This window comes from Mytilus californianus, unplaced genomic scaffold (genome assembly GCF_021869535.1).
Source record: "Mytilus californianus isolate M0D057914Y unplaced genomic scaffold, xbMytCali1.0.p SCAF_6, whole genome shotgun sequence".
Classification (NCBI taxonomy): domain Eukaryota; kingdom Metazoa; phylum Mollusca; class Bivalvia; order Mytilida; family Mytilidae; genus Mytilus; species Mytilus californianus.
In genome coordinates, this window is record NW_026262712.1 from 20,819,700 (window position 1) to 20,963,878 (window position 144,179).

The 144,179-nt window shown below is 33.4% G+C and overlaps 1 protein-coding gene, 1 long non-coding RNA gene and 1 pseudogene across 4 annotated transcripts; 1 reads left to right on the top strand and 2 right to left on the bottom strand.

The window, feature by feature from the left end:
- Nucleotides 1-8,602: 8,602 nt before the first annotated feature.
- On the bottom strand, nucleotides 8,603-14,083 carry LOC127704443 (uncharacterized). The gene is made up of 2 exons (XR_007983277.1): nucleotides 10,916-14,083; nucleotides 8,603-10,583 (listed from the first exon to the last, which is right to left on the bottom strand). It is a non-coding gene; the product is annotated as an uncharacterized LOC127704443 (long non-coding RNA).
- A 259-nt stretch (nucleotides 14,084-14,342) lies between these two features.
- LOC127706194 (cytochrome c oxidase assembly protein COX18, mitochondrial-like) lies at nucleotides 14,343-93,020 on the bottom strand. Of its 3 annotated transcripts, none has more exons than XM_052210675.1 (7): nucleotides 92,892-93,020; nucleotides 42,497-42,781; nucleotides 30,505-31,134; nucleotides 28,606-28,750; nucleotides 24,330-24,460; nucleotides 21,318-21,437; nucleotides 14,343-15,399 (listed from the first exon to the last, which is right to left on the bottom strand). In XM_052210675.1, the coding sequence occupies exons 3-7, from the start codon at nucleotides 31,132-31,134 to the stop codon at nucleotides 15,223-15,225; spliced, it is 1,203 nt and encodes a 400-aa protein (XP_052066635.1). In that variant the 5' UTR covers nucleotides 42,497-42,781; nucleotides 92,892-93,020; the 3' UTR covers nucleotides 14,343-15,222. The 3 variants fall into 3 exon arrangements, with proteins under 3 accessions (XP_052066635.1, XP_052066634.1, XP_052066636.1); XM_052210674.1 differs by lacking the exon at nucleotides 92,892-93,020 and adding an exon at nucleotides 60,947-61,105; XM_052210676.1 differs by lacking the exons at nucleotides 42,497-42,781; nucleotides 92,892-93,020 and adding an exon at nucleotides 60,947-61,082.
- LOC127706195 (uncharacterized) lies at nucleotides 77,302-80,711 on the top strand (annotated as a pseudogene).
- Nucleotides 93,021-144,179: the final 51,159 nt, after the last annotated feature.

The following is a 144,179-nucleotide window of genomic DNA, read 5'->3' on the forward strand; positions in this document are numbered from 1 at the left end:
TGGACAAAAAGTTTAAGCCTCTTGCTTCGGAGGAGCCGCATCGGCCTATGAAATTTTCTCAGCCTGGTAGGAGGCTTGGACAAAAAGTTTAAGCCTCTTGCTTCGGAGAAGCCGCATCGGCCTATGACATTTTCTCAGCCTGGTAGGAGGCTTGGACAAAAAGTTTAAGCCTCTTGCTTCGGAGAAGCCGCATCGGCCTATGAAATTTTCTCAGCCTGGTAGGAGGCTTGGACAAAAAGTTTAAGCCTCTTGCTTCGGGGAAGCCGCATCGGCCTATGAAATTTTCTCAGCCTGGTAGGAGGCTTGGACAAAAAGTTTAAGCCTCTTGCTTCGGAGAAGCCGCATCGGCCTATGAAATTTTCTCAGCCTGGTAGGAGGCTTGGACAAAAAAGTTTAAGCCTCTTGCTTCGGAGAAGCCGCATATAGTAATCTAGTAGTTCAATTTGGATGTCAAACTACCTATGTTTTTGTTTATTGATAATTTACTAACAGGAATGTATGTTTATTATAAAATTTCAATTTTTTTTCTTTTTGTTTTAATAGTTCGCTCTTATAGCATCTAAATATTTGTACTATGGTAACAAAGATTTTGAAAATTGTACTCCTTGTGTTGAATAGCTATCCTTACCTACACGTCTTGATTCATAAACATTAAACATCACCCTATTCACACGCACAATATCGAATCCATTCACAAAAATTCTGGATAAAATGTCAATGAATCTAGAGTCAAAATAGGTAGTTTGACATCCGAATTGAAGTACTAGATTACTATATGTGATGACGCAAATGCATATTCTTTGCCATAGTATCAGTGTGTATGCTTTCTATTTACTTTTTCTGCCTGAAATTACCATGTGCTCTCATGAATATTAATTTCACTCACGATTACAAATTTTCCCTTTTATCTAAATATAGTAAGAGCTTGACATGTGACTTTCAATCGTAGTCATCATTACTTACCTGTAGCTGTTTCTCTTTTGTTTTGTTTTTTATTTCTCTTTTCTATTACAAACTTTGACATTTTCAAAATGCTAAGGATTTTCTAACCAAGGAACTGATTACTTAACTTCATAAATTATTTGGCCTTTTCAACTTTTTTTACACTAACATCACTGATGATTCTTTGTAGGCTTAACTGGCATCTGGCGTACATTGTAATTCTGGTATCTTTTTATATCTTTTTTCATATAAATAGGTACTTTTGAGAGTATGTTCAAGTATTCATAAAACATCTGAAAATAAGATATTCTTGAAAATCAAGTTTTCCTGTAGAATATTTGGATTGATTTTAGTAAAATCAGGAAATCCTAAATATTACAGATTTTTTCTGAGACCAAAATAAGTCTATATAAGAGAACCCCAGTGAAGCAGGTGTGTTTCTCTCAAAAAAAACATAAGAAACCTTCTTATAAGTTGCATGCCACACGGTTTCACTTCTGACATATTGAAATTGATTTTAAATTTATCTTTACAACATCTTTATCTATCAACATCTACAATGAGTAAATTTATCTATCAACATCTACCATGAGTAAATTTATCTATCAACATCTAGCATGAGTAAATTTATCTATCAACATCTATCATGAGCAAATTTATCTATCAACATCTATCATGAGTAAATTTATCTATCAACATCTATCATGAGTAAATTTATCTAGACATCTCCTATGAGTAAATTTATCTAGACAACATCTACCATGAGTAAATTTATCTATCAACATCTACCTTGAGTAAATTTATCTATCAACATCTACCATGAGTTAATTTATCTATCAACATCTACCATGAGTTAATTTATCGAGACAACATCTCCCATGAGTAAATTTATCTATCAACATCTACCATTAGTAAATTTATCCATCAGCACTATCAAGATCTACCATGAGTAAATTTATCTATCAAAATCTCCCAGTAGTAAATTTATCTAGACAACATCTCCCATGAGTAAATTTAACAACACATTCCATGAGTAAATTTATCTAGACAACATCTACGATGAGTAAATTTATCAACACATTCCATGAGTAAATTTATCTAGACAACATCTCCCATGAGTAAATTTATCTAGACAACATCTACCATAAGTAAATATATCTAGACATCTACCAAGAATAAATGTATCTATCAACATCTACCATGAGTAAATTTATCTATCAACATCTACCATGAGTAAATTTATCTTGACAACATCTCCCATGAGTAAATTTATCTATCAACATCTACCATGAGTAAATTTATCTATCAACATCTCCCATGAGTAAATTTATCTAGACAACATCTCCCATGAGAAAATTTATCTAGACAACATCTACCATGAGTAAATTTATCTATCAACATATACCATCATCTACCATGAGTAAATTTATCTAGACAACATCTACTCTATCATGAGTAAATTTATCTATCAACATCTACCATGAGTAAATTGATCTATCAACATCTACCATGAGTAAATTTATCTATTAACATCTACCATGAGTAAATTGATCTATCAACATATACCATCATCTACCATGAGTAAATTTATCTAGACAACATCTACTCTAGCACGAGTAAATTTATCTATCAACATTTACCATGAGTAAATTTATTTATCTACATCTACCGTGAGTTAATTAATCTATCAACATCTCCCATGAGTTAATTTATATAGACAACATCTCCCATGAGTAAATTTATCTATCAACGTCTTCCATGAGTAAATTTATCTATCAACATCTACCATGAGTTAATTTATATATCAACATCTACCATGAGTTAATTTATCTAGACATCTCCTATGAGGTAATTTATTTATCAACATCTTCCATGAGTAAATTTATCTATCAACATCTAGCATGAGAAAATTTATCTATCAACATCTAGCATGAGTAAATTTATCTATCAACATCTACCATGAGTAATTTATCTAGACAACATCTCCCATGAGTAAATTTATCTATCAACATCTACCATCAGTAAATTTATCTATCAACATCTACCATAAGTAAATTTATCTATCAACATCTACTATAGCATGAGTAAATTTATCTATCAACGTCTACCATGAGTAAATTTATTTATCAACCAGTTCAATCTGTTAATGATATTAAAAAGGAATATAAATCTGTCAAATTTTATCAACTTTTTTTGTTGTAGGATTGTGGAACACAAGTTTCCCAATCGTCATGGCTACCATATACATACATAGATCAACTACTATTAGGATTAAAAGATAATAGACACGAACGAATTTATGAGGTTAGTATGTTTTTCACTTTTAAGACAACAATCTTTCACATACAGTATATATAAGAAGATGTGGTATGAGTGCCAATGAGACAACTCACAAGTCACAATTTGTGTTAAACGAGAATGATGAAACACTTATGAACCACATCAACAAAGGACAACCACTGAACATCCTGACTTAGGAAAGGTGCAAACAAATGCAGTTGGTTTTAACGTTTTAATAGAAACCCTTACCTGAAACAATAGTGTAACATCACATCATAGAAAGAAACACAATAAAATATCAATTGAAATAGCTTAACTTAATCACAAGACATATTAACACAAACAAGTGAACATACACTGAACGAATAAATTTGATCTATGACACAACTTAAATACAAAATCAATAAAATACAGGGTGAGATGTTAAAGGATTTCAGAAAGAAAACCATAACCTTAAAGACCAAACAGCCTATTGTTGATGCGCATCAACTAACGCATTTGTTAGTGACATAAAAGCTCTATGACGTTGTTTCTAGCCATGAAAAAACGTCAAATTATAAAGTTCTATTTCGCGTTTTTTTCACGGATTCCAACATGGTGTACGCTTAAAACTACGTCTTCCAAGAAAAGTGGAATTAAGCGTCGCGCTGATAACTAGTGGAAATTAAACACAAATGGACACAAAAGATACTACACTATCTGTAACCTCCGTTCTAATAAAAATAATAATAAACATATAAATTTTGAACTCGGCTTTTTGCATTTGTCATTTCATCTTTTCTATACTTGTTGTACTGCCAACAACGAAGTCCATCTTTTCTTTCTCGTGTCAAAACGAAGTTCTCGAACAATATGACCAAAATTATCTTAAACATAAGGGAACACTGTTTATATCCATATATTACCATGCAATATTCTAGGTTTACTACATGTACATGTATTTACTCGTAAAGCAAATATAGTATCGGGCTAGTGATAAAAAAAAATAGGCGCTAATGAAAGAATCAAATCGGAGCAAATTAAAGATCGATTTTTTTTTTAAATCGGCGCAAATCTCGTACACCCGTGTAACTTTACACTGGTAAATTTATATGACTTACGCTTAAAATTTTAACGTAATATGTGATTTTCAAAATTGAGTTTTCAGAAGGTTAGGCCGATAAACAATACTTTCTAGAAGTTTCGATATACTGGCAACGTATGCATGTTGAGATTAACTTATTTCTTTAAGATTCTCGTAAACTAATGGTGATCTTGCAATGAAGTTAAATTTTATCTATACTGCTTAATTGACAAAATATTAATTTACGGTTTTTAAAACTAAACTTGTTGTAAATTTAACTTATGACAAAAATAATTGCTTCAAGAATAAGATCCAACATAACATTTCTCACTTTCAAAAAGCTACAATGACCGGAAAGATTGAAAACAAATTTCGATTTTCAATGCCGGCAATCTGTACATACCTCGTCTTTGTTTTAATTTCCAAAATGAGCTATTTAGATTCATAATATTTCATCCAGTTTTGAGAAATACTTTATAGTTTTCATCGGAAAATTATTTCTTAGATTCTAAATCAATTTTTGAATTAAAAACTTATTTGTATTTTATATTTACTGTCTCGTTTATTCAAAACACGTGAGGTAATAATAACGGGGATCGTATTTTATGATAAATGGATGTATAACGTTTTAGAATCAGAAGTTTAAAACTTTAATTCATATATTATACCTATAATTCTAATTTTCTTATATTTTAAATATTCAGAAATAATGAATCCACAAACTAGATGGAATAATTTATATACGCTCGTCTTAGTCGGGACACATAATGGTATGAAGAAGTCCGTCCGTGCTAATGTCTGTCCGTCTGTCAACAGTAGCGAAAGAGTACGCTAGGGCGAAGTTCTGAAATTGACGCGACAAAAAAACCCACACATCTAGTCTAATATAGTCAAATAGTCTGTAAGTTAGCCAGTGTCATCTTTCATTTCTCTTTTTATTTTCAATGATTTTGCTAATGAGAGGGAGAGGACAAAAACAGACTTTCCTTTCTAAAGCGTCGTAAAATGGCTAGTTCGAACAATTTTTCATTCCGACGGATGGTGTTTCTGAAGGTTAATTTTGTGCGGCAACAACATCATGAGATCTGATACTGATACATACATGTGATCTCTTGTATTACCGGATAATAAAGTAGGTGAATATAGTTGTTATTCTTGATTTTTGAAAATTTAAATGTGGGTTTCAAACGTCCAATTTGCAATTTTTTTCAAACAGTACGCCAGCAAGGAAAACTTGTACTATGACGTCAGATTCAATGTTCTGAAGAAAGACAACTCTTTTCTTCAAAACGAACGAGAAAAAAACATGAAAATTAATCATAACTTTTTTGAAAGGTCGGTGACATATACATTTTTTTGCTTTATTTTGAAGAGTACACATGTCACTTTCCTTCTTGAAATTTTTATGAAAAAATCACTGGTAGATATTTTTTAATACTTGAAACGTTTTTCATTCTTGCGTTTTATTTTTAGCAGGAATGAAATAAATCATATTTTTTTAGATCAAAACAATAAGTGTCTTAAACTCTTGAACCTGTATTTGATAGACACAAATCTACAGTTTAACATGAAACAAGAATTATGCTTGTAGGTTTGATATAATGGGATTTTTTGAGAGTTTACATAACAAGCAAATATCATGTTAATATTCGGGAAAACACGAAACTGAGGTTGCTATAGTGACAAAACTAAGTCGGTGACCCCCAATTTTTTTTATCATATTTTGTTCCTCAAATCATGAAATACCTTCACACAAAATTTTAAGGAAAAATCACTGGTAGAACTGAATAGGCTGTTTGGTCTTTAAACAACATGCTGTCAAATAAAATAATGTACACAGATTAATGAAAATAATTTTGTTGTAAGGTACACAGTAATGGAGAACAGAAACATTGATTGGAGTTTTAGAATGAGCAGTAGATTACACAACATCTAATTCATTTTACATATTGTATTTTAAAATTTTCTATTTTTCTGTTTCAGTTGTATGACTTTCTCCACACAAAGCTGCTGCATTATTTTAGGAGAGTAGAAACTTTGTCGGACCAGATAAATCAGGCTATTAACATCACCTGATTGAGTAACAGATAAATCAGGCTATTAACATCACCTGATTAAGAGACAGATAAATCAGACAAGTTCTATTAACATCAATGATTAAAAACTGCAACTTTTGAATGATTGACAAAGAATGACCTATTTATTTTGTTCCTTCATTAAAATTTAGTTGGCACTTGTATTATTTATTAATTGTTTTTTTCATCATTTCCAAGGAAACTGAAAAGTGTTAATTTTCAGCTCACCTGGCCCAAAGGGCCAAGTGAGCTTTTCTCATCACTTGGCGTTCGTCGTCCCTTATCATTAACTTTTACAAAATTATCTCCTCTAAAACTACTGGGCCAAATTAAACCAAACTTGGCCACAATCATCATTGGGGTATCTAGTTTAAAAAATGTGTCCGGTGACCCGGCCAAACAACTAAGATGGCTGCCATGGCTAAAAATAGAACATAGGGGTAAAATGTAGATTTTGGCATATATCTCTGAAACCAAAGCATTTAGAGCAAATCTGACAGGGGTAAAATGTTCATTAGGTCAAGATCTATCTGTCCTGACATTTTCAGATGAATCAGACTACCTGTTGTTGTGTTGCTACCCTGAATAGATAATTTTAAGAAAATTTTGCCGTTTTTATACATTTTTTTTTTTGGTCGTATATTGGTATCACGTTGTCATAGTCGTCTGCGTCGTCGTCGTCAGAAAACGGATGGTTTCCAGATAATAACTTAAGTATAAGTAAATAGAAATCAATAAAATTTTTACACAAGGTTTATAACCACTAAAGGAAGTTGGGATTGATTTTGGGGGTTATGGTCCCAACTGTTTAGGAATTGGGGGCCAAAAAAAGGGCATTTTTGTAGTTTCCAGACAATAACTTGTGTTAAAGAGTATGAATCCATTCAATAAAGGGATGGTTATGATTGACTATGGGGGGTTATAGCTCAAACCAATTAGGAATTAGATGCAAAAAAGGAAGATAAACAAGTTTTTTTCTGGTTAAAGGACAATTAGGACAATCTAAAAGCAGTCTAAGAGAGGTAATCCAATCCCGATTTGAAACAACAATGATTGATAACCTCCCTTACACTGCTTGTAAATTATATATTAAGAAATGATGATTGTCTTGAGGTGATTAGCTGTCAATTTATTTTTAAAAGCTACTATTAATTAATATTAATTTAGCCATGACTTTGTATGTCATTTTATATTTAAGACTTGTATGATGTATTTAAAAGGGTAATAATGGTTGCAAACTTAATTAGAAATTTGAATTCAGATTATGATCATATCATGAGGGAATGAATTTTTTGCGTGAACCCCCTGAGGGGTTCACGCTTATATATTGGCGAGTTTTGGATGTGTCTATGGGCCACTCGATATCTCTCGGCCGGAAAACAGAATAAAATTCTCAGAACGTCTCGAAAGTTTTCAATCATTTATACAGGTTGTTATCAACATCTTTGATATTGTCCCTCTATGGCTAGGCTACCGCGTGACATTGCAACAATCAAAGTAAATTGGAAAGCAAAACAATAAAGACTAAAAGTTGAAGTTAATAATTAAAATGGTTTAAATATAAGAACCAACATATGTGTTTTTAGTAATGTGAATGTTTATAAGCGCTTTGATTTCTAAACAATTATTACATTGGTAGCATTGAATTACATTGATTTCCCAGTCAAATAAAAACCGATAATTTCACATGTGAAATAAACGTGGTTATTTCACTCTCTGACGTCATACCACAATAGGCGTTGTCAAGACGTCGATAACGTCGGATCAAAACAAATTGTGAATGCGTAGAAAAAAGATATAGTTCCTTACATTTTCTACATTAATTTCATTAAAAAAAGCCATTTGCCAATGTAATAAAAAGAATAACTAATCAAAGAATTCAAATATCGAAAAATATTCAACTCGTGACCGAACAACATTGATAATTAACTCATGCGCTACGCGCATTCGTGAATTAATGTGTTGTTCGGTCACTCGTTGAATATTTTTCTCTATTTGAATTCTTCGATTAGTTATTCTATAAATATCATGACGACGCAATTATATTTGTTATAACATGACCACTGTACACCGTGTGTATCTAGGTCAATTATAACGTGGTATTGTCCATTTTCTGATAACATGTAAACTCACTATGTTTGAAGATTTTAACCATGTGATATTGTGTTTTTTCATCATGACTTATGGGAGAGAACATTCTGGTTAAAATATTTATATTAGATCGGAAAACAGAAAGATAATATTATTATCAAAAATATTTAATTCAATTAATTTTATCGAAATCAAAGAAATATATACAAAAATACGTCTGAAGAAACTAACAATAATTGCAGTCAGAATATTTTCATAGTTGCAATTAAGGAACAAATATTTTATATGGCAGGATACTCTGCTTTGGTATTTTAAATATTCATTTGTAAAGGAAACATAATAATTAAATCTGAATAAATCCTTGCATCCTACAAAAAAAATCTTGATAAACAATAATCATTATATTTCTACGTTAATTATTTCATACCGTTTTAGTAAGGTTTTATAAGTGATTGTTATTTGTATTGTAATATATCCATAAAACGGAAAGTAAGATAAATTAATTAAATATTTAAATTTTAAACAGTCGTGAATAAAAATACTTGTGTGTTTTCAATTCACAAAGCATGATTTTAAATCCTTGCAGCTCACAAAACTAGAGGCTCTCAAGAGCCTGTGTCGCTCACCTGACTCTACTTTGGTTTTAGAAATCATGTAAAGATAGATAAAAATCATAACAGATACCCAAATAATGATTGAGGCCAAATTTTGATTAATATTGGTCCCGTTATTTAATAAAATATCCTGGTGGCCATCTTGAACAGTAAATCGGCAACAAAGTAGCAACACTTGGTCAGCACTTCATAAGGAACATTCATGCCATGTTTGATTTCATTCCATTCAGTGGTACTCTAAAAGAAGACATTTGTATGTATTTCCAATAGGGTCCTATGTTAAACTAAGCCCCCCCTTCCCCCCCTAGCGGCCATCTTGGATGATGGATCGGCTACAAAGTAACAACACTTGGTCAGCATCTCATAAGGAAGATTCATGCCATGTTTGGTTTCATTCCATTCAGTGGTTCTTTAAAAGAAGACATTTGTATGTATTTCCCATAGGTCCTTTGTTAAACTAAGTCCCCTGCTGTCGGCCATCTTGGATGATGGACCGACTGCAAAGTAACAACACTTGGTCAGCACCTCATAAGGAACATTCATGCCATGTTTGGTTTCATTCCATTCAGTGGTTCTCTAAAAGAAGACATTTGTATGTATTTCCCATAGGGTCCTATGTTAAACTAAGTCCCCCGCTGTCGGTCATCTTGGATGATGGATCGGCTGCAAAGTAACAACACTTGGTCAACATCTCATAAGGAACATTCATGCCATGTTTGGTTCCATTCCATTTATTGGTTCTCTAAAAGAAGACATTTTTATGTATTTCCCAAAGGGTCCTATGTAAAACTAAGTCCCCCGCTGGGCCATCTTGGATAATGGATCGGCTACAAAGTAACAACACTTGGTCAGCATTTCATAAGGAAGATTCATGCCATGTTTGGTTTCATTCCATTCAGTGGTTCTCTAAAAGAAGACATTTGTATGTATTTCCCATAGGTCCTTTGTTAAACTAAGTCCCCTGCTGTCGGCCATCTTGGATGATGGACCGACTGCAAAGTAACAACACTTGGTCAACACCTCATAAGGAACATTCATGCCATGTTTGGTTTCATTCCATTCAGTGGTTCTCTAAAAGAAGACATTTGTATGTATTTCCCATAGGGTCCTATGTTAAACTAAGTCCCCCGCTGGCGGCCATCTTGGATGATGGATCGGCTACAAAGTAACAACACTTGGTCAGAACCTCATAAGGAACATTCATGCCATGTTTGGTTTCATTCCATTCAGTGGTTCTCTAAAAGAAGACATTTGTATGTATTTCCCGTAGGGTCCTATGTTAAACTAAGTCCCCCGCTGGCGGCCATCTTGGATGAAGGACCGATTGCAAAGTAACAACACTTGGTCAGCATTTCATAAGGAACATTCATGCCATGTTTGGTTCCATTCCATTCAGTGGTTCTCTAAAAGAAGACATTTTTATGTATTTCCCATAGGGTCCTATGTTAAACTAAGTTCCCCGATGGCGGCCATCTTGGATGATGGATCGGCTACAAAGTAACAACACTTGGTCAGCACCTCATAAGGAACATTCATGCCATGTTTGGTTTTATTCCATTCAGTGGTTCTCTAAAAGAAGACATTTGTATGTATTTCCCATAGGGTCCTATGTAAAACTAAGTTCCCTGATGGCGGCCATCTTGGATGATGGATCGGCTACAAAGTAACAACACATGGTCAGCACCTCATAAGGAACATTCATGCCATGTTTGGTTTTATTCCATTCAGTGGTTCTCTAAAAGAAGTCATTTGTATGCATTTCCCATAGGGTCCTATGTTAAACTAAGTCCCCCGCTGGCGGCCATCTTGGATGATGGATCGGCTATAAAGTAACAACACTTGGTGAGCACCTCATAATGAACATTCATGCCATGTTTGGTTTCATTCCATTCAGTGGTTCTCTAAAAGAAGTCATTTGTATGCATTTCCCATAGGGTCCTATGTTAAACTAAGTCCCCCGCTGGCGGCCATCTTGGATGATGGATCGGCTACAAAGTAACAACACTTGGTCAGCACCTCATAAGGAACATTCATGCCATGTTTGGTTTCATTCCATTCAGTGGTTCTCTAGAAGAAGTTCAAAATGTAAAAAGTTAACGCCGACGACGGACGACGGACGCCAAGTGATGAGAAAAGCTCACTTGGCCCTTCGGGCCAGGTGAGCTAAAAAAGTAATAATAATTTACAATAATCATAACAAAATTTAATTACTCCCATAATGTTAATTATGTTATACTGTTCAAGTATGGATGTTTATTTATATAGTGGAATGTTAGAATTTAAAAATTGATTCATTCGATAAATAAAATGTCCATCCGTAAATACTTGATGTTTGTGTTTATTGATATTATATATATGTATATTCAAAATTTTTTGAAAAAAATTATTAACAGGAATGTATGTTTATTATAAAATTTCAATTCTATTTATGTTTATTTGTTTTAATAGTTTAACCTTATTATATAGCATCTAGACATTTGTGCCATATGGTACAGTTTTGAAAATTGTATTCACTGTGTTGACCAACTATCCTTCACGTCTTGATTCATTCACACTATAGATCACATTTCAAACACAAACTATCGGTTTGCGTTCAAAAAAATTCGGTATAAAATGTCAATGAATCCGGAGTCACAACATTTGATGTAGGTAGTTTGACATTCGAATTCAACTATTAGATTAATATATGTGATGACGAAAATGCGTATTCTTTTCCTGAGTATCAGTGTGTATGCTTTCTATTTACTATTTCGTGCACTAAAATACTGCTAGCATGCAATAATACTAATTTCACTCGTGAAATGGCATTTTCGTTTTTCTTTTCTAAATTCAGGACACGGCAGAAAGAGCTTGTCATGTGACTTTCAAGAACGGTCATCATTATTAATGGTATTCTGACCTCTAGCTGTTTCTCTTTTGTTTCTTTTTTTACTCACTGTCCTATAATAAACTTTGACCTTTTCGAAAAACTAAGGATTGTCTACCAAAGGTATAGATTCCTTAACTTTGTAATTTATTTAGCCTTTTAATTTTTTTCATTCGAGGGTCACTGATGCTTTTTTTGTAGACTTAACTCGCGTCTGGCATACATCATTTTAATTCTGGTATCTTTTTTTATCTACATATCTTTTTATATAAATTGGTTATTTTGAAAGTGTGTACAGGACTACAGGTATTCATAAAACTTCTGAATTAAGATATTCTTCGGCAAAACCAAGTTTCCCTGTAGAATGTTTGAATTGATTTAAGTAAAATCAGGAAATCCTTAAAATTTTAGATGTTTTATGAGACCAAAAAATAAGTCTCTTTATAAGAGATCTCAATCAATTGGATGCCACAGGTTTCGTCGCACATGGAAATTGGACTTTAAATTTATCTATACAACATCTACCATGAGTAACGACTTGAGAATAAAAAGGCATCCATGCAGGAAACAAAATATAAAGATATGATAGATAAAATAAATGCATCTAGAATTCCAGATTATAAAGCAAACTGAGTGCACTAATTTATATTGCGATTGGTTTGTGCAATTTGCATAAGTCATCCGGTTTGTAGAAATTGGGATTTGCAAAAGGGATATAATCGGAAAAATTATGTACATTCCCAAGTAATAAATAAAATAGTCAAGCTTTAAAATGTATATTCAAATAGTAGCTGTAAATATACACTTTCAACTGGCTTCTTCTATTCACAGTCAATTATTTCAGGGGCGGATTTAGAGAGTTTTCCAGGGGGCCTGGGCCCCCCCTTTTGTGGGAAAAATTTGGTTGATTATATAGGGAATCACTGAAGCATGACTGGAGCGGCCCCCCTCTTATGAAAATTTCTGGATCTGCCACTGTATTTCAATTCAAAAGCAAACACAAATTTGGTGACCCGGCAGTCAGCGGTCTTAGGTTCACGTATTGCTTTTCTTTTATAGCTCACCAGGGCCCATGTGAGCTTATGCCATCACTTGGCGTCCGTCGTCTGTCGTAAACTATTTCAAAAATCTTCTCCTCTGAAACTACTGGGCCAAATACCTTCAAACTTTAACTAAATGTTCCTTAGGGTATCTAGTTTATAAATTGTATCCGAAGTTTTGATCCATCGACAAACATGGCCGCCATGGCTAAAAATAAAACATAGGGGTCAAATGCAGTTTTTGGCATATATCTCAAAAACTAAAGCTTTTAGAGCAAATCTGACAATGGGTAAAATTGTTCAATTGGTCAAGATCTATCAGCTCTGAAATTTTCAGACGAATCGAACAACCCATTGTTGGGTTGCTGCCACCGAATTGGTAGTTTTAACAAAATTTTGCAGTTTTTTGTTATTATTTTGAATATAATTATAGATATATATAAAATGTAAACAGCAATAATGTTCAGCAAAGTAAGATCTACAAAAAAGTTAATATGACCATAATTGTCAATTGACCCCTTAAGGAGTTATTGCCCTTTAAAGACAATTTTACACAATTTGTTCATCAAGCTAAGTTTGCTAACATTTAAAAATCTTCTCCTCTGAAATACAGGTGAGCGATTCAGGCTCTTGAGAGCCTCTTGTTTAAAGAAAGCAACTTGTTTTGGAATAAGGGAAAGAGAGGTGAAAAAAAATTGGGGGTGGGGGGGGGGGGGGGGGGGAACTATTTTTTCTCATTTCAGATTTTAAAAATTAAAAAGAAATTTCTTCAAATATTTTTTTTGGGGGGGTTAATATTCAACAGGATAATATGTTGCACAAAAGCAAAAAAAAAAAAACGGGGTCAATTTCATTTAGGGGGGAGGGGCTCAATTTGCAACAGCATAGTGTATTGCACAAAAGCAAAAAATTGAATATAGATTCAAATCATATTACCAATTTGTAAGTTCTTTGACTACAGTTATTCTGTGGCAAAAAACTATTATTTGTCAAATATTTAATTACAATCCAAATTCAAACCTGTACCAAGCAGTGGCGGATCTAGAACTTTTCAAAAGGGGGGGCCCGCTGACTGACCTAAAAGGGGGGGTGGGGCCGCTCCAGTCATGTTTCAGTGATTCCCTATATAATCACCCAAATTTTTCCCACGAAAGGGGGGGGGGGGGGGGGGGGCGGCCAAAACATAAATTGTTATCTAACCCTATAAGTCATTTGAGAGTTTTGATGTCCATAGACAGTATCTGAAAATTTTTATTTCTGTCCCTCAACATATTTACCCAATCTTTATTTATAGTCATATCAGTAAAGTCGGTTGGCAGGCAAGAACATCAAACATATTTTTGAACTCATGATGATAATTGTAGTCTGAAATCAGATTGCAAATATATTTTTTAATATAGGTATATCAGGAGAATTTGCTAAAGAACATAATACAACCAAAGTTATTTAATGATAAACCTTTAAAGTTTTTATAGCCCCCATTATGGGTTAGGGTTAGGTTGATCCAAATTGATACACATGACTATGCTTTACTTGTTATAACCAGAATTCTGTCATTTTTTTTATGACATCAGCAAATGCATTTTATCAACACTGGTCAGCATGATGGGTTCCACTGGTGAACCAGGAACAGTTTACCATTGTGAAGCACATGTGCATTCCAACTTGGAAACAGTCTTCAGTTTCTATGTGCAATTAATTGCAATTCTGTCCTTGTGCTACTTCAACTTTTTACTTTTTGTTCTCGTCACTACGACGTTAGCTTTTGAGCTAATTATGACAATGAAACACATCAAATTTCATGAAAATGAGTTTTCCTTTCTGTTTTTAGACATTTTAGCATCATACAGATGGTGAAACAGCAGACATATTGCATATGTAATCATTGCAATGTCCAAAATGAAACAGCTCCTCTGTGTTTATCCCACTACTAAATTCAACAGAAAAAAGTTATTCCTAGGTCTCTGATTATGACTGAACCCTGAAAAACCCTGAAAAATATATCTTAAAAGAAATAAAATGTCTACTACTGTAAACTCAGAAATTATTGCGAGGTTTTTAGTATTGGGATAAATGCAACAGAGTTGTGAACGCAATAATTTAAATATTTTATATGAATTAAACAGGATTTGTCTCAAAATTGTAAAAATTAAAATCGCATTGAAGTCTAAAATGACAAAATCGCAATAATTAATGCACGCAACAATTTCTGAATTTACAGTATCTGAACACATTAATATTTCACTTAAAATCAATCCTTTATTCCAAAATATTTTTTCTTAGCCGTTCTGATAATATCAGTCATAGGTTTTTCACTTTCGTTATTAACTTTTGGTATTCTCAGAGCTCTTCGGACCTTTGGCTGCTGAATAACCATATACTGTACAACACCATACAAACTTGATGTACACCAATACAGACACAAACCCTGAAAACATAAAACATTTCTATAAACTATATCGCGATAAAATATTCAGTATTTCAAATAGTATCAGCTAAGTATCATGATTTCACGTACCTAACATTTCTTATCAATTATTTGTCTATAATGATTAACCCTTTCCCTTTCAGGCATTTTAGACCTTTACTTATTGAAAAGACACTTTCAAAGTTCAAATGAATACTGCATTCGCATCAATTGTCATGCACATGTCATGTTGGGCTCAAATGAAAGATAATTGGTCAAATATTTCAGAAAATTAAGTTTGAAGATAATTCGTCCTTTTTTGGTCACGTGACTGTTGGAGAAAAAGTGAATAAATACAAAATCCTTGGGCAAAAAGTCGTGTAGACATATTGTTGCGCTAATAGGGTAAGGTTTTGGTGGAAACACAATGCCTCGAGTCTGTTAAAGAAAGACTAGTTATCATATTGGTATTAAAAGAGGAATAACATGCTATAGGCCTTGAAATATAGATGTCCGTAACATTCAAAATAACTGATTTTAGACCCTCTTTTCATCCAATTTCAAACTAGGAGACTAGTTTTTTGTCTAATTCGTTTTCAATCAATCAGTAACTTTAATTTTGTTTTTACAAGGGAAAATTCATTGAATTACCAATGCTAGCTTGATCAGGTACACCCTGGACCGAGCCCAATGGAGCAAATGGGGTAAAAAAGGGGTGGGGTGGGGGGGGGGGGGCAATTTGGCACACGCATTCTTTTTAAATCATTTCGTAGGTTTTCTTTTTGAAATTGAAAGTAAAGTTAAGTTAAGTTACAATTAATATAGGAAATGATTCTTCCAACTCCGACAGTGAGATTCGAACATGCAATCGTACCACCTTGGGATAGTTCAGCATACTCCTGCGCCACTGGCATCATCAAGAATTTATTGAAGTTTAAGTACTTAAGTCTACTACTCAAGAAATGTAAAAGAAAAAAAAAATTATAAAGATCCTCACCTTGTTTGTTATCTTTTAGAAATTATGTGTTCAGATGATAATTTTTTGTCGCCAAATGCATGATTTTTACGCAAATATAGGAGGAATAAACTCTTTAGAATGTCATTTTTTTCATTGAAATAAACATGTTCCTTTATTTAAGCAAAAGTGTTTTCAACTTTATAATACCACAACACTTACGAAACCATGTTTTGTTACATCTATTTCAACTTTGCCAAAAAATTTCAGGATATTTTAGTGGTTTTTGTCTCTTTTACCATTAAATCTTTAAGAAATGACTTCGGATTTTTAGCGCATTTCAAGTTTGTGATTGCGCTGGTACACTAAAAATTACATTTTCAACTAGTGTACAAGTTAGAACTATTATTTTAATATTATTCTTTAATAAAATGGGCAGCTTGATACGACCGCAGAGGTCGAACCCTGAACAGTTGGGGCAAGTATGGACACAACATTCAAGCTTGATACAGCTCTGAATTTGGATTGTGATTAAATATTTGACACAGCATAGGTTTCTGACACAGAATGAATGTGGTCTAAGAACTTAAAAATTTTAAATTGGACATTCACCTATTATGGTCCAATATCCAAAATCTAAATACATGGTTAGATTCAGCATATCAAAGAACCCCAAGAATTCAATTTTTGATGAAATCAAATAAAGTTTAATTTTGGACCCTTTTGACCTCAATGTGGACAAATTTGATAACGGGGCCCAAAAATCAAAAATCTAAATACATGGTTAGATTCAGCATATCAAAGAACCCCATATATTCAATTTTTGTTGAAATCAAACAAAGTTTAATTTTGGACCCCGATTTGGACCAACTTGAAAACAGGGCCCATAATCAAAAATCTAAATACATGTTTAGATTCAGCATATCAAAGAACCCTAAAAATTCAAATTTTTGTTAAAATCAAACTAAGTTTAATTTTGGACCCTTTGGTGTAGACCATAATGTAGACCAATTTGAAAACGGAACCAAAAATTAAGAATCTAAATACACGGTTAGATTTGGCATATCAAAGAACCCCAATTATTCAATTTTTGATGAAATCAAACAAAGTTAAATTTTGGATCCTTTGGACCTCAATGTGGACCAATTTAAAAACAGGGCCCAAAATCCAAAAACTTAATACACGGTTAGATTCAGCATATTAAAGAACCCCAAGAATTCAAGAATAAAACCCCATTGAAATTGATCAAGAAATAAGCAATTTATACAAAGTATCTTCTTTTGCACAATACTGTGCAATTAAATATTTCTTGCTATTGCGCAATACTGTACAATTGACAATTTCTTGCTATTGCGCAATATTGTGCTATTGGATATTTCTTGCTATTGCGCAATACTGTGCAATTGAAGATTTCTTGCTATTGCGCAATACTGTGCAATTGAAGATTTCTTGCTATTGTGCAATACTGTGCAATTGAAAATTTCTTGTTATTGCACAATACTTATAATATAATAATTTACACATCCTGTTTGGTGTGTATCTCCTACCATATCATTATTATTTGCTTTTAAATATAAATCAGAAATAACCAACTTAAAATGGACAATTTTAAAAGAAAAAAAAAAAGGAAAAAAAGAAAAAAAAAGAAAAAAAAAAAATCCCCCCCCCCCAAATTTTTTGAACCCCCTTATGATTCATCACCCCCAAACTCAATCCCAGACCTCCCTTTGTGGTATGGTACCTTGCAGTACAATTTCAGAGATCCATACACTTGAACACAAGTTATTGTCTGGAAACTAGAAAAATGCTTATTTTTGGCCCCTTTTTGGCCCCCCAATTCCTAAACGTTTTGGGCAATTACCCCCAAACTCAATTCCAGCTTTCCCTTTGTGATATGGAACCTTGTAGTACAATTTCAGAAATATCCAAACACTTACACACAAGTTATTGTCATGAAACTAGAAAAATGCTTGTTTTTTGCCCCTTTTTTTGGCCCCTAATTCCTAAAATTTTGAGGCAATTACCCCCAAAATCAATTACAGCCTTCCCTTTGTGATATGAAACCTTGTGGTACAATGTCAGAGAGATCCATACACTTACACACAAGTTATTGTCTGGAAGTTACAAAAATGCTTATTTTTGGCCCCTAATTCCTTAACTGTTGGTACCATAACCCCCAAAATCAATCCCAACCTTCCTTTTGTGGTATTGAACCTTATGGTAAAATTTCATGGAGATCCATTCACTTAAACTAAAGTTAGAGTGCGAAAACCAATGTGTCTTCGGACGACGATGACGACGACATACCAATATACGACCAAAAATTTTTTAATTTTTGCGGTCGTATAAAAACTCACTGCACAGTTATTGAAAAAAGTCTTAATTCCGCTAAAAAGAGCAGTTTTCTTTGCACTTCTTTTTGAAAATATTCTTTAAAATATGGAAGAAAAATTACACATCAGTAAGAGGCGACTTGACTATCAACTAATAATGATAGAAGTTTGATGCACATTAAATTACATTGCTGGTTATCTGATGATCAATTTGAGCCCTTAACCACATCTGTACGTCAGCAAATGGTGATGGAACAAGTCTAAATGCCCCAAAAATATCTTGAAATTGGCTTCACCGGTAAGCTGTACCGGTGTGAAAGGGAAAGGGTTAAACCTTGTCTCTTCATAATTATTAACCCTTGTCTGTCCATAATGATTGTAAACTTAGATATATTTGAATGTTTGCTTAGAAGCTGAGACATAGAGAGATTCATTTTTCAGTATATTATAAAATTGAGAACGGAAATAGGGAATGTGTCAAAGAGACAACAACCCGACCATGGAGCAGACAACAGCCGAAGGCCACCAATGGGTCTTTAATGCAGCGAGAAACTCCCGCACCCGGAGGCATCCTTCAGCTGGCCCCTAAACAAATATGTATACTAGTTCAGTGATAATGGACGTCATACTAAACTCCAAATTATACACAAGAAACTAAAATTAATTAAATGCTCCGCTGGGGCGCAGCTTGATACGACCGCAGAGGTGGAACCCTGAACAGTTGGGGCAAGTATGGACACAATATTCAAGCTTGATACAGCTCTGAATTTGGATTGTGATTAAATATTTGACAGGGCATAGGTTTCTGACACAGAATGAATGTGGTCTAAGAACTTAAAAAATTTTAATTTACCTATTCAAACCATATCATTATTATTTGCTTTCATATATAAATCAGAAATAACCAATTTAAAATGGAAAATTTTAAAGAAAAAAAAATGCCCCCCCCAAAATTTTTGAACCCCCTTCTGATTCATCACCCCAAAACTCAATCCCAGCCTTCCCTTTGTGGTAGGGTACCTTGCAGTACAATTTCAGAGAGATCCATACACTTGAACACAAGTTATTGTCTGGAAACTAGAAAAATGCTTGTTGTTTGGCCCCTTTTTGGCCCCAAATTCTTTTAGGGCAATTACCCCCAAACTCAAACCCAGCTTTTCCTTTGTGATATGGAACCTTGTAGTACAATTTCATAAAGATCCATACACTTACACACAAGTTATTGTCCAGAAACTAGAAAAATGCTTGTTTATGCCCCTTTTTGGCCCCTAATTCCTAAAATTTTGAGGCAATTACCCCAAAAATCAATCCCAGCCTTCCCTTAGTGGTATAGTACCTTGCAGTACAATTTCAGAGAGATCCATACACTTGAACACAAGTTATTGTCTGGAACTAGAAAAATGCTTATTTTTGGCCCCTTTTTCCTAAACGTTTTGGGCAATTACCCCCAAACTCAATTCCAGCTTTCCCTTTGTGATATGGAACCTTGTAGTACAATTTCAGAAAGATCCATACACTTACACACAAGTTATTGTCATGAAACTAGAAAAATGCTTGTTTTTTGTCCCTTTTTTGGCCCCTAATTCCTAAAATTTTGAGGCAATTACCCCCAAAATCAATCCCAGCATTCCCTTTGTGATATGAAACCTTGTGGTACAATGTCAGAGAGATCTATCCATACACTAACACACAAGTTATGTCTGGAAGTTACAAATATGCTAATTTTTGGCCCCTAATTCCTTAACTGTTGGTACCATAACCCCCAAAATCAATCCCAACCTTCCTTTTGTGGTATTGAACCTTATGGTAAAATTTCATAGAGATCCATTCACTTAAACTAAAGGTAGAGTGCGAAAACCAATGTGTCTTCGGACGACGACGCCGCCAACGTCATACCAATATACGACCGCAAAATTTTTTTGCGGTCGTATAAAAATGATTCAAGACTTACAAAGGCCAGAGGCTCCTGACTTGGGACAGGCGCAAAAATGCGGCGGGGTTAAACATGTTTTTTGAGATCCCAACCCTCCCCCTATACCTCTAGCCAATGTAGAAAAAACAAACGTACAACAGTACGCACAGTAAAACTCAGTTTAAGAGAAGTCCGAGTCCGATGTCAGAATAGGAAACAAAAGAAAATAAACAAAATGACAATAATACATAAATAACAACAGACTACTAGCAGTTACTGACATGCCAGCTCCAGACCTCAATTAAACTGATTGAAAGATTATGTCTTCATCATATGAATATCAGGCACAATCCCTCCTGTTAGGGGTTTAGTATTGTACCATCATAAAATATATGAGAATAACATAACCCGTGTCATGCCAACAACTGGTTTTAGAATAAATATGTTTAATTCCGATGCAAAGACCCTATAAGTGAATCAATATTAAAGCCAAAATATGCAATCTTTAATGACCTGACAACAGTATCGTAACTATATCCCTTCTTAATTAATAGCACATTCTAAAAAGCCTTTTGTGATGCTGCTTCTTAAGGTAAAACAAATCTTTTTTTTTCACACAATAAGTTTCTTGAAAATTAAGTTCTTGCATACAATTAATAACTGTTATATTTATGTTTAACCCCAGAAAGAAGGCTTTTAAATTGAATCCTAAATTAATACTAACTTTGTAAGTACTTACACTTGGTAACATTGATGAAATGTACATCAAATATATACTGACAAAACGGAAGAAAAACTTCATCAATTTCATAGGCAATGGCTCTGCTTCTAGTTTACTTTGTAGTGATAGCAAATGCATCTGAAAAGAAACAGCTTTTCAAATCATAAAAGAACTAAGCCTTCATGTCTATTGTCAACATTTCTTTTGCTCATTTAGAGTAGCATCATTACATAACATTCTCTACAGGGATCAGCATGATAACAGTCAAGATCAAGTTATTTTATTTTAGATATCTATATTTGAATCTTGACATTATTTTACAATAAAATGCAGGGTGCAGCTTGATAAAACCACTGAGGTTGAACCATGAACAGTTGGGGCAAGTATGGACACAACATTCAAGCTTGGTACCGTTCTGAATTTGGATTGTGATTAAATATTGAACACAGATTTGGTTCCTGAAACCAAATGAATGTGGTCTAAGAGCTAAAGAAATAACTTTATAAAGGGACTTAATTCAAGAACTGTAAAAGTGATGATACCAAAATTTGTACTTGATCTGACATTTGTGGTAATTAGCATTGTGTATATCTTTCATAACATTTAGTTGAGGCAAACGTCAGTTAGAGAACAGAAACTAATATTTCAGCAATTTTTCCATTCCTAAAGGGCAGAACTGTAGAAAGGAAAAATTGACACCCCCAAAATTCAAAATCAATGTGTTTTTAGTAATTAGCATTATGTATAAGTTTCATAAGATTTGGTTGAGGCAAACTAAAAGTTAGAAAAAGGAAATGAAAGCAATTTTTCCATTTGTAAAGGGGCATAACTCTACTATGTTAAACATGACGCCACCAAAATTTAAACTTGATCTGTGTTTTGTGTTAATAAGCATTGTGTATTAAAGTTTCATAACATTTGGTTTAGGCAAACTAAAGTTAGAGAATGGAAACCAATTTTGGGACGTATGGAAAGACGTACAGACTGACAAGGGTAAAACTTAATGCCCCTCCTCTATAGCCAGGGGCATAAGGTGGGGGCATAAAAATTTGAAATTTGTCAATTACCTCATATGGTCCAATAACCAAAATCTAAATACATGGTAAAATTCAGTATATTGAAGAACCCCAAGTATTGAATTTTTGATGAAATCAAACAATATCTAATTTGGGACCCTTTGAACCTCATTGTGAACGAACCTATTTGATAACGAGAGCTCAATCTAAAATCTAGATACAAGGTTAGATTCAGCCCTACAAAGAACCACAAAAATTCAATTTTAAGTTTAATTTTGGACCCTTTGGAACTTAATGTGGACCAATTTAAAACAGGGCAAAATATCAAAAATCAATATACATGGTAAGATGCGGCATATCAAAGAAACTCCAAGAATTCAAGACTTTGAATTGATCAATTTGATCACCATTTGGATAAGTCAAGAAATAAGCAATTTATACAAAGTATTAGAAAAGTGTTGTTTTTACGCATTTTTGGTCAATAATTCCTAAACAGTTAGAGTCATATAACCCCAAAAATCAATCACAAACTTCCTTTTGAGGTATGGAATTTTGTGATCCAAACACTTATATACAAGTTATTACCCTGCAACCAAAAAAAAAGGTACCATAGTTTTTTGCACCTTTTTGGTCCCTGATTTCTAAACAACCTTTTTTTCTTTTGTGATATGAAACCTTGTGATATAATATAATATTATACATAATGAGGCATTATCCAAATAAAAAGAACAGACAATCTTCTCCTTTTACTAATATCTAATCAAACACATCATTTTCTGTCATTAAATTGTGATTTTATAATAGATCTGACAGATCTGTACATGCATCAATGCATGCAATTGATTGAGGTCACATGTATACAATAGCATAACTGATGAACCATTAATTGAGGGAACATGTATACAATAGCATAACTGATGAACCATTGATTGAGATCACATGTATACAATAGCATAACTGATGAACCATTGATTGAGGTCACATGTATACAATAGCATAACTGATGAACCATTGATTGAGGGAACATGTATACAATAGCATAACTGATGAACCATTGATTGAGGGAACATGTATACAATAGCATAACTGATAAAACATTGATTGAGGGAACATGTATACAATAGCATAGATGATGAACCATCTATGTGGTTACCGCTGTAAATAACATGTGGTAAAAAATTGTACCATACGCTGATATGATGCACTTTTTTAGGTTATAACATAGTCTTGTTATGTGAGTGATTTTATTCCATGTTTTTTAGTCAAAGTATTTATATTTGGCAATTTAATTAAACCGATAAATATCCTGAACTTACTTTCATAGTATAATAGTGTTATGACTGCATGATGTGAATTCATTGTTGACCACTCTTCTGGATATATTAATTAATGTTTGAATAATATTAAGTTCAATAGCTATTTGTCACATATTTATAGAATTATGCCTTTAATGTATTATGAGTCTTTGTTTTTAAGACCCACCAAAAAAGAATGCTAATTAAATTTAAAAAACTAAAATTTGCTGAGGGGCTTCTGAATTTTACTTCAAAGAAGAAAAACATAACACATAGAAGCAAATTATTTCTTTCATGAAAATTGTGGAATAAAATTACAAAAACAGTGTACAATTAAAGACAAAAGCAAAAATTTGGAAATGATCACTGTAATGTAGAAATGATCACAGTAATGTGTAAATGATCACTGTAATGTGGAAATTATCACTGTAATGATCACTGTAATTCGACCTTAATCTATAACTTGATAAAACTATATACCAAATTTCATATCAATATTTTCAAGCACGAAGAAAAAAGTGTGGAAAACTGATTTGCGGGACTGGAGGATGGACAGACAGACAGACAGATGGACAGAGTGCAAAACTAAAGTCCCCTTCGACTTATTTGGTAGGGGACTAATCAAACTGTAGGACTGATTCTTGGTTTCATTATAACGTTCAATGAGTTTCCAATCATTCAAGCTATTGGAATAAGTGTGTTTTATTCTTAAAGTTTACCTCAGTTAGTAAAAGATTACTAATGCCAATTATGACAGGAAGTATGAAGAGTGGATCTGGAATTGTTAAGTCTGTGAACCACAGAATACCACCTCCACTGGTAAAACCCTCGTAGATACTTGTTGGTTCATCTAAAACAAACAATACCAAATTATCACAAATGTGTGTCATATTTTCAAGTGGATTTGAAATCAAAGTGCTTGTAAGCACTGAACGGTGAAGATTGCTCCAATTTATCAGTGGGAAGTAAAATTAATTATTGCATTGGTTGTAGTTGATTTAACAGCAATTCTAGACAAAGTAAGATGACTAAAAATTTTTCAAAGATGATTTTAACAATGACATCTATTTTTAGAACAGATTTTAGATTCCTGCACCTTGCAAAAGTTATGTAATTTTCTTGACAAGTGTAACATCATGTTGTGCCTTGAATATCTGAGCATATATTACATTGATAAATTTCTGGAAATGTTCATGGATAGGATGTATAGAATGTTTTGATCAATGCACTATATTTTGTGTATCAATAATTGATTGAGTGATCAGCAGATTAAAGACCATCGAAGGTGTTAATTAGGTCTTAATCATGTCAATATTGAAGAGAACAGTTACATAAACAAATGCTATAATGGATATTGAATTGTAAAATTTTGTTTCTAATGAAAAGCAAGCCCATCATGAAATTATTATTTTCTGTACAAGAATTAGGAGGATATTAAATGAACACTTTATCATAGCATATCATCACCAGAAATCTGACTTTCGTAGATCAACTATATCATGTATATTTTGTATGAGAATTAAAAGATCCAAAGTTGCACAATTAAGGTTTTTAAAGATTAAGTGGGTATACCCCTGCCTGCAATTGTATTTCATAGTGCATTTGGTAGATTTGCTGATATTCAATGTATTCTCTAATTATATGATCGGTAATCAAACATACATGGGAATCTTTCCATGTCTTGATTTTGACATCACTCATTATATTTCGTTGGACACTTAAATTCGTGGATAAAGTCATCCACGAAAACCACTAAAATTGGTTCCCCATGAATAAAAGTACTTTCACAGTATATAATTCAATTTGTTTGTGATAATTATAGATTATCGTTGATCATCGAGATTGATTTTCTCGCCTGAGCCAGTACAGCAAATAGAAGAAAAGCAATAGAGTTGAGATGACCAATGATAATCTGTTTATGGCTATTTTACCTATGACAACATTGCTAATTTTATGTTCATTTCATTAACAATGGCACATGCTCCCTTAGTTTCTAGCGATAATTTTTCATATCACTCGACTGTGATGAGAAAGAAAATTATCAGTCAGTTTGATCAAAGGAAAATGTCGTAAAATAGTGATAACAATAATGTATAATAGTATTATTAATGATGTTTCTCCAATTTTTGGGATATTTTCATGTTTCTTGAGCGGTGTGAGAAAAATATTTCTCCTGACTAGTGAAATATCTGTTCTCAGCAAATGGTTGATCGAAATATTTTAAATTATGTCGTTTTTGCTGAATTTCCTATTCTGACATTGTGAAAAATGGCTACCATGTCTAATGACGTCACACATAAAGAACACAACTTCCTGCAAATCTTTGAAAAGGAAGAATAACAAACATTCTGTGAGTATTGCATGGCAATACATAGTCCCCGACCTATTAAAAATTCATTGTATTGGAACAAAAATTCAATCTTGATCTCTAACTTGTCACGGTGTACATTATATAACAAATTTCAGGTCAAAATCTTTAAGCATGATGAAATAAAGTGTTGAAAACTGGTTTTAGGTGAATTTTGTGCAAGTCCAAGGACCATAACTCTGCACAAAATTATCAGACGGGAACAAAATTCTGACTTGAGCTGTAACCTGTCATGATGTCATACAAGTATATACCATTTTCAAATCAACCTCTTCAATCATGACAAACAAATGAGGGGAAAACTGATAATTTCAGTGAATTTTCTGTCCAAGGACCATAACTCTGCACAATAACATCAGAACAGAACAAAATTCAAAATTTGATCTGTAACTTGTCATGATAAAAGAATGCATCAAATCAATATCATCAAGCATAAGGAAAATAAAATGCTCCGCTGGGGCGCAGCTTGATACGACCGCAGAGGTCAAACCCTGAACAGTTGGGGCAAGTATGGACACAACATTCAAGCTTGATACAGCACTGAATTTGGATTGTAATTAAATATTTGACACAGCATAGGTTTCTGACACAGAATGAAAGTGGTCTAAGAACTTATAATTTTTTAATTTACCTATTCATACATGTGATGGACTGTGAAACTCAGATCAGGAGATTGGGAAATTTTGGTCAGGAGATTAGGACTCAGATCAGGAGGTTTTTAATCGACATAAATTTTGTCGTAAATGTAACCGTGTGCTGTAAAAATGGTCTTTTAAAGTGTGTTTTCTTCAACTTTCCATCCAATTTATTATGTTTATAGTACCCTTGTACTTATAAAGTTTCTCCATCTTTATATTTTACATGTTCAATCTAACATTTTTTTTTTTCAGTATGTTCTTTAAATTTTTTACTTCATATTCTATAAAACATTTATTGCAACCAGAACATTTGTTTATCTATCTGCAAATAGCTTTTGTTTGCATACTCAGAAAGTCATTCTAACTGTAAAACAAGGGTCATAGTTATTATATAAATTTCAATTTAAGCCTTGAAAGGAAGTATAGAATCCTCAAATAATTTTCAAATTATTATTTTTTTATTTGTCCTAAGACATTTAAAATCATTTATTTACCATCCTTTTATGATTATTTGTTCAATTTATATTTTATTTATATTCTTTTAAAAATTTTCATTATTAAAAGGAAAGTAACTTAAAACAGGATAAATCAAGGGAAGTAACCCAATAAATACACAGTTTTTGTTACACAACGGCAGTTAGCCTGAGGTAAAAAATCATTGATTACCAGTATGTTTGACACCCAAGCTGACAAGTGAAGCCATAAAATTATGCATGTTAATTGATTTACAGGTAAAATATAACTTCAGGTAATGTGAGTTACACCAGATGCCTGAGATGATATGTTGGGCAGAAATTTTTCATTCATGAAAAATTTCATACACGGGATTATAATTTTCCTCTTCAACCGGAGGTCAGGAGGAGACTCCTGAAAACAGGATTATTGTACACCTGTCGGGAGGTTCACATGTATGCTATTCAAACCATATCATTATTATTTGCTTTTATATATAAATCAGAAATAACCAATTTAAAATAGAAAATTTTAAAGAAAAAAAAGGAAAAAAAAATCCCCCCCCCCCAAATTTTTTGAACCCCCTTATGATTCATCGCCCCCACACTCAATCCCAGCTTTCCCTTTGTGGTATGGTACCTTGCAGTACAATTTTAGAGAGATCCATTCACTTGAACACAAGTTATTGTCTGGAAACTAGAAAAATGCGTTTTTTTTACCCTTTTTGGCCCCTAATTCCTAAACGTTTAGGGCAATTACCCCCAAACTCCAACCCAGCTTTCCCTTTGTGATATGGAACCTTGCAGTACAATTTCATAAAGATCCATACACTTACAAACAAGTTATTGTCCTGAAACTAGAAAAATGCTTGTTTTTTGCCCCTTTTTGGCCCCTAATTCCCAAAATTTGGAGGAAATTACCCCCAAAAATCAATCCCAGTATTCCCTTTGTGATATGGAACCTTGTGATACAATGTCAGAGAGATCCATACACTTACACACAAGTTATTGTCATGAAACTAGAAAAATGCTTGTTTTTTGCCCCTTTTTGGCCCCTAATTCCTAAAATTTGGAGGCAATTACCCCCAAAATCAATCCCAGCATTCCCTTTGTGATATGGAACCTTGTGGTACAATGTCAGAGAGATCCATATACTTACACACAAGTAATGTCTGGAAGTTACAAAAATGCTTATTTTTGGCCCCTTTTTGGCCCCTAATTCCTTAACTGTTAGTACCATAACCCCCAAAATCAATCCCCACCTTCCTTTTGTCGTATTGAACCTTATGGTAAAATTTCATTGAGATCCATTCACTTAAACTAAAGTTAGAGTGCGAAAACTAATGTGTATTCGGACGACGACGACGACGACGCCAACGTCATACCAATATACGACCACAAAAATTTTTTTGCGGTCGTATAAAAATGAGGAAAACTGATTTGCCTAACTGAAACTGACAGACGGACGGACGAACTTTGGTCCAGGTGAGCTAAAAAGGGGGAAAGGCACATGTCATAGTGGATCATGAAGACTCACCTCTCTTACTAATGGTAAAACCACATAGGTTTCTGATTCCATATGACATAAAAATCCAGGCAGGAAACTGCACTGCTACAACAAGAGTTCCTCTGGCTGGATGACAGTTATGTTCTTCTATCTTCTTTTTCAGCTGTTTTCTCACCTATGAAGTATTAATTATACAATTTAAAAATAACATCCCTGATATGTTACCAAATTGATCGTTTTTTATACAGTTTTTAATTACTTTTTTTACAATTCTAGTCTTGCTTTATAATTTTTGCTTAATTTGTCTTTTTTTTATAAATTTCAAGATAACTATAGGCAAAAACACTAAGGTATAAGGCAAAAAAATGCCAAAAAATGTATAAACATCTTTATTAAAGGTCAAACCCTCCAGTCATTGGAGGATTTTAAAGTTTCTCATCTATCTATATTAGTTTTTCCAGATAAAAGGTAAAAATTATAAAAATTGGTAAAATTTGTCATTTCAGGGCAACAACTACTATAAAAAGTCATTTGACAGTTTTAATGCCAAATGGACGTTAGGTAGAACATTCTTAGCATTTTTGCCTGCATCAGATTTTCTCTATTTATAGTGTATTTCAAGATAGTATGTTCTATTTAAAGCCAAGTTGGTTGTAGGAGAGGGAGGTTATTTAACACTTTTTTATAGGGATGTCAACGAGTACTCGAGTATTCGAGTATTGCTCGGTAGTACCGAGTATCGAATACCAAAACAATACTCGGCTAATCAGTTTCCTGTTAGAATATTGCTGTCTTCTTTATATAAAATTGATCTTCTTGTGAACCTCTTTCGGAAAATGAAATAGGCATCACTGATTAATCATACTAGTAAATAAACTACATGTTGTTTAGAATGCTTGGGCTTAATTGTCATTTCAAATGCCTCCGAAAATACGTGGTCTATACCTAGGCTTACACTTTAAACTAAACATGTCTTAACCATTCCATCACATCCGTACCGTCAGAGGAAATATTTTTGTCTGCAAGACTAATTTACAAAGTTGCAAAACCGACTGTCCCCAATAATAGTTGACAAGAAAATGTTTCCAAATAAAGTAAATTTGTTGCATCCTCTGGTGACCCTCAGTGAATAGTTAAACTTCTAATCCTTACGTCTTTGTAAATAAATGTGTTTTCTTAACGATTACCAAATACTATTGTTTGATATGGTGTTTCCTTGTTAAAATTTCAAATAGGTGATCATTAAATCATATTGATTAGATTTGTTTTTTACTTAATTAGTACTTGCAGGAAATAGGCTGTCAATTATGGTGTATATATAACTCCTTGCCCCATATACTTATGTAGATGGGTTTTTGTCCATTGAACAACAAAGTACAGAATGTAAAATACGTATTTTTGTGTTTCCGTGTTGTAGATATATTACTGAGCGAGTACTCGAGTATCGCTCGATAAAACCAACGAGTACTCGATTAGTAATTGTTCACCGAGTTGACATCCCTACTTTTTTTATAAATAAATACCCCATGATGATTGTGGCAAAGTTTGGTTAAATTTTTCCTCGTAGTATCAGAAAACTTCAATACAATATCATTATGCAAATTTTGCTTTTTTTCAGCAAGAAAGCACATTATAAAAGCTATCATCTCATATCATGCATATTCTATTTTAAAATATTTACACAAAATTGTGGTTTCTGGCACAACCTGAAGCTTGGAAAAATGCTCCATGACCTACAATTTTCATTTCATTTTTTAAAACACATTATATTTATAACAACATTTTTGCAAAGTATTAAAATATCTTATTGTTTTAATTCAGACCCCAATGTACCTGAAAATTTTCTTCTACTGAACACACAAAAGATTATGTTGCTCTTTTATAACTCAGTTGTAATGTCAACACAAGAAACATTTAAATTAAATTTACATTTCTAGCCAATAACATCTTGGATTCATTCTGTGTCAAATTATGCTTCCTGCTGTAATGAAATACTTCTCCTCTCAAGGTCTTGGCTACTTCTCCCATTTCTTGGTTGACAGCAGCATATCGAGCCATGTTTCTCTGTGATACTATAAACAGGGGCAGCGTTAAACATGTTCGCAAAAGAATTGTACTTAGTATAATGGTTGCCCACCACGGCAGGCCAGTATAGTCATGAACTGATATTATATAGTCAAAAGCTACACGAACTGGTGCAAATTCAGTTGATGTGTAATAAGCCCAACTTGCTTGAGAAAAGCTTCGTGTATTAGAAATTGCTAAACCTGGAAAAATATTCCTTTTCAGCAGATTTTTGCTGAATTTAGGATTATTGTGACAATCTAAATGCCTTTGTTCATTAAAAACTGAAAGATATCTAAACTGATTGACATAACAATATTTGCATCTATTTAGCTGGTCATTTTTTTGGATGAATGAGAAGCCTTTCTGTTGGTAAGCAATGCCAGGTAAAACAGCTGACATATTTCTGCAGCCAACTTGTGTCCATTTTATTCTTTGCACATTTGAAATATGATCAACTGACTGTGACGACCTTTTAAGAAATACCATTGTCATCTGTAAAATATCAAAGAAATTACTGGTATTACAAAATTACACAAATGTGAAAGGTTAAAGGTTATTTACATGTATGTGCAAGTATATATAACTGCCCTATATATCTTGTATATCAAAATCATGCAACTTAAACATGTAAATTTAACACATCAAAAGAGGTTCAAAAATCAAATTCGTCTGCTGACAGAATGATTTAAATCAGATTGTATATTCATTTTCATCTGTTGATGTGCATGCTTTATTTTTTTCCACAGCTTTACTGCGTGGAAATTTATTTTTACTTTAATACACAATTTCCTGCATTTTGTAATGCAGTCTTGTGCACGATTATTAATTTTCAGCTCTTACCTTTTCATATTCCTCCTATGGAATTAACTAGCAATTAAAAAGTGTAATTTATTATGTCCTAGAATCTCATATTAGTGTTAAAAAAGAGGGACCATGTATAGTCATATGAAACTTTAAATTAAAAAAACAACAATTTTCAGGACATTTTAGATGTTGATTAAAGCTGACAAAACAAAACATGAATTTTCAGTGCGTTTTGAGTTTGTCTTAATGTTGATACTCTATGAATCAGATATTTTATATATGTACAGGTTTTATAGTATTCTTGTAAAAGAACACGACACAGTTATCAAAATAGTCATATTTTTTGTTTTAAATCAATGATTTGTTTTATGATCTTCTGTGAAAACAATCTATCTAAAACTAAAGATAATAACAGTTTTCTCCAAAAATATTCTTGTCATTATAGGGCAAATTGATGTAACGCATTCAATGGTACTAGTTTCAGACACTATAAATCATGTTGATGGTATTCTGAAAATTAATGTGAGCCCTCAACCACATCTGTATGTCAAAATATGTGAACGATTTAAGACTTCATGTAAACTATTTGTCTAAAAATTTGGCTTCTCGGTCAATTTGACTGAATTGGTAAAATTGTCTGATAGGAACTTTAGAGGGTTAAGTGAGAGAACCGAAACAAAATATTCAGCAATTTTTCCATTTGTAAAGGGGCATAACTCTAAACAGTTAAAGTGACACCACCAAAATTCAAACTTGATCTGTATTTTGTGGTAATAAGCATTGTATATATATAAGTTTCATAACATTTGGTTGAGGCTAACTTATGTAAGAGAATGGAAACGAAAAATTCAACGATTTTTCCATTTGTAAAGGGGCATAACTCTATAACGTTTAAAATGACAACACCAAAGTGCATAATTGATCTATGTTTTCATAATATTTGGTTGAGGCAAACTAAAGAAAGAGAATGGAAACCAACTTGGGATGTACAGACAGACATGGGTAAAACTTAAAAGCGGAGGGGGCATTAAATTATTATTCACTCAAATTATTTTTGTTTTGTTAAAATAGTTGTTTGTCTAATGTTATTTCTCAAAACATAAGAGAAGTGACCACTGTCCAGTATAAAAATATATTAAATATATTATATATACTAGTGAAAACATCTTAGAAGAATGTTACAATAATCTAGGAATAATCATAATAATTATAGTGTTAATAAGAAATTGTGGGAGGGGACAATTTTTTTTCATTTCAGATTTCAGAAATTAAAAAGAAAATTTCTTCAAATATTTTTATTTTTTTGCCAAAAAAAGGGCAGGGGGTCAATTTGCAACAGCATAGTGTATTGCACAAAAGCAAAAATTTGAAAATAAATTCAAATCATATAACCAATTCTAAGTTCTTTGAGTTTCTGTTCAGGGTTGGACCTATGCAGTCGTATCCAGCTGCGCTCATCGAGGGAATTTATCATAGTTTGTTCTTATACGTACGGTTACACCGCTGTCCTAGGTTAGGGGAGGGTTGGGATCCTGCTAACATGTTTGACCCCGACACATTCTGTATGTATGTGCCTGTCCCAAGTCAGGAGCCTGTAATTCAGATGGTTGTAGTTTGTTGCTGTGTTACATATTTGTTTTTTGTTCATTTTTTGTACATTAATAATGCCATTAATTTTCTCCTTTGAATTGTTTTACATTTGTCATTTCAGGGCATTTTATGTTGACCATGGGGTAAGGGCTTTGCTCATTGTTGAAGGCTGTGCAGTGACCTATATTTGTTAATTTCTGGGTCATTTGGTCTCTTGTGGAGAGTTGTCTCATTGGCAATCATACCACATCTTATTTTGTATATAAAAATATTTTAATGACATTGAAGAAACAAACATCGAAGTTTTCAAGGCTAGATTTACTAATTTTGAAATTCAATAAAAATCTTATTGAAGGGATTTAAAATGGAATTGTCAATTTGGAATAAAATGCTACGCAGGGCGCAGCTTGATACGACCGCAGAGGTCGAACCCTGAACAGTTGGGGGAAGTATGGACACAACATTCAAGCTTGATACAGCTTTGCATTTGGATTGTGATTAAATATTTGACACAGCATAGGTTTCTTACACAGAATGAATGTGGTCTAAGAACTTAAAAATTTTAAATTGGACATTCACCTATTATGGTCCAATATCCAAAATCTAAATACATGTTTAAATTCAGCATATCAAAGAACCCCAAGAATTCAATTTTTGATGAAATCAAACAAAGTTTAATTTTGGACCCTTTTGACCTCAATGTGGACAAAGTTGATAACGGGGCCCAAAAATCAAAAATCTAAATACATGGTTAGATTCAGCATATCAAAGAACCCCATATATTCAATTTTTGCTGAAATCAAAGTTTAATTTTGGACCCTGATTTGGACCAACTTGAAAACTGGGCCCATAATCAAAAATCTAAATACATGTTTAGATTCAGCATATCAAAGAACCCTAAGAATTCAATTTTTGTTAAAATCAAACTAAGTTTAATTTTGGACCCTTTGGACCTTAATGTAGACCAATTTGAAAACGGAACCAAAAATTAAGAATCTAAATACACGGTTAGATTCGGCATATCAAAGAACCCCAATAATTCAATTTGTGATGAAATCAAACAAAGTTTAATTTTGGACCCTTTTGACCTCAATGTGGACAAAGTTGATAACGGGGCCCAAAAATCAAAAATCTAAATACATGGTTAGATTCAGCATATCAAAGAACCCCATATATTTAATTTTTGTTGAAATCAAACAAAGTTTAATTTTGGACCCTGATTTGGACCAACTTGCAAACTGGGCCCATAATCAAAAATCTAAATACATGTTTAGATTCAGCATATCAAAGAACCCTAAGAATTCAATTTTTGTTAAAATCAAACTAAGTTTAATTTTGGATCCTTTGGACTTTAATGTGGACAAAGTTGATAACGGGGCCCAAAAATCAAAAATCTAAATACATGGTTAGATTCAGCATATCAAAGAACCCCATATATTCAATTTTTGTTGAAATCAAACAAAGTTTAATTTTGGACCCCGATTTGGACCAACTTGAAAACTGGGCCCATAATCAAAAATCTAAATACATGTTTAGATTCAGCATATCAAAGAACCCTAAGAATTCAATTTTTGTTAAAATCAAACTAAGTTTAATTTTGGACCCTTTGGACCTTAATGAAGACCAATTTGAAAACGGAACCAAAAAATTAAGAATCTAAATACACGGTTAGAATCGGCATATCAAAGAACCCCAATAATTCAATTTTTGATGAAATCAAACAAAGTTTAATTTTGGACCCTTTTGACCTCAATGTGGACAAAGTTGATAACGGGGCCCAAAAATCAAAAATCTAAATACATGGTTAGATTCAGCATATCAAAGAACCCCATATATTCAATTTTTGTTGAAATCAAACAAAGTTTAATTTTGGACCCTGATTTGGACCAACTTGAAAACTGGGCCCATAATCAAAAATCTAAATACATGTTTAGATTCAGCATATCAAAGAACCCTAAGAATTCAATTTTTGTTAAAATCAAACTAAGTTTAATTTTGGACCCTTTGGACCTTAATGTAGACCAATTTGAAAACGGAACCAAAAATTAAGAATCTAAATACACGGTTAGATTCGGCATATCAAAGAACCCCAATAATTCAATTTGTGATGAAATCAAACAAAGTTTAATTTTGGACCCTTTTGACCTTAATGTAGACCAATTTGAAAACGGAACCAAAAATTAAGAATCTAAATACACGGTTAGATTCGGCATATCAAAGAACCCCAATAATTCAATTTGTGATGAAATCAAACAAAGTTTAATTTTGGACCCTTTTGACCTCAACGTGGACAAAGTTGATAACGGGGCCCAAAAATCAAAAATCTAAATACATGGTTAGATTCAGCATATCAAAGAACCCCATATATTTAGTTTTTGTTGAAATCAAACAAAGTTTAATTTTGGACCCTGATTTGGACCAACTTGAAAACTGGGCCCATAATCAAAAATCTAAATACATGTTTAGATTCAGCATATCAAAGAACCCTAAAAATTCAATTTTTGTTAAAATCAAACTAAGTTAAATTTTGGATCCTTTGGACCTTAATGTAGACAATTTGAAAACGGAACCAAAATTTAAGAATTTAAATACACGGTTAGATTCGGCATATCAAAGAACCCCAATAATTCAATTTTTGATGAAATCAAACAAAGTTTAATTTTGGACCTCAATGTGGACCAATTTAAAAACGGGGCCAAAAATCCAAAAACTAAATACACGGTTTAATTAAGTTAGTTAGTTAGTTAGTTGATTAATTAAGTTTAATTTTGGACCCCGATTTGGACCAACTTGAAAACTGGGCCCATAATCAACAAGAAATGATTGTAACAGGATGCTGTTACGAAGTCTCCCAAACGAAGCTCCCATAATTCATAATTCCCAGGGTCGCCTGACATTGGGCAACGTCCAGTGAAAATTGGTTTTGTCCAGTAAAGTTATATGCATTAGTGATGCCTGGGGACTAACCTTGTATATCATTCAAATCATCTTGGCATGACAAACCAGAATATATATGGTTTAGGGGTGGGGATCTCAACCATTTACAAGATACTAGAATATTGGGGGTGGGGAGGAACCCCTGGGGACTGGCCCTATACGTCATTCAAATGTTCATTACATGACGAACAGGAATATATATGGTTTAGGGGTGGGGATCTCGACCATTTACAAGATATTAGAACTTTCTCAAATGGCAAGGGGTGGGGGTGACCGCTGGGGACTAACCCTGTATAACATTTGATGTGCTTTATCATGACAAACCAGAATATATATGGTTTAGGGGTGGGGATCTCAACCATTTACAAGATATTAGAACTTTCTAAAATGGCAGGGGGTCGGGATGATCCCTGGGGACTAACCCTGTATATCATTCAAACCATCTTAGCATAACAAACCAGAATATATATGGTTTAGGGGTGGGGATCTTGACCACTTTCAAGATATTAGAACTTTCTTAACTGGCAGGGGGTGGGGGTAACCCCTGGGGACTAACCCTGTATTTCATTTGATGTGCTTTATCATGACAAACCAGAATATATATGGTTTAGGGGTGGGGATCTCGACCATTTACAAGATATTAGAACTTTCTCAAATGGCAGGGGGTGGGGATGACCCCTGGGGACTAACCCTGTATATCATTCAAACCATCTTAGCATGACAAACAAGAATATATATGGTTTAGGGGTGGGGATCTTGACAACTTAGAAGATATTAGAACTTTCTTAACTGGCAGGGGGTGGGGGTGACCCCTGGGGACTAACCCTGTATAACATTTGATGTGCTTTATCATGACAAACCAGAATATATATGGTTTAGGGGTGGGGATCTCGACCATTTACAAGATATTAGAACTTTCTCAAATGACAGGGGGTGGGGATGACCCCTGGGGACTAACCCTGTATATCATTCAAACCATCTTAGCATAACAAACCAGAATATATATGGTTTAGGGGTGGGGATCTTGACCACTTTCAAGATATTAGAACTTTCTTAACTGGCAGGGGGTGGGGGTAACCCCTGGGGACTAACCCTGTATTTCATTTGATGTGCTTTATCATGACAAACCAGAATATATATGGTTTAGGGGTGGGGATCTCGACCATTTACAAGATATTAGAACTTTCTCAAATGGCAGGGGGTGGGGATGACCCCTGGGGACTAACCCTGTATATCATTCAAACCATCTTAGCATGACAAACAAGAATATATATGGTTTAGGGGTGGGGATCTTGACAACTTAGAAGATATTAGAACTTTCTTAACTGGCAGGGGGTGGGGGTGACCGCTGGGGACTAACCCTGTATAACATTTGATGTGCTTTATCATGACAAACCAGAATATATATGGTTTAGGGGTGGGGATCTCGACCATTTACAAGATATTAGAACTTTCTCAAATGACAGGGGGTGGGGATGACCCCTGGGGACTAACCCTGTATATCATTCAAACCATCTTAGCATGACAAACCAGAATATATATGGTTTAGGGGTGGGGATCTTGACAACTTAGAAGATATTAGAACTTTCTTAACTGGCAGGGGGTGGGGGTGACCCCTGGGGACTAACCCTGTATAACATTTGATGTGCTTTATCATGACAAACCAGAATATATATGGTTTAGGGGTGGGGATCTCGACCATTTACAAGATATTAGAACTTTCTTAAATGGCAGGGGGTGGGGGTGACCCCTGGGGACTAACCCTGTATTTCATTTAATGGGCTTTATCATTTAGAACATTTTCAATTAAAAAGTTTGTGTCTATCACGAACGGTTTTCAATTTATAATCATTTGAAAATTTTAAAAAATAAAATCCCATAGGGTTCTATAGTAAAACCCTCTTTTCTTTTTGCCCCTCAAAGTACCCCTTTATAAACCCCATTGCAAAAAAAAAACCCTGATTGCACCACTAGACATGTTAGTCTAACATATTGTGAAACCCTAAGTTAATCCGACAAGCGGTTTTGGAGAACGGGTGAAGAAGAAGAAGAAGAAGAAGAAGAAGAAGAAGAAGAAGAAGAAGAATAATAATAATAATAATAAGAACTGAGCAAAAACAATAAGTCTTCCCAAACTTCGTTTAGGAGACTTAAAAATCTAAATACATGTTTAGATTCAGCATATCAAAGAACCCTAAGAATTCAATTTTTGTTAAAATCAAACTAAGTTTAATTTTGGACCCTTTGGACCATAATGTAGACCAATTTGAAAACGGAACCAAAATTTAAGAATCTAAATACACAGTTAGATTCGGCATATCAAAGAACCCCAATAATTCAATTTTTGATGAAATCAAACAAAGTTTAATTTTGGACCCTTTGGACCTCAATGTGGACCAATTTAAAAACGGGGCCCAAAATCCAAAAACTAAATACACGGTTAGATTCAGCATATTAAAGAACCCCATGAAATCAAGAATAAAACCCCATTGAAATTGGTCAAGAAATAAGCAATTTATAGGAAGTATCTTCTTTTGCACAATCCTGTGCTATTAAATATTTCTTGCTATTGCGCAATACTGTACAATTGACAATTTCTTGCTATTGCGCAATATTGTGCTATTGGATATTTCTTGCTATTGCGCAATACTGTGCAATTGAAGATTTCTTGCTATTGCGCAATACTGTGCAATTGAAGATTTCTTGCTATTGTGCAATACTGTGCAATTGAAAATTTCTTGCTATTGCACAATACTTATTATATAATAATTTACACATCCTGTTTGGTGTGTATCTCCTACCATATCATTATTATTTGATTTTAAATATAAATCAGAAATAACCAACTTAAAATGGAAAATTTTAAAAGAAACAAAAAAGGAAAAAAAGAAAAAAAAGGAAAAAAAAATAAATCCCCCCCCCAAAATTTTTTGAACCCCCATTATGATTCATCACCCCCAAACTCAATCCCAGCCTTCCCTTTGTGGTATGGTACCTTGCAGTACAATTTCAGAGAGATCCATACACTTGAACACAAGTTATTGTCTGGAAACTAGAAAAAAATGTGTTTTTTGGCCCCAAATTCCTAAACGTTTAGGGCAATTACCCCCAAACTCAAACCCAGCTTTCCCTTTGTGATATGGAACCTTGTAGTACAATTTCAGAAAGATCCATACACTTACACACAAGTTATTGTCATGAAACTAGAAAAATGCTTGTTTTTTGCCCCTTTTTTGGCCCCTAATTCCTAAAATTTGGAGGCAATTACCCCCAAAATCAATCCCAGCATTCCTTTAGTGATATGGAACCTTGTGGTACAATGTCAGAGAGATCCATACACTAACACACAAGTTATGTCTGGAAGTTACAAAAATGCTTATTTTTGGCCCCTTTTTGGCCCCTAATTCCTTTACTGTTATTACCATAACCCCCAAAATCAATCCCAACCTTCCTTTTGTGGTATTGAACCTTGTGGTAAAATTTCATAAAGATCCATTCACTTAAACTAAAGTTAGAGTGCGAAAACCAATGTGTCTTCGGACGACGACGACGACGCCAACGTCATACCAATATACGACCACAAAAATTTTTTTGCGGTCGTATAAAAATGCTTATTTCTGGCCCCTTTTGGCCCCTAATTCCTTTACTGTTGGTACCATAACTCCCAAAATCAATCCCAACCTTCCTTTTGTGGTATTGAACCTTGTGGTAAAATTTCATAAAGATCCATTCACTTAAACTAAAGTTAGAGTGCGAAAACCAATGTGTCTTCGGACGACGACGACAACGACGACGACGCCAACGTCATACCAATATACGACCACAAAAATTTTTTTGCGGTCGTATAAAAAGGCATTGGAAATTAAAATTTAGTTATATGTCAGACAATCAATAGGACAAAATATATTATCACAAACAAAGGACAAATTAATATAGCAATTCTGTTGGACAAATATACTAAACCAAGTCAATGCAAGAGATATTTACATCAAGGTGCATTAGGCCACACTAAATTAATGGATTGTTCTTACAACTCTTTCCTTTCAAAGAGGGTACCAAGCAAGCTTTTTTTTTTTTCTTTTTCTATGAATTTTGAATTTTTTACTAGTGAACAATATTATCTTTCATTTAAAAAAAAAATTATGAAAAGAATTTTAAGCATTAGTGAGGAATCAGAAATTTATATAATTTTGGTGCTTAGTTTTTTTTATATACATTGTATCTCATAATCTAGTACATATTAATCTACTTTGCTTTTCAATTCTTATGAATGAAAATGCTGACCACATGCTGTTATAACAGATGAGCAACTGCCTAAAGGTCAAACGAAGGTTGCATGAATATGGATTCAAATGAGTTGAATTATTACCTTGCAAGCCAATGATACATCGGCAATTTGTTTCAAGCTTATTTTGATGAAATGAACAAAACCAAATGCTTATCACTAAAACATCATTTCAAAATTTCTATATTTCACATTTACAATATTTGAAGATAAAAAAAATATGTTTTAATATATAGTTTAATTTTTTAGCCATTTCCCCTTTAATTTAAGAAACTCAATAAAATAAAATACAGCTTGATAAGACCACAGAGGTTGAATCCTGAACAGTTGGGGCAAGTATGGACTTAAGTCACTCAATTCCACTTTTCTTGAAAGACGTATTTTTTTTAAAGCGTACACCATGTTGGAATCTGTGAAATACGCGAAATAGGACGTTTTTTTCATGGCTAGAAACATCATAGAGCTTTTATGTCACTACCAAGTTGCGTTAGTTGATGCGCATAAACAATAGGCTGTTTGGTCTTTAACACCCTCAGGGCACTAACTCCTTATGGGGTCAATTGACAATTTTGGTCAAATAAACATATCTGTAGATCTTATTTAGCTGAACATTTTTACAGTTTTACAGTTTACAGTTTATCTTTATCTATAATAGTATTAAAGATAATGACCAAAACCTGCAAAATTTCCTTTAAATCATCAATTCAGGGGCAATAACCTTAAAATCAGATACCCGAATTGGTGATAATTTCAGGGCATGTAGACCTTGACCTAATGAATTCTTTTACTTCGTCTGATTTGCTCTAAATTCTTTAATTTTTGAGATATATAAGTCAATAAACAGCTGCACCATTAGCCCATGATATGCCCATCACTTTATCAAAGAATAAAGTTCAATAACTGCTCAATGTCAAATCAAAAATTCATGAAAAACTAAAGGGAGTTTTTCTTAATAGGTATAAACCAGTCACCAAAGTTTCATGATAACTGCTTAAAGCATTGTCCGAAATAGGGAAAATCCCCCCATTTTTATGAATAAAATCACATAATTCCGAAACAAAAAATCTAAAATTTATTAAAATTGAAAGGGAGCTAACGTCAATAGTATAAACAATTCAACAAAGTTTCAAGCAAAATGCTAAAAGAATTTTTCAGTTATTGTCCAAAAAATGGGACCCCCCTTTTTTAAATGAATAAAACCCATAACTGGGAAACGTAAGATCTAAAATTTATAAAAATCAAAAAAGAGCTAATGCCAATAGATATAAACAATTTACCAAAGTTTCTTGCAAATTTGTGAAAGTGTTTTTGAGTTATTGTCCAAAAACTGGACAATCCCCCTTTTTTAATTAAAAACAAAACAAAACTTAAAATCTAAAATTTATAAAAAAACGAAAGGAATGCTGGGATTGATTTTGGGGGTAATTGCCTCAAAATTTTAGGAATTAGGGGCCAAAAAAAGGGGCAAAAAACAAGCGTATAAAAACTACATTTACCCCATGTTCTATTTTTAGCCATGGGGTCATGTTTTCATATGAAACAGAAAATAGAACACAAACTTTATTCTAGATACACTAATGATCATTCAGCTAAAGATAGAATTAGTTCAGTAGTTTCAGAGGAGAACATTTTTTAAAGTTAGAAGACATGATAAACAAATTGTGTAAAATTGTCCTTAAAAGTTAAAGGACAATAACTGTTTTCATATGACACTGAAAATAAAACACAAACTTTATTGTAGATACCCTTATGATCATTCAGCTAAAGTTTGGTTAGAATTGATTAAGCAGTTTCAGATAATTTATAGTTTTCTCAATTTTACATGTTTAATGAAAATTCTCAGCTGTAAAATTTCAAACTATCTGTAAACAGGAGGTGGCTAAAAAGCAGATGCAAAAAAATAATTACTCACTACAACTCAAAATTATCAAGCTGCCGCCTAAATATTTAATCATTCCATTTCATAGAAAATAAGAAAACTTCAGTGAAAATTTTCTTTGGAATAGATGGACATGCAGAGGGAGTTGAGCAGGTACTTGAAGTGCTTCTGCCTTTGGGAATGCAGGTAAAAAACAAGCTATTGCATTATCAGCTAAAATATTACACTGTAAAAGATCATTATACTTTATATTTTATCTAAAATCATAACTGTTGGACTGTATTGTGTCTTGGTAACAAAATAACATTCAAAAAGTTCCCAATTTTTCATGTGTGTTCTAATTATAAATTAAAGTTTACCTCAGTTAGCACTTAAGTACGCCAATTATGACAGGAAGTATAAAGAGTTGATCTGGAACTGTTCAGTCTGTGAACCTCAGTTAGTAAAAGATTACTAATGCCAATTATGACAGGAAGTATGAAGAGTGGATCTGGAACTGTTAAGTCTGTGAACCTCAGTTAGTAACAGATTACTAATGCCAATTATGACAGGAAGTATGAAGAGTGGATCTAAAACTGTTAAGTCTGTGAACCACAGAATACCACCTCCACTGGTAAAACCCTCGTAGATTCTTGTTGGGTCATCTAAAACATACAATACCAATTATCACAAATGTGTGTCATATTTTCAAGTGGATTTAAATAATCTGTTTTGCTCAGCGCAGCTGGATACGCCCACAGAGGTTCAATCCTAAACAGTTGGGGCAAAAATGGACACAATATTCAAGCTTGATACAGGTCTGAATCTGGATTGTAATTTATTATTTGACATATAGGTTTCTAAATAAATGTACCGGTAGTCAAAGAACTTGAAATTGGTTATATGCATTGAATTTATATAAATTTCTTGCTGTTGTGCACTACACTGTGCTGTTGCCCAATACTTATTAAATCTGTTGTCAGACTATAAACAATTAATAGATGTAAACCAGGCACCAAAGTTTAAAGAAAACTGCTCAAAGCACTTTAAAGGTATTGTCAGAAAACTGGAAAATCCCCCTTTTTTTTAATGAATAAAACCCCATAACTCGATAATGTAAAATCTAAAATTTCGAAAAAATCAAAAGGGAGCTCACAGTAATAGATATAAACAATTCACCAAAGTTTCATGAGAACTGCTGAAAGCATTTTTGAGTTCTTGTCCGAAAACTGGAAAATCCCCCTTTTTTTAATAAATAAAACCCCATCACTCGGAAACATAAAATCTAAAATTTCTAAAAAACAGAAAGGGAGCTCACATCAATAGATATAAGCAATTCACTAAAATTTCATGATGAGAAATGCTGAAAGCATTTTTGAGTTATTGTCCGAAAACTGGAAAACCCCCCTTTTTTAATGAATAAAACCCCATAACTCGGAAATGTTAAATCTAAAGTTTCTAAAAATATAAAGGGAGCTCACATCAATAAATATAAACAATTCACCAAAGTTTCATGGGAACTGCTAAAAGCATTTTTGAATTCTTGTCCGAAAATCCCCCTTTTTTTTAATGAATAAAACCCCATAACTCTGAAACGTAAAATCAAAAATTTATAAAAATCAAAAGAGAGCTCATGTCAATAGATATAAACAATTCATCAAAGTTTCATCAGAACTGCTGAAAGCATATTTGAGTTTACTGTACAATAAAATGCTCCCTGGCGCAGCTTGATACGACGGCAGAGGTGGAACCCTGAACAGTTGGGGCAAGTATGGACACAACATTCAAGTTTGATACAGCTCTGAATTTGGATTGTGATTAAATATTTGACACAGCATAGGTTTCTGACACAGAATGAATGTGGTCTAAGAACTTAAATTTTTTTAATTTACCTATTATGGTCCAATATCCTAAATCTAAATACATGGTTAGATTCAGCATATCAAAGAATCCAAAGAATTCAATTTTTGATGAAATCAAACAAAGTTTAATTTTGGACCCTTTTGACCTCAATGTAGACCAATTTGATAATGGGGCCCAAAAATCTAAATACATGGTTAGATTCAGCATATCAAAGAACCCCATATATTCAATTTTTGTTGAAATCAAACAAAGTTTAATTTTGGACCCCAACTTGGACCAACTTGATAACTGGGCCCATAATCAAAAATCTAAACACATGTTTAGATTCAGCATATCAAAGAATCCCAAGAATTCAATTTTTGTTAAAATCAAACTAAGTTTAACTTAATCTATTTTAACTGGACCCTTTGGACCTTAATGTAGACCAATTTAAAAAAAAACGGGACCCAAAATTAAAAATCTAAATACACAGTTAGATTTGGCATATCAAAGAACCCCAATAATTCAATTTTTGATGAAATATAACAAAGTTTAATTTTGGACCCTTTTGACCTCAATTTGAACCAATTTGATATTTGGGCCCAAAAATAAAAAAAATCTAAATACATGGTTAGATTCAGCATATCAAAGAACCCCATATATTTAATTTTTGTTGAAATCAAACAAATTTTAATTTTGGACCCCAATTTGGACCAACTTGAAAACTGGGCCCAAAATCAAAAATCTAAATACATGTTTAGATTCAGCATATCAAAGAACCCCATATATTCAATTTTTGTTAAAATCAAACTAAAGTTAAATTTTGGACCCTTTGGACCTTAATGTAGACCAATTTGAAAACTGGACCCAAAATAAAAATCTAAATGCACGGTGAGATTTGGCATATCAAAGAACCCCAATAATTCAATTTTTGATGAAATCAAACAAAGTTTAATTTTGGACCCTTTTGACCTCAATATGAACCAATTTGATAGTGGGGCCCAAAAATAAAAAATCTAAATACATGGCTAGATTCAGCATATCAAACAACCCCATATATTCAATTTTTGTTGAAATCAAACAAAGTTTAATTTTGGACCCCAATTTGGACCAACTTGAAAACTGGGCCCGAAATCAAAAATCTAAATACACGTTTAGATTCAGCATATCAAAGAACCCCATATATTCAATTTTTGTTAAAATCAAACTAAGTTTAATTTTGGACCCTTTGGACCTTAATGTAGTCCAATTTGAAAACTGGACCCAAAATTAAAAATCTAAATACACGGTCAGATTTGGCATAACAAATAAATAAATGTGGTCAAAGATTTTAAAAATCTAATGCGCCATACTGTGCAATTAAAGATTATTTCTAGAAATTTTTCAATATTTGAAATTTGAAAAAAAAAAAATATTTGAAGAATAATTCTTTTTAATTTCTAAATCTGAAATGAGAAAAAATTGACCCCCCACAATTTCTTTTTACCCCCCCCCCCCCTTTTTCCCCCAAAAAATTCTTTCCCTCAAGATATGGTCATAATCTCAATTTAAATTTCCAATGGAATTTGCAACCATAATTACCCATTTAAATTTACCATAGTGCTAACTTAATCTATTTTATAATAGAATTTAAAATACCGGGTATGGTGTCAAATCTTTCATATGGGTTTTTTTGTAAAAAAAAAGATGCAACATTTGCAGACATTTTTACTGGTCTTCCTTTATAAATATGCATTTCTTTAAACATAATTTAAAAGCAGTGTAAGGGAAGTAATCAAAACGTTGTATGTGGATTACCTCCCATACACTGTTTTAAATTGTCTTAATTGTTCATTAACCATTACTTTATACATAATCTAAAAGCAGTGTAAGGGAGGTAATTCAAATGATGTATTTGATTTATCTCCCTTACACTGCTTTAAATTATGTTTTGTACTAAAGTATTTGTCCATATAAAAATGCTTGTTTTTTGCCCCTTTTTTGGCCCCTAATTCCAAAAATTTTGAGGCAATTACCCCCAAAATCAATCCCAGCATTCCCTTTGTGATATGGAACCTTGTGGTACAATGTCAGAGAGATCCATACACTAACACACAAGTTATGTCTGGAAGTTACAAAAATGCTTATTTTTGGCCCTTAGGTAGCAATACACAGTTAGGAGTTTGGTTTCGCATTTTGGCCACGGTGGATTTTTCAAATATGAAAGTTATTGTGTAATAAAATTAATTTTTAGACAGCTGAGTACTAATTTAGCCTTCAAAGGTGGTTTATAAGAACATCAAGATTATTTTTTACATGTTTTATGGACTATTTTCTGTTTGACTCTCCGTATTTTCATAGCTAGACTGGTCATCGGTCCAGAAATTAATGTAATGTTTACAAACACTTTTTTTCAACATGAAGTTTTTGACGCAATTTTACAAAAAAATGAGACGAAAGACATATGATTTTCATTGGATATATTGAAAGATATATGTAAACAGTTTCAGAAAAGGTATTACTTGAAGTGATTGAAATTCTACTTTTGGTCAAATTTTGGGAAAATATGTGACATCTTTCCCCCCCTTTTTGCTATATTTTATAACAAAAAAATGCAGATTGTTGCCATGGATACACAAAAAAGAAATTATATTTTACCATTTTATATACTGGATATGAAATCTATGGAAGATTCTGATTACATACATATGCACATATATGACACAAACAGTAAGCTTAATATTGCAAGAAGGCAATGAAAAGGGGATGGTAAAATTTATGAGGGAAAATTTTAACATTTTTTCCTAACTGTTTATTGCTACCTTATGGCATACTTACCAAGCTCAGAATTGTATAATTTAAGACTTTTCATACCAAAAATCTATTGACATTTAGATTCTAAATCAACTTCTGAGGGGATTAAGTGTTTAAGAATGACAATACATGTCAATTTTATTGTTTACAGTCCTTAGCAACCAAAATTAGACATTTTGACACAAGGCTAATAAGTGTACTCTATTTGCTTAACCCTTGCTTCTGAAGGATTGTGCAGTATGTAGTAGCCTAAGTATTGAATGTTTTGTATTTTTTCTTGCGAATATATCAAATTATTATTTTTATCAAGATTTCATGTTACATTTTGACAAATATTAAATGTATAGTTGATTCAGCTGTAAGAAATTGATTCCCCATTACCAAGTTTTTTAATCAAGTATTTGGTATACATTAAACATAAAGATTAACATTTTCATGCTTGAAATTGTTAAATTTTGTACAATTTTGCATCATCAGAGGTCTTATAAAGATTTTCAACATTAAAAAACTGACAAAAGAGGTATAGTTTTTAAGATTTTGCCAAAAATTGAGGTAGAAAAAAGATTTTACACTTTGACTTGGCACCTTTCTTTAAATCAGTTTTTGTCGCGTTTCAGTGTCAACTGCTTACCTTCATAAAATATTCATTAATCAACCAATTTTCAAAAATAAAAGGCCATTTTACTCGTTTTAGCTAGCAGAACACAGAAAATTAGTTAAAAGGGAGAATTTGAAAAAAATATTTACTATTAAGGTAGCAATACACAGTTAGGAGTTTGGTTTCGCATTTTGGCCACGGTGGATTTTTCAAATATGAAAGTTATTGTGTAATAAAATTAATTTTTAGACAGCTGAGTACTAATTTAGCCTTCAAAGGTGGTTTATAAGAACATCAAGATTATTTTTTACATGTTTTATGGACTATTTTCTGTTTGACTCTCCGTATTTTCATAGCTAGACTGGTCATCGGTCCAGAAATTAATGTAATGTTTACAAACACTTTTTTTCAACACGAAGTTTTTGACGCAATTTTACAAAAAAATGAGACGAAAGACATATGATTTTCATTGGATTTATTGAAAGATATATGTAAACAGTTTCAGAAAAGGTATTACTTGAAGTGATTGAAATTCTACTTTTGGTCAAATTTTGGCTAAATATGTGACATCTTTCCCCCCCTTTTTGCTATATTTTATAACAAAAAAATGCAGATTGTTGCCATGGATACACAAAAAAGAAATTATATTTTACCATTTTATATACTGGATATGAAATCTATGGAAGATTCTGATTACATACATATGCACATATATGACACAAACAGTAAGCTTAATATTGCAAGAAGGCAATGAAAAGGGGATGGTAAAATTTATGAGGGAAAATTTTAACATTTTTTCCTAACTGTTTATTGCTACCTTATTCCTTAACTGTTGGTACCATAACCCCCAAAATCAATCCCAACCTTCCTTTTGTGGTATTGAACCTTATGGTAAAATTTCATAGAGATCCATTCACTTAAACTAAAGTTAGAGTGCGAAAACAAATGTGTCTTAGGACGACGACAACGAGGATGACGCCAACGTCATACCAATATACAATCGCAAAATTTTTTTGCGGTCGTAAAAAAACTTGAAAATCCCCCTTTTTTTAATGAATAAAACCCGTAAAATACTAAAATCTAACATTTATAACAAGAGGCTCTCAAGAGCCTGAATCGCTCACCTGTATTTCAGAGGAGAAGATTTTTAAATGTCAGCAAACTTGATGAACAAATTGTGTAAAATTGTCATTAAAGGGCAATAACTCCTTAAGGGGTCAATTGACAATTTTGGTCATATTAACTTTTTTGTAGATCTTACTTTGCTGAACATTATTGCTGCTTACAGTTTATATATATCTATAATAATATTCAAAATAATAACAAATAAAATGCTCCGCAGGGCGCAGCTTGATACGACCGCAGAGGTCGAACCCTGAACAGTTGGGGCAAGTATGGACACAACATTCAAGCTTGATACAGCTCTGAATTTGGATTGTGATTAAATATTTGACACAGCATAGGTTTCTGACACAGAATGAATGTGGTCTAAGAACTTAAAAATTTTAAATTGGACATTCAACTATTATGGTCCAATATCCAAAATCTAAATACATGGTTAGATTCAGCATATCAAAGAACCCCAAGAATTCAATTTTTGATGAAATCAAACAAAATTTAATTTTGGACCCTTTTGACCTCAATGTGGACAAAGTTGATAATGGGGCCCAAAAATCAAAAATCTAAATACATGGTTAGATTCAGCATATCAAAGAACCCCATATATTCAATTTTTGTTGAAATCAAACAAAGTTTAATTTTGGACCCCGATTTGGACCAACTTGAAAACTGGGCCCATAATAAAAAATCTAAATACATGTTTAGATTCAGCATATCAAAGAACCCTAAGAATTCAATTTTTGTTAAAATCAAACTAAGTTTAATTTTGGATCCTTTGGACCTTAATGTAGACCAATTTGAAAACAGAACCAAAAATTAAGAATCTAAATACACGGTTAGATTCGGCATATCAAAGAACCCCAATAATTCAATTTTTTATGAAATCAAACAAAGTTTAATTTTGGACCCTTTGGACCTCAATGTGGACCAATTTAAAAACGGGGCCCAAAGTCCAAAAACTTAATACACGGTTAGAATCAGCATATTAAAGAACCCCAAGAATTCAAGAATAAAACCCCATTGAAATTGGTCAAGAAATAAGCAATTTATAGGAAGTATCTTCTTTTGCACAATACTGTGCTATTGAATATTTCTTGCTATTGCGCAATACTGTACAATTGACAATTTCTTGCTATTGCACAATATTGTGCTATAGGATATTTCTTGCTATTGCACAATACTGTGCAATTGAAGATTTCTTGCTATTGCGCAATTGAAGATTTCTTGCTATTGTGCAATACTGTGCAATTGAAAATTTCTTGCTATTGCACAATACTTATCATATTATAATTTACACATCCTGTTTGGTGTGTATCTCCTACCATATCATTATTATTTGCTTTTAAATATAAAACAGAAATAACCAACTTAAAATGGAAAATTTTAAAAGGAAAAAAAAAAGGAAAAAAAGAAAAAAAAAGGAAAAAAAAAAAAATCCCCCCCCAAATTTTTTGAACCCCCTTATGATTCATCACCCCCAAACTCAATCCCAGCCTTCCCTTTGTGGTATGGTACCTTGCAGTACAATTTCAGAGAGATCCATACACTTGAACACAAGTTATTGTCTGGAAACTAGAAAAATGCTTATTTTTGGCCCCTTATTCCTAAATGTTTTGGGCAATTACCCCCAAACTCAATTCCAGCTTTCCCTTTGTGATATGGAACCTTGTAGTACAATTTCAGAAAGATCCATACACTTACACACAAGTTATTATCTTGAAACTAGAAAAATGCTTGTTTTTTGCCACTTTTTGGGCCCCTAATTCCTAATATTTTGAGGCAATTACCCCCAAAATTAATCCCAGCATTCTCTGTGTGATATGGAACCTTATGATACAATTTCAGAGAGATCCATACACTTGAACACAAGTTATTGTCTGGAAACTAGAAAAATGCTTATTTTTGGCCCCTAATTCCTAAACGTTTTGGGCAATTACCCCCAAACTCAATTCCAGCTTTCTCTTTGTGATATGGAACCTTGTAGTACAATTTCAGAAAGATCCATACACTTACACACAAGTTATTGTCATGAAACTAAAAAAATGCTTGTTTTTGGCCCCTAATTCCTAATATTTTGAGGCAATTACCCCCAAAATTAATCCCAGCATTCTCTGTGTGATATGGAACCTTGTGGTAAAATGTCAGAGAGATCCATACACTAACACACAAATTATGTCTGGAAGTTACAAAAATGCTTATTTTTGGCCCCTAATTCCTTAACTGTTGGTACCATAACCCCCAAAATCAATCCCAACCTTCCTTTTGTGGTATTGAACCTTATGGTAAAATTTCATAGAGATCCATTCACTTAAACTAAAGTTAGAGTGCGAAAACCAATGTGTCTTCGGACGACGCCAGACGACGACAACGTCATACCAATATACGACCGCAAAAATTTTTTGCGGTCGTATACAGTGATATTGTTTGCCTCAAATAAAAACGGAAATTCGGCTTTTGCCCCTAGAGAAAATTCCCAATTACTAAAAAAAATGGCTTAAAATTCCTCCCAAAAAGATTTACATTTTCCCAAAACAGTGATGGCATTGGTAGTAAATGTTTGTAAATATCGTATTCGTGTTATTTTATTTTGATATTAGAAAGCACTTTTGAGATCCGGTTTTCTGATCAGAATCATCATGGTGTTTGTAACACGTGGTTTTCAATGCATTAAGTACCATCATTGCTTCTGTTTCTTTCCCCTCTCCGAAAAGTACCTTTCAGGTTGAAAATGTCCGACAACCAAAATATACATGAAAACAACAGTGCAAAAAAGACAGCAAAGGTCAGCAAAAAATCAGGTGATGTGTTTAGAATAAAATATACAAATTTCCCAATTTCCATAAAAAATATGCATTTTTCCCAATAAAAAACGGTAGAGGTAGTTTTGAAAAAAGACAACAATATCACTGGTATAAAAACTGCAAAATTTTGTTAAAACTATCAATTCGGTGGCAGCAACCCAACAATGGGTTGTTCAATTCGTCTGATAATTTCAGGATCAATAGATCTTGACCAATTAAACAATTTTACCCCATGTCACATTTGCTCTAAAAGATTTAGTTTTTGAGATATAAGCCAAAAACTGCATTTGACCCTTATGTTCTATTTTTAGCCATGGCGGCCATGTTTGTCGATGGATACAAACTTCGGATATAATTTATAAACAAGATACCATAAGGAACATTTAGTTAAAGTTTGAAGGTAATTGGCCTAGTAGTTTCAGAGGAGAAGATTTTTAAATGTTAGCAAACCTGAACAAATTGTGTAAAATTGTCTTTAAAGGGCAATAACTCCTTAAGGGATCAATTGACAATTGTGGTCATGTTAACTTTTTTGTAGATCTTACTTTGCTGAACATTATTGCTGCTTACAGTTTATATATATCTATAATAATATTCAAAATAATAACAAATAAAATGCTCCGCAGGGCGCAGCTTGATACGACCGCAGAGGTCGAACCCTGAACAGTTGGGGCAAGTATGGACACAACTTTCAAGCTTGATACAGCTTTGCATTTGGATTGTGATTAAATAATTGACACAGCATAGGTTTCTGACACAGAATGAATGTGATCTAAGAACTAAAAATTTTAAATTGGACATTCACCTATTATGGTCCAATATCCAAAATCTAAATACATGGTTAGATTCAGCATATCAAAGAACCCCAAGAATTCAATTTTTGATGAAATCAAACAAAGTTTAATTTTGGACCTTTTTGAACTCAATGTGGACAAAGTTGATAACGGGGCCCAAAAATCAAAAATCTAAATACATGGTTAGATTAAGCATATCAAACAACCCCATATATTCAATTTTTGTTGAAATCAAACAAAGTTTAATTTTGGACCCCGATTTGGACCAACTTGAAAACTGGGCCCATAATCAAAAATCTAAAGACATGTTTAGATTCAGCATATCAAAGAACCCTAAGAATTCAATTTTTGTTAAAATCAAACTAAGTTTAATTTTGGACCCTTTGGACCTTAATGTAGACCAATTTGAAAACGGAACCAAAAATTAAGAATCTAAATACACGGTTAGATTCGGCATATCAAAGAACCCCAATAATTCAATTTTTGATGAAATCAAACAAAGTTTAATTTTGGACCCATTGGACCTCAATGTGGACCAATTTAAAAACGGGGCCCAAAGTCCAAAAACTTAATACACGGTTAGAATCAGCATATTAAAGAACCCCAAGAATTCAAGAATAAAACCCCATTGAAATTGGTCAAGAAATAAGCAATTTATAGGAAGTATCTTCTTTTGCACAATACTGTGCTATTGAATATTTCTTGCTATTGCGCAATACTGTACAATTGACAATTTCTTGCTATTGCACAATATTGTGCTATAGGATATTTCTTGCTATTGCACAATACTGTGCAATTGAAGATTTCTTGCTATTGCGCAATTGAAGATTTCTTGCTATTGTGCAATACTGTGCAATTGAAAATTTCTTGCTATTGCACAATACTTATCATATTATAATTTACACATCCTGTTTGGTGTGTATCTCCTACCATATCATTATTATTTGCTTTTAAATATAAAACAGAAATAACCAACTTAAAATGGAAAATTTTAAAAGGAAAAAAAAAAGGAAAAAAAGAAAAAAAAAGGAAAAAAAAAAAAATCCCCCCCCAAATTTTTTGAACCCCCTTATGATTCATCACCCCCAAACTCAATCCCAGCCTTCCCTTTGTGGTATGGTACCTTGCAGTACAATTTCAGAGAGATCCATACACTTGAACACAAGTTATTGTCTGGAAACTAGAAAAATGCTTATTTTTGGCCCCTTATTCCTAAATGTTTTGGGCAATTACCCCCAAACTCAATTCCAGCTTTCCCTTTGTGATATGGAACCTTGTAGTACAATTTCAGAAAGATCCATACACTTACACACAAGTTATTATCTTGAAACTAGAAAAATGCTTGTTTTTTGCCACTTTTTGGGCCCCTAATTCCTAATATTTTGAGGCAATTACCCCCAAAATTAATCCCAGCATTCTCTGTGTGATATGGAACCTTATGATACAATTTCAGAGAGATCCATACACTTGAACACAAGTTATTGTCTGGAAACTAGAAAAATGCTTATTTTTGGCCCCTAATTCCTAAACGTTTTGGGCAATTACCCCCAAACTCAATTCCAGCTTTCTCTTTGTGATATGGAACCTTGTAGTACAATTTCAGAAAGATCCATACACTTACACACAAGTTATTGTCATGAAACTAAAAAAATGCTTGTTTTTGGCCCCTAATTCCTAATATTTTGAGGCAATTACCCCCAAAATTAATCCCAGCATTCTCTGTGTGATATGGAACCTTGTGGTAAAATGTCAGAGAGATCCATACACTAACACACAAATTATGTCTGGAAGTTACAAAAATGCTTATTTTTGGCCCCTAATTCCTTAACTGTTGGTACCATAACCCCCAAAATCAATCCCAACCTTCCTTTTGTGGTATTGAACCTTATGGTAAAATTTCATAGAGATCCATTCACTTAAACTAAAGTTAGAGTGCGAAAACCAATGTGTCTTCGGACGACGCCAGACGACGACAACGTCATACCAATATACGACCGCAAAAATTTTTTGCGGTCGTATACAGTGATATTGTTTGCCTCAAATAAAAACGGAAATTTGGCTTTTGCCCCTAGAGAAAATTCCCAATTACTAAAAAAAATGGCTTAAAATTCCTCCCAAAAAGATTTACATTTTCCCAAAACAGTGATGGCATTGGTAGTAAATGTTTGTAAATATCGTATTCGTGTTATTTTATTTTGATATTAGAAAGCACTTTTGAGATCCGGTTTTCTGATCAGAATCATCATGGTGTTTGTAACACGTGGTTTTCAATGCATTAAGTACCATCATTGCTTCTGTTTCTTTCCCCTCTCCGAAAAGTACCTTTCAGGTTGAAAATGTCCGACAACCAAAATATACATGAAAACAACAGTGCAAAAAAGACAGCAAAGGTCAGCAAAAAATCAGGTGATGTGTTTAGAATAAAATATACAAATTTCCCAATTTCCATAAAAAATATGCATTTTTCCCAATAAAAAACGGTAGAGGTAGTTTTGAAAAAAGACAACAATATCACTGGTATAAAAACTGCAAAATTTTGTTAAAACTATCAATTCGGTGGCAGCAACCCAACAATGGGTTGTTCAATTCGTCTGATAATTTCAGGATCAATAGATCTTGACCAATTAAACAATTTTACCCCATGTCACATTTGCTCTAAAAGATTTAGTTTTTGAGATATAAGCCAAAAACTGCATTTGACCCTTATGTTCTATTTTTAGCCATGGCGGCCATGTTTGTCGATGGATACAAACTTCGGATATAATTTATAAACAAGATACCATAAGGAACATTTAGTTAAAGTTTGAAGGTAATTGGCCTAGTAGTTTCAGAGGAGAAGATTTTTAAATGTTAGCAAACCTGAACAAATTGTGTAAAATTGTCTTTAAAGGGCAATAACTCCTTAAGGGATCAATTGACAATTGTGGTCATGTTAACTTTTTTGTAGATCTTACTTTGCTGAACATTATTGCTGCTTACAGTTTATATATATCTATAATAATATTCAAAATAATAACAAATAAAATGCTCCGCAGGGCGCAGCTTGATACGACCGCAGAGGTCGAACCCTGAACAGTTGGGGCAAGTATGGACACAACTTTCAAGCTTGATACAGCTTTGCATTTGGATTGTGATTAAATAATTGACACAGCATAGGTTTCTGACACAGAATGAATGTGATCTAAGAACTAAAAATTTTAAATTGGACATTCACCTATTATGGTCCAATATCCAAAATCTAAATACATGGTTAGATTCAGCATATCAAAGAACCCCAAGAATTCAATTTTTGATGAAATCAAACAAAGTTTAATTTTGGACCTTTTTGAACTCAATGTGGACAAAGTTGATAACGGGGCCCAAAAATCAAAAATCTAAATACATGGTTAGATTAAGCATATCAAACAACCCCATATATTCAATTTTTGTTGAAATCAAACAAAGTTTAATTTTGGACCCCGATTTGGACCAACTTGAAAACTGGGCCCATAATCAAAAATCTAAAGACATGTTTAGATTCAGCATATCAAAGAACCCTAAGAATTCAATTTTTGTTAAAATCAAACTAAGTTTAATTTTGGACCCTTTGGACCTTAATGTAGACCAATTTGAAAACGGAACCAAAAATTAAGAATCTAAATACACGGTTAGATTCGGCATATCAAAGAACCCCAATAATTCAATTTTTGATGAAATCAAACAAAGTTTAATTTTGGACCCATTGGACCTCAATGTGGACCAATTTAAAAACGGGGCCCAAAATCAAAAAATAAATACACGGTTAGATTAAGCATATTAAAGAACCCCAAGAATTCAAGAATAAAACCCCATTGAAATTGGTCAAGAAATAAGCAATTTATACGAAGTATCTTCTTTTGCACAATACTGTGCTATTAAATATTTCTTGCTATTGCGCAATACTGTACAATTGACAATTTCTTGCTATTGCGCAATATTGTGCTGTTGAATATTTCTTGCTATTGCGCAATACTGTGCAATTGAAGATTTCTTGCTATTGCGCAATACTGTGCAATTGAAGATTTCTTGCTATTGTGCAATACTGTGCAATTGAAAATTTCTTGCTATTGCACAATACTTACTATATAATAATTAACACATCCTGTTTGGTGTGTATCTCCTACCATATCATTATTATTTGCTTTTAAATATAAATCAGAAATAACCAACTAAAAAGGAAAATTTTAAAAGAAAAAAAAAAGGAAAAAAAGAAAAAAAAGGAAAACCCCCCCCCCCCCAAATTTTTTGAACCCCCTTATGATTCATCACCCCCAAACTCAATCCCAGTCTTCCCTTTGTGGTATGGTACCTTGCAGTACAATTTCAGAGAGATCCATACATTTGAATACAAGTTATTGTCTGGAAACTAGAAAAATGCTTATTTTTGGCCCCTTTTTGGCCCCAAATTCCTAAACGGTTAGGGCAATTACCCCAAAACTCAAACCCAGCTTTCCCTTTGTGATATGGAACCTTGTAGTACAATTTCAGAAAAGATCCATACACTTACACACAAGTTATTGTCCTGAAACTAGAAAAATGCTTGTTTTTTGCCCCTTTTTGGCCCCTAATTCCTAAAATATTGAGGCAATTACCCCCATCATCAATCCCAGCCTTCCCTTTGTGGTATGGTACCTTGCAGTACAATTTCAGAGAGATCCATACACTTGAATACAAGTTATTGTCTGGAAACTAGAAAAATGCTTATTTTTGGCCCCTTTTTGGCCCCCAATTCCTTAACGTTTCAGCAATTACCCCCAAACTCAATTCCAGCTTTCCCTTTGTGATATGGAACCTTGTAGTACAATTTCAGAAAGATCCATACACTTACACACAAGTTATTGTCCTGAAACTAGAAAAATGCTTGTTTTTTGCCCCTTTTTTGGCCCCGTATTCCTAAAATTTTGAGGCAATTACCCCCAAAATCAATCCCAGCATTCCTTTTGTGATATGGAACCTTGTGGTACAATGTCAGAGAGATCCATACACTAACACACAAGTTATGTCTGGAAGTTACAAAAATGCTTATTTTTGGCCCCTTATTGGCCCCTAATTCCTTTACTGTTGGTACCATAACCCCCAAAATCAATCCCAACCTTCCTTTCGTGGTATTGAACCTTATGGTAAAATTTCATGGAGATCCATTAATTTAAACTAAAGTTAGAGTGCGAAAACCAATGTGTCTTCGGACGACGACGACGACGACGCCAACGTCATACCAATATACGACCAAAAAATTTTTAATTTTTGCGGTCGTATAAAAACGAAAGAGAGCTCACTTAAATAGATATAAACAATTCATCAAAGTTTTATGCAAATTGTTTTTTGAGTTGATGACCGACATGTTGACGACGGATGGACAGACGGAAAACGGTATAGACCCCTACTATAATACGTCCCGTAAACGGGCATATATAAAAATGCTTGTTTTTGGCCCATAATTCCTAAATTGTTGGTACAGTACCATAACCCCCACAATCAATCCCAGCCATCCTTTTGTGATATGGAACATTGTGGTACAATGTCAAAGAGATCCATACACTTAATTAAACATAAGTAATTGTCAAGAAACTACAAAAATGCTTTGTTTTTGGCCCCTAATTCCTAAACTGTTGGTACCATAACCCCCAAATTCAATCCTAACCTTCCTTTTGTGTTATTGAACCTTTTTATAAAATGTCATAGAGATCTATTCAATTTAACCAAAGTTATTGTCCGGTAACCAAATGTGTCTTCAGAGACGATGATGCAGACATCATATCATATACTTTATATGAATTGAAAAAATGTTTGCTCTATTTTTAAAAGGAATTCTGGAGAAAAAAATGTTTAGTTATTTGGTGAAACTCTGAAAAATTTCAAGATGTCTCCTAAAATTTGTGGTACATGTAATAACATGGACTACAACAGTTTGTTAGAAGTCAATATCAGACCACCTCTTGAGCCCAGAACTAAGAAACATTGCTCAAAGAAGCTGTCACCAAGAGCCAATGCACGTCGAATTTAAGGAAGACTATCAAACATGCCAGCTAGACATGTAGACCTAACAATCGTTCCCTACACCAAAAAAAGTAGACCTATTGCATACAGTATAAGAAAAACAGACCGAAACACAAAAACTTAACTATAACCACTGAACCATGAAAATGGGGTCAGGTCAGATGAGACCTGCCAGTTGGACATGTACACCTTACAGTGCTTCCATACACCGAATTTACTACACCTATTGCTTATAGTATCTGAGATATGGACTTGACCACCAAAATTTAACCTTGTTCACTGATCCATGAAATGAGGTTGAGGTCAAGTGAAAAGTGTCTGACGGGCATGAGGACCTTACAAGGTACGCACATACCAAATATAGTTATCATAAAACTCATAATAAGAGAGAAATCAACATTACAAAAAATCTTAACTTTTTTTCAAGTAGTCACTGAACCATGTAAAGGAGGTCAAGAACAATGGACATGTGTGACAGACGGAAACATGAGGAATCTATACACAAAGTATGAAGCATCCAGGTCTTACACCTTTAGCTAACGCCACCGTCGCATCACTGTCCCTATGTTGAGATTTCTGCAACAAAAGTCGGACAGGCTTGACAATAAACTGCTTCGCTGAGCGCAGCTGGATATGCCTGCAGAGGTCCAACCCTGAACAGTTGGGGCAAAAATGGACACAATATTCAAACTTGATACCGGTCTGAATTTGGATTGTGATTAAATATTTGACATATTACAGGTTTCTGAATAAATGTAGTCAAAGAACTTGAAATTGGTTATATGAATTGAATTTATATTCAATTAAAGATTTCTTGCTGTTGTGCAATACAATGTGCTGTTGCGCAATACCGGTACTTAGTAAATCTGTTGTCAGACTATAAACAAATAAAGTTCAATTAATTCTCAATATCATATTAGAAATTTATGAAAATCAAAAGGGAGCTTACATCAACAGATATAAACAATTCGCCAAAGTTTCATGAGAATTGCTGACAGCATTTTTGAGTTATTGTCCGAAAACTGGAAAATCCCCCTTTTTTAATGAATAAAACCCCATAACTGGAAAATCCCCCTTTTTTAATGAATAAAACCCCATAACTCAGAAATGTAAAATGTAAAATTTATAAAATTCTAAAGGGAGCTTTGGAACAACATTGGAAGGATTCAGTTTGGGCTAGATTGACTTGGGCCGGATCAGTTTAGGGATTGAACAACTGGATACCAAAAGTTCCTAGCATTCAAATTAAACCATAGGAGGAGTCTGAGCTATCTGGAATACATGTAGCTATAATGAGATGGACGGAAAACAATATGCCAACCAACTTTCAGTTGCAGGGCATCAACAAACAACAAAAATGCCAAGAACAATAGCATATTGAAATAGAATAACATTATTATACCAGTATACTATTGTGTGTGACGATATGGGCCTCGTCTTTCAACTTTAGTTTTGGGTTGGGAATAGCTCAGAATAAAAACATGTCTTACGTTATGACATTTAATAAAAGAGAGAGAGAGTAAAACAAAAAGTCGTTTTCCGGACATCACTTGTAATTCTGTAAACATGTACATGTACACATATAAAACTGAATAACATATAATTATAATATTATAATATATATATCTACATATATAACATCATATGCACAAATTCATTCGGAATTATCCGTCTGCCAGGGGATGTTGTATATTTGTATTATCAGAGACATATATGTATTATATGTCTCTGGTATTATATATGTGTCATTCAATTTTATATGTTTTTATGGAATTGTACAAATGTACAAGTGATGTCCCGAAACCCCTTTTTGTTTTACACTCTCTCTGTTATTAAATGTTGTTGATGTAAGACAATATCATCGCTTGTGACTGTCAAGTTTAGGTGAACCGTTTTCCAGAGGCAGATTTAGAGGGGGCCCACTGGGCCTGGCCTCCCCCCCTTTTCAGGAAAATTTTGGTTACTTATATGGGGAATCACTGAAGCATGACCGGAGCGGGCCCCCTCTTAAGACAGTCAGTGGGCCCCCACTTATGAACATTTCTGGATCCACCACCGTTAGTGGGTCTCATTGGGGTCTAAGCGTGACGCGGGATAGCCGATTTTTTGTAAGCGTGACACTTGAAGGTTAAATTATTGTGCTGTGAAAACTGGAAATGAAGTCTAGCGGGACACTGGAAACTTAAAAAAAAATGAAAATTGCCTACGTAATTTGTACATAGTGTAAGCAGGATACTGGAATCTGACAAAACAGTACTGGTCGACGACCAGTTACCGTCAATTGCATTTTTTCCGCGAAACGTCGTGGTCAATCCGATGACGTCATCGTGTTTTTTAACGGACAAGCATCAAGAAGTTGTTGACAAAATTTAGTTCAGTAAGTATCAGTTTTTGGTTATTTATTTGTTAAAAAACACTATTTTTATAACCCCCGCATCTCATGTTCAGACGGGGGAATCCTCTGTAGCAAAAATAAATAGAAACTGACCTAAAAAAGGTTTGTTTACATATTTTCTAGAACCCTGTTCATCATTTGGAAATCATTTTAGCCATTCATTTCACGATTTTGAATACTAATATATTTTATAAGAATTGTCATCTGTCTCAGATTCTCATTGGGCGCCATTTTAGCAGATTTTCACCTGGGATGCAAAAATGGTGACAACCCTTTTGATATCATAATGCTATTGGAAGTATTATTTCGTATATTTGTACCCATAATATAACATTGAAAACATTAAAGATATACCTGGTATATTCTATATTCTACACATTTCATTCATTGCATAACAAATAAACATGATTTGAAACACCATTACGCTTTCCCTTCCAGAATAGAGGTTTTAATAATAAGATATATTCACTTACATTTTGGAATTCACAAATTTTATTCCTAGATCGATCATCCAGACTGCCTTTGCAGGTCGTACAACATAAAGCATGCACATTTGAGAATAAAAGCGTACGTTTCCAGCATTGTTTACTAAAACTGCAACGCTTAAAGTCAAGGCCATTGTTGTTGTTGTTGTGCTGGTAAATTCCTCCGTTGACTTCGGAGCACCCTGTCGTAAACAGGTATAAGGTTACCAATTGAAAAGATTGGTGGTGGTGTTCGGAAAAAAAAAAAAAAAAAAAAATTAAATATATCACTAAAAGTTCCTTTGTCTAAACTATTGCTCACACGATATAAAGTTCACAGATTGTTATTATAATTTATTAAGGTTCACTGCCCTAAGATTGTGCAATTCATAAATTAAATTTCTGCTGATTTCTTAATGTCTCTGATAATGTCACTTTGTATTTCTATATAACCCATTCTGGTTAACATTGAGCAGTCCAGAATACAGTGCATGAGAAGCCCTCCGTCGTTAAATATTTCTTCTGCTGTGTCAGTGCTGATTTTTCTAGCCAAAAGCTGCTTTAGTAGAGCTAAATGCTTTGAACGTGGTGACTCTAGTACTGTGCGTTTAAGGATGAAATGGCATCTGTCCTCAGTGTGTGTTTTACAAAGAAGGCAGGTTTCAGACACTGCATGTTGATTGAATCTTTTGCGATCAGCTTGGAGAGTATAGGTACATGTGAGAAGGCGAGCTTTGATTGTGGCTTTTGAGATGTCCCTGATGTTGTTCTGAGTTGTTTTCCAGATATTGTGTGGATGTTTGGTAGCCAGTTCTTGTAGGTTCAGATATTTTAATGATTTTTTCTGTTCGATCTCATCTCTCCAGGACTCTTCCCAGTATTTGTTGATAGCTGAATCGATTTGCTTCTTCCATAGGGTTTTACTTGGTGGATTGTTCATAATTTCGAATGCTGTTGGAAGGCTATATTTCTGTAGGATGATCCTTATATGTGTAAACCAGCTGTTACTTGTTTCATCCTTCATTGCTAACTGACGTCTGGCAATCTTATGTTCTATAAACTCTGGGTGTGAAGCAATGTTGTAAAAGGTGGTCAAGGAGTTTCGCTCTATATGGACTGTAATTGGAGTTGTCCCTAGTAAAGCATACACTGCAACGTTAGCGCATCTGTCAGGCAGCCCTTGGATCTGTTTCAGTAGTTTCCGCTCGTAGATTTCCAAAGCGTTGAGTTCTTTCTGCTGTAATTTTACTACTTCAAGTCCATATGTTATTCTGGGCCTGCTAAATGTTGTAAATATTTTATTCGTTACTACAGGATTGATACCATTTTTCCCGTGTAAGCCAGCTCCTAGTAAGGCATACATTGTACGTCGTCCTTTCTCTATTCTGCTTTCGATATCATTTTTCTTGTTGGCATTTCTCACTATCCCAATATGAGTTGTTTAATTGGACTTCTGCTATTGTTTCGTTTCCAATTTTCCATTCCTGTGGCTCCCTTCCTCTTTTGGTGTTAAAGATCACTGCATCGCTTTTGAAGGAGTTTATTGTGACTTTGTCTATTTTGGTTGAGTCGTTCACTATATTCAGTGCACACTGTAGATCTATAGGGTTGAAAGCAATCAGAGCAATGTCATCAGCTACTGTAGGTGCCCCAATAAATGTTGTTCCAATTTTTGCCCCAGCATCATGTAGTTGTAAGGTTTGAAGAAGTTGATTGTTGTATCTTTTATACAGGGATGGTGAAAGTTTTGCTCCCTGTCTAATGCCTTGTATGGACTGGAATATTTTGCTCAGGTTGCCTTTCCATTTGACCTTGGTATTAGCTTCTGTTTGTAGCAGCTTAATGAGTAACCATCTTGTATCCTTAATTCCAGAGTGGAATACTTTTCTGAGGAGTATTTGGTGGTCGAGTTTATCGAATGCCTTTTCTGCGTCAAGGGTTACCACTCCAGCAGAGATGTTTTGGTCACAGGCTTCATTAATACCTTCTGTTACTACCAGCCCAGCATTAACAGGTGAAGTCTCTTCTGTAAACCCCCGCTGTAATCTACTTTGTGTGGTTTTGAGTTCATCATTTGTGTCATCTTGGAGAACAGTTTCAAGTATCTTACTCAGTACTGGAGTAACTGCAATACCTCTGTAGTTACCAGGCAGTTTAGAGTCTTTGTCCTTCTTTAATACTGGAGTTAACAAGCCTGTCTGTAGATTTTCTGGGATATAGCAGTATGTGATGATGTTCAAGATGATAGATGTTATATATGTGATCGCGGTTTCACCCCCATACTTTAGATGTTCTGCAGTTAAGCCAAGGTGGTCTGGAGCTTTTCCGTTGGACAGTTTCTGTACGGCTTTTCTGATCACATTATCATTTACTTTTAGGATAGGTTGTTTGGATTTTTGGCCTTTGATAAGTTCCTCAATGAGTAGGCAATCAATATTTATCAAATGTTGTACATCTTTGTCATATTCATCGTTGTCCATGGGTGTTGCCAGAGTTTCAAAGTGTTTTTTCAAGCCATTTAGAATTTTGTCATCATCATCCAGTATTTCGTCATCTACAATGATTACGTCTGTTTCTCCATGTCTTGTTGTTCTTTGTTCTTTGATGAGTTTGTAAAAAAGTTTTTGGTTGATTTTTTGAGATTCCATAACGTTATTGTATTTGGTTTCTCTTATTCTGGATTGTGCTTGTCGCTGGAGTTGTCTAAATTTCTTTTTCTTACTTTTCATATCTTGATATAGTTGGTTGTTGGGGTTTCTTTGTGAACCAGTTGTTTTCCACTTGTGGTATGCAATTTTTGCCGCCTTTGAAGCTTCCTCTATTTCGTAGTTCCATGCCCCACCACCTTTTGTTCTTGTGACATTCTGTTTTTGAGCATTGTATTTTGGAATGGATGCAGTTCCTGCTTCATGTAGAACATTTGTCAGGTGCATTACATCTAGTGCAATGTCAAATTTACAATATACAGGTGCCTTGTTCGTTTCAAGCAGCTCTTCAATTGTTTGGTTGTATACTTACTTGTCACATTTATCCCATTTTGGCTTTTTGAATGATATTTGGTTGGGTACGGTTTTGGGTGTTTTTGCCAACTTCTCTACTTTGATTTTACCCATGATTAGGCTGTGGTCAGATGTGTTAAGAGGTTGTAGTCCCATATTTTGTATATCTCCAATTGACTCTGCTGTTTGATTTCTTGGTGTAATGAAGTAATCAATTGTTGCAGAGGCCTTGCCATCATGGTGAAAGAAAGTTGCTGTTTCTGGATATTGCTTTGGAATGATCAGATCCTGTTCAGCCATGAAGGATTTTAGTGCTTTGTCGTGATCGTTTTCAGGTTTCCGAAAGAGAGAGCCGTTCATATCACCACCGATTATCAGAAGGTGGGTGTCTTTATATTTTATGATAATTTCTCTTAGACTATCTAGTACCTCCATGTATTTTGTTTTGGCTTGATCTTTTCCTCTGCTTGGTAGATATACATTTATTAAGCATATTGGCTTAGGTTTGGCTTCATTGTTATAGGATTAAAAGCCTTTTTAAAGAAATTTATTGGTGTATAAACTCGACCAATTCACTAAAAAACGAATAATGAAGTCCGAAGACTTTTTTATGATATGTTTGTGAGTGACTTGGTACAGTTTATACACCAATAAATTCCTTTAAAAAGGCGTTTAATCCTTATAACTCTTTAAAATTACAGATACGGAATTTATTTTCCACACTCGTAACCTCTATCACACGTAAATTGTATATTTGTGTCATTGAATAGGCCTGGCGCATGAATATATTTGTTGGTTAACGCAAAAATATGTACTCCTCTGATAAAAAATAAACTACAAAAACTCGTATTATCATTCAAACGAAAGTTTTGTGTTTATTATTTAATTATCTGTATTAAGACCTATTAACGCGAATTGAAAATAAATCTTGTTAACGTCGATCAGGATTGTATCATTATCGCCGCCATCTTGTTTACATTGGTTACGAAAAGAAGTTCGGTCAACGTCGTCTATCGAAAAATAAACAACGTCAAGAACAACTAACGGAAGTCCTCTCAACCAATCATATCAACGTATTATCTAATATGCAAATCATATAAGAATTATTATAATATTACGTCACATCTTTGTATTAGCAAGCAAGCACTTGTTACTTTTAAGGGGTATTTAAGGGATATTTATTACCAATGTACATGTACACGAAATCTGTTAAATTCGTTCACCTGTACATGGACGGAATTACCTAACGAACGACGTTGAAGGCCGGTAAAGCATTCCTTTTTATTTATTATAAAGAGTTTTAAGTCATACCATATTCTTTGTTTAGGTACTTCTAGGATCTTCTTGCTTAAACAGTATAACTTCTGTGTTTTCAGTCACAAACATTACATTAATCATGAAAAATAAATCGGGAGGCTTCCAAGAGATTTATCACTTAACTAGCAATAGACGTATTTACACTTGTATGCAAATTTGTCCGCCATTACGTAAAATCACACAGGTTCCCGTAAACTTTGACATCATAATTCAAAACATTTGACGTCACAATTAAAAAGTGATTGTTGCCTGACGTCAAAAGGTGATTCAGAGTAGATCTAAGGTCATTCGGAGGCAAAATATAGCTAAATACCAAAAGTGTAAATACGGTTATACGCTGCTGTTTTATATGAAACAGCAGACATTTGGTTTTCCCGTTTGAATGGTTTAACACTAGTCATTCTTTCGGGCTCTTTATAGCTTGCATTATAGCGGCAGCCAAAGCTCCGTGTCAAAAGCCGTCCTTCGACCTATAAGGTTTACTAGGTTAACAAATTGTGACTTTAATAGAGAGTTGTCTTATTGGCACTCAAGCTAAAATCTTCTTATATCCATCATGTCACAACCCCACACACACAGGTCTACATTAAAAAAAAATTGACGTACAAAGAAAAGCTATATCATCAAACAAATGGCCCAGATTACAGTACTTAAATTAATCAAGGGGACAAACATAACGAATTATTTTAAAACACGAGAAAACAGACAACATTGTACACCACATTAAGTGCACATAGATACAAGAAGATGTGGCATGAGTGCCAATGAGACAACTCTCCATTCAAGTCACAATTTGTAAAAGTAAACCATTACAGGCTACTAAAGGCTACTAAAGGCTTCCAAGAACAACCATCAACTAAACTCTATCTAACCATAGATATATTAGCCATTATATCTATGATCTAACGAACACGTACACCATGCAATCATAACATATATACTAACAGCGAGATAGGTCTCCTCGCCTGCCAGCATAAAGTTCAGCAGGACAATCTGCGGGACAGAAACATTTCTAATTCAATGACTCGCTCGACCATGAACTAGAGGGCAGGGCCTCGAAATGGTCAACACATGGATATGTTTATACAGTATTGTATCTTTAAAGGCATCAATCTATCGAAAGTGGTTCCTGACAACACAACTTAAACCGAAAACTGAACATTAAAAATTGGTACACAATTGATTCAGACAAATGGGCAAATTACGGATGGGTGTCTGTTAACAATTCCGAACATGTTTATATAAATAAAATGTGTCATGATTGCCAACGAGAAAACTCCAAGTCAACGAACGATACAGAAATTAACAAATATGGGTCATCGTACGGCTTCATTTGTAGGTCTTATTGAGTTTCAAATCTTTGCTATTTACAATTTCTTTCCATCTATAATGGTTTTTGATCCAGATACAGAGCAAAAATAATTTCAGTGTTAAAGTTAACAAGATCTGTCAATGCGAATATAAATATAAGACCCCGATTAGGGACATGGGCATCTATCTTTATGAAATGAGACGGGTCTATGAAATGAAAATATTATTTGCATCCAGATGAACTTGAAGATAAACTAATGAAATAGTTTGTCTTTAGAACACGAACGTGACCGTGGGCCAAGCGGACATGGAAATGAGATGTGCAATTTTTGTATACAACTGCAAACCACATATCTCAATTAACCATTTGAGGCATCCTTTAAACGAACCCAAATAAAAACACTCCAATGTAGACTGTCACCTTGCTCCCTTCTTCAGCTTTCTAGAGACACCAATGATTATTATTATTTAACTGGAATGCTAAATGTCTCATTTATGTTATTGGATTTCAGTCACACCAATATATTAAAACAACAAATCTTGTATGAAATACTGGTTTGTGGTAAATTTGGTAGTTAATGTATTACTTCTAAAGAAGTATGAATGAGCAGGTCTGTAAGGAGGTGATGTCCAAACGCTAGATCTATTGCACACCCAACATAAGTTCACTGATCATTAGTGGTTTGAACTCCCTGTAAAGTGACCATATTTCAGTAAAGAAAACAAATGAAATACCTTTCAGCTCTAATGTGAACAAAATTGATAGCATACCTATGAATAACAAGAGTGCACACACTAATATGTCTTGTCTCCTTTAATGATCATTCCATTATATATAAAGCTTTACTACAACATGTACAAGAAGACGAGGCCAAGGTCAGATAACCATACAGGAAATACATGTACAGACCTTACAATCATATACAAGATATAGTCGACTTATTGGGGGCAGGAGGATTTTGAAAATAAATAACTCAGCCTTAATAATAACAATAAAATGCTCCGCTGGGGCGCAGCTTGATACGACCGCAGAGGTCGAACCCTGAACAGTTGGGGCAAGTATGGACACAACATTCAAGCTTGATACAGCACTGAATTTGGATTGTAATTAAATATTTGACACAGCATAGGTTTCTGACACAGAATGAAAGTGGTATAAGAACTAAAAAAAATTTAATTTACCTATTCAAACCATATCATTATTATTTGCTTTTATATATAAATCAGAAATAACCAATTTAAAATGGAAATTTTAAAGAAAAAAAAGGAAAAAAAAATCCCCCTCCCCCTAATTTTTTGAACCCCCTTATAATTCATCACCCCCAAACTCAATCCCAGCTTTCCCTTTGTGGAATGGTACCTTGCAGTACAATTTCAGAGAGATCCATACACTTGAACACAAGTTATTGTCTGGAACTAGAAAAATGCTTGTTTTTTTGGCCCCTTTTTGGCCCCAAATTCCTAAACGTTAAGGGCAATTACCCCAAACTCAAACCCAGCTTTCCCTTTGTGATATGGAACCTTGCAGTACAATTTCATAAAGATCCATACACTTGAACCCAAGTTATTGTCTGGAACTAGAAAAATGCTTGTTTTTTTGCCCGTTTATGGCCCCTAATTACTAAAATTTTGAGGGAATGACCCCCAAACTCAATTCCAGCCTTCCCTTTGTGGTATGGTACCTTGCAGTACAATTTCAGAGAGATCCATACACTTGAACACAAGTTATTGTCTGCAAACTAGAAAATGCTTATTTTTGGCCTCTTTTTGGCCCCTTATTCCTAAACTTTTTGGGCAATTACCCCCAAACTCAATTCCAGCTTTCCCTTTGTGATATGGAACCTTGTAGTACAATTTCATAAAGATCCATACACTTACACACAAGTTATTGTCATGAAACTAGAAAAATGCTTGTTTTTTGCCCCTTTTTTGCCCCTAATTCCTAAAATTTGGAGGCAATTACCCCCAAAATCAATCCCAGCATTCCCTTTGTGATATGGAACCTTGTGATACAATGTCAGAGAGCTCCATACACTTACAAACAAGTTATTGTCATGAAACTAGAAAAATGCTTGTTTTTTGCCCCTTTTTGGCCCCTAATTCCTAATAAAATGCTCCGTTGGGGCGCAGCTTGATACGACCGCAGAGGTCGAACCCTGAACAGTTGGGGCAAGTATGGACACAACATTCAAGCTTGATACAGCACTGAATTTGGATTGTAATTTAAAAATATTTGACACAGCATAGGTTTCTGACACAGAATGAAAGTGGTCTAAGAACTTAAAAATTTTTAATTTACCTATTCAAACCATATCATTATTATTTGCTTTTATATATAAATCAGAAATAACCAATTTAAAATGGAAAATTTTAAAGAAAAAAAAAGGAAAAAAAAATCCCCCCCCCCCCAATTTTTTGAACCCCCTTATGATTCACCACCCCCAAACGCAATCCCAGCCTTCCCTTTGTGGTATGGTACCTTGCAGTACAATTTCAGAGAGATCCATACACTTGAACACAAGTTATTGTCTGGAAACTAGAAAAATGCTTGTTTTTTTGGCCCCTTTTTGGCCCCAAATTCCTAAACGTTTAGGGCAATTACCCCCAAACTCAAACCCAGCTTTCCCTTTATGATATGGAACCTTGCAGTACAATTTCATAAAGATCCATACAATTACACACAAGTAATTGTCCTGAAACTAGAAAAATGCTTGTTTTTTTTGCCCTTTTATGGCCCCTAATTCCTAAAATTTTGAGGGAATTACCCCCAAAATCAATCCCAGCCTTCCCTTTGTGGTATGGTACCTTGCAGTACAATTTCAGAGAGATCCATACACCTGAACACAAGTTATTGTCTGGAAACTAGAAAAATGCTTATTTTTGGCCCCTTATTTCTTAACTTTTTGGGCAATTACCCCCAAACTCAATTCCAGCTTTCCCTTTGTGATATGGAACCTTGTAGTACAATTTCATAAAGATCCATACACTTACACACAAGTTATTGTCTGGAAACTAGAAAAATGCTTGTTTTTTGTCCCTTTTTGGCCCCTAATTCCTAAAATTTTGAGGCAATTACCCCAAAATCAATCCAAGCATTCCCTTTGTGATATGGAACCTTGTGATACAATGTCAGAGAAATCCATACACTTACACACAAGTTATTGTCATGAAACTAGAAAAATGCTTATTTTTTGCCCCTTTTTGGCCCCTTATTCCTCAAATTTGGAGGCAATTACCCCCAAAATCAATCCCAGCATTCCCTTTGTGATATGGAACCTTGTGATACAATGTCAGAGAGATCCATACACTTACACACAAGTTATGTCTGGAAGTTACAAAAAGGCTTTTTTTTTGCCCCTTATTCCTTAACTGTTGGTACCATAACCCCCAAAATCAATCCCCACCTTCCTTTTGTGGTATTGAACCTTATGGTAAAATTTCATAGAGATCCATTCACTTAAACTAAAGTTAGAGTGCGAAAACTAATGTGTCTTCGGACAACGACGACGACGACGCCAACGTCATACCAATATACGACCACAAACATTTTTTTGCGGTCGTATAAAAATTGGAGGCAATTACCCCCAAAATCAATCCCAGCATTCCCTTTGTGATATGGAACCTTGTGGTACAATGTCAGAGAGATCCATACACTTACACACAAGTTATGTCTGGAAGTTACAAAAAGGCTTTTTTTTTGCCCCTTTTTGGCCCCTTATTCCTTAACTGTTGGTACCATAACCCCCAAAATCAATCCCCACCTTCCTTTTGTGGTATTGAACCTTATGGTAAAATTTCATAGAGATCCATGCACTTAAACTAAAGTTAGAGTGCAAAAACTAATGTGTCTTCGAACAACCACGACGACGACACCAACGTCATACCAATATACGACCACAAAAATTTTTTTGCGGTCGTATAAAAATTGGAGGCAATTACCCCCAAAATCAATCCCAGCATTCCCTTTGTGATATGGAACCTTGTGGTACAATGTCAGAGAGATCCATACACTTACACACAAGTTATGTCTGGAAGTTAAAAAAAATGCTTATGTTTGGCCCCTTATTTCTTAACTGTTGGTACCATAACCCCCAAAATCAATCCCCACCTTCCTTTTGTGGTATTGAACCTTATGGTACAATTTCATAGAGATCCATGCACTTAAACTAAAGTTAGAGTGCAAAAACTAATGCGTCTTCGAACAACGACGACGACACCAACGTCATACCAATATACGACCCAAAATTTTTTTTGCGGTCGTATAAAAATTGGAGGCAATTACCCCCAAAATCAATCCCAGCATTCCCTTTGTGATATGGAACCTTGTGGTACAATGTCAGAGAGATCCATACACTTACACACAAGTTATGTCTGGAAGTTAAAAAAATGCTTATGTTTGGCCCCAAATTCCTTAACTGTTGGTACCATAACCCCCAAAATCAATCCCCACCTTCCTTTTGTGGTATTGAACCTTATGGTAAAATTTCATTGAGATCCATTCACTTAAACTAAAGTTAGAGTGCGAAAACTAATGTGTCTTCGGACGACGACGAAGACGCCAACGTCATACCAATATACGACCACAAAATTTTTTTTGCGGTCGTATAAAAATGAATGGTTTGTTCTGTGGTAGTTTGAAAATAAATAATCTGACTTACAAAGTATTGAAAGTAACTTGGCAGGTCTTTTAAGGTGGTACCTAACACTACAGGGAAATAACTCTGTAAAAATCAACTAAACGTTTTAATCACGTTGTATTGTTAAGGAAATATTAAGCTTCTCAATGATCAAAATTAGTGTTTGTCAAACTGCTATATAACCAGTGAAATTTTTCTGATAAAGTGGTTGGTTCAAATTATTCGAAATTTTTATATTTTTGTCAAAGGGTCAAAGTAAACATTTTGTCAAAGTTTTAGGAAAATTAAACGAGCCAAATTAATATTAGTCAAGGTGTTGGGTACCACCTTAATCCATTTTATAAATGCTATTCTGAAGTATGAGATAGCACCAGATTCTTCCAAAATTTGTCTTTTTTCATATTTTTTTCGGGAAAAACTTCCCAAATATTTTAATAATATAAATATTAATGTATTTGAAATGTTTGAAAATGGGTTTCATTTCACTTGAGGTATATTGTCTTGTGAACATTTACCTCACTTTTATTACAGGGCCGTAACTACATTGAGGCAAATGCCTCATGTTGGAAATTTTAAAACAAAAGCTTGTCTTCATATCAAATTGTTTTCACGGCAAGTGTCTTGCAAGAAGCAAGTTCTGTTCACCCTCTGACGTAGCCCCTGTTTTTTGAGGTCCATGTTTCTCATTTATTTTTATTTTTCAGTGTTGTCTATAATGTTTCTCGTTTTGTGTTTTATCTGTTCCCGGGTTTGTCTTTTGTTCATTGATTGCCCTTCTTTATGACTATTCTCTTAGTGTTGCATTCTATTTGTAATTTAGTAATTATGTTTTAAACTTAGAGTTTTATTATATTTAAGGACCTTTTGTCTATTACAAACTACTTTAAATTGTATCCCAGTTAGGAACTACATCAAGTTGTAATTGAAATGGGTTATAAAAACTGACTTGACATAGTTATATCAATGATAATCAGCCCCCTCTTAACTTAATTTGAAAAAACAAAATTGACAGGTATAAAAGGTTTTTCTGCAAACTGAAACATTTTTTGCTTTGTCCTACATATTGGTCTTTTGATGTTGTCCCTAAAAACTAAAAGTCTTACACTGAATCTATATATTTTGCTTTGAGACCAGAATATTGTCAAAAAATTAAAACAGAACTTGCATTTCAGATTAAGAAAGGGTCTGGGAAACGCGCAAAATGCATGATTTTGCGCCATTTTTTCTATAGCTTCTTGGGGCCTTCAGCTAACCCCAGACTCTTCGCTGATTGTTTTCGCCTCGCTCCGCTCGGCGAAAATGTTTGACAACTTTTGAAAAAGGCTAGTTACAGCCCAGCTTTAATACCTTGTACGAATGCAATATATGCAGTTTGCAATTCAGAAGATTAACTTAAAAATTGTATGTTTTCAAATATTATAAATATATTTGTGAAAATAGATAATCAGTCCCTTGTTTTAATGAAAATGAAAAATCATGCTTCAACAGTGCAGAAAATAAATAATCTGTCCTTTTGGTCCACAAAAATAAATAACCCATCCAAAACAAATCCTCCTGCCCCCCCCCCCCCCCCCCCCCCCCCCCTCATTCTCATTTCCATGGAGAATGAAAACATTCTCCATGGAAATGAGATGTGCCAATGCTTGTACATCTGAATGCCAATTAACATTGGCCGGTCACAAATGGTTCCCCTTGAACGGACCTAATCACGATGCTTATACAGCTGCATACAAACAGAGACATACATATAATATAATTGTATTATGTCTACTATACCAAATATTATTGACCTGCCTCTAGAGATTCCCCATAAACTGACCTAATTACAAACATGTAAAATAAGCACAAAAGTTTCAAAATCAATAGACCACGACTGACAGGGAAGGGCCAAATAATCTCTCTGAAAAAGAGATGTGCCAATGCATATACAAAATATGATTGACCCACCACCTGTGGGTCACCATAAACTAGATCTACTCAAAAACTTATACATTGAAGACTTCCGCCGGAAACAGCATACCTAGTTCTCACTTTTTTTCATTCCATCAAGGCGAAACAATAATAAAATTCTCCGCAGGGCGCAGCTTGATACAGTTGGGGCAAGTATGGAAACAACATTCAAGCTTGATGCAGCTCTGAATTTGGATTGTGATTAAATATTTGACACAGCATAGGTTTCTGACACAGAATGAATGTGGTCTAAGAACTTAAACATTTTAAATTGGACATTAACCTATAATGGTTTAACATATAAAATCTAAATACATGGTTAGATTCAGCATATCAAAGAACCCCAAGAATTCATTTTTTGTTCAAATCAAACTCAAGTTTAATTTTTGGACCCTTTGGACCTTAATGTAGACTAATTTGAAAATGGGACCAAAAAATAAAAATCTAAATACCGTTAGATTTGGCATATCAAACAACCCCATATATTCAATTTTTGTTGAAGTCAAACAGTTTAATTTTGGACCAACTTGAAAACTGGGCCCATAATCAAATATCTAAATACATGTTTATATTCAGCATATCAAAGAACCCCAAGAATTCAATTTTTGTAAAATCAAACTAAGTTTAATTTTTGACCCTTTGGACCTTAATGTAGACCAATTTGAAAACGGGACAAAAAAATAAAAATCTAAATACACAGTTAGATTCGGCATATCATACCACAATAATTCAATTTTTGACCCTTTGGACCTCAATGTGGACCAATTTATAAAACGTGGCCCAAAATCAAAAAACTTCATACACGGTTAAATTCAGTATATCCAAGAACCCCATATATTCATTTTTTGTTGAAATCAAACAAAAGTTTAATTTTGGACCCCAATTTTGACCAACTTGAAAACTGGGCCCATTATCAAAAATCTGAATACAGGTTTAGATTCAGCATATATATCAAAGAACCCCAAGAATTCAATTTTTGTTAAAATCAAACTAAGTTTAATTTTGGACCCTTTGGACCTTAATGTAGAACAATTTGAAAACGGGACCAAAAATTAATTAACTGTTTACACAGAGATATGTCTCGCCTATTTGTTATTTTGATAATGCAAATGTTGAAATCAAAATAGCAATACTTTAACATGTAAGTTATGCAAATATTCAAAGTCAATGAACCATGACTGAAGGTACAGGGCTAAACAATCTCCATGGAAATGAGATGTGCCAATGCTAATACAACTGCAAACCAAATATCATTGACCTACCACTAGTGGTTCCCCATAAACTGACCTAATCACAAACTAATACATGTAAACTAAGCAAAGTTTCAAAGTCAATAGACGTTGACTGAGGGGGTGGGGCCGAATAATCTTCATGGTAATGAGATGTGCCAATGCTAATACAACTGCATACCAAATATCATTGACCTACCACTAGTGGTTCACCATGAACTAGACCTAATCACACAACTAATACATTGTTGACGCCGCCGCCGCCGGAAACAGCATACCTCTGTGTCTCGCTTTTTGACTCCGTCAAGGCGAGACAAAAATCCAAATACAACGTTAGATTCGGCATATCATAGAACCCCAATAATTCAATTTTTGATGAAATCAAACAAAGTTTAATTTTGGACCCTTTGGACCTAAATGTGGACCAATTTTTAAAAACAGGGCCCAAAATCCAAAAACTTAATACACTGTTAGATTCAGCATATTTAAGAACCCCAAGAATTCAAGAATAAAACCCCATTAAAATTGGTCTAGAAATAAGCAATTTATACTAAGTATTAGAAAAGTATTGTTTTTGGCCCCTTAATCCTAAACAGTCAGGGCCATAACCCCAAAATCTATCCCAACCTTCCTTTTTAGGTATGGAACCTTGTGGTACAATTTTAGAAAGATCCATGCACTTACACACAAGCTATTGTCAAGAAACTAGAATAATGCTAATTTGGACCCCTTTTTAGGCTTAACTGTTGGGACCATAACCCCCAAAATCAATCCCAACCTTCCTTTTGTGGAGATCCATTCACTTAAACTAAAGTTTTTGTTCGGAAACTAAGTGTCTTCAAACGAAGACGACGTGAAACCAATATAGGAGTGCAATTTTTTTTGCAGTCATATAAATACGAGATCAAGGTCAGATCGAGGAATCATGTTCACCTTACATTCAATTCATAATTAAGGTGGTACCAAATACCTTGACTAAAATTAATTTGGCTCGTTTAATTTTCATAAAATTTTGACAAAATATTTACTTTGACCCTTTGACAAAAATATAAAAATTTCAAAAAAATTGAACCACAAACTTTATCGGAAAAATTTCATTGGATATATAGCAGTTTGACAAACACTTATTTTGATCATTGAGAAGCTTAATATTTCCTTAACAATAGAAAGTGATTTAAACGTTCAGTTGATTTTTACAGAGTTATCTCCCTGTAGTATTATGTACCACCTTATAAGGATTTAGAATATTTTTTCATACAAATTTTATTTAGTACTTTACTAGTTGTAACTTTATCATATTGTACAAAAATCAACCAAAAAAATCAATTCGTTTTGGCCCAGATGATTTAAAATGTATATATCATTGAAAAAGCTCCAAATTATCTCCCTTTGATGCAACAATGCCGTTTTTTTTTTTTTGCATTAAAATTGATATATCCTAAAACTAATCCGTGACCTATATTTTTTCAAATAAGCTGTACTTAAACTAAACTATTGTAAACTTTAAGCGATTACTGTAATTTAGTTCTTTTTTTTTTATTTCGATATTACCTCTAATTCTCCTATTAGGTCAACAGAAGTACCTTTACAAAAATATATGCTTCTTTCAAAACATTTGGTTGAGGTAAACTTTAAAGCGCAAGAGAATGTTAATGAAAAATTCAGCAATTTTTCCATTTGTAAAGGGGCATAACTCTAGAACGGTTATAGTGACAATAAGCATTTTGTAAAAGTTGGACGGATTTCGTTGATGCAAACTAAAGTTACAGAACAGAAATCAACTTTGAGACGTAGTGACGGACAGACAAGGGTAAACTAAATTCCTTCTCTGCTCATAATGACTGGGGCATAAAAAGACAAAACACAAAAATTTACTTAAAACACTGATCCTTGATAATGATGTCAAAGTCAGATGCACAACATTAGGCATCTATATACAAAGTATGAACCATTCAGGTCTTCAGCCTTCTAAAATATAAAGCTTTTAAGCTTTCGACTTCAACAAAAATGGTTCATCTGAAACTGACCTAATTACAAACTTGTACATGTAAACTAAGCAAAAGTTCCAAAGTAATTGGACCATGACTTAGGGGGCTTGGCCAAATAATCTACGGTACATGTAAATGAGATATGTCAATACTTATAAAACAGCATATATACATAAAAGATGTGGTATGATTGCCAATGAGACAACTCTCCACAAGGGCGCAAATGACACAGAAATTAACAACTATACTAAGGTCACCGTAGGGTCTTCAACAATGAGCAAAGCCCATACCACATAGTAATTTTTTTAAAATTGGAAAGAGAGCTCATATCAATAGATATAAAACAATTCATCAAAATGTCTTACGCGTTGGTTAAAGCATTCTTGAGTTATTGCTGAAACTGGAAAATCCCCTTTTTATAATGAATAATACCCCATAACTCGGAAACACAAAATCTAAAATTTATTAAAAAAAACGAAATATATATAAACAATTCACCAAAGTTTTGTGCAAATTGGTTTTAAGGGTTTTTGAGTTAATGTCTGACATGTTGACGACGGACAAACGGTATACCATAATACATCCTGTAAACAGGCGTATAAAAATGAACAAAAACATACCCATTATCATCGATCCACTACTGAGGCCTATATACAGTTTAGGGCTGGGGGGAGATGGTATGTTCAAATTAACATGGCCAAGCAAAAATGCTTATACATCTTATTTCTATATCAAATAATTATTAAAGTATTATTCTTTGTAGCTTACAATGTTGAGTGGGTTTTGCTCATTGTTAAAGGCTATACACTGGTTTGGTGGAGAGTTGTCTCATTGGCAATTATATTACTTGTAAAATTCTCTGTAGATTGAAACTTCATATGCCTTCAATGATCTTTTATAAACATATACAAATATATTTATTTTTACTTTTAGGGATGCCTCAAAAAAAGGCGAACAACTATATCCGGCCATGTCAATGAAAAATACAACAACCATTTAAATGTGCCTTCAAAGATGCTCACAGATGAGGAAGAGACATCCTTAATCAACTATGTCAAGTATATGGCTGAAAGGGGTTTCCCATTGACGAGAAGGATGTTGATGTTAAAAGCATTTTTTATTTCAATCGTGGAAAAATCAGGCATATAAACTCTTTTTAATATGGACAGAGGTCCTAGCAACAAATGGATCAACAAACTCCTGAACAGCAGGACAAAGCCAGGAGGCATATGTCAAATGTCACCGTTGTGGATCAATACTTTAAATTGCTCATGGACACAGTTGACAGCTTAGGTTTGACCAATAAACCAAACCAAATCTTCAATTGTGATGAATCTGGCTTTAGTGGAAAAGAAAAAAGTAAAGAAAAAGTGTTAACACCGAAAGGTCCCACAGCTATCAACAGAAAGGGATGGTGCATGGTCACATCACTGTACAGTGTTCCCGCCTGACCTAAATAGAAGGCCAGCCCTTGGTGCCCTTATCCCCGCCCTTCTTCCCTCCAAAGTAAAAGAATGCACCTCTTTGCCTTTTCAAAAAAATAAAATTTCCAAATTTCATGCCTACCTGTACCAGCGTTTCAGGTAAAATTATTACCTGATTGTGTAACACTAATTAACTGACAATGGGATTAAGTTAATTAGTGCCCTAATGCTTTGGCAGTTTTATCACCTTTGTTAATGATTGTTTACTGCTAATTAGTGGATTTAAGATAATTGATCACATACTGGATATTTAATACAGAATGAAATGTCCACATGTTATCCATTTGTAATGTTTATGTACAGCATGTACACCTGAAAAAAAATATTTCAGTAGGCATAACATAAAAAATAAAATCTTAAAACAATTTTAAAGGCATACATATTTAATTATATAACTTATACCAGTATATAAAAATAAACAACTATTTTTGAAAGATGGAGTTATACGTGCAAAATTGAATGTTCAATGTAATTAAATTATCTATAATTAAATTACTTGTTCAAACATATAGTATATGTTATTGAGAGTTATTTATTATCATTTGAATTGTTACAAAAAAGTATTTGTATGTGCACACAAAGTGCTCCTCAGTAAGGAGTTTTATAAATATAACAGGTGAGACATGGAGATGATCATATTATATTGATGCAATAATATATTGCAGAAGGTAAAAACAGTTACTTTTTTCTCTCCATCATTGTTAAAAATAAATTTGTTGAGTGCTCCTATGTCAGGAGTATTATAAAATACAAGAAGTTAAACAGGAAGTGAATCTTGTTATGTTTATGTTCCCTAACAATCTGGGTTATAACGCTAAAGTGCCCTTTCAGACAACTAGCACCCTTCTGCCCTGAGATTCAAGCTGGAACACTGCAGTGTACATATGTGCATAGCTGCTGATTGACATGTCCTTCCGTCTTTTATTATTTTTGATGGTTGCCTGCCTCATAGGAACTTCAAAGATGGTGTTCCCGATAACTGGCTGTATGGCTCATCTGAATCCGGGTATATGGATACTGAGTTGTTCGAAAACTGGTTTGACCAAGTGTTCATCCCATTCTGTGGCACAAGGAGACCAGTGCTGTTGATATTTTACAATCATGACTCACACATCAGCATTGACTTGATAGAAAAGGCCAAGGCAAACAATATTCATATTATTGGTTTACCACCACATACCACACATCTTCTTCAACCACTTGATGTTGCCATCTTTGGACCCTTAAAAGAAAAGGTTAACCAGTTAGCAGTGACCTTAGGAAATTAGCTGAAAAAATTTCCGGATCCTTGGTTCCATGTACGATGTATACCTTCCAGTATATACCAATATTTTAGTAATAGATCAGCAACTGATTTTTGAAGATGTTATAAATTATAAACAAGTTTATGTATTCAATAATCTGAAACTTTCATAAAAACATTTAATATCACTTTTTAACCATCTGAAAATTTAGGGTCAGTAATCAGGCTACAGTATTCTGAAAAAAGCATTTAAAATTATATAAGGAATATTTTGTTCATTTAATGAAGTCATTGTACATGATATAGCAGACATGTGTATTTAACCTTCAATTTACTAGCATACTCAGATTAAAAAAATTGTGTTTACAGTAGCAGAAATTGAACATTTACTTTAATTTGTTCTGTTATGCCAATATCAAACAAAAATTTCTTTATTTGCCAATCACGACGCCGAAAATGAGAAGAATAATTACAATATAATTTTCAAACTTAATATAAGGCCAAAAAAAAATATATGTCTGTTTACAGTTACCCGACCGTCCCTATTTTGGGGTGCCGACCCTATGTCATTTTATTCAAAAATGAAATCCAAAGTGAAATTACAAAGCCGGAAACACCTACTTTCTGTTTAAAACAAAAGTGAAAGTAGGTGTGTGTGATCATCTGAGCGCTTTAATTTTAAAATCGCGTACTCGATACTAAAGCGTTTTTACAATCTAGATCTCAATGGCAGCCTGCATGGCCCAACAGGCTGAGGCAGCAAGCGTGGTTGCATTAAAGTTCAAAAATGCAACCACATGCTTACAAAATCTATTATGACAACGTTACCACACAAATTAATAATTGGTACCGATGTGTTTGATCTGTACCATAGTAAACAACCTGCAAAAACATACAAAGTAACGGTGACTTGCAAGACTGAAATTCCACAAGCTGACGGTTTTATTGTTGATGGGAACTGAACTGTTGGCAGTCTTCACGCTGAACCACAGGCCTAGCAGCCCAGGCTTGTAAAATTGCTTTCCGTCTGTAAAAATCAGCTCTACAGGCCAACAGAATCTTGAGTAAATTTGTTCAAAAAATTGAACTCTGGGCCTGTAGATTTAAAAGTTTATTGTGAAGACTGTGTTGGAGATGTTGTAGATAAATTCAATGTTAAATGTATAGAATTTTTATATAAGAAGGAGATCAACAATATTTTGGTATCTATTGTCCAAACAGAGGCAGACAATGCTACCAACACGGGAAGGTGTAAAAGACGATACAGAGATACGAGATACAGCAATACAAGATACGAGATACATGAAATAAAACATCTGTGAAATATACTAAAATTTATATCATAATTAATTAAATCGAATTCTCAATTAAGCCTGGCAGCAAACGTCTTTTAAAGCAGTCGTGTACTAAAGGATTGAATTGTGGAGTGGAGTTGTGGGTTTACATTTTATAATATAATAAGTAAACAAATTTTCAATATACAGTTTTATACAGTCTAAAAGCATTAAAATCACCTTATATACATGTATGTTTAGTACAACTTCTTACTTCATTCTTTGATTATGATATGATTTTGATAATACATGTAATATTATAACTAACTTAAGGTGATACGTGTATCTCCAAACAGGCAAAACTGAGGTCACATGTACACGTATTTGTAGGTGCTTTGAAATAGTTTACATGTTATAACTTTTTACTTGAAAACCGTAAGATGGTGCCAAAGGAACTATGAGCAGTATTATGTATCATTTTAACTCCAGCAGATGACATACATATGTGGCTTTCAATTAGAACAATAAGATAAAAGTGAACAACTCACTTTTTACAGGGTAAAATATTTAGTGTGTGTCCTATGAAGTTGAGAAAATTAATATATTAATCTATGTTGAAATAGTCTATATTTAACAAGCTGGTACATGTATAAATATCGAACTGCAAAAAATTATTTGGTATGACCATGGAAGTAATTTCACAGGCCAATAACTTCAAGTGAAAGTATTATCTGCAGCTGTTATTTTACAGTGATTCTAATGATTGTGTTTTAAATTGGTGTTGACAAATTTATCTAAAGTTCCCAGGGGTAATATTTGATATATCAATTAAAATTCAAACTTTTTTCTCATGTTTATCTGTCTAAATGAAAACTGATTAGTGTAGGCCTACACACTTGATTTGATTTCATATTACATTTAATTGTATCTCATATCGTGTATTGCTGTATCTCGTATCTCTGTATTGCCTTTTACACCTTCCCCTACCAACACTGCAATAAATGTTTTTCAAGTTATGATGGCTGGAGGACAAGCATACCCAACATTGAAAAGATCAAGGTATAAAACAGAAATTACATATGACAGTGCATAATTTCTTTGTCTATGAGTTAATAATTGTTAAATATGTCAATGTTTAAATATTAAAAGACATCTGACATCAACCTATTGACATTACACCTATCCCTGCAAATATACTTCAAACCAGGAATTGAACCTGTTAAAACAGGCATGACTGTGCTGTATGGGCTTTGCTCATTGTTGAAGGCCGTACAGTGACCTATAGTTGTTAATTTCTGTGTCATTTGGTCTTTTGTGGAGAGTTGTCTCATTGGCAATCATACCACATCTTTTTTAAATGTTTTTTTTTCTATTTATTAATTCTGCAGGTAAGTGTCAGTACTTGTAGAGGTTAGCCAAGTACTGACAGATAGATAATTTCAGACTAACCTCTCATAAATAAATGTAAATACCACACATTTAATAATATGTATGGTCTGCAGGGGTGTCACAACCGTCACACAAATAAATAAGTTTTTTTACATATAAAACAATTTTATAAAATTTACATCTGACAGTGAGCACTTGCAATCAGTCACAGTTCCATAATCAGATGTAACACATTTCCATTCAATGGACAACGTCATAAAAGCCTTCATTTTTCAAAAATAAAATGTTGCAGACTAAGTCGTATGATCTTGAGGAGGTGGAGGGGGTGCCGATCCTCCTCATTTTCATCTCCGAAATAAAATTACAAGTACTTATTCTTCAAATTGACTCTAGACTAAATTATAATGCCTTTTGCTGTATTTAGGAAAAAAAAATATCAAAATTAATTTAATGTTGGCCCTCAAGTTGAGCATGCACATTTCAGTACAACTGCCCCTGTGGTGTAATTGGTAGCATGCTTGCCTAGAGTGTGGAGGATTGTGTGTTTCAACCCTGATGGATCAAACTAAAGACTTATTAAAAGTGGTACTTGCTGCTTCTCGGCTATTTAAGTAAGTAGCATTATGGAGATACTAAGAGCAATAAAATGCTCCGCTGGGGCGCAGCTTGATACGACCGCAGAGGTCGAACCCTGAACAGTTGGGGCAAGTATGGACACAACATTCAAGCTTGATACAGCACTGAATTTGGATTGTAATTAAATATTTGACACAGCACAGGTTTCTCACAGAGAATGAAAGTGGTCTAAGAACTTAAAATTTTTTAATTTACCTATTCAAACCATATCATTATTATTTGCTTTTATATATAAATCAGAAATAACCAATTTAAAAAGGAAAATTTTAAAGAAAAAAAAAAAATATCCCCCCCCAAATTTTTTGAACCCCCTTATGATTCATCACCCCCAAACTCAATCCCAGCTTTCCCTTTGTGGTATGGTACCTTGCAGTACAATTTCAGAGAGATCCATACACTTGAACACAAGTTATTGTCTGGAAACTAGAAAAATGCTTGTTTTTTGGCCCCAAATTCCTAAACGTTTAGAGCAATTACCCCCAAACTCAAACCCAGCTTTCCCTTTGTGATATGGAACCTTGCAGTACAATTTCATAAAGATCCATACACTTACACACAAGTTATTGTACTGAAACTAGAAAAATGCTTGTTTTTTGCCCTTTTATGGCCCCTAATTACTAAAATTTTGAGGGAATTACCCCCAAAATCAATCCCAGCCTTCCCTTTGTGGTATGGTACCTTGCAGTACAATTTCAGAGAGATCCATACACTTGAACACAAGTTATTGTCTGGAAACTAGAAAAATGCTTATTTTTGGCCCCTTACCCGGTATTCCTTAACTTTTTGGGCAATTACCCCCAAACTCAATTCCAGCTTTCCCTTTGTGATATGGAACCTTGTTGTACAATTTCATAAAGATCCATACACTTACACACAAGTTATTGTCATGAAACTAGAAAAATGCTTGTTTTTTGCCCCTTTTTGGCCCCTAATTCCTAAATTTGGAGGCAATTACCCCCAAAATCAATCCCAGCATTCCCTTTGTGATATAGAACCTTGCGATACAATGTCAGAGAGATCCATACACTTACACACAAGTTATTGTCATGAAACTAGAAAAATGCTTGTTTTTGGCTGTTTTTGGCCCCTAATTCCTAAAATATGGAGGCAATTACCCCCAAAATCAATCCCAGCATTCCCTTTGTGATATGGAACCTTGTGGTACAATGTCAGAGAGATCCATACACTTACACACAAGTTATGTCTGGAAGCTACAAAAATGCTTATTTTTGGCCCCTAATTCCTTAACTGTTGGTACCATAACCCCCAAAATCAATCCCCACCTTCCTTTTGTGGTATTGAACCTTATGGTAAAATTTCATTGAGATCATTCACTTAAACTAAAGTTAGAGTGCGAAAACTAATGTGTCTTCGGACAACGACGACGCCGATGCCAAACGACGACGACAACGTCATACCAATATACAACCACAAAATTTTTTTTGCGGTCGTATAAAAACTGGTCAGCTTAAAGTGGGAATAGTGTGAATGGGGTAACTGCGGACAGTTACTCTAGTGTGCAAGCACTATAAACCTCCATCCCAGCCTGTTGGTTTTGGATTATTCCCTTATTTTGGACAAAGAATTGCTGGAGCCATGTATAAATGCAATTCTATTTTTAGATTTTAACTTTGTCTCTTGATTTATATGATATACCGGTATGTCAGATTCTGTCTATGTTTACACACACATTCACAAAAATGAATGCTCTCTCTTTTTTGCTTCAAATCTATATGTACAGAAAAACTATAAAAAAAGATGTGGCAATATGTAACAACATCACACATCATCCAAAAAAAATAAAATGCTCCGCAGGGCGCAGCTTGATACGACCGCAGAGGTCGAACCCTGAACAGTTGGGGCAAGTATGGACACAACATTCAAGCTTGATACAGCTCTGAATTTGGATTGTGATTAAATATTTGACACAGCATAGGTTTCTGACACAGAATGAATGTGGTCTAAGAACTTAAAAATTTTAAATTGGACATTCACCTATTATGGTCCAATATCCAAAATCTAAATACATGGTTAGATTCAGCATATCAAAGAACCCCAAGAATTCAATTTTTGATGAAATCAAACAAAGTTTAATTTTGGACCCTTTTGACCTCAATGTGGACAAAGTTGATAACAGGGCCCAAAAATCAAAAATCTAAATACATGGTTAGATTCAGCATATCAAACAACCCCATATATTCAATTTTTGTTGAAATCAAACAAAGTTTAATTTTGGACCCTGATTTGGACCAACTTGAAAACTGGGCCCATAATCAAAAATCCAAATACATGTTTAGATTCAGCATATCAAAGAACCCTAAAAATTCAATTTTTGTTAAAATCAAACTAAGTTTAATTTTGGACCCTTTGGACCTTAATGTAGACCAATTTGAAAACGGAACCAAAAATTAAGAATCTAAATACACGGTTAGATTCGGCATATCAAAGAACCCCAATAATTCAATTTTTGATGAAATCAAACAAAGTTAAATTTTGGACCCTTTGGACCTCAATGTGGACCAATTTAAAAACGGGGCCCAAAATCCAAAAACTTAATACACAGTTAGATTCAGTATATTAAAGAACCCCAAGAATTCAAGAATAAAACCCCATTGAAATTGATCAAGAAATAAGCAATTTATACGAAGTATATTCTTTTGCACAATACTGTGCAATTGAATATTTCTTGCTATTGCGCAATACTGTACAATTGACAATTTCTTGCTATTGGGCAATATTGTGCTATTGGATATTTCTTGCTATTGCGCAATACTGTGCAATTGAAGATTTCTTGCTGTTGCGCAATACTGTGCAATTGAAGATTTCTTGCTATTGTGCAATACTGTGCAATTGAAAATTTCTTGCTATTGCACAATACTTATTATATAATAATTTACACATCCTGTTTGGTGTGTATCTCCTACCATATCATTATTATTTGCTTTTAAATATTAATCAGAAATAACCAACTAAAATGGAAAATTTTAAAAGAAAAAAAAAAGGATAAAAAGAAAAAACTAGAGGCTCTCAAGAGCCTGTGTCGCTCACCTGATAATACTTTGGTTTTGGAAATCATGTAAAAATAGATTAAAATCATAACAGATACCCTAATAATGAGTGAGGCCAAATTTGGTTTAATATTGGTCCTGTAATTTAATAAAAAATCCTGGTGGCCATCTTGAACAGTGAATCGGCAACAAAGTAGCAACACTTAATCAGCACCTCATAAGAAACATTTATGCCATGTTTTGGTTTCATTCCATTCAGTGCACCTCTAGAAGAAGCATTTGTATGTATTTCCCATAGGTTCTTATGTTAAAGGAAGTCCCCCCCATTGGCGGCCATCATGGATGAAGGATCAGCTTCAAAGTAACAAAACTTAATCAGCACCTCATAAGGAACATTCATGCCATGTTTGGTTTCAATCCATTCAGTATGTGGTTCTCTATAAGAAGACATTTGTATGTATTGTCCATAGGATCCTTTGTTAAACATTGTCCCCATCTGGCAGCCATCATGGATGAAGGATCAGCTTCAAAGTAACAACACTTGGTCAGCACCTCAAAAGGAACATGCATGCCATGTTTGGTTTCATTCCATTCAATGGTTCTCTAAAAGAAAACATTTGTACGTATTTCTCATAGGGTCCTATGTTAAACTAAGTCCTCCGCTGGCGGCCATCTTAGATTATGGATCAGCTTCATAGTAACAACACTTGGTCAGCACCTCATAAGGAACATTCTTGCCATGTTTGGTTTCATTGCATTCAGTGGTTCTCTAAAAGAAGACATTTGTATGTATTTCCCATAGGGTCCTATGTTAAACTAAGTCCCCCGCTGGCTGCCATCTTGGATGATGGATCAGCTTCAAAGTAACAACACTTGGTCAGCACCTCATAAGGAACATTCTTGCCATGTTTGGTTTCATTCCATTCAGTGGTTCTCTAAAAGAAGATATTTGTATGTATTTCCCATAGGGTCCAATGTTAAACTAAGTCCCCTGCTGGCGGCCATCTTGGATTATGGATCAGCTTCATAGTAACAACACTTGGTCAGCACCTCATAAGGAACATTCATGCCATGTTTGCTTTTATTCCATTCAGTGGTTCTCTAAAAGAAGACATTTGTATGTATTTCCCATAGGGTCCATGTTAAACTAAGTCCCCCGCTGGCGGCAATCTTGGATTACGGATCGGCTTCAAAGTAACAACACTCGGTTGGCACCTCATAAGGAACATTCATACCATGTTTGGTTTCATTTCATTCAGTGGTTCTCTAAAAGAAGATATTTGTATGTATTTCCCAATAGGGTCCTATGTTAAACTAAGTCCCCCGCTGACAGCCATCTTGGATTATGGATCGGCTTCAAAGAAACAATACTCGGTCAGCACCTCATAAGAAACATTCATGCCATGTTTGGTTTCATTCCTTTTAAGTGGTTCTCTAAAAGAAGACATTTGTATGCATTTCCCATTGGGTCCTATGTTAAACTAAGTCCCCCGCTGGCGGCCATCTTGGTTGATGGATCCGCTACAAAGTAACAACACTTGGTCAGCACCTCATAAGAAACATTCATGCCATGTTTGGTTTCATTCCATTCAGTGGTTTTCTAAAAGAAGACATTTGTATGTATTTCCCATAGGGTCCCATGTTAAACTAAGTCCCCCGCTGGCAGCCATACTGGATTATGGATCGGCTTCAAAAAAACAACACTCGGTCAGCACCTCATAAGCAACATTCATGCCATGTTTGGTTTCATTCCATTCAGTGGTTCTCTAAAAGAAGACATTTGTATGTATTTCTCATAGGGTCCCATGTTAAACTAAGTCCCCTGCAGGAGGCCATCTTGGATTATGGATCGGCTTTAAAGTAACAACACTCGGTCAGTACCTCATAAGAAACATTCATGCCATGTTTGGTTTCATTCCATTCAGTGGTTCTCTAAAAGAAGACATTTGTATGTATTTCCCATAGGGTCCAATGTTAAACTAAGTCCCCTGCTGGCGGCCATCTTGGATTATGGATCAGCTTCATAGTAACAACACTTGGTCAGCACCTCATAAGGAACATTCATGCCATGTTTGCTTTTATTCCATCCAGTGGTTCTCTAAAAGAAGACATTTGTATGTATTTCCCATAGGGTCCCATGTTAAACTAAGTCCCCCGCTGGCGGCAATCTTGGATTATGGATCGGCTTCAAAGTAACAACACTCGGTCAGCACCTCATAAGGAACATTCATACCATGTTTGTTTTCATTCCATTCAGTGGTTCTCTAAAAGAAGACATTTGTATGTATTTCCCATAGGGTCCTATGTTAAACTAAGTCCCCCGGTGGCGGCCATCTTGGATTATGGATCGGCTTTAAAGTAACAACACTCGGTCAGCACCTCATAAGAAACATTCATGCCATGTTTGGTTTCATTCCTTTTAAGTGGTTCTCTAAAAGAAGACATTTGTATGCATTTCCCATAGGGTCCTATGTTAAACTAAGTCCCCCGCTGGCGGCCATCTTGGATGATGGATCCGCTACAAAGTAACAACACTTGGTCAGCACCTCATAAGAAACATTCATGCCATGTTTGGTTTCATTCCATTCAGTGGTTCTCTAAAAGAAGACATTTGTATGCATTTTACATAGGGTCCTATGTTAAACAAAGTCCCCCGCTGGCGGCCATCTTGGATGATGGATCCGCTACAAAGTAACAACACTTGGTCAGCACCTCATAAGGAACATTCATGCCATGTTTGGTTTCATTCCATTCAGTGGTTCTCTAGAAGAAGTTCAAAATGTAAAAAGTTAACGCCGACGACGGACGAGGACAGACGACGCCGGACGACGGATGCCAAGTGATGAGAAAAGCTCACTTATGATTCATCACCCCCAAACTCAATCCCAGCCTTCCCTTTGTGGTATGGTACCTTGCAGTACAATTTCAGAGAGATCCGTACACTTGAACACAAGTTATTGTCTGGAAACTAGAAAAATGCTTATTTTTGGCCCCTTTTTGGCCCCCAATTCCTAAACGTTTTGGGCAATTACCCCCAAACTCAATTCCAGCTTTCCCTTTGTGATATGGAACCTTGTAGTACAATTTCAGAAATATCCAAACACTTACACACAAGTTATTGTCATGAAACTAGAAAAATGCTTGTTTTTTGCCCCTTTTTTGGCCCCTAATTTCTTAAATTTTGAGGCAATTACCCCCAAAATCAAATACAGCCTTCCCTTTGTGATATGGAACCTTGTGGTACAATGTCAGAGAGATCCATACACTTACACACAAGTTATTGTCTGGAAGATACAAAAATGCTTATTTTTGGCCCCTAATTCCTTAACTGTTGGTACCATAACCCCCAAAATCAATCCCAGCCTTCCTTTCGTGGTATTGAACCTTATGGTAAAATTTCATGGAGATCCATTCACTTTAACTAAAGTTAGAGTGCGAAAACCAATGTGTCTTCGGACGACGCCGGACGATGCCAGACGATGACGACGACAACGCCAACGTCATACCAATATACGACCAAAAAATTTTAAATTTTTGCGGTCGTATAAAAATGGAAATAAATACCTACCTACCCTATTTTTTTTAAAGGATGTAACCTTAAACAGACATACATTTTTTATTTGGACTATAAAAGTAAATTAAAAATTATGCCTACATGTATGTATTGGGAAATAAAATGCTTCGCTGAGCGCAGCCTGATACGACCGCAGAGGTAGAAACCCTGAACAGTTTGGGCAAATTTGGACACAATATTCAAGCTTGATATTGTCTGAATTTGGATTGTGATCAATTTTTTGACATAATGTAGGTTTCTGACACAAAATAAATGTGGTCAAAAATCTTACAAATCTATTGCGCAATACTGTGCAACTGAAGATTTCTTCTTGAAACTTTTAAAAAATTTGAAATTTGAAAAATTTTGAAAGAAAAATATGAATTCCTTTAAAAAATTCCCCTCCCCCCAACTTTTTGAAACCCCCCTTGGAGCAATAACCCCAAAACTCAATCCAAGCCTTTCCTTTGTAGTATGGAACATTGTAGTACAATTTCAGAGATCCATTCACTTAAACACAAGTTATTGTCTGGAAACTAGTACTTAACTAGAAAACTGCTTGTTTTTGGCCCTTTTTTGGCCCCAAATTCCTACATGTTTGGGGCAATTAACCCAAACTCAGTCACAGCATTCCCTTTGTTATATGGAACCTTGTGGTACAATGTCAGAGAGATCCATACACTTACACTCAAGTTATTGTCTGGAACTAGAAAAATGCTTGTTTTTGGCCCCTTTTTGGCCCTTAATTCCTAAACTGTTGGCCCCATAACCCCTAAAACGAATCCCAACCTTCTACTTGTGGTATTAAACATTGTGGTACAATTTCAGAGCAATCAAAATACAAATACACAAGTTATTATCCTGAAACTAGAAAAATGCTTGTTTTGGGCCCTTTTTTGGGCCCTTTATTCCTAAACGGTTGGGACCATCATCCCCAAAATCAATCCCAACCTTCCTTTTGTGGTATTGAACCTTCTGAAAAAATTTCATAAAGATCAATTCACTTAAACTAAAGTTATTGTCTGGAAACCAATGTATCTTCGGACGACGACGACATCATACCATTATACGATCCCAAAAAAATTTTGGCGGTCGTATAATTAGTAAATATAAATGTAATACACGTAATATATATACATAAACGGGTGTATAAAAATGATCTGCAAGCAAAGTTCTATAACTGGTAAAATAAGTAAAAATTAATTTACAGTTAATGGCCATTGCTGACAATGTATACTACCATTTTCTAAGTGTGTTTTTGCCTTATGCATGCATCTGATAGACACTTTAAATCGCCAAAATGATTAGCAAGGCAAGATCTACTTTCCAGATATAGTTAGTAAACTGTCACTATCTAAAGGAGCAATTGCCTGTAAAAGATGATTTTTTTCACCCTGTTATTTTGTGTTTTAATCAAAACTAGATGGAAAGAAAATAAGACTAAATGATCAGCAATACATGTACAAAAACAATGAAATAGAGAATTTAGTCATGAATTCTATTCTCTTCTACAATGTTGATGAATGTCCTTCATTTGTTGTTTATGCACATAGACCAAGGCAAGGTGAGCAACACATTCTCTTTAATAACTCTAGTTTTAATAGATGACAAGCGATACTATAAAAAAAAGATTTGATATGATTCATGAGACATCTCTACATCAGAGACCAAATGATATTGAGGTGAAAAACTATAGGTCACTTTATTGCTTCCAACATATTTTAGTTAACTTGTTATTGCAAATAGTGGTGGAATAGAGGACATGATAATTCTTGGTGAAATAGATCATGAAATATTCAAAATCATCACTGAAGTTACAAAAAATTTGAAATGTGCATCGATGTATGTTGCAGTAAAATTGGGGCCCTTATATTAATGTAATTTTAATGACACAAATAGGTAAAATATCATAAGTTAACCTTTTTTTACGCAAATTAAACAACAACTGGTGTGAGAGTATTGCCAGAATTTTTAACAAACTTGTCCCATTTTTGCAAGTAAACTGAAGTTAGTAGCCTCAATTTTCCATATACATGTAAATTATAATGCAGGTCTTATACAACTAGGATGTAAATCATCTGTTGGTTTCTTGTTATTTGGTAGCAGTCTATCTACATATTTATCGAGTATCAGGATGTCTGCATATTGATATTGTAAAATATCAGCTGTGATACACAATATGAAGCTTTTTGTTGAGCCAGCCACAAATGTAAACAAAATTAAAGAATTATATGAAAGTAATGTTTTGTCAGGAAATTTATTATGGTAAATTATGCATATCTCCAAGATGTTTCAGCTTAAGACTTCCAGACCCGTTCTAATAGTGTTCAAATTAAGAAGATTCTTCACCCTTTTAAACACCCAAAAAAAAACCAATCAGATGAACCCTGCTAGACAGACATGATCAAATTACAATCTGTATCATAACATACCCTTATATAACTAACTATCTGCTCATTCCTTTGCATCTGTCATGTGTTAAAAAGTTAACATACCGGTAACCATGCATGCAACTGAAAACCCCTTAAATTAAAAGGGGTGGGGCACTTCCTATATACAAGGTGAAAGGATGTGCCACTGGAATAGGTCACCTTTTCAGGCTTAAACATATGTGAATAGGATCGGGAAAACTATCACGAAATATATGATAAGGTCAATAAAATTCCCATAACTTCTTCACTGTCATCTTTCTTGGTGTTGTCGGTTGTGTTTATATCAACCAATTTTTCTCTTTTGAGACTTATTACATTAGTCATTACACACCACATGATGGCCGCACATGAAACACAAACAATATGGGAAAAGGTTACATTTTTACCTATGCAATATATGAAAGGTATACATTTTTAAAAAATAAATATTAATGTAACAAAAGTATTGAAGTGGCCCCATCCCCTTAAAACAACATATCAAATGGTCGCCCCCTTTAACTTAGGTTTATCATAACAAATGGAAAAAAATGTCTGTATTGCCACCTTATAAATCAAATGTTGACCCGTGTTTTAGTGAAATTACCTGCGTGTAAACTGGAGCTGTCTGGAAGCTCCACCATATTTTAACTGATCTCGACTATCACAACCAAATGTGCAGTCTATTTTGAGTAAAATCTTGACTGTTTATTCGTCTGTTTCAAATTTCTTCTCCTCACAGTTGGTCAGTCAACTTCATTCCACTTCCAGCCATGCTTTCCACGTTGTTCACTGCCGGGGTTTTACCATTAATCATAAAGGGCGGTAAATTAAAATGAGGCACTTTGACGATTTAAGTAAAGAGAGATAACTCCTGCGTAACGAAGACGACGCTTCAACGATAAAAAAATATCTGCTAATCTCCAAATTGATTCATAACATTTATTGTAAAAAAACGATACTATACATTTTATTAGAATAGTTTGAGACCGTGTTTAAAGTTATCTGACAACCATTGAGAGAGAATTGTATCAATTTCGGTGCTGACGGTAACTGGTCTTCGGTATCTTCAAATTTCGTACGAAATCGGACGCCGTAAAAAGTTAATTTCACGAAAATTTGGTCAATATTAAACACTGACCAATTGACATATTAAAGTAATTTTGGTAACCACTTTCCTTGTCAAAGGATAGATTTAAATTTTCTCATGTTAAGAAGATAAATGAAATATACTGACAAAAAGTGACGGTAACTGGTCCTTGACCAGTAAGCGGGATCCAGGATCAGAACCCCCTAAATAAGACAGGATAAATGAATAAATAAATCAAAGTTATCTCTTCATTTTTTATAAAATGTTTCCCTAATAGTACTAGTATAGAAACAAGGATTTGAATAAAATTTATATACAAATCCATGGTAGAAAATACATATAAATACGAGATAATGAGATTTATACCATCACAGTTGTACTGTCCTTAGAACTGGTTGACTTTCAGATAAAATTCAAACTGAAAACAATCATATTTACCAGAAATTATCTTTCGAGTGGATTAAGAAAAACGGAAGAGTCAGTAACAACAGTGTGTTACCAAACTAATGGCGAAACACAGGGAACCGTTGAGTCCAGGGAAAGAAACAAGCACCACTAGCCGGGTTACACGGGTATCACTAATTAGCGACAAGAAGCGACAAAAAGCGTCAAGAAGCGACAAGCAGTGATCGGGAACGATTATAGGTTACAAGAGCGCAATTATTCGTAATGCATTTTCCATAGGGTACCACTGGTGTTCCGTATTTTTTCCCTCGAAGACTACACAAAATAGGGAAAAACGGGTAGCAGTTCCTGTTACTAGAAATGCCAGTGTTGCATTACAACCAAAAAAATATACATGGTCATGCGGCAAAAATTTACTTAAAATGCAGTTGAAAAAGATCATCTATTTTTTTTCGCTTAATGAAAAAGGCATATTTTTAATGGCTCCGACGTGCAGAAATGGAAGATATTTTCTATACTTTGTAAAATGTGAATATGATTTTCTGCATTTTTTAAACCTAATTGGATAAGCTTTCGATTAAATGTAATTCCAATCCTGTATCATCCAATCAGAAGCCGTATAGGATTCTAATCTGAGTACCATCTTGGGGTAAAAAACTTGCTGGTAAAATGTAAACAAATAATTGCGCTCTTGTTACCTATACGGTAATGAAAAAAATTTCCGAAAATTAAGCGCCCGGGCCAAATGAAGCGCTAGCGTCTATCTAGATAATATCACATCTTCAAAACATTATCTGATCACTTTCTGAATTTGGAGAATTAGTTTTTGCCCACCGATCAGGCCAAAAATTGGAACTGATTTTTTCACCAAATACGGTACTGTTCAAAAAGACATAAACATAATGTTTATTTACTGGCCTAATTTTTCAAAGGTCATCCAGCACTGATCATATTGCCGACAAAACCGTTCTGATATGGAAAAGCTACATCGAATTTTGAAGAATGGCTTTAAATGAAATCATTTCTTGAAAAAACACGTTTTTGAAACAGACTATAGTTTTTCCAAATTTTGAAAATATGATAATATTACTACTTTGGCAAAAAAAACTATTCTTGAACTACAATATTCAATGCCAAGATTAATTTTTCTACTTTGCAATGTAACTAAATCGTTGGTGTTTGCTTAGGGACCCTTTTGTCCAATTTTCACCAAATTAGCTTTTTGCTAGAATAGCAACTGAGTCACGATCATTATGGTTAAAAACCAAAAAGTATCTCCAAATTCAAGATATATACATGCTTTTTCCAATAAAAACAGTAGATATCACAAAAACGTTCTATTATCTTCATACTTTGTCGACATTCGAGCCCACCCTAGATTTAGATATGGAAATCAATACAAATAGGAAACAGACTATAGCTTGAATGCACGTTGATGAAAAGTCCATTTGACCCCATGAATTACTGTTTCACATTTTTTTCAAGCAAAATGACTATTTTTAACATTTTTCAAAGCCTTATTAAAAAAAAATGTCATTTTTCTATAGGTTACAAGAGCGCAATTATTCGTAATGCATTTTCCATAGGGTACCACTGGTGTTCCGTATTTTTTCCCTCGAAGACTACACAAAATAGGGAAAAACGGGTAGCAGTTCCTGTTACTAGAAATGCCAGTGTTGCATTACAACCAAAAAAATATACATGGTCATGCGGCAAAAATTTACTTAAAATGCAGTTGAAAAAGATCATCTATTTTTTTTCGCTTAATGAAAAAGGCATATTTTTAATGGCTCCGACGTGCAGAAATGGAAGATATTTTCTATACTTTGTAAAATGTGAATATGATTTTCTGCATTTTTTAAACCTAATTGGATAAGCTTTCGATTAAATGTAATTCCAAACCTGTATCATCCAATCAGAAGCCGTATAGGATTCTAATCTGAGTACCATCTTGGGGTAAACAACTTGCTGGTAAAATGTAAACAAATAATTGCGCTCTTGTTACCAGGAGCACCGCCTGTATATTTTTGGGACGTCTCGGGCGTTTTCCTATGGTAATAACAGCAACATGCGGTATAACTGATTACCGAAAAAAACGTAATTAGATCAAACATATTTATTAATAGTGGATTGGAAAACAAGTTATTGCAACTTATATTAATCCCTTCCCAAAAAAACGTAATTAACCATCATTCATGGTATAATTTTTTATAAACAACTTAAAATTTGTGAAATTTGGCTAGTACAGACGAGATTTTTTTCTCTAATTATAATCTTTAAATTAAGCTTGCTATTTTGATTGAAAAACCCAAAAGCCTTTTTATGATTTTAGTATTTGTCTCCACAAAAGGCGCTAAACTGTCCTTGTCAATTTTTGGTCTTTGGCTCGTTTGAATATTTTGTAAACATGCCATTTCAGCGAATTGTTGTTGTCCCTTATCAATTAACGAAACTCTCTACTGTTATTTCTTGTCATCGTGATGATGTTATAATAATACAAGAAGTGCAGAGGAAATGTCAGAAACGTCCTCTAATACGGAATGTCTGGAATAAAGGATGGCAATCGACGAAGACCGAAATATAATGTAAAAAAAACATGAACACGAACAAGGCAACAGTACCAGTTTTAACATTGTAGATAAAGGTTATCGTAAATATTGCCCGGTTTGGAAGAAGTTATTCATTGAAATTGAAATTACAAAAGCACAGGAACAATATCCATGATATCAATTAGAATCATACCAGTAACCACTACCTCTTTGCTGAAATATACACTTTTTATTTTTTTTCATTGTAAACGAATGGCCCACTCATTTGACAACATGGCCCATTAATTCTAAAAATGGCCCATTGAATATATGTTTGGGGGGCCCTGGGCCCATAGAGAAAAAATCCTTCCAGATCACTGGACAAGAAGTGTCAAGAAGCGACAAGACTGAGACTATTTAGCGACAAGAAAACTTAAAAAAAAATATTATTAAGATCAAGGACGTATATATATATAGCTATACGTCCTTGTTACAACAAATATATTAAAAAAAATATGCATTGACATTTTTATTTTAATATACGGGCAGTTATAGGTGTCAGACCACCAATTAAAAGTCCCTATCTAGTCAACCAAATTTTGCAATTTTCACAGCTTTCTAAATATTTTAAATTCATAGAAACCAGGTATATCCTGAATTGTACATATATCAGCTTTGTTCATGCCAATTTTCAACATACGTTTAAAATCATATAAGAAAGAAGAGGTCTCCCGAATAGAGGTACCACTACAAATAACCCCTGGTTTTCTGGAAATCTTAAATTAGTATACTATGGAGTGCATTAATCCTCAATGTTGAATGCAAACTCATAGACAAGTAAATTTTGGCTCAAAATCGTCTTAATATATTTCTCTTTCACCAAAAGTTTCATTTTTGCCAATTTGTTGGTTACTTTAAGTAAACAATGACATCAAATGCACTATTTTGTGTCCGAGTAGGCCTACTTTCACATACGTTCTAAATTGGAGGGAGTAATTGGTGGTCTTATTATTTAATTTTATAGTAATTTGAAGTTATAAATATTTTCATCATAACATTCATGGTACCAATTTTACTGCACCAGTAAACTTCAACTTATTTTGAGATTTTTGTTTGTTTCACAATTCAACTTTTAGTCAGTTTCAATCACTGTGTGATAAATCCTTTCAATCTGATAAATGTGCTTTGGGGCAGTTGTAACTCATTTATAGAAACTCTTTGTTTTGAACTGTAAATAGACCCAAATAATAGGATAATCCCTTACTAAGAACATGATTTACATTCATTCTTCACAAATAAGAGGCATCCAATCCTACAATTTCATTGGTCGAGAGTACTTTGCAATATTCTAAGTTGAATTGTGAAACAAACAAAAATCTCAAAATAAGTTGAAGTTTACTGGTGCAGTAAAATTGGTACCATGAATGTTATTATGAAAATATTTATAACTTCAAATTACTATAAAATTAAACAATACAAAAGCAATGCAAAAAAATAGAAAGAAAAAAAAACTTTCAGATAAAAAATAACCTAAATCTTTAGCTTTCCAAAACTTTAATTACTTGATCAGCGGTTGTGGAAAATAGTTATTTCCAATACATGTATTCCGATAAAAAAAAACAGAGGAGTTTAATTTTGAACATATTAAAAACTTTTAAGGGCACTATTTTTGAACATTTCCCGGACATAATGAAACTGTATTTGATGTAAAAAGCCGGACCAAAATATTGGCTGTGAAATAAAATTTAGTTGTAACTCAAATGTATTTATTGGTTTAAACTGTAAATAAAAAAAGGATAATTCCTCACTAAAATATTACATGATTTACATTCATACTCACAATCAGGAAACATACAATTCCTACCTTTTCTTTCTAACGTGTATCACCTAATATCTATAACACATTTTTTTTAAAAATATTTCCCAAATGACAAGAAAGTCCTCACTTCACTAAAACTAATCTATAAATGACATGCCGAAAAAAGAAGTCATGCATTAATTATAAACATTGCACTGACAATGAAACTAATTCTTGAATAGATCATTTGAGCCTTGAGCACTTTACAATATTCTAAGTTTGTAAGAGAATGATAATCCCTTACTTCATGATAAGTACTCGCTAACGCTCGTACTTAATCATGAAGAAAGGGATTATCATTCTCTTACATATACATAGCAGACTGGACTTAATTTGACATGTGAATATTTTGTTACTCCGTACAATAGCTTTCTTTGATCTATTTTAATAAACAATGGACTATATCGGATAAAGGAAGAATTACTTAATCTTAATTGTTCAAGTCTTATTAATTTCAAAGAGTATGTATAATTATCTTTTTGCATTCTAAGCTGACACATTTATCAATTAGCTGGGGGGACATGTTTGAGACAACGTTATTAAATATGTTTTAAAAGATAAAACACTTACATGATAATTTTAGGAAATTGTTCTGTAAACAAATAAAACTTTCTTAAATTTGTTTTAATTACCTTTATTCCTTGGTCATTTTATTTTATAATTTATTGAAAAATATTCTCTTCTGTGCATTTTTCCATTATTCAACAAAACTTTACTTGTAATTTATTAGTATATACTATCTTTAAATATCACGCATTTTTGCATCATTATAGTCTGACACCTTATAAAGGTATTTTCATCTTTTTATTATATTGGTAGTTGAAGAAATTAAACATTTTTAAAAGAAGGAATTGCATAGCTTTATTAGATAAAATATGTTTAAGATCATGTATGTTCTGTTTTCAGCCAAGTCAAAATTATGAATAAATGAGTAAAGATAACACTTGCTTGTTTGCCTGTGGTCTGAACAATTTCTTTCAAAAAAGGATGTTTGGCAGATATAATATTGATGACAGTTTGCATATATCATCAGCAATATTTTGTTTGTTTAAAGGATTTTTTAAAATTATTTATATAATACTTTACGTGCTAAACATATTTAGAGTCACGTGGCTCAGTGGCATATATTCAGTCAAAGTTATCAACACTGATAAAAAATTAGACTGATTTACCCACAGGCGCTTGGGTATATGATACAGATTTTTTTGTTGTTGATTAAAATATTCAATTTTCTATATTCATAATACATATCTATCACTTCTGTGCATGTCTCACCTAGTTTTGATTGATTTAAACGACTCAGAGAAAAATTTTTTTTTTACTATCCATACTAAGAAACAAATAATGACTGGACCGAATGACAGGGAAAGGTCTAAAACGCGGAAGTAAACAATTGGTTTATCATAATAAATTTATATTTCTGGAACCTTGAACCGCTAACGATTAATCAAATAAAACGGAGTTTGAAAGATTATATAAAAGTCTATGTGATGAAATAAAAAAGAAGTTTATTTAGATATATATGCGCTTTTACAGAAAAGTTGACCTTGCTAAGCGTGACTCTGGCAAAGGCAATCCAATTTTTGGACATTAAAACTGAATTTCACGAAAAAGCATATAACCCGGTCAAAATCTGTAAAATAATTTATAAATAAAATTTAATGACAAATGATATATTAAAAAAATATTAACACATTACGTAAAAACTTGACCGGAAGCCTCCCTTGTATATAAATGATGAAGTCAAAATTTCAACTTCGAACTAAAATTCACATCAAAGTAAAAAGCCCGGTCAAAATCGTGAAAATGATTCTTAAAGACAATAACAAATAATATGATATAAAAAAATATAAATACATTACGTAAAAAGGGCAAAAACTTGACCGGAAGCCTACCTTGATAGTACGGTAACCAGACACAATATTTTTTAGATTTAATCGTCAAACATACTATATGGCTATATTATATATATATATATAATTTTATTTATAGTGCAACCTGATATAACATTTTTACACACATTAATACAAAGTCAATCAGCCAGCCTTCAAAGGCTTACGAAGCACTGTCAATTAATGTCTTTAATTAGCGCTAATATTAAAAATATGAAATTTTATACTTCAAGAACATTTTTAAACAAGATTATTTATATGTCATGATGAGAAAGTAACTGAGCTCTGATTTTTGAAATATTGAATATATAGTTTGACACTAGTTTACAGTCAGTAGTTAGCAATTTAATGAGTATTTCGTCATCAGAAAGAACGGAAAGGTCTATGTTGTTACGTTGCTGAAAGTCCGCAAAGGCATTGTTTCTTTCACACAAATATAAAGGACATTGAACTAAAAATGTTTTTCGTCCTCAACGGATACATTGTCATTCCAAACTTTACAAAAACGTCTATTTGACGGGATACCACGATAACGCCCAAGTTCTAATTCCAATGGAAAAGTTCCACAACGCATTCTGGCTAAAGTTGATCTCTGTTGTCGTGTCATATTAGTGGTTATGTACTGCTGTGTTTCAAAGTTTGTTTCAAGACATTTAAAAGTTCGCAATTTTGGCATGTTCATAATATCCAGTTTCCATTTTTCCTGATGCTTTTGACGGAGCAAAAGTTCTGAATAGTTTGCAATACATTTTACACTTAGTCCATTTGTGTAGTTTTTGTTCAATAGTTCCAAAAGTTCACATTTTTCCATCACTGATTTTAGCTCGTTGTACCATGTTTTCCTATATTTTTCTGATAAAGTTGAATCCCATTGGAAAATACGATTTGGAATTCGACTTGCGTGCATACTTGCTATTCTATGCCAAAGTCTTATCATGTTACACTGGCGACGGATATATGCAGGAGTCCAACCCATATCACCACAAATAGCCGGAATCGGACTACATTTCCCAACTCCCATAAATGTCCTGATTGCTCTGTATTGGAGTCTTTCAATATTATCGTAAGGCTTGTAACCCCAGACACCTGATTCATAGTCCATGATTGGAATAACTGTACTTGCAAATAATTTTGTGTATGTTTCGTAATCAAAACCATCCACCAGAAAATATTTTGATGATAAGGCACCAAGTGCTCTACTACTAGCTGTGATGAGTTCGTTCACGCACTCGTTGTATTCTAGAGTTTCAGATACTGTAAGTCCTAGGTATCGATATCTTGGTGTGTATTCAATAGTTGTGTTCCCCATCTTAAATACTCTGTCTGAGCACGGAGATGACTTTTGTCTAATGTGCATAACTTTCGTTTTATCACAGTTCACTTGCAAGCTCCATTTCACAGACCAGTTATTTAGTGCTGTTAATTGTTTTTGCAGTCCGTTTTCTGTATCCGATATAAGCACAATATCATCAGCATAAAGTAATGTACTGATTTCAAAGTCAGGATCTAGACGGATTCCACAATTCAAAGCATTTATATCTGTAGTTAAATCGTTGATGAATAGTGCGAATAATGTGGGAGCCAAATGATCTCCTTGACGAACATCGGTTTCGACCGAAAACCAATCTGTTAGAGTACCGTTTAGTCTAACACAGCTTTGTAGGTTGGTATACATGCTTTGGATCGTTCTCAGCATATTTCCGTAAACACCCGCTTTAACAAGTTTATGCCAGAGGTAGGTATGGTTAACAGAATCGAACGCCTTGCTAAAGTCTATAAAACATATGTGTGTGTCAAGTTTCATTAGCTTTCTGTTTCTTAAAATGGTGCACAGTGTATAAATGTGGTCTAAACAGGATCTCATTTTTCTGAATCCATTCTGTTCGTTACAGAGTGTGCCATTCCGCTCAAAATAAGAGGTAAGTATGCGATTAAGAATAGAGCTAAACATTTTGGCAACAGTTGACATTAAGCTTATACCACGATATCCAAGTGGATCACGGTAGTCTTTTCCATCTTTTAATATAGGATGAATAATACTTTGGCACCAAGGTGAAGGAACTATACCATGAGTAAAGCACATATCAAATAACTTTTGTAACGGGACAGTCAAAATTTTGTTACACAGAATTTCGTTTGGTAAATTGTCAACACCTACTGCTTTTCCTAGTTTCACTAGTCATATATATATCACTGGCTTCGGAAAAATTAGTACTTTTGAAATATCGATGTCGTCAAAAAAGAAATGTGGTAACAGTTTTGCATAAATCAAGGTCAAAGATCAAATTCTGTTATTATTTTTTTCTTCCATATTTTCAAAATTTGAAGATATATATACAACAATTTAGGTTAAATTTCAGATATAGACATTTTTTCAAATCAATTAGCAATGAATTATCTCGAAAATGTAAAAAAAAAGGAATAAGGAAGTCGATTTATTCTGAAAATTGGCGTTTTTCAAACACTGGTTCTATTAACACATATTTTGTGAAGTTACAGTAGTTACCTTGACGACTGACATTCAACCTCGGCAATAAATGATAAATATTATTTTTACTTGGAGTATTTTGCAAAAGCTCATTCATGTAATTCATTAAAACTGAAAACCACCCAATACCTCGAAAACAGTTAATTTTACAATTAAAAAATCCAATCAAAGAGATCCACACAACAGAATTAAGCCAGGAGTATCTTCTGGTTCATCTGTCAAGGATTGGAAATTGCTACACAATTCTGACCATTTACAGGAGCAAAGCTCCGAACATGTAAGGTTTTGTTGTGAACAAACACATGCCTTTTTACATGGAGATTTCCCCTTACATGAAAACACAAGATCCTGCAATAATTCTGCTGACATATGCCTTTTAAAATACACGGGGTGTAATGAATCATTCAACTCTCGCCAACCGTATTCTAAAGGTGACGGAATAGGGGGTTTGGCAATGTGTAATGCGGTCCAAATTTTAGTTTGAAACGAAGCACGTAAAACATGCTGTTTCAGTGCCGCTTTACAGGGAGGTAACTTGACTAAACTTACATCTTTACTGGTGGCAAGCTTGACGCGCATTGTATAAATATCATAATGGAATGATTTAAATAGATTTTTCTGATTATAAAGCTTTGAAATTAACTTTCGTGCCCAAATAAGGGCTTCATCTTTGTCAATATTACTGATCGCGAGGCTCTGCTAACCACTGAAATAGTCGTGAGTGTCCTTCTAGATAGTTGTTTTACCTAATCCAAACAGTGCATGCATAGCAGTCAATAGTTTACAAATTGTTAGGGAAAGACAGGCACATAGTTGGTGAATGGGTAAAAATCTTCGCCCATCCTTTACACTGCTAATGTTCCCCATCTGCACCCACAACTCAGAACAATCACATTCGTATTAGAGGTCCGTATGATTGTTATCCCGCTCTTTCCCATTTCTCTAAACTTCGTGTCAAAGTTTAAGGCATTGAGTATCATACGTGTATCGGCTTCCTCGTGAGTGCTAAACAAGTTACGACAGTCATTTACAGTGTTGGTATAAATAACTTGACAATTTCGGGATTTACAAACGTTCCGGCTAAGTAAAGCTCCAGTCAGGTGGAATCATAGGGGATTTGTCAAAGTTTTGAAGAATAAAACTACCAAAGAAATTAAGGAGAGCCTGTCTGTTCTTCTTTCACAGAAAGAAACTTCCAGTCAGGAATACTTCTCCCTTCAATAATCTGATACACTTTGGTGGAAGCTGTAGTCTTTGTGCGGCGTTCCCTTTCAGCAGACCTTATAGAGTTGTTTATGTCGTAGCGGTCAAAAACATCTGCTACTATGTGCGCTTTCGTGTTTTTATCAATTCTTTTTGCGGGGAACTACTCATATTGATGTTACATTATTTGGGAACTAGCTTGGACTCGGCATGACAACAGGACCTAAAAGACAATCCAGTCTACTAACTACATTTTTATTCTGGTTCACAATCTCATCGTATTTACAACAGTTACAATACAAATTACATTTCTTTTCCCAACATAGTTATACACCAAATATTCCGCGATATAAATCAAACAAAAATACAAAACCCGACAATAGCATATACGCGCCATAAATGAACAGGCAAGTCATTTGTTATCTCCCCTTAACTCGTTTACTTTTAATATTTAATCAAGTATCAAAATAAGAATTGTATTTTCAAAAGTTATCTTTACAAAGAAGTTAAATATCCTTTTTATAAATTAAGAACCTTTTATTTAAATCATTTACCTTAATATTATTTTTAACTTTGCCTATAATTTATTTAATCTATATCACGATTTTACTTGCGAATATGAATAAAATTTACTTTACTGGAAAACATCTTTTAAATCTTTAAACTCGTTTCTTGTAAATTTATAAAGCATTCCATCTAACAACAGTAGAATATTTACCAACCTAAAAGACAATCCAGTCTACTAACTTCATTTTTATTCTGGTTCACAATCTAATGAACCAAATGAATTTGCACAACTTTATTTAGAATATTGCAAAGTACTCTCGACCAATGAAATTGTAGGATTGGATGCCTCTTATTTGTGAAGAATGAATGTAAATCATGTTCTTAGTAAGGGATTATCCTATTATTTGGGGCTATTTACAGTTCAAAACAAAGAGTTTCTATAAATGAGTTACAACTGCCCCAAAGCACATTTATCAGATTGAAAGGATTTATCACACAGTGATTGAAACTGATTAAAAGTTGAATTGTGAAACAAACAAAAATCTCAAAATAAGTTGAAGTTTACTGGTGCAGTAAAATTGGTACCATGAATGTTATGATGAAAATATTTATAACTTCAAATTACTATAAAATTAAACAATACAAAAGCAATGCAAAAAAATAGAAAGAAAAAAAAACTTTCAGATAAAAAATAACCTAAATCTTTAGCTTTCCAAAACTTTAATTACTTGATCAGCGGTTGTGGAAAATAGTTATTTCCAATACATGTATTCCGATAAAAAAAAACAGAGGAGTTTAATTTTGAACATATTAAAAACTTTTAAGGGCACTATTTTTGAACATTTCCCGGACATAATGAAACTGTATTTGATGTAAAAAGCCGGACCAAAATATTGGCTGTGAAATAAAATTTAGTTGTAACTCAAATGTATTTATTGGTTTAAACTGTAAATAAAAAAAGGATAATTCCTCACTAAAATATTACATGATTTACATTCATACTCACAATCAGGAAACATACAATTCCTACCTTTTCTTTCTAACGTGTATCACCTAATATCTATAACACATTTTTTTTAAAAATATTTCCCAAATGACAAGAAAGTCCTCACTTCACTAAAACTAATCTATAAATGACATGCCGAAAAAAGAAGTCATGCATTAATTATAAACATTGCACTGACAATGAAACTAATTCTTGAATAGATCATTTGAGCCTTGAGCACTTTACAATATTCTAAGTTTGTAAGAGAATGATAATCCCTTACTTCATGATAAGTACTCGCTAACGTTCGTACTTAATCATGAAGAAAGGGATTATCATTCTCTTACATATACATAGCAGACTGGACTTAATTTGACATGTGAATATTTTGTTACTCCGTACAATAGCTTTCTTTGATCTATTTTAATAAACAATGGACTATATCGGATAAAGGAAGAATTACTTAATCTTAATTGTTCAAGTCTATTAATTTCAAAGAGTATGTATAATTATCTTTTTGCATTCTAAGCTGACACATTTATCAATTAGCTGGGGGGACATGTTTGAGACAACGTTATTAAATATGTTTTAAAAGATAAAACACTTACATGATAATTTTAGGAAATTGTTCTGTAAACAAATAAAACTTTCTTAAATTTGTTTTAATTACCTTTATTCCTTGGTCATTTTATTTTATAATTTATTGAAAAATATTCTCTTCTGTGCATTTTTCCATTATTCAACAAAACTTTACTTGTAATTTATTAGTATATACTATCTTTAAATATCACGCATTTTTGCATCATTATAGTCTGACACCTTATAAAGGTATTTTCATCTTTTTATTATATTGGTAGTTGAAGAAATTAAACATTTTTAAAAGAAGGAATTGCATAGCTTTATTAGATAAAATATGTTTAAGATCATGTATGTTCTGTTTTCAGCCAAGTCAAAATTATGAATAAATGAGTAAAGATAACACTTGCTTGTTTGCCTGTGGTCTGAACAATTTCTTTCAAAAAAGGATGTTTGGCAGATATAATATTGATGACAGTTTGCATATATCATCAGCAATATTTTGTTTGTTTAAAGGATTTTTTTAAATTATTTATATAATACTTTACGTACTAAACATATTTAGAGTCACGTGGCTCAGTGGCATATATTCAGTCAAAGTTATCAACACTGATAAAAAATTAGACTGATTTACCCACAGGCGCTTGGGTATATGATACAGATTTTTTTGTTGTTGATTAAAATATTCAATTTTCTATATTCATAATACATATCTATCACTTCTGTGCATGTCTCACCTAGTTTTGATTGATTTAAACGACTCAGAGAAAAATTTTTTTTTTACTATCCATACTAAGAAACAAATAATGACTGGACCGAATGACAGGGAAAGGTCTAAAACGCGGAAGTAAACAATTGGTTTATCATAATAAATTTATATTTCTGGAACCTTGAACCGCTAACGATTAATCAAATAAAACGGAGTTTGAATGATTATATAAAAGTCTATGTGATGAAATAAAAAAGAAGTTTATTTAGATATATATGCGCTTTTACAGAAAAGTTGACCTTGCTAAGCGTGACTCTGGCAAAGGCAATCCAATTTTTGGACATTAAAACTGAATTTCACGAAAAAGCATATAACCCGGTCAAAATCTGTAAAATAATTTATAAATAAAATTTAATGACAAATGATATATTAAAAAAATATTAACACATTACGTAAAAACTTGACCGGAAGCCTCCCTTGTATATAAATGATGAAGTCAAAATTTCAACTTCGAACTAAAATTCACATCAAAGTAAAAAGCCCGGTCAAAATCGTGAAAATGATTCTTAAAGACAATAACAAATAATATGATATAAAAAAATATAAATACATTACGTAAAAAGGGCAAAAACTTGACCGGAAGCCTACCTTGATAGAACGGTGACCAGACACAATATTTTTTAGATTTAATCGTCAAACATACTATATGGCTATATTATATATATATATATAATTTTATTTATAGTGCAACCTGATATAACATTTTTACACACATTAATACAAAGTCAATCAGCCAGCCTTCAAAGGCTTACGAAGCACTGTCAATTAATGTCTTTAATTAGCGCTAATATTAAAAATATGAAATTTTATACTTCAAGAACATTTTTAAACAAGATTATTTATATGTCATGATGAGAAAGTAACTGAGCTCTGATTTTTGAAATATTGAATATATAGTTTGACACTAGTTTACAGTCAGTAGTTAGCAATTTAATGAGTATTTCGTCATCAGAAAGAACGGAAAGGTCTATGTTGTTACGTTGCTGAAAGTCCGCAAAGGCATTGTTTCTTTCACACAAATATAAAGGACATTGAACTAAAAATGTTTTTCGTCCTCAACGGATACATTGTCATTCCAAACTTTACAAAAACGTCTATTTGACGGGATACCACGATAACGCACAAGTTCTAATTCCAATGGAAAAGTTCCACAACGCATTCTGGCTAAAGTTGATCTCTGTTGTCGTGTCATATTAGTGGTTATGTACTGCTGTGTTTCAAAGTTTGTTTCAAGACATTTAAAAGTTCGCAATTTTGGCATGTTCATAATATCCAGTTTCCATTTTTCCTGATGCTTTTGACGGAGCAAAAGTTCTGAATAGTTTGCAATACATTTTACACTTAGTCCATTTGTGTAGTTTTTGTTCAATAGTTCCAAAAGTTCACATTTTTCCATCACTGATTTTAGCTCGTTGTACCATGTTTTCCTATATTTTTCTGATAAAGTTGAATCCCATTGGAAAATACGATTTGGAATTCGACTTGCGTGCATACTTGCTATTCTATGCCAAAGTCTTATCATGTTACACTGGCGACGGATATATGCAGGAGTCCAACCCATATCACCACAAATAGCCGGAATCGGACTACATTTCCCAACTCCCATAAATGTCCTGATTGCTCTGTATTGGAGTCTTTCAATATTATCGTAAGGCTTGTAACCCCAGACACCTGATTCATAGTCCATGATTGGAATAACTGTACTTGCAAATAATTTTGTGTATGTTTCGTAATCAAAACCATCCACCAGAAAATATTTTGATGATAAGGCACCAAGTGCTCTACTACTAGCTGTGATGAGTTCGTTCACGCACTCGTTGTATTCTAGAGTTTCAGATACTGTAAGTCCTAGGTATCGATATCTTGGTGTGTATTCGATAGTTGTGTTCCCCATCTTAAATACTCTGTCTGAGCACGGAGATGACTTTTGTCTAATGTGCATAACTTTCGTTTTATCACAGTTCACTTGCAAGCTCCATTTCACAGACCAGTTATTTAGTGCTGTTAATTGTTTTTGCAGTCCGTTTTCTGTATCCGATATAAGCACAATATCATCAGCATAAAGTAATGTACTGATTTCAAAGTCAGTATCTAGACGGATTCCACAATTCAAAGCATTTATATCTGTAGTTAAATCGTTGATGAATAGTGCGAATAATGTGGGAGCCAAATTATCTCCTTGACGAACACCAGTTTCGACCGAAAACCAATCTGTTAGAGTACCGTTTAGTCTAACACAGCTTTGTAGGTTGGTATACATGCTTTGGATCGTTCTCAGCATATTTCCGTAAACACCCGCTTTAACAAGTTTATGCCAGAGGTAGGTATGGTTAACAGAATCGAACGCCTTGCTAAAGTCTATAAAACATATGTGTGTGTCAAGTTTCATTAGCTTTCTGTTTCTTAAAATGGTGCACAGTGTATAAATGTGGTCTAAACAGGATCTCATTTTTCTGAATCCATTCTGTTCGTTACAGAGTGTGCCATTCCGCTCAAAATAAGAGGTAAGTATGCGATTAAGAATAGAGCTAAACATTTTGGCAACAGTTGACATTAAGCTTATACCACGATATCCAAGTGGATCACGGTAGTCTTTTCCATCTTTTAATATAGGATGAATAATACTTTGGCACCAAGGTGAAGGAACTATACCATGAGTAAAGCACATATCAAATAACTTTTGTAACGGGACAGTCAAAATTTTGTTACACAGAATTTCGTTTGGTAAATTGTCAACACCTACTGCTTTTCCTAGTTTCACTAGTCATATATATATCACTGGCTTCGGAAAAATTAGTACTTTTGAAATATCGATGTCGTCAAAAAAGAAATGTGGTAACAGTTTTGCATAAATCAAGGTCAAAGATCAAATTCTGTTATTATTTTTTTCTTCCATATTTTCAAAATTTGAAGATATATATACAACAATTTAGGTTAAATTTCAGATATAGACATTTTTTCAAATCAATTAGCAATGAATTATCTCGAAAATGTAAAAAAAAAGGAATAAGGAAGTCGATTTATTCTGAAAATTGGCGTTTTTCAAACACTGGTTCTATTAACACATATTTTGTGAAGTTACAGTAGTTACCTTGACGACTGACATTCAACCTCGGCAATAAATGATAAATATTATTTTTACTTGGAGTATTTTGCAAAAGCTCATTCATGTAATTCATTAAAACTGAAAACCACCCAATACCTCGAAAACAGTTAATTTTACAATTAAAAAATCCAATCAAAGAGATCCACACAACAGAATTAAGCCAGGAGTATCTTCTGGTTCATCTGTCAAGGATTGGAAATTGCTACACAATTCTGACCATTTACAGGAGCAAAGCTCCGAACATGTAAGGTTTTGTTGTGAACAAACACATGCCTTTTTACATGGAGATTTCCCCTTACATGAAAACACAAGATCCTGCAATAATTCTGCTGACATATGCCTTTTAAAATACACGGGGTGTAATGAATCATTCAACTCTCGCCAACCGTATTCTAAAGGTGACGGAATAGGGGGTTTGGCAATGTGTAATGCGGTCCAAATTTTAGTTTGAAACGAAGCACGTAAAACATGCTGTTTCAGTGCCGCTTTACAGGGAGGTAACTTGACTAAACTTACATCTTTACTGGTGGCAAGCTTGACGCGCATTGTATAAATATCATAATGGAATGATTTAAATAGATTTTTCTGATTATAAAGCTTTGAAATTAACTTTCGTGCCCAAATAAGGGCTTCATCTTTGTCAATATTACTGATCGCGAGGCTCTGCTAACCACTGAAATAGTCGTGAGTGTCCTTCTAGATAGTTGTTTTACCTAATCCAAACAGTGCATGCATAGCAGTCAATAGTTTACAAATTGTTAGGGAAAGACAGGCACATAGTTGGTGAATGGGTAAAAATCTTCGCCCATCCTTTACACTGCTAATGTTCCCCATCTGCACCCACAACTCAGAACAATCACATTCGTATTAGAGGTCCGTATGATTGTTATCCCGCTCTTTCCCATTTCTCTAAACTTCGTGTCAAAGTTTAAGGCATTGAGTATCATACGTGTATCGGCTTCCTCTTGAGTGCTAAACAAGTTACGACAGTCATTTACAGTGTTGGTATAAATAACTTGACAATTTCGGGATTTACAAACGTTCCGGCTAAGTAAAGCTCCAGTCAGGTGGAATCATAGGGGATTTGTCAAAGTTTTGAAGAATAAAACTACCAAAGAAATTAAGGAGAGCCTGTCTGTTCTTCTTTCACAGAAAGAAACTTCCAGTCAGGAATACTTCTCCCTTCAATAATCTGATACACTTTGGTGGAAGCTGTAGTCTTTGTGCGGCGTTCCCTTTCAGCAGACCTTATAGAGTTGTTTATGTCGTAGCGGTCAAAAACATCTGCTACTATGTGCGCTTTCGTGTTTTTATCAATTCTTTTTGCGGGGAACTACTCATATTGATGTTACATTATTTGGGAACTAGCTTGGACTCGGCATGACAACAGGACCTAAAAGACAATCCAGTCTACTAACTACATTTTTATTCTGGTTCACAATCTCATCGTATTTACAACAGTTACAATACAAATTACATTTCTTTTCCCAACATAGTTATACACCAAATATTCCGCGATATAAATCAAACAATAATACAAAACCCGACAATAGCATATACGCGCCATAAATGAACAGGCAAGTCATTTGTTATCTCCCCTTAACTCGTTTACTTTTAATATTTAATCAAGTATCAAAATAAGAATTGTATTTTCAAAAGTTATCTTTACAAAGAAGTTAAATATCCTTTTTATAAATTAAGAACCTTTTATTTAAATCATTTACCTTAATATTATTTTTAACTTTGCCTATAATTTATTTAATCTATATCACGATTTTACTTGCGAATATGAATAAAATTTACTTTACTGGAAAACATCTTTTAAATCTTTAAACTCGTTTCTTGTAAATTTATAAAGCATTCCATCTAACAACAGTAGAATATTTACCAACCTAAAAGACAATCCAGTCTACTAACTACATTTTTATTCTGGTTCACAATCTAATGAACCAAATGAATTTGCACAACTTTATTTAGAATATTGCAAAGTACTCTCGACCAATGAAATTGTAGGATTGGATGCCTCTTATTTGTGAAGAATGAATGTAAATCATGTTCTTAGTAAGGGATTATCCTATTATTTGGGTCTATTTACAGTTCAAAACAAAGAGTTTCTATAAATGAGTTACAACTGCCCCAAAGCACATTTATCAGATTGAAAGGATTTATCACACAGTGATTGAAACTGATTAAAAGTTGAATTGTGAAACAAACAAAAATCTCAAAATAAGTTGAAGTTTACTGGTGCAGTAAAATTGGTACCATGAATGTTATGATGAAAATATTTATAACTTCAAATTACTATAAAATTAAACAATACAAAAGCAATGCAAAAAAATAGAAAGAAAAAAAAACTTTCAGATAAAAAATAACCTAAATCTTTAGCTTTCCAAAACTTTAATTACTTGATCAGCGGTTGTGGAAAATAGTTATTTCCAATACATGTATTCCGATAAAAAAAAAAACAGAGGAGTTTAATTTTGAACATATTAAAAACTTTTAAGGGCACTATTTTTGAACATTTCTCTGAGATAATGAAACTGTATTTGATGTAAAAAGCCGGACCAAAATATTGGCTGTGAAATAAAATTTAGTTGTAACTCAAATGTATTTATTGGTTTAAACTGTAAATAAAAAAAGGATAATTCCTCACTAAAATATTACATGATTTACATTCATACTCACAATCAGGAAACATACAATTCCTACCTTTTCTTTCTAACGTGTGTCACCAAATATCTATAACACATTTTTTTTTTTAAATATTTCCCAAATGACAAGAAAGTCCTCACTTCACTAAAACTAATCTATAAATGACATGCCGAAAAAAGAAGTCATGCATTAATTATAAACATTGCACTGACAATGAAACTAATTCTTGAATAGATCATTTGAGCCTTGAGCACTTTACAATATTCTAAGTTTGTAAGAGAATGATAATCCCTTACTTCATGATAAGTACTCGCTAACGCTCGTACTTAATCATGAAGAAAGGGATTATCATTCTCTTACATATACATAGCAGACTGGACCTTATTTGACATGTGAATATTTTGTTACTCCGTACAATAGCTTTCTTTGATCTATTTTAATAAACAATGGACTATATCGGATAAAGGAAGAATTACTTAATCTTAATTGTTCAAGTCTATTAATTTCAAAGAGTATGTATAATTATCTTTTTGCATTCTAAGCTGACACATTTATCAATTAGCTGGGGGGACATGTTTGAGACAACGTTATTAAATATGTTTTAAAAGATAAAACACTTACATGATAATTTTAGGAAATTGTTCTGTAAACAAATAAAACTTTCTTAAATTTGTTTTAATTACCTTTATTCCTTGGTCATTTTATTTTATAATTTATTGAAAAATATTCTCTTCTGTGCATTTTTCCATTATTCAACAAAACTTTACTTGTAATTTATTAGTATATACTATCTTTAAATATCACGCATTTTTGCATCATTATAGTCTGACACCTTATAAAGGTATTTTCATCTTTTTATTATATTGGTAGTTGAAGAAATTAAACATTTTTAAAAGAAGGGATTGCATAGCTTTATTAGATAAAATATGTTTAAGATCATGTATGTTCTGTTTTCAGCCAAGTCAAAATTATGAATAAATGAGTAAAGATAACACTTGCTTGTTTGCCTGTGGTCTGAACAATTTCTTTCAAAAAAGGATGTTTGGCAGATATAATATTGATGACAGTTTGCATATATCATCAGCAATATTTTGTTTGTTTAAAGGATTTTTTTAAATTATTTATATAATACTTTACGTGCTAAACATATTTAGAGTCACGTGGCTCAGTGGCATATATTCAGTCAAAGTTATCAACACTGATAAAAAATTTGACTGATTTACCCACAGGCGCTTGGGTATATGATACAGATTTTTTTGTTGTTGATTAAAATATTCAATTTTCTATATTCATAATACATATCTATCACTTCTGTGCATGTCTCACCTAGTTTTGATTGATTTAAACGACTCAGAGAAAAATTTTTTTTTACTATCCATACTAAGAAACAAATAATGACTGGACCGAATGACAGGGAAAGGTCTAAAACGCGGAAGTAAACAATTGGTTTATCATAATAAATTTATATTTCTGGAACCTTGAACCGCTAACGATTAATCAAATAAAACGGAGTTTGAAAGATTATATAAAAGTCTATGAGATGAAATAAAAAAGAAGTTTATTTAGATATATATGCGCTTTTACAGAAAAGTTGACCTTGCTAAGCGTGACTCTGGCAAAGGCAATCCAATTTTTGGACATTAAAACTGAATTTCACGAAAAAGCATATAACCCGGTCAAAATCTGTAAAATAATTTATAAATAAAATTTAATGACAAATGATATATTAAAAAAATATTAACACATTACGTAAAAACTTGACCGGAAGCCTCCCTTGTATATAAATGATGAAGTCAAAATTTCAACTTCGAACTAAAATTCACATCAAAGTAAAAAGCCCGGTCAAAATCGTGAAAATGATTCTTAAAGACAATAACAAATAATATGATATAAAAAAAAATATAAATACATTACGTAAAAAGGGCAAAAACTTGACCGGAAGCCTACCTTGATAGTACGGTGACCAGACACAATATTTTTTAGATTTAATCGTCAAACATACTATATGGCTATATTATATATATATATATATATAATTTTATTTATAGTGCAACCTGATATAACATTTTTACACACATTAATACAAAGTCAATCAGCCAGCCTTCAAAGGCTTACGAAGCACTGTCAATTAATGTCTATAATTAGCGCTAATATTAAAAATATGAAATTTGATACTTCAAGAACATTTTTAAACAAGATTATTTATATGTCATGATGAGAAAGTAACTGAGCTCTGATTTTTGAAATATTGAATATATAGTTTGACACTAGTTTACAGTCAGTAGTTAGCAATTTAATGAGTATTTCGTCATCAGAAAGAACGGAAAGGTCTATGTTGTTACGTTGCTGAAAGTCCGCAAAGGCATTGTTTCTTTCACACAAATATAAAGGACATTGAACTAAAAATGTTTTTCGTCCTCAACGGATACATTGTCATTACAAACTTTACAAAAACGTCTATTTGACGGGATACCACGATAACGCCCAAGTTCTAATTCCAATGGAAAAGTTCCACAACGCATTCTGGCTAAAGTTGATCTCTGTTGTCGTGTCATATTAGTGGTTATGTACTGCTGTGTTTCAAAGTTTGTTTCAAGACATTTAAAAGTTCGCAATTTTGGCATGTTCATAATATCCAGTTTCCATTTTTCGTGATGCTTTTGACGGAGCAAAAGTTCTGAATAGTTTGCAATACATTTTACACTTAGTCCATTTGTGTAGTTTTTGTTCAATAGTTCCAAAAGTTCACATTTTTCCATCACTGATTTTAGCTTGTTGTACCATGTTTTCCTATATTTTTCTGATAAAGTTGAATCCCATTGGAAAATACGATTTGGAATTCGACTTGCGTGCATACTTGCTATTCTATGCCAAAGTCTTATCATGTTACACTGGCGACGGATATATGCAGGAGTCCAACCCATATCACCACAAATAGCCGGAATCGGACTACATTTCCCAACTCCCATAAATGTCCTGATTGCTCTGTATTGGAGTCTTTCAATATTATCGTAAGGCTTGTAACCCCAGACACCTGATGCATAGTCCATGATTGGAATAACTGTACTTGCAAATAATTTTGTGTATGTTTCGTAATCAAAACCATCCACCAGAAAATATTTTGATGATAAGGCACCAAGTGCTCTACTACTAGCTGTGATGAGTTCGTTCACGCACTCGTTGTATTCTAGAGTTTCAGATATTGTAAGTCCTAGGTATCGATATCTTGGTGTGTATTCGATAGTTGTGTTCCCCATCTTAAATACTCTGTCTGAGCACGGAGATGACTTTTGTCTAATGTGCATAACTTTCGTTTTATCACAGTTCACTTGCAAGCTCCATTTCACAGACCAGTTATTTAGTGCTGTTAATTGTTTTTGCAGTCCGTTTTCTGTATCCGATATAAGCACAATATCATCAGCATAAAGTAATGTACTGATTTCAAAGTCAGTATCTAGACGGATTCCACAATTCAAAGCATTTATATCTGTAGTTAAATCGTTGATGAATAGTGCGAATAATGTGGGAGCCAAATGATCTCCTTGACGAACACCGGTTTCGACCGAAAACCAATCTGTTAGAGTACCGTTTAGTCTAACACAGCTTTGTAGGTTGATATACATGCTTTGGATCGTTCTCAGCATATTTCCGTAAACACCCGCTTTAACAAGTTTATGCCAGAGGTAGGTATGGTTAACAGAATCGAACGCCTTGCTAAAGTCTATAAAACATATGTGTGTGTCAAGTTTCATTAGCTTTCTGTTTCTTAAAATGGTGCACAGTGTATAAATGTGGTCTAAACAGGATCTCATTTTTCTGAATCCATTCTGTTCGTTACAGAGTGTGCCATTCCGCTCAAAATAAGAGGTAAGTCTGCGATTAAGAATAGAGCTAAACATTTTGGCAACAGTTGACATTAAGCTTATACCACGATATCCAAGTGGATCACGGTAGTCTTTTCCATCTTTTAATATAGGATGAATAATACTTTGGCACCAAGGTGAAGGAACTATACCATGAGTAAAGCACATATCAAATAACTTTTGTAACGGGACAGTCAAAATTTTGTTACACAGAATTTCGTTTGGTAAATTGTCAACACCTACTGCTTTTCCTAGTTTCACTAGTCATATATATATCACTGGCTTCGGAAAAATTAGTACTTTTGAAATATCGATGTCGTCAAAAAGAAATGTGGTAACAGTTTTGCATAAATCAAGGTCAAAGATCAAATTCTGTTATTATTTTTTCTTCCATATTTTCAAAATTTGAAGATATATATACAACAATTTAGGTTAAATTTCAGATATAGACATTTTTTCAAATCAATTAGCAATGAATTATCTCGAAAATGTAAAAAAAAAAGGAATAAGGAAGTCGATTTATTCTGAAAATTGGCGTTTTTCAAACACTGGTTCTATTATACAAGATCAACACATATTTTGTGAAGTTACAGTAGTTACCTTGACGACTGACATTCAACCTCGGCAATAAATGATAAATATTATTTTTACTTGGAGTATTTTGCAAAAGCTCATTCATGTAATTCATTAAAACTGAAAACCACCCAATACCTCGAAAACAGTTAATTTTACAATTAAAAAATCCAATCAAAGAGATCCACACAACAGAATTAAGCCAGGAGTATCTTCTGGTTCATCTGTCAAGGATTGGAAATTGCTACACAATTCTGACCATTTACAGGAGCAAAGCTCCGAACATGTAAGGTTTTGTTGTGAACAAACACATGCCTTTTTACATGGAGATTTCCCCTTACATGAAAACACAAGATCCTGCAATAATTCTGCTGACATATGCCTTTTAAAATACACGGGGTGTAATGAATCATTCAACTCTCGCCAACCGTATTCTAAAGGTGACGGAATAGGGGGTTTGGCAATGTGTAATGCGGTCCAAATTTTAGTTTGAAACGAAGCACGTAAAACATGCTGTTTCAGTGCCGCTTTACAGGGAGGTAACTTGACTAAACTTACATCTTTACTGGTGGCAAGCTTGACGCGCATTGTATAAATATCACAATGGAATGATTTAAATAGATTTTTCTGATTATAAAGCTTTGAAATTAACTTTCGTGCCCAAATAAGGGCTTCATCTTTGTCAATATTACTGATCGCGAGGCTCTGCAAACCACTGAAATAGTCGTGAGTGTCCTTCTAGATAGTTGTTTTACCTAATCCAAACAGTGCATGCATAGCAGTCAATAGTTTACAAATTGTTTGGGAAAGACAGGCACATAGTTGGTGAATGGGTAAAAATCTTCGCCCATCCTTTACACTGCTAATGTTCCCCATCTGCACCCACAACTCAGAACAATCACATTCGTATTAGAGGTCCGTATGATTGTTATCCCGCTCTTTCCCATTTCTCTAAACTTCGTGTCAAAGTTTAAGGCATTGAGTATCATACGTGTATCGGCCTCCTCTTGAGTGCTTAACAAGTTACGACAGTCATTTACAGTGTTGGTATAAATAACTTGACAATTTCGGGATTTACAAACGTTCCGGCTAAGTAAAGCTCCAGTCAGGTGGAATCATAGGGGATTTGTCAAAGTTTTGAAGAATAAAACTACCAAAGAAATTAAGGAGAGCCTGTCTGTTCTTCTTTTTTTAGACTATGATAATTGATTTATTGGTCTAAAGCTGTTACAATAACCTTATTGCTACAGCTTTCACAAACAAGGTACCCTGATATATTAATATCTTTAAGAACAGGGTGTCTTAAAGATAAGTTTTACTTTATAATTGTTAGCTAATTACAAATACAAATATGTTATAATATAAACTTATATAATTGCAAATCATTTAAATTTGCATTTACGTATATTTTATTCCGGATTTGACCTTTACTTTTCCATCCTTAATCTACCTGACACATATTTTACTCGTTTAGAAAAATCGTGCGTGTGTCCAGTGTGATCAAATAATCGTAACCTGACATGATTGAAGGATAATATAGTGCATGTGTTAATCTTATTGATTTTGGATTATAATCAAAAGGTAAGGTATTATATGTTTCTTGTTATCCAAATAGAATGTTTATTGTCTTTCATAATATTTCGTGAATTTTGTTTTATGATTTAAAGTTTTAAAATTTAAGTGAAATTTTAGATTTTTCTTAACGGACGCAAAGGTGTCAATTTTAAATTTGCACGTGTAGTATCTCATTTTATAGATACATTAGTTATTATTCTATACATTATGCTTCACAACTATATATGTATTTATATATATATATTTTAATCTAGCACATTTTACAGAAATTTTTGAAATTTGCGAATTAGATTACTTTTGCGTTCTTTCACATGTCTGTTTACTTCAAAGTATAATTCAAATTCATTTTAAAGATAGTGTATATGTCGGCGGGTTTTGTTCTTTGTTCTGATGTGTAAAATGATTTGTAAATTGAGAAACCTATCAAAGTTATAATAAGATTTATATCATTATAATGTCGGTCTCCGATTTTATATCCAAAGACTATATCTATTAGGGTTATTTTCTTACAAAAGTTTATGTTTTTCATTTTTTCTGTTATTTTAATCCAAAAGTCTTTTACAAATCTACAGTCGTTAAAAAAATGTTGATAATTATCTGTGCATTTACATAAAGCACACTCTGGGGTATTTGATATTTTCCATTTGAAAAGATTTTCTTGGTTCGGTAATATATAGCTAAATAATTTCCATTTATAAACTTTAAGTTTGTTTATGTATATTTCATTGTTTGTAAAGGATAAGGATTGTCTAATTTGTAATTGTTTTGCGTCTAATATTCTTTGCCATTTTATTATTCCAATGTTAGGAGTTATTTTGTTTTTTATAAAATATTGATAGACGGTTTTATTGTTTAGGTCTGATAAATTTATTTCTGTTTTATTCATTCTAATTAATTTTTCGTTAATATTAACTCGGGTTTTAACAGAGTTATTTGTTTTTAGGATATCTGTCTAACTTCTTGGTATAGCTTTTTTTAGTATTGATAGTTCGGCTATCCAGTTGTGTTTTATTTCTAACTTTCGCAGTATTGTCTTTTCATCGATTTGACCGTTTTCGTCAATAAGTTCATTGATATAGATTATGTTACTTTTGATCCAGCTAAACATCAATAATGGTTTGTTTTTTATTTTTATGTTTTTATTACCCCATATAATTTCTTTGCGTATATCTCTAAAGTTAGTGGGCGATTTAGTTTGACCTCCACCTTTAAGTATCCAGCACTTTACAATATCTAGATAAAATTCTGGTAATCCAGTTGTAATTTTAAGTGGTTTTAAATTATTAATTTCTAAATTCATTTTAAAGATAAGGAAGTTTTCACCATATTTATCAAAAAAGAATCTTGGAATAATTGACCAATTTTCATGTTTTGACTCTATTAGTCTTGATACCCATTTAATTTTAAGTGTGTTAAAATAACTGTCGATATCAATCATATTGAGTCCTCCTTTGCTGTAATCTGATATAAGAGTTGATCGTTTTACTTTATCTTGTTTTCCGTCCCAAATAAAATTAAAAATTTCTCTTTCTAAATTGCAAATATACGTTTTATTTATGACTGTCATACTTGCTAAATATGTGAATTGTGGAATTATAAGTGATTTGATTATTAAAATTTTACCGATGATAGTAAGATGTCTTTTTTCCCATGATTTCATAAGTTTTTTTGCTTTTTCAAGCTTGTTTTCCCAATTTAGTTTTGCGCATTCTGTTTTATTTGTACCGAAATACAAGCCTAACACTTTAACGGGTTTATCTGTGAATTTTATATTATCTACTTTTTCTTTACAATTTTTCAGTTTTCCTATCCAAATGCCTTCCGTTTTATTTTTATTTAATTTAAGACCAGAAAATGTGCCAAATATTTCAATAACGTTTAATGCTGCTATAGTTTCATTTTTGGATTTGAGAAACAAAGTGGTGTCATCTGCTAACTGGGAAATTTTCAAATTATGTTTTGAATGGTCAAGTTTTATTTCAATGCCTTTAATGTTATTATCATTTCTTAATTTACATGCCATGATTTCTACTGCGATCACGAAGATCATGGAAGAACAAGGACATCCCTGACGTACCCCCCTTTTTAGACTAATTGGTGCAGAAATCCATCCATTATTGAACACTGAGCTATTTATATCAGAATATAACGTCTTGATCCAGTTTATAAATGAACTATTAAAGCCGAAATATTCGAGAGTTTGGTACATAAAGGACAATTTTAAAGTATCAAATGCTTTTGAAAAATCTAGAAACAAAATTGCACCTTTAACATTAAATTTATCGGCGTAATCTATGATATCTTGTATTTGTCTGAGATTGAAACCAATATATCGTTTTTTTATATACCCTGTTTGGTCTGCGTTTATAATTAGATTTAGTACATTTTTTATTCTTTGAGCTAATGTGTATGATAATATTTTATAATCTGAATTTAATAAGGAAATTGGCCTATAATTTGAATGATCTAGTGGATCATTCTTCTTGTATATTAGATTAAGAATACTTTGTCTTTGGGAAAATGGTAGCTTTTGCCTGTCATAGCTTGTATTAAAAATGTTAACAAGGATTGGACCTAATGATTGCCAAAACTTTTTATAAAAATTTGTCGTGATACCATCTTTACCTGGGCTTTTATTGGGTTTTAAATTATTAACGGCTAGTGTTAATTCTTCTATTGTAACATATCCGTCGCACGTTTGACTTTCATGTTTTGATAATTTATTTTTTATTTCAGTACTGTTAATATATTCCCATGATTGGGCAATATCTTCGTTTTCTTTTGAATATAGATTTTCGTAAAAATTCTTTTCAATTTGAAGTATTTCGCTTTGATCTGTAACAATATTTCCTTGGTGATCTTTTAGTTTTATAATTGTTTTTTTTGTTTGTTTATTTTTTTCTAGTCCTAAAAAATATGCTGTATTTTTTTCGCCTTTTTCTACCCAGTCTTGTTTCGATCTTAATTGGGCGCCTATTGCTTTATATTCATAATGCTTTTCTAGCTGATTTTCAATTTGATTTATTTTTTGCAATACATCATTGTTTTCATTTATCTGATATTTTTCAGTTAAAATGGTTAAATTTTTTTCCAATTGTTTTATTTCATTTTTTTTATTGTATGCTCTACTTTTGCAATAGTTTATGGTAAACAGTTTAATATCAAGTTTTATCGCATCCCAAAGAAGATGCAAATCCATAATTGTGTCTTGCATGATAGTCTTATATTTTGCAATTATTATTTCTATTTCTTTACAATATTCATTTTCTTCTAGAATAGAATTGTTTAATTTCCAGTATCCCGGGCCTTTACTTTCGGCAGTTACGCTTTGTAATTTGATAGATACGCCTTGGTGGTCTGTACTTTTTATTAATGCGGGTCTAATATCACTTGATTTTGTATTAAGTACAAAGTCTTTATTTATTAAAAAGTAATCAATTCGACTTGCTTGACTGAAATTTTGTCTTTTCCAGGTGAACTGAATTTTTTGGGGGTTTAAATATCGCCAAATATCAAGATTGTGCGTTTTAATTAAAGTTTTTAAACTATTCACTGTTTTTATATTTTTACGTTTATCGCAAGCGAGTTTTCTATCTAAGTTTGACAGTGCATCATTCATATCACCTCCTATTATGACAGTTCCAATTGCATAATTATTTATGAAATCAGACAGATTTTTATAAAACTTGTTTCTTTCAGTTTCTATGTTTGGTGCATAGATGTTAATGAGCGAATAAATTATGTTTTCTATTTCTATGTTTAACATTAGTATTCTGCCGTCTTTGTCTTTGTTTTCATTGATTACTTTGCATTCTAGTCTATTATCAATTATAATAGCTACACCTTTACTTTGGGTTGTACCATGACTAAAATAGAAATGGTTACTAGTTTCAGTATATAATTTTTGTTCTATATTTTCGTCAAAATGACTTTCTTGTATAAAAGTTATAAGACTTTTTTGATTTTTTATCCACTGATAAAATCTTGCTCTTTTCTCTTTATCTCTGAGTCCTTTGACGTTAAGCGTGCAAATATGGATGTCTTTTATCATACTGAATATTGTTTTGATTGTTCTTAAATTTTTTATTTACTTTATTTAAAGTACGCTTGACTGGCTTGTAATTACTTTTTTGTTGATAGATTCGGAAGGTGTAATACGTGACAACCTGATGATAAAGGTGTTTAGAGTTGTCGAATTACTTATAATGCCATTCATAAAAATTTCAAAGGTGTTTACAATTTTGATTTTAATCTTAGGTGGTTTATGTATTCTTTCCTTCCTAAGCATACTTTTACTTTTAAAAAGTATGGATACAAATACACGTTGTTCTTTTTTTTTTTTTCTTCACACATACACACTTGTTATTTGTATAGTTATATTTTTCTGGGACTTTAAATTTAGATTTTTTTATGTCATTTGCTTTTTTTTGAAAGATAACAAGTTACGACAGTCATTTACAGTGTTGGTATAAATAACTTGACAATTTCGGGATTTACAAACGTTCCGGCTAAGTAAAGCTCCAGTCAGGTGGAATCATAGGGGATTTGTCAAAGTTTTGAAGAATAAAACTACCAAAGAAATTAAGGAGAGCCTGTCTGTTCTTCTTTCACAGAAAGAAACTTCCAGTCAGGAATACTTCTCCCTTCAATAATCTGATACACTTTGGTGGAAGCTGTAGTCTTTGTGCGGCGTTCCCTTTCAGCAGACCTTATAGAGTTGTTTATGTCGTAGCGGTCAAAAACATCTGCTACTATGTGCGCTTTCGTGTTTTTATCAATTCTTTTTGCGGGGAACTACTCATATTGATGTTACATTATTTGGGAACTAGCTTGGACTCGGCATGACAACAGGACCTAAAAGACAATCCAGTCTACTAACTACAATTTTATTCTGGTTCACAATCTCATCGTATTTACAACAGTTACAATACAAATTACATTTCTTTTCCCAACATAGTTATACACCAAATATTCCGCGATATAAATCAAACAATAATACAAAACCCGACAATAGCATATACGCGCCATAAATGAACAGGCAAGTCATTTGTTATCTCCCCTTAACTCGTTTACTTTTAATATTTAATCAAGTATCAAAATAAGAATTGTATTTTCAAAAGTTATCTTTACAAAGAAGTTAAATATCCTTTTTATAAATTAAGAACCTTTTATTTAAATCATTTACCTTAATATTATTTTTAACTTTGCCTATAATTTATTTAATCTATATCACGATTTTACTTGCGAATATGAATAAAATTTACTTTACTGGAAAACATCTTTTAAATCTTTAAACTCGTTTCTTGTAAATTTATAAAGCATTCCATCAAACAACAGTAGAATATTTACCAACCTAAAAGACAATCCAGTCTACTAACTACATTTTTATTCTGGTTCACAATCTAATGAACCAAATGAATTTGCACAACTTTATTTAGAATATTGCAAAGTACTCTCGACCATTGAAATTGTAGGATTGGATGCCTCTTATTTGTGAAGAATGAATGTAAATCATGTTCTTGGTAAGGAATTATCCTATTATTTGGGTCTATTTACAGTTCAAAACAAAGAGTTTCTATAAATGAGTTACAACTGCCCCAAAGCACATTTATCAGATTGAAAGGATTTATCACACAGTGATTGAAACTGACTAAAAGTTGAATTGTGAAACAAACAAAAATCTCAAAATAAGTTGAAGTTTACTGGTGCAGTAAAATTGGTACCATGAATGTTATTATGAAAATATTTATAACTTCAAATTACTATAAAATTAAACAATACAAAAGCAATGCCAAAAAAAAAGAAAGAAAAAAAAACTTTCAGATAAATCTTTAGCTTTCCAAAACTTTAATTACTTGATCAGCGGTTGTGGAAAATAGTTATTTCCAATACATGTATTCCGATAAAAATAAAACAGAGGAGTTTAATTTTGAACATATTAAAAACTTTTAAGGGCACTATTTTTGAACATTTCCCGGACACAATGAAACTGTATTTGATGTAAAAAGCCGGACCAAAATATTGGCTGTGAAATAAAATTTAGTTGTAACTCAAATGTATTAATTGGTTTAAACTGTAAATAAAAAAGGATAATTCCTCACTAAAATATTACATGATTTACATTCATACTCACAATCAGGAAACATACAATTCCTACCTTTTCTTTCTACTGTTGTGTCACCTAATATCTATTACACATTTTTTTTTTTAAATATTTCCCAAATGATAAGAAAGTCCTCACTTCACTAAAACTAATCTATAAATGACATGCCGAAAAAAGAAGTCATGCATTAATTATAAGCATTGCACTGACAATGAAACTAATTCTTGAATAGATCATTTGAGCCTTTAGCACTTTACAATATTCTAAGTTTGTAAGAGAATGATAATCCCTTACTTCATGATAAGTACTCGCTAACGCTCGTACTTAATCATGAAGAAAGGGATTATCATTCTCTTACATATACATAGCAGACTGGACTTAATTTGACATGTGAATATTTTGTTACTCCGTACAATAGCTTTCTTTGATCTATTTTAATAAACAATGGACTATATCGGATAAAGGAAGAATTACTTAATCTTAATTGTTCAGGTCTATTAATTTCAAAGAGTATGTATAATTATCTTTTTGCATTCTAAGCTGACACATTTATCAATTAGCTGGGGGGACATGTTTGAGACAACGTTATTAAATATGTTTTAAAAGATAAAACACTTACATGATAATTTTAGGAAATTGTTCTGTAAACAAATAAAACTTTCTTAAATTTGTTTTAATTACCTTTATTCCTTGGTCATTTTATTTTATAATTTATTGAAAAATATTCTCTTCTGTGCATTTTTCCATTATTCAACAAAACTTTACTTGTAATTTATTAGTATATACTATCTTTAAATATCACGCATTTTTGCATCATTATAGTCTGACACCTTATAAAGGTATTTTCATCTTTTTATTATATTGGTAGTTGAAGAAATTAAACATTTTTAAAAGAAGGGATTGCATAACTTTATTAGATAAAATATGTTTAAGATCATGTATGTTCTGTTTTCAGCCAAGTCAAAGTTATGAATAAACGAGTAAAGATAACACTTGCTTGTTTGCCTGTGGTCTGAACAATTTCTTTCAAAAATGGATGTTTGGCAGATATAATATTGATGACAGTTTGCATATATCATCAGCAATATTTTGTTTGTTTAAAGGATTTTTTTTAATTATTTATATAATACTTTACGTGCTAAACATATTTTGAGTCACGTGGCTCAGTGGCATATATTCAGTCAAAGTTATCAACACTGATAAAAAATTTGACTGATTTACCCACAGGCGCTTGGGTATAAGATACAGATTTTTTTTGTTTGTTGATTAAAATATTCAATTTTCTATATTCATAATACATATCTATCACTTCTGTGCATGTCTCACCTAGTTTTGATTGATTTAAACGACTCAGAGAAAATTTTTTTTTTTACTATCCATACTAAGAAACAAATAATGACTGGACCGAATGACAGGGAAAGGTCTAAAACGCGGAAGTAAACAATTGGTTTATCATAATAAATTTATATTTCTGGAACCTTGAACCGCTAACGATTAATCAAATAAAACGGAGTTTGAAAGATTATATAAAAGTCTATGAGATGAAATAAAAAAGAAGTTTATTTAGATATATATGCGCTTTTACAGAAAAGTTGACCTTGCTAAGCGTGACTCTGGCAAAGGCAATCCAATTTTTGGACATTAAAACTGAATTTCACGAAAAAGCATATAACCCGGTCAAAATCTGTAAAATAATTTATAAATAAAATTTAATGACAAATGATATATTAAAAAAATATTAACACATTACGTAAAAACTTGACCGGAAGCCTCCCTTGTATATAAATGATGAAGTCAAAATTTCAACTTCGAACTAAAATTCACATCAAAGTAAAAAGCCCGGTCAAAATCGTGAAAATGATTCTTAAAGACAATAACAAATAATATGATATAAAAAAAATATAAATACATTACGTAAAAAGGACAAAAACTTGACCGGAAGCCTACCTTGATAGTACGGTGACCAGACACAATATTTTTTAGATTTAATCGTCAAACATACTATATGGCTATATTATATATATATATATATATAATTTTATTTATAGTGCAACCTGATATAAAATTTTTACACACATTAATACAAAGTCAATCAGCCAGCCTTCAAAGGCTTACGAAGCACTGTCAATTAATGTCTATAATTAGCGCTAATATTAAAAATATGAAATTTTATACTTCAAGAACAATTTTAAACAAGATTATTTATATGTCATGATGAGAAAGTAACTGAGCTCTGATTTTTGAAATATTGAATATATAGTTTGACACTAGTTTACAGTCAGTAGTTAGCAATTTAATGAGTATTTCGTCATCAGAAAGAACGGAAAGGTCTATGTTGTTACGTTGCTGAAAGTCCGCAAAGGCATTGTTTCTTTCACACAAATATAAAGGACATTGAACTAAAAATGTTTTTCGTCCTCAACGGATACATTGTCATTACAAACTTTACAAAAACGTCTATTTGACGGGATACCACGAAATCGCCCAAGTTCTAATTCCAATGGAAAAGTTCCACAACGCATTCTGGCTAAAGTTGATCTCTGTTGTCGTGTCATATTAGTGGTTATGTACTGCTGTGTTTCAAAGTTTGTTTCAAGACATTTAAAAGTTCGCAATTTTGGCATGTTCATAATATCCAGTTTCCATTTTTCGTGATGCTTTTGACGGAGCAAAAGTTCTGAATAGTTTGCAATACATTTTACACTTAGTCCATTTGTGTAGTTTTTGTTCAATAGTTCCAAAAGTTCACATTTTTCCATCACTGATTTTAGCTCGTTGTACCATGTTTTCCTATATTTTTCTGATAAAGTTGAATCCCATTGGAAAATACGATTTGGAATTCGACTTGCGTGCATACTTGCTATTCTATGCCAAAGTCTTATCATGTTACACTGGCGACGGATATATGCAGGAGTCCAACCCATATCACCACAAATAGCCGGAATCGGACTACATTTCCCAACTCCCATAAATGTCCTGATTGCTCTGTATTGGAGTCTTTCAATATTATCGCAAGGCTTGTAACCCCAGACACCTGATGCATAGTCCATGATTGGAATAACTGTACTTGCAAATAATTTTGTGTATGTTTCGTAATCAAAACCATCCACCAGAAAATATTTTGATGATAAGGCACCAAGTGCTCTACTACTAGCTGTGATGAGTTCGTTCACGCACTCGTTGTATTCTAGAGTTTCAGATATTGTAAGTCCTAGGTATCGATATCTTGGTGTGTATTCGATAGTTGTGTTCCCCATCTTAAATACTCTGTCTGAGCACGGAGATGACTTTTGTCTAATGTGCATAACTTTCGTTTTATCACAGTTCACTTGCAAGCTCCATTTCACAGACCAGTTATTTAGTGCTGTTAATTGTTTTTGCAGTCCGTTTTCTGTATCCGATATAAGCACAATATCATCAGCATAAAGTAATGTACTGATTTCAAAGTCAGTATCTAGACGGATTCCACAATTCAAAGCATTTATATCTGTAGTTAAATCGTTGATGAATAGTGCGAATAATGTGGGAGCCAAATTATCTCCTTGACGAACACCAGTTTCGACCGAAAACCAATCTGTTAGAGTACCGTTTAGTCTAACACAGCTTTGTAGGTTGGTATACATGCTTTGGATCGTTCTCAGCATATTTCCGTAAACACCCGCTTTAACAAGTTTATGCCAGAGGTAGGTATGGTTAACAGAATCGAACGCCTTGCTAAAGTCTATAAAACATATGTGTGTGTCAAGTTTCATTAGCTTTCTGTTTCTTAAAATGGTGCACAGTGTATAAATGTGGTCTAAACAGGATCTCATTTTTCTGAATCCATTCCGCTCAAAATAAGAGGTAAGTCTGCGATTAAGAATAGAGCTAAACATTTTGGCAACAGTTGACATTAAGCTTATACCACGATATCCAAGTGGATCACGGTAGTCTTTTCCATCTTTTAATATAGGATGAATAATACTTTGGCACCAAGGTGAAGGAACTATACCATGAGTAAAGCACATATCAAATAACTTTTGTAACGGGACAGTCAAAATTTTGTTACACAGAATTTCGTTTGGTAAATTGTCAACACCTACTGCTTTTCCTAGTTTCACTAGTCATATATATATCACTGGCTTCGGAAAAATTAGTACTTTTGAAATATCGATGTCGTCAAAAAGAAATGTGGTAACAGTTTTGCATAAATCAAGGTCAAAGATCAAATTCTGTTATTATTTTTTTCTTCCATATTTTCAAAATTTGAAGATATATATACAACAATTTAGGTTAAATTTCAGATATAGACATTTTTTCAAATCAATTAGCAATGAATTATCTCGAAAATGTAAAAAAAAAAGGAATAAGGAAGTCGATTTATTCTGAAAATTGGCGTTTTTCAAACACTGGTTCTATTATACAAGATCAACACATATTTTGTGAAGTTACAGTAGTTACCTTGACGACTGACATTCAACCTCGGCAATAAATGATAAATATTATTTTTACTTGGAGTATTTTGCAAAAGCTCATTCGTGTAATTCATTAAAACTGAAAACCACCCAATACCTCGAAAACAGTTAATTTTACAATTAAAAAATCTAATCAAAGAGATCCACACAACAGAATTAAGCCAGGAGTATCTTCTGGTTCATCTGTCAAGGATTGGAAATTGCTACACAATTCTGACCATTTACAGGAGCAAAGCTCCGAACATGTAATGTTTTGTTGTGAACAAACACATGCCTTTTTACATGGAGATTTCCCCTTACATGAAAACACAAGATCCTGCAATAATTCTGCTGACATATGCCTTTTAAAATACACGGGGTGTAATGAATCATTCAACTCTCGCCAACCGTATTCTAAAGGTGACGGAATAGGGGGTTTGGCAATGTGTAATGCGGTCCAAATTTTAGTTTGAAACGAAGCACGTAAAACATGCTGTTTCAGTGCCGCTTTACAGGGAGGTAACTTGACTAAACTTACATCTTTACTGGTGGCAAGCTTGACGCGCATTGTATAAATATCATAATGGAATGATTTAAATAGATTTTTCTGATTATAAAGCTTTGAAATTAACTTTCGTGCCCAAACAAGGGCTTCATCTTTGTCAATATTACTGATCGCGAGGCTCTGCAAACCACTGAAATAGTCGTGAGTGTCCTTCTAGATAGTTGTTTTACCTAATCCAAACAGTGCATGCATAGCAGTCAATAGTTTACAAATTGTTAGGGAAAGACAGGCACATAGTTGGTGAATGGGTAAAAATCTTCGCCCATCCTTTACACTGCTAATGTTCCCCATCTGCACCCACAACTCAGAACAATCACAGTCGTATTAGAGGTCCGTATGATTGTTATCCCGCTCTTTCCCATTTCTTTAAACTTCGTGTCAAAGTTTAAGGCATTGAGTATCATACGTGTATCGGCCTCCTCTTGAGTGCTAAACAAGTTACGACAGTCATTTACAGTGTTGGTATAAATAACTTGACAATTTCGGGATTTACAAACGTTCCGGCTAAGTAAAGCTCCAGTCAGGTGGAATCATAGGGGATTTGTCAAAGTTTTGAAGAATAAAACTACCAAAGAAATTAAGGAGAGCCTGTCTGTTCTTCTTTCACAGAAAGAAACTTCCAGTCAGGAATACTTCTCCCTTCAATAATCTGATACACTTTGGTGGAAGCTGTAGTCTTTGTGCGGCGTTCCCTTTCAGCAGACCTTATAGAGTTGTTTATGTCGTAGCGGTCAAAAACATCTGCTACTATGTGCGCTATAGAAAAGCATTGAGACATATTGTTTAATAGTCAGCTGCAAGGTCACCGAATGTTTTATTTTTCTTAACATCAGTACATTCAGTGATTGAACCAATGCCTTACCATCTCTGATGTAAGTTGTGAGTGATGGTACAAACGAAGGTAGGGAAAGTACACAAGAGACTTCAGATTCTAATTGCTTCACCAAATCAGACTTGCATGATTTTCTCATGGTGCCTTCATCGTGAAAAAGGGAAATTGGAATGGAACCTTCAGTGTGCGACAGCACATTTTCTATTGTAACATCATCTCTACAGTTTGCCAAAATCAGTGCACGTCTAAATACAAGTTCTGGATTTATGTGACCTGGAATCCCCCGATTTACATTTAAGGTTTGTTTAAATTTTGTGGTCATGCTTTCAAACGCTTATATTTTTGACTTTGATATTGGACTATAAGCCTTCCTCGACAGCTGTGAGCAAAGAATCTTAAATATCTCTTGTAGCATGCATTCCCGAAGAGATATCGATAAGACATGGAGGATGGGATTCCACATCAAAGAGATAAGTCATGGTTCATTCAGATGGTTTACAATGGCAATAACATGTTCTTCATCTCTTTTCATTGCTGTTGGTTTTGTTTCCTCGTGTGAATTTGCATTATTTGCAGCAATTCCAACTCTTTCTAGCATTACACGACTAAGGGATTCTAGGAAATGTCTAGTAAGGGTCCATCTAACAAGCGCAGACTTTAGATTTGTTATGCCTACAGTGCCACCTGATCCCCTTGAGGCTTTTATAACGGTCTTTTATGTTGCCATTTCGGTCCATATACCGTTAAAATGTCCAGGAGTGTCTAATAGCAAAGTCACCATCAAAAGAAAAAAGGTGATCGAATATTCTCAGAAAGTTGACGCATATCGAGTATGTAAACTGGCATCCACCTTCAGTAATTGGTATGCTTACAAAAAAATAAGGTAACATTTGAGATGACGATCTCAAAGAAGTGACCAATTACCCTCTCGGCAGGGCTCGACATTACCGTTTGTCCGATTGTCCGGGACAAGTGGACACAGGCGTCGGGCAAGTAGATTCACCATACTACTTGTCCGATGGGACAAGTGAAAAATCGAGGTCAGATGTAAAATAGATCAAATTCAAGACTTATAAATTCCCAAAAATATGAATGATTGTTTTATTGATCATACTAAATGAAATAAATATTCATTGATTGAACCAGAGACAGATAATACTTGTATAATATGTCTCTGACTGAACGTATTTGAACATGCTGGCAGCCATTGACCAGGGGAATATAAATAAGGGGGAAAGAAACCAATGTTAATGCTTCTTCTTAGTATAAGCCTCCTTGAATTAGGAGCTCCTCCATATGGAGTGTTACCACAACTTTAAAATTTTAAATTAAAGTACGTTTCATTTGATTTTGCTTTTATGCATAACAATACATTAAAAAAGGTTTTATTTAATAAGATCTATATATAAAAATTACAAGTTAAGATGTAAAAATTAAATAAAATCTAAAAAGGCAGATTTTTTAGTGAAATGTTTTATGTACTTCATGATCATATATCAATGTATATACAAATCAAAATAATTTGTAAAAGCTTGTTTTGACACCATCAATAAATTAAAAAAGGTTTAATTAATCATATACAAGGTGGCCAGGTGTATTTACATCTTTGGTTTAACCCATACCACTACTACAGAATGAATAGGTCCATAGGGGAACTTAGTGGTTTGGCAAGAAATGATGATTTAATGATCGATACATGATAGTGACATTGAGTCAGAGAACTCAGTCTTGCAAATAATCTTTTAGTCTGAAATAACAAATTGAATTTTGATGTGGTATTCATATAACATAACAAAATGCTCCCTTTATTAGGTACAATCAAAACGCATGTGTTATTATTGCTTATCATCAATATGTAAGATTTTAAATTATGAATTCGGACAAGTGAGTTCAGAGTTCGGACAAGTTGATTTTCTTGCAACTTGTCCGAAGGGACAAGTTAGAAAAAATGATAATGTAGAGGCCTGGTCTCGTTCTGGTCTGACATTTGACAGCAAAATGTCTACTGCTTCAAGGAACATATCCCAGTATTTGAATGTAAGTGATACATCACATCCCCATTGCTTATATGTATCTATAAAAGGCTGTATATGAGCTTCGAATAGCTCTGTCATATGAGCGTTAGGACTTGTGTCTGGCTTGAATTGCTGAAATAATGCTTCTGAGATAAATGAATTTGATATTATTGATTAATAAAGGTATGAAATATCATATAAATGTTGATTATTTTACATTTTGCGTAAAAACAAATGATGAAATTGAATTGAAACGTACTCTTTTAAACGCAAAATATTCGTAGTGTTAAACTTTTACAAAAACTCTTCAATAACGGATTAATTTTGCTCAACTTTATTTGAAATCGTTAAAATAAGGTGTAACAACAATGTATATAATAACAGAAATCATATCATGGATGTTCTTTTACAATTTAGACCTCAAAATTTTTCAAAGTCGATTTTTCTTTCATGTAAACTATCGTACTTCAAAGCCCAATTTACAAAAATTGCACCGCACGATTTTTTGACGACAAGTCAAAATGTTTAGTCCAACCTTTGAACTACCGATGCTGTGATTTATAGCCGTATAGTCCGAATGACAATTAAAGTCTTTAAATAAGCGACTTTTCCTTACTCAGTCACCGTACTATTAAGGTATTTATACGCAAAGGTGTATGCACGAAAAGATATTCAGCATTGTTTATCTCATAAAACGTATGAAATTGCACCATGTCTGTGCGTTTTGCATCTAGCAGTTTTATCAAACGTTCTATGCAATATCTAAAACTTACAACTGTATAATTGAATAAATAAACTAACATGCACATTGACTTATTTTTATATACTCAAATAAGTTTTAGAGAGGGATTCAAAATTGTTGCCATCCCAAATGTTGTCTTGATTATCGCTTCGAACGCGTCGACGTCCGGATTCATTTGTATCGGGGTTTTACGGGGTGTTTTTGCGTTCGCAAGGACTACTCTAAATATTTTCCGTGAACACCTTCACACGCGTTTTGTGTTTCAAAATGGATAAAGACGATGAAAGTATATTCTTAATGCAAAAAACGAAGAAAGTGATATCTTTTATTAGGATTGTGTTGTTTCAAACTTTGGATTACAATCAAATGTGAATTTAAATATATTCGATTTCAGAGTGGATTACAGAGAGGATATAGTAATAGCAGCTAATTATAATAATGGCAAGTTTTATATTTTTTATATTTCAAAATGTTATTATTTAGCCATCTCCTTTTAGATATTTGTTTCTTCTGAGGTTTAAATTCTTACTAGGTGAATGAAAAAAAGAAAACATGCGAAGACAGGTTCACGTTGAACCATATATATCGAGTGCACTGCAGTCAAATTTATTCAAATATATAATTGATATGAACAAATGAAGAGATATCAACGTGCAATCATTTTTAATTCTTTTGTTCATCGGAATTTTCAAGAGACTGTTGTTTCCCCAAACGGTACCACCTGAATACCCCCTTTTTTGCAAGGTCGTGTCACTCTTTTTTCGTTTATTTTTGTTTTGATTTCCATTGTGTTTTTTTTTTAATGTTACCGAATACAATTTTGTCTCTCGATTTCCTTTTGCAAAAAAAAACTCTTTCTTATTTTCTTTTATAACATAAAACGATCACTACGTCTACGAACAAAGTGCGAATCGGACACACGATTCGATTGACTTGTTTAACAGATAACATGCGGTAACGTCTTCCTTTATTCTGCCTCCCATATTAACCATCGTTCATAAGCGAAGTGTTTCATTATATTCATATTCAAGCAATCATATCAGATCTAAAATACAACAACTTGTAAATAAACGCCAAAACCTAAATTTATTAATTGATTGATTGTTGGTCGCTTAACGGCCAGTGGCAAATATTTCATGCATGTTTAGGACGGAAACCTAAATTAATGATTAAAAAAAACTATTGTAGTCCCCTAGTTCATGAAGCAAGTTCTATGTTTGCACTTTGTACACAGGGTGAGATTAAGTTTGTTTATGGGCCTTGTATTGCGGCATCATCTATCATTTGTTAGAAGCATTACTTTATTATAATTATTTTTTTCATTTTAAATGTAGCTAAAAATGATATTAGGAAGAATATGAGCAACACCAAAGGTCAATTTTGATAACCAAAGACGGATATAATTCTTTTGAAAAAATAAATACATAAAAGTAACAAAAACAAGACATACAACGAGCTTTATCAACCAATTGAATCAGTTCTAAAGGAGGCAACCCAAAACATGACAAAAATGTTATAAGTATTGGGTGTGTTAAAATCAATTTGAAAGTGATTTTTTTTCTCAAGAAACCGTTTTAATGATTGACAAAACTATTGTTTTGGAAGGTGACTTTGATAAAATGTATTTTGTAATTGTCATTTGTTCTTTGGCTGTATTTTTTTCACAAGAAGAAAACAATTGACGGAATTGATAGTTTTTTTACAGTGATTGGACTATCATTTACCTGTAAGAAACCATTTAATGCTACCTTCAGCTGTCCAATATTTTTAAGAAAGAGGCGGGCTATTCTTTTAAATATTGGACAGTTAAAGGTAACATAATGGTTTCTTACAGGTAAATGATAGTCCAATCACTGAAATAAAGAACGGCCACGGTACAACAATAGAATGACGTCACTACAATGTTTTAAATAAACAAAAGCGCAAACCTGCATATAAAGGGCATGATAATATGACATGTTTTTCATCTTCTATGTTATCATTATACATAAAACACACTCTTTCGTCTACATTTTTATTTTCATACCGCCCTGTTTCAATTCTCAATGGAGCTACTCCGCATCTAAATTTAGCAAAAAGCACTAAATTTTTAGATAAATATAATTCACTTCCATAACTGTCTTTAAAAATTTAGAAGTCCGTAATTTTTTACCAACATCTTGTGTCAATATTCTATTTTGACAGTTTTTCTATATAATTATCAAATAAAACTTCTTCTATCTGTGTAATATTTTGTTTATACAATACATTATTTAAATCAGCATACAAATCTAAATTACATTCTTTAAACTTAGACATAATCCTAAAACACCAATTTCTTCTCTTATTAAGAGCATTACTGTAACACCATTTAAATATTCTATAATTTAATCTATCTGTGCACATTATGTTACATCTAGCCCAGTGTCGAAATTCAAAAGTCCATTGCTTAACACTTGGAGGTCTCCAGCCCATATCCCCTTGGATTGCATCGTTCGGATTATATTTACCCACACCCATAAAAGACCTGATAGCTCTGTTCTGGACAGCATTAATACATGAAAAATCTCTGGTGCCCAAAATGGCTGCACCATAACTTATAACTGGCCAGACAAGGGTATCAAATAGTTTCGTAAATGTTCTGTACTGGAAACCTCCATGGGCCTTACTCTTTACAATAATCAAACTTAATGCATGTTAGCTGACTTGGCTACAGCTTTAGCCATTACATCATAATTTAAACATTCAGTTAATAGTAAACCCAGATATTGATAGCTTTGTACAATACATATCTGCTTATCATTAAATAAAAATAATGTTGTTGTCTGCTGTACAGACAGATTTCTAAAATGTACAATTTTAGTTTTCTCGTGATTAATATTTAATAACTTATTTTTACACCATATATTTAAAACATCTAAGAGTAATTGCAAATCGCTTTCATTCTCTGCAATCAGTACAATGTCATCTGCATATAATAAAATACCAACTTTTTCACCATCAATATCAATACCAATATCTAATGCTTTAATATCTGTAATTAAGCTGTTTATAAAAATATTGAACAAAATCGGTGACAAAACACTGCCTTGTTTTAGGCCTGAATTTACACTAAACCATTCAGTCATATGCTCATTTAATTTAATAGCACATTCAACTTGAGAATAGATAGCTTTAATAACACACAAAAAATGAGTATATACCAAAACCATTAAGATCATTAAACAATAAATTTCTATTAACCGTGTCATATGCCTTTTTAAAACCTACAGACACTGCAAACGTAGATAATTTTCGTAATTTTCTGGTTTCAAAAATAGATGTAAGCAGACTCAAATGATTAATAGTACTTCTACCACAACGAAAACCGTTTTGCTCATCGTGTAAAACATGCATTTGAATGGGGGACATGTAGTTGAACACCTATTCATTCTGGGTTAGGAAACCCCCCATTTTATAAATGGTTGGATCTGCCCCCGAGTGAGGTAAAAAAAATATGCCTTTCTTGCCAATAAATTATATTTTTGCTATTCACAACAATTTATTTTTCTTGGCTTATATTCGAAACATTCTGTTTATTGTTGGTGCAAACAATTTTTTCAATATTCAGAAGCAAATGTTTTTTGCTATTTTTTGAAAACTAAGAAGTACTCCATTTATATGTTGTTGCAACCTTAAAGTATGTATATAGTTCTGTCACATTGTGATTTAGTGAAGTTTGGAAGATTTTTTTAAAAAATATTTGGTGTGAAATAAATTCAAAAGTATCAAATTAATTGGCCCAACTTAATTAGTGATTTTTCCAATGCTTTATTAAACGTATTCAAAGGGAGTTAGCTTAAACTTTTCCCATTGCAGTCAGTCCACTTTACATTGACTTCTTTATATGTTTGCATCCTTAAAATGCATTTAATGCTTGCCTCTGAATGTTAATCAACTAGTATGTTAATTTGGATACTATTGTTTTTTGCATCATATATATACTATAATATTTTCATATTTTATATTTAATGATTTAATATCTGTAATTCTTCCTATTTAATGAGTGCCACTGGACGTTAAGCAACCAACAATCAATCAATCCTATTTAATGAGTAGTTTCTAGTCATGCATCAGTGGTTATATTTATTGTAAGACTTTTTAATGGCCCAGTGAGTTTTGATCCATTGAGTATTTGTGAACTCTCTAGGTTTAAGTAATAGTTATACACCGAGGGATAGGTGTGTCTGGATAAGAAACCCCGTCGGCCGGAGGCCGGAGGGGTTTCTTATCCAGACACGCCGTATCCCGAGGTGTATAACTAACTTACACCCCATTCTAACCCTATATTTGTTAACATTGATTATTAAATGAAAAAAAAAAAACGATAGCATATTTATTGACAATATCAACCATGATTTATAAGAATATTGTTTTATTACATGACATGAAACCCCACTAGTAACCTTTCTTTGGTTATCTTCGTTCAAACTTTGACAAGTGAGTATATTTTACAAATGTCAAGTTGTTTTGCATATTCCCGTTAAATCCATGTGCTAATATGAATCAGCAGGTCAAGGTTGACTGTTTCGTGTATTCTTATTACAAACAAAAAATACATCATGCTCCTGGTATACAGTTGTCAATATGGACGGGTATAAGACGGACGACATTTTGTGGCAAGCGTTGGATTTGGTAGAAGAGACTAAAGGCAATATTATAACCCAAAGTACTTACCTGTATCAGTTTAATAAACAGATAAAGGTAATCATAACTGTATTTTATATCTTACGATTTTATTAAAATCAAAAGCCCCCCCCCCCCCCCCCCCCTCTTCTTGAGAAAAAACAAACATTCATATTCGAACATACTAAGGGATAGACAGGTGTGTCTGCATTAGAAACCCGACTACCAGACACGCTCAACATACAATATTTAATATTGAGGAACTCCCTTTTTTGGGGCAATCAGGGGCTGATCCAACCGGGGGTTCCAAACTCAAGAGAAAAAGGGGGGGGGGGGGTCCAACCATTCAAATGCATTGATCTTTTAAATAAAAGTCGGGTCCAACCCGCGGAACCCCAACCCCGGGTCGGCCACTGGGTACCCGGGGGGGGGGGGGGGGGTCCGGGAGTTAGAATCCCCATTTTTTTTAAAAGATCAATGCTTTAGAATAGAGACATATGACTGGGATAAAAAAAATTACCTTCAAGCAAAAGAGTATTTAAAGGATTATTTTTGTATTCCATATAGTTGCTTATTGGAATTTCCTAAAATGTGTTTTTTTAATATCATGAACAATTTGTAGTGAACACTATTAGTAATTTCTTATGTTCATGCTATTTAAAAAAAATCAATTTCTATTGTTACGAATAACAATGGACTTTGTTTGCGGGATGTAGAAGCAGGGGTTTCCAGAAACCCCGCTCGTCACACCCTGTGGTCAAAATCCATTGTTATTTGTAACAATAGATCTATTCAATTTACACTTGTTTCAGAAATAGAAACTATGAAGTATAACAATAGGACTGGGGTGTAACTAGTTAGTGCTATGAAAACTCTATATCCTTTATGATAATTGTTTCATTAAGTCATATGTTTTTTTAGGTGGGAAATTATTTTGTTTGGTCAGACTTTGCTTATATTTTGAACTGGTTGGAGCTGTGCTGTTTCTTTATATAATTTCATTCATATTTGGTGGACATCTTTGATTTTTTTTTCGAATAAGGTCAGTTTTCTCTAATTAATATCTTACATTCCTAATATTATACTGATATGAATGTATTATATAGATGTTTTTGTATGAATGGTCAAAATGAATGATTTTAGAATAAAGGGTGCATATGAATAATCATTTTGTAAGAATTTTATTTTACGCCATACAATAAATGAATATCGAGTTTTAGCCAAAAGAAGCGAAATTAATAACATAAAAGTAAATAGATAAAATAGTTTTTTGTATCAAAAACAAGTGTGGATAGTATATTTGGATGTTTGACAGTGTTATCTGACATAGAGAGTTCTCAAGTTTTCCCAATAAGTTTCTATGTTGAACTGTGGTGCACAGTGACAGCCACCCTGTAGAAAACTCTACGAATAGCTGTGTCTTTTATATAATATTTAGTTTTAATGTGCAAGACTGTTATGAAGGAGACACTAATTTAAATCAGTACCAACCGTTCATAGATTTTATTTCGATAAAAACTGATACATATTCTACATATTGGCCAACATACTATGACTGCTTCGTGTATATAATATGTACATTTCTGTAATTAAATTTTGTGCATGCCAAACTTTCCATTCGGGAATTTCCTTTCCACATTTGGAATAACTTCTATTTGAATACATTAACATTTTTAACAATGATCCTTTAAGCTAGCTGAGTGGGCCCCTATGCTGTAGAGATTTACGTAAAGAAACAGTAGATTACAAATATTGCCAAATGATTCCGATAAAAATAAGTTCCACAACTTTTATTTCGGATAGCAGGAAAAGGTCAAAATAGGAAGAGGATCGATATCACATAAGGTGCATTTCTGCAAGATGTAATTTTAATATGCGAGATGGTATCCGAGAACCTGCAATAATGTTATATTTCTATGGTTCTATTTATGTTCCTTTGAGGGGTTAATTTCTTACTTGGGTTTGTCCAATTAAAACTGTAAATATTATTTTTTCAGGATCTTCCCAGTATCATTATACTATAGTAAAAGATTTTGTTAAAATGTCAGAAGTGTTTCTATGAAGCGATATAATGGTTTTAAGTAACAACAGTATACAAATAATGGCAGATACCAAAATATTAATATACATGTACATATACATGTAATTTTCAAGATTCTGTTGAATGATGGTGGTCTTATTGTTATTTTCGGAGGTTTGACCATTTAATTTTAAGCTGTGACATGCCCAAGAGTTAATGCAATAGACCAAGACCACCATGACTAAAGGGGTTGGCCAACTAATTCCCATGGATGAGATGTTGTAATTCTGACAACAACACACCAAATATTGTTGATTTACCATTACTGGTGTCCCTCAAACTGAACTAATCAGATTTAGTATATAAACTAACCAATTATTTTTGGGGTCAGACCCCCTTATATCAATATAATGAGATATGCAAATGCTCCTCCAACTGTATTACAGAACACGTGCATACGCCGTATCATTGACTTCCCATAAGTGTATCCTGTTAAACTTACCAACATGTAGACAAACAGTACTCTCCCCTATCTAACATGTTTAACAAATTTCATTGTTCACTTAATAAAAACTTTAAGCACAAAGATATCCTCAATATTTATGTACAAAAGTTTACGACATTTAATGATGGGTAAACAGACACCAGATAAGATAAATGGGATATCATATGTGTCCATGGGACACAGATGATAACCCTGCTTGCATATATGATAATAGAGGAACATAACTCAAGAACGGCAAAAGTGACACTACCCAAATGTGTGCTTAATCTGTGTTTTGTGGTAATAAGCATTGTTTATAAGTTTCATAACATTTGCTGGAGACAAACATAAGTTAGAGAACAAAACAAATAAATGAGGAATGTGTTAATGGGACACAAATGATGCCCCCGCTTGCATATAATATTATAAAGGAACATAACTCAAGAACTGTAAAAGTGACGCTACACAAAATTCTACTTGGATCTGAGTTTTGTGGTAATAAGCATTGTGTATACATTTCATAACATTTGGTTGAGGCAAACTTAAGTAAGAGCACGAACGAAAAATCCAGCCTTTTTTTTTTCATTTGTAAAGAGAAAAAACTCTAGAACGGTATAAGTGACGCCACCACAATTCAAACAAAATTACATGATCTGTGTTTTGTGGTAATAAGCATTGTGTATAAGTTTCATAACATTTTGTTGAGTCAAACGAAAGTAAGAGAATGGAAATGAAAAGTTCAGCAATGTGTCCATTTGTAAAGGGGCAACCTCTAGGACAGTAGAACAGTAAAAGTGACGCCACCAAAATTCAAACTTAATCTGTGTTTTGTAGTAATAAGCATTTTGTATTAGTTGCATTACTCTAGAACAGTAGAACAGTGAAAGTGACGCCACCAAAATTCAAACTTTATCTGTTTTGTGGTAAAAAGCATTTTGTATAAGTTTCATACCTTTGGTTGATGCAAACTTAAGTTAGAGAACGGAAACGAAAAATCCAGCAAATTTCGATTTGTTAAAAAGTTCAGCCATGTTTCCATTTGTAAAGGGGCTTAACTCTAGAATAGTAGAAAGGTAAAAGTGACACAAACAAAAATCAAACTTATGTGACACCACCAAAAATCAAACTTGATTTGTGTTTTGTGGTTATAAGAATTGTGTATAAGTTTCATAACATTTGGTTGAGGAAAACTAAAGTTAGAGAACAGAAACCAATTTGGGGACGTACGGACGTATGTACAGAAGGACAAGGGTTTGCCAGTTTTTACTAGTCTAGTTTCTAACCATTGATTAAGTGGTCCGGCATTTATTAGCATTGGTTTGTGGTCAATGTCAGTTGTTTATATTAAACATAATCATTTGCAAGACATACATTAAATCTTGGTGGTTGATTGCTCGATACATACAGTCGCAAATATATCATGCAAAAGCAAAAAAATTTCCATTTGTAAAGGGGCATAACTCAAGAACGGTAAAAGTGACACCACAAAAATTCAAACTTGATCTTTGTTTTGTGGTTTTAAGCATTGTGTATAAATTTCATAACATTTGGTTGAGGAAAACTAAAGTTAGAGAACGGAAACCAATTTGGGGACAAGGATACGACTTAATGCCCCCTCCGCTATGGTGGGGGCATAAAAAATCGATTTTTTGTTCATTTGAAAGGGAGCATAACTCTAGTAAAAGAGAGGCCACCAAAATTCAAACTTGATCTATGTTTTGTGGAAAAAAGCATTGCATTTTTAGTTTCATAACATTTGTTTTAGGCAAACTTATTATAAAAGTTAGAGAAAGGAAACAAAAAATTCAGCAATTTTTCCATTTATAAAGGAGCATAACTCTATAATGGTAAAAGTGACGCTACCCGAATTAAAACTTTATCTGTGTTATGTATTAATAAGCATTGTGTATAAGTTTATATAACATTTGGTTTAGGCAAAATAAAGATATAGAATGGAAACCAATTTTGGGACATATGGACGACGTACGGATGTACAGATTGCGGATAAGGGTAATTTTTTAAAACCCCCTCCTTTACGATTAAGGGGGGGGGGGGGGGGGGGGGGGTAAATAGGAATATCACAATAAAAATGATTGTTACTTGCGAGAGCTCTTGATTAAGTTTTCATCAATACGATTATTAAAGTTTAAACTTAAGATGAAGGTATTTCACAAATATTATACACTAAGTTTTATCTTGCCAGTTTTTACTAGACTAGTTTCTCAGTGCTCTAACTATTGATTAAGTGGTCCGGTATTTATAAGCATTGGTTTGTGGTCAATGTCAGTTGTTTATATAAATATAATCATTTGCAACACATACATTAAATCTAGGTGGTTGATTGCTTGATGTACAGTCGCAAATATATCAAGCACATTTAGAGCATACGTCGAATACGTGGAAATCCCCCATATAAAGTCCAATAAATGAACCAGACGCAAAATCTGTAGTTTTTAAAAATTGGACCCTGCATCATTAGATTTAAACTAAAGTTTCATAGACATTGGTGAAAGTGTTTTTGAGCTATAGTCTGAAAACTGCACACCCCTTTTTTTGGATCAAAACCATTAAATCTGAATTTTCTAAAAATCAAGAGGGAGCTTACATCAATAGATATTTATTTATAAACAATCGTTCACCAAAGTTTCATGTGAAATGGTGACAGCAGCTTGTAGTTATTGTACGACATATGTCTGATGTTTGGTTGAGAGTTAAAAAGTACCACTATCAATAAACATTGTTAAATTGGGGTTAAAAAAAAAAAAAAAAAGGAATTCTTTAATTAATTTAGTGACTGAACTCATCAATTCATTTTGGTGACTTGATACACTGACCCCAGTTATTGAGGGAGTGAACATGGAATGATTCCCACTCCCCTCTCTCTTACAATTTTTTGTCAGTGAGGCATAAATTATCCCCGTCGCTAGTTTCCTATCCTCTTCACCTGGTCCCGCCCCTGTAATTGAGGGAGTGAACATCGGGTAGTTCCCACTTCCATCCCCTTTACTATTTTGCGAAGCATATCAATTTACTCTAATTTTTTTAAGTTTGTCTGATGTTTGGTTGAGAGTTAAAAAGTACTACTATCAATAAAATTGTTTAATTGGAGTGAAGAAATTAAAAAAAAAAGAATTCTTCAATTAATTAAGTGACTTAATTCATCAATTTATTTGGTGACTTAATACACTATTTTGTGAAGCACAGAATACTTCTATTATACTTAACCCCCACTTATTCCCATACTTAGTTTCAAGAATCCTGTCCACCTCAGGGAAGGTCCGAGGGTTGGACATCCCCCTTTTCTCCTGGGTCTGGAACCCCCTTTAAAAAATGGCTGGATCTGCCCCTGCACCCCCTCGTATTTATAATTTTATAATCATAATTTATATATGTACAATACACTAAGGTTCTAAATTAGCCAGACTGTATGTTCCCACTTCCACCCCCTTACTTTTTTTTCGTGAAGCTCAGAATATTTCTATTTTACGACCCTCGTTCGTCACCTAGTTCCCGCCCGACTCCAAATTCCTCCAACCGAACTCGCACTCATTCCAGTCTTCGATTCCTGTCCACCTCAGGGAAGGTCCGAGGGTTGGACCCCCTCTTCTCCAGGGTTGGGAACCCCCTTTGAAAATGACTTGATCTGCCCCTGCACCCCTCTTATTTGTAATCATAATTGATATATGCACAATACACTAGGGTTCTAATTTGGGGGGGGGGGGGGGGGGGAGTATTGGTAATTGAATAAAAATTTAATAATTGAATCAAAGAGGAACAACAGCTAAACGAAATCTTCCGTATCAAAGACTGTCTTCCGCAGCTAAAGCGGCATGATGACCATAATTTATTAATTACCACTATAACAGCTAACAATAACAGTTATCAGAGACATATATGTCTCTGCAGTTATGTAGACTATTTAACAACAATTTAAAGTAAAGAAATATTCGTTTGACCAATATGTAATACACACCTTGCAATAACCCTGTCCCATTGGTACATGCATTTCATATTGCATTACACAGTGTGACCTCTTATGCCTTCGGTCGGCCAGATTGTCACTAATATGCAAAAGGAATATATTAAAGACTTAAGTATATGTAACAGGGCTGCCAAGTCTCACGCATTCTCACGTATTTTCATGCTTATTTGGCGGCATTTTGCTTTGATCTATTGTTTTTTCTCTTTGATCTTTACGATTTTGGCCAAATCTCACGCATTTGCATTATTAAAAGTTGGCAGAACTGTATGTAATACACACCTTGCAATTACCCTGTCCCGTTGGTACATGCATTTCTTATATGCTTTACACAGTGTGACCTCTAACACCTTGTGTAATGGAAGCGTCAAGGCAGAAAGCAGGTCCGATTAGTCGGGATTTAATGTGAACTTTAAATCTATATTTGGAACAATAGTCAATACCACGTTTGCTTAAATTCATTTCAAGACTTGCGAAAATGGCGGAAAACGGCGACAGCGACCGTGAAGTGGAGATTTTTAATGACAGTGATCGGGTTAAGTTGTGGGCAGCAACTATGAAATTAAACGATAACACCTCATCGGAGTTATTGAGACATGGATTTGACACTATGGAGGCAATTTCGATGATTGAGTCAGAAGATATGCCAACTTTCAACATCCCGTTAGGCCAGCAAAAAGTTTTGCTTAGAGCGTTGCAGAAAACTTTCAAGACCGGTCGAGACGAAAATGGTGGAAATATTAATGGGGCGTCAATGCGCAACACAAGTGAGATCGGAGGCGGAGTCACCACAAGAGAGATTGGAGGCGGGGTTTACAATAAAGATGGCGACAGTAGTACTTCCGTAAATATCCAAGATGGCGGCAGAAGCACTTCCGTAAACATTCAAGATGGCGGCGTTTATGCGAACATTCCTAGAGCGGACGATA

Excerpts from the sequence above, each read along its gene's own strand:
- LOC127706194 (XM_052210675.1), bottom strand. The coding sequence starts at position 31,134 with ATGACAATGGTATTTCTTAAAAGGTCGTCACAGTCAGTTGATCATATT. Across the intron at positions 28,751-30,504 it reads AGATGTTATTGGCTAGAAAT|GTGAGAAAACAGCTGAAAAA; the intron begins GTAAATTTAATT and ends AATACTTCATAG. Across the intron at positions 15,400-21,317 it reads TTTCATCAATGTTACCAAGT|GGTTTGTGTCTGTATTGGTG; the intron begins GTAAGTACTTAC and ends TTATGTTTTCAG.